We start from the raw sequence: 138,513 nt of genomic DNA, 5'->3' as shown, positions 1-138,513 counted from the left end.
GCATATTGTAACCATGGACACCCTTGTCACCAGCCTCCCTCCGGATGTTGGGGCCATCCTCATGCGAAACATCGCAGTCATCGAGATTGTGTCCATGTTTTCAATCGGCGCATACAATTCTCTCGAGACTGTGGTCCTCATCTTCGATGCGTTCAAGCACTACCGTGGACTATACTTTTGGAGCATGCAAGTTGCAGCATGGGGGATTCTTGTGCATGCTATCCCAGCAATGGCTCGCTTCATGTCCCAGTCTTCCAATCTGGCGGTCTCCATTCCGTTCATGATCGGATGGTACGCGATGGTCACTGGTCAAGCGATCATGCTCTATTCACGACTAAGAATTGTTGTCCGCGATGCTACCCTCTTGCGATGGGTTTTATGGATGATCATCATCACTGCCTGCGCCTTTCACATACCCATGACTGTGCTATTCTTTGGCGTGAACAGCGGCGACGCCCGCTTCGTACGACCGGCCATGATCTACGATCGTATCCAAGTGACGGGCTTTTGCATCCAGGACCTGATCATCTGCGGTTTGTATATGCGCGAAGCAATGCGGTCGCTGAAATTGATCACGCAGATGCGCGGTCCCGATGGACGCAAAGTCATGATTCACCTCATTTGGGTGAACGTACTCGTGGTCGTCATGAATATTTTGCTCCTCATCACAGAATACAAAATGCACTATATCCAAGTCAGTTTCAAGACAGTGGTGTACAGCATAAAGCTAAAGCTGGAGTTCTCTGTGCTCAATCGCCTTTGCACTCTCGTGCAATCATCACCGTGTATTTGTCAACAGAGTTATACCCAGCAAGGGCCACCAGACAATACGAACTCTCAGAACGCAAAGATTAAAAGCCCAGACGGTCGCTCAGACATGAAGGAGCGGTCTGAGCTAAACCAGGTCCGCTCGCCACAAGATTTGCCGCCTCCCCATGCCTCTGGGCTTGGATCGACACCACACAAGCACCCTGATAATCATATTCGTCTGCGCGAAGACTTTTCTTCGGCATCGACTTTCTTCGACAGTAACCTCCCGGGATCTGCCACGGGATCAGCAGAAAATTTATGCAGAGTCGAATCAGAAGCGTCCGATGGAAGGCCAAAGCTGGATGTCTGAGCGATACCCTCGATCTCTTCACTCGGGTTCTTTCAGCCTGTCACTAACGGAATGGGTGTTTCGGAGGCACGGTGCAGAATCCAGAATCAAGTCAAGACGTGCTCAATGACATGGACCGGAGGGCTTACTAGGCGCATCCTTTCGAGACGGGGGATTATCTATCATCGAGACCTATCATAGATTTTATGTGTATTTTCAATCGAAAAGCAAACCGCGGTTTCCACTCTTTGGGGGCGACCCATCTGAGCAACTCGATTTCGTGACCAGGGTAGTAAACTGGCTAGCTATAGTAGGCCTCGTTGAACCGGCTTTCATGCTAAGGCCCAAGATCAAACTGTCTTTCTCTCATTAGGATAGGAGCTGGCGGCAGTGGCGGGCTTTCACAGAGCCCCTGTGCTGATACACCGACAGCTCTGCCTAGATAGCTGCTCATGATGTGGGGATCAAAATAAATCCTTACTTCTGAGATGATTGGTACAATGTGTCACCACACAAGAAAAGGAGTGGAGTTCCCAGCATAAGAGTGTAATCTTCAGCTTTTGAAACACCATTTCTTCCATCGCCCAAACTAGTGCGGCCCTGAGACATAAATAGTGGGTCCATGACGGTCCGCGGAGGAATTGATTGGATGTCTTGGCGCCGACTCGTGTTCTGCTGGCCAAGGGCCTCCGTCACCAGTCGATACCCGACATTCTCTGACCGCTGAAGCCGCGTCGCATTTGACCTCTGTCCAAGCGTGCTGCTGACCAGGAAGATGAATACCCTTGATTGGTCAAACACACCGTCATGAAACGTGGAACGTCGCCCGATCTATGCGACTCGCAGAGTGATGGTGAGGAGCGGCCGTCCAAAGTTCCCCGGCGAGGTAGCTTGAGCACGAATCTAGAGCCTTTGCAGGGGAAGCACGACCGTAGGAAATCATCACAGCCGCTTTGTCCCTCCTCGCCAGAGCACCCTGGAAAAGTGAGTAGCGTGTCTGGGTTGACGACGTTCCAGTAGCTAACTGCATAGCAATCAAATCCCCCAGAACACCGAACTACGACACCAATCTCGCTCACGCATACGTCCACCCCGCTTGAAGACCAAATATACCAGTGGATACCAGCGCCGGAGTCTGCTGCCGTCGGAGAAATGAGTGAACCAGCATCCAAGCGATCCCGATCGCGCTCGATCTCTACCGACCGGGGGCGCGCTCGGTCTGTCTCCTCAGAAAATAGCGAAAGCAGCTCGGCTCGTGACACTCGATCATACGCCTACCGAGCTGTGAACTATGTGACCATACTGGAGACCAAGGGTTGCTTCATGCAGCCGTCCCCGGCTGGCCCGATGCCCGACGACATCGCGCTCTGTGAGCGTCTTCTCCGTCAGCCGATCGCCACTCCCCAGGGCACCCTGTTCGATGACGAGTATGTTGACAGATTCCATTACGCGCTGCGGAACCGGTCTGAAGCGCGTCTCCTGGTAGACCTGCATCCCCTGATCATGCCGTCCGCGGAAAATCAGTTCATCAGGGGCATGCAGGGCCTGAGAGACGTCATAGATGGATACAATGATCCATGGCTGAAGACTGAGCCAATCTATGGTCCAAAGCCGCAGCCTGACCATGCACGCGGATTAAAGTGGTCGGTCTTCACCGAGACCCAGAGGCGCAAACTCGGCATCAGACCCGACGAAAAATCGCCGTATACGGCACGCGAAGACATGTACTTCCCTTATTTGACCGCTGAAATCAAATGCGGGAACCAAGCGCTAGAGCTCGCGGACCGGCAAAACATGCACAGCATGTGCATCGCGCTACGAGCCGTGGTCTCGCTGTGCCAGGCGGCTGGTTGCACAGAAGAGGTGCACCGGCGGATTCTCGGATTTTCGATCTCTCATGAGCTTGACGGCTTTCGCATATACGGCTACTACCCTGAGTTTGAGGAAGACAAAGTCTCATTCTACCGGTGGTCCATTGCGCAACCGAACGTCTGGACCCCGGAGGATCGATGGACGTGCTATCGATTCGTAGAAAATGTGGACCGTGAATTTCTACCCATTCATACTAGTCGGGTGATTCGCATACTTGACAGAGTGCCTGATCCAGATGAGGGTGCTTCGGAGGTCGATGTTAGCGAAATGGAGCCACAGCTGTCCATCATTGGATCGCAGGAACGCCCAGGATATCGTAGAGCCGCATCCTCGCAGAGCCGTGGACTTCAACCTGAGCTGCGGAGGATGGTCCAAGCACTGCAGCAACAGCTGGCAGAACAGAAGGCTCGGGAAGCAGAGCAGAGGGCGCGGGAAGAGAAACTGCTTGCCCAATTGGAAGAGCAATTTGCTCGTGAGAAGCAACGAGAAGAAGATCAGAGGCAACGAGAGCAGAAACGCGACGCAGAACAGAAGGCGCGGGAAGCCGAACAGAAGGCGCGGGAGGCAGAGCAGAAGGCGCGCGAAGAGAAACTCCATGCTCAATTGGAAGAGCAATTTGCTCGTGAGGAGCAACGAGAAACAGATCAGAAGGAACGAGAAAAGAAACAGGAAGCAGAGCAGAAGGTGCGGGAAGAAAAACTTCTTGCTCAGCTGGAACTACAAGGGAGACTTCTCGCCCGCTTAGAGAAAGAGGACTTTAAATGAGCGTTCTGCTTTCGGTATACCTGAATCCTTTTGGAAACGCTTTAGCTTGTATCTACTCTGGTGGCTAGACAATCTCGGTCCTTGATATCAACACAGCTAGGGCATCATAAGCACTGTCCAACATGACGCTGCATATGTTGTGTAGCCTAAGTGCCCTCGCGTCTACAAGCCAATGAAGTTGAACTGTGAGAGGCCCGCGCAGATGTCCAGGTCACAGAGGACTGCACAATAAGTGTTGAGGGTGCGCTTAGGCTGGATGAAGAGGAACCGTGGGTTTGGGCAAGGATCCGCGCGGTTGTAGTAGTCGACGTCCCATTGCGGTCAGTGTGCCCAGCAGAACTGTCGCCATCCCAAAGAGCAGCAGATATTTGCCCAATGGCATCTGGAGCGCACAAACTGGGTCCATCGGTCCAACTCATAAGGCGATTGGCGACGTCAGAAACATAGCAGTGAGTGGCACCGCCCTGGCCCAGGTTGCCGCTAGAAGCCACCGCGCCGGAGTTGTAAGCACGCGCAGCCTTGTAATATGAAGTCACATCTGCTGTGCCGCCCTCTTGAGCTATCAGTGCCTTGAGGCCAGGCCCGGCTGGGGTGCCTTCAACGCCATCCTGGATCATTTGGATTATCTCGCTCCTAAGGCAAGGGTTCTGAATTACTCCATCTTTGTTGCAGGACCCCGGTCCATCGTGGCTTTGCATAAGTCCGGGATTAGCGACCCCATTCTTGGTGGTCTGAACGCGAACGCATCCTTTGCTCTCCTGCATGACGATTGCAAAGATAAAGCGCGCGTCGACGCCGCTCGATTTCTCTACTTGGTAGATGGCATCCTTGATGAACTGTGTTTCATCTTCCGAGCTATTGGGGAGGCCCCATTCGGCGCAGCTGACAGAAATGATCCCTTTATTGCTCTGGAACATGGTTTCAAGAGAGTCAACCCATTGGTCGATACGTGGCCAGCCGTCAGCGAGCTGGCCGTTACCACTTATTACTGCCGCATAAGCAATGTCGCGCTCATGGAGGGGGTCGTGGGGCTTCTTTGCGTGATGCTTCTCATGGTGAGAGGAATTAGCTGCTTCGGTAAGTATGCTGTGGACTGCTAAAAAGAGCAGCCAATAGATCATCTTTGGCCAAAATCGATTTTCAACACGAGAGGACTATGCGAGGCATAGAGGGGCTTATATGAGATCTGGTTGTAGGACTGACGATGTTGAAAGGCCATTTAGTATGTATAAGTTTCATTGGTAATAAACAAATCTGAGTGAGGATCACTCGTTCAGAAGCAAGAAGCAAGTGAACTTAACGGACATGTTCATAAGGCTCTTTCCTCATCTACTGAAACTTTGCCTCAGTCGCTGCATGGAATTACTGCCGCAGCACTAGGAGATAATTCTTGAGGTGTGATGGATATGTGATGGTTACTAGATGTTTCACTAAACAAAGCTGCTCTCAAGCCGTCTTGCGCCTCAGGAATGGGTTCCAAGTGAATGGGGTGCAAGAGTTGAGACCATCGACTTCTGGCATGGATGTTCGACAAAGAAATAATATCGCAGAGAATAAAGGTCGTGAAGAGGGATCAGCCGCCGAAACAACCGTGCCATTGCGGTTTCTGAGTCACTCATATGCCCGAACTGCGCACTTCCATCAGGCAATTTAAACAAGCCTGTCTCAGGAATATGATGACCTGCACTTGTAAAACTGATCAGTTCGACTTCAGCGCCCCATGAAATTCCGACTCAACCATACAAAAATGAGTGTTCAATGACAGCGCCCGCAGTTCGGAATTCGCATCCATGATCAAGTATGACAAACGCAGTGATACTGGCAAAGCAAAAATGCATATATAGTCCCTTCAAAGGTCTCAGCGCATCCATCCAGAGACGTTTCCTCATCGTCGTACCATCATGTCATCTAAAGGCATTTCCAAAAACGCCGACCCAAAGCAAAAAGTTCCTTCTTCCAATATTGGCAAGGTAGAGAAGATGGCGATGGAAGGGACTCTCCCACGAAACAAACTACAGAGTGGTCTGGAGCAAGCCTCGGTATCTCCAGCAAACTCGAATGAGAACCAACCATCCTATCGCGATGAGGATGGTCTGGGCCAGATGCAGCAAGATGGTCCTGTAGATGAGAACTCCCCGCATCGGCCTGATAAGGCTATCAGATCGATCGAGTCAAGTGATATCGAAATGAGAGATCTCGGTCCAAGCCATGCAGAGAACAATCCACCCGACGTACAAAGTGATCATCCCCCTCCAGAAGTGTCATCGCCCCAAAGCCAAGACACCGCTGGCCTTGTTGAAGGCTTTAAATGTCTGGCTATCATCGATACACGTGGGAAAAAGAAGGCAAACCGCCCCACGGAAAGCGAGCCTCTTGATCCCAATGCCACTGTCGATGGATGGGGCACGCTGAGAGGATCCACCTTCGTGATCGTGCAAGAAGGTCCACCTCACACGGCCAGATTCACATTCAGATACGAACCCAACTACACCAACGATCGCTTCGCCAGTACGACCGACGAAGACTTCCGAATCTCGGCGATTCGAGACCGCACTGCTAGTGGGAAGAAAGTATACCGGTATACGACTGCCAATGTCGCCGGCATTTATGGAGCCCTCTTTGAAAACACAGGCTCCAGAACCTCCACACGTAGTCCATGCTCGTGGGTGAAAATTTTGTGGAAGGACTTGAGAGATGATGACAAGAAAAGGTGCAAAGTTGCACTGGGATTTTCGTGGATTCCCAAGTGCGAGTTCGTTCGGTTTTGTCCTGGGCGCGAGGCAGCTGAGGAAACAATCAAACAAGTTTGGGACAATCAAGAGAATCAGTATGCAGCCTGGGCTGAGAATCAGCCCGGGTCCGGAAGACGCAGTCGTGGTACTACGCCATGTCCATTGAACGCCTCCTTGGACCGCCTTCGGCAACGGAGAGCCACTTCGCGCTTACGGACCCCAGGTGTTAGGGGTGCCTCTCTGACTTCCGATACCAACAGTACATCTCCACCTTCGCCACGGAACAACTGGGCAGGCACCAGATTCAACCCCGTCAGCCTTGACGAGGAACCGGACGATGTCGTTTCTCCTACTAGCTCAGAACCAAGACCTACGAATACTGCGTCGAGTGAATCTGACAACCGCAATATAGCGGAAACTCGAGGTCAGGCTCCCACTGTCAAGTTTAGTCAGGCGGATTACTGCGGAAACAAGGAATCAAAGAAGGCTGGGGGAACTTGAGTCCTTCAGACAAAGAGGCTCGAGAAGTTGTTGCCGAGGCTCTATACGAAATCTACAAAGCGACCATGCTACAGAACAACGGAGAAGAGGTCCAAGGACTGATTGCATCTGAGGGTGTGGAGGAGATTTGATTGCTGATTGATAAAGCAAGTCGTTTCTAGCATCGAGTCAATTGTCACTGGTATCAATTTTTGAGACATATGGAAAAGGAAAAAAAGAGAAAAGAACACCAGCAGAAAAGCTACAAAAAAGGTCTAGCTAGTCCGGTTAAGGATTAAGTATGTAGGAACGTAATGTCGGAAAGGAGAAGTCTTTTTTCTCTATAATATGATCTTCAATTTGTGCATTTTGCTTTACAGACCAGAATTGATTGTGTTTGTCTTCTTATATGGATTATTCAATATTTAATATTCGTTTGGATACTCGTTCAAAAGCATTTGTAGGTGAGTCTTCGACCAAATTTTCCTCGCAATTCCTCGCAATCCCGCCAAACAAGTCTTAAGTTCTGCACGGCCTTGAATGACGGATTCATCTCTCACGGTTAAATCCAGTCATTCGGCTTACACACTTTGATTGATTTCAAGTCCCTCTTTGACGATTTCCATCTCTCTTTTAAGGTCTTGAATATCACTGTTGAAATCTTCAATGCCCTTGGCAGTACATTTTCTGTCACTGCCATTCCTTTCTTGGTCGTCCCATTTGGCGTCTCTCCTGAGTAACCTGCATTTTAGAGATACAAATCAGTTCTCGGTCTTAGACATAAATACGAGGGGGCTCCGGGTTTCAAGTACAGACCCTCTGCGTCTGCCCAGTCTGCGTTGTAGACTAGCATGGCTGGGCTGTAAAGTCAGGGAGGATGAGGGCACGTATCGACTGGTACTAGATTTTGACTGTGCAGATCTGTTGGAATGTGCAACGCTTCTAGACTTGTCTTCCGAAACCAGGTCAAATCGCACTCGCTTTTGTATTCTGTCACTAAGTTCTCTTCGGTTCGAGTATTTGTGACTGGACTTGTTTGAGTCGCCTGTCTTTTGCGAGGATGCTGTCGGTACTGGTGAGGCAAATCTGTTGCCCAAAGCTTCAATTGTTCTCTCAAAATTCGCAATTCCCGTGTGAGCACGGTCGGCAGACGACGGATCCAACTGTGCCATTATGAGGTGGGAATTGTTGGCTTCAAGAGATGGGTACATGTGAGTTCTGTAAAGGTATTTTATAGAAGGAATCATGAAGGAGCAACTTGGATCTACGAGAATTCTTGGAGAGGACGTATACCTGGGGCGGCCCGTGGGACAATGGCGAGTGGACGCGCGAAGTGGGTCGAGGGCAGATCAGCCATTGTGAACCCAAATACTGCCTGCCGTTCACCGCTTCACCGCATGTTTGTAGCCCGACGAGTCAACGTCAGCACGTACCCGTCAACATTCACCCATCAAAGATCACTCCCATCAAGAATCGCATCAGCTCAAAGTCGCTCTCAGCACCATTTTCCACTTTTCAAGGCCGGACGATCTTTGACGGGTCAGGTCACCTTATTGGTCGCCGTCATGGAGTCCTGGCATTGGGTTCGCGAATGAGGGATCATTCAGACAAACTGCCTACTTTTAACATATGTCTCGTGCAGTTCGAGATGGCCGCTTTGAATTGGCTCATCAGTGGGCATGTCGAGGTACCTATTGCGTAAAGCGGTTTTACTAAATACGACTCTAGGTATGGCCTACGAGAGAGCTTTGAATCGACTGAACTGATAATGTGATGATTGCATTTCCCAGTGGGCTGCCATGGCTCATGATTTAGTCTATCTACTGTGCAAGTCTTGGCTTCTTCAGTCCCCATGGGAGTTGCAGTCCCCAGGTGAGATGAATACTGGTCCCTAGCACCACGCAGAGGTGCTTGCACATTGCCAGGGGGCCTTGATTTCGCAGCTGTCTCCTGCGGAGGCGCTTGGTTTCGCAGCTGTCTCCTGCGGATCCTCTTGGTAACGCATTTTTCCTTGCGGAGAACTTATTTGACGCAGCGGTCTCCTGCGGAGAACTTGGTAATGCAGCGGTCTCCTGCAGAGAACTTGTTGACGCAGCGGTCTCCTGCGGGTCTCAATTGTCATCACAGCGTCCCCCTGCGAAGTTCACTTGGTAACGCAGCGCCCCCCTGCGAAGCACTATTCTTATGTCACTGGGCTTGGATCAGCAACAGCCGTCGTCACGGAAGCCTCAGGCCCGAAGGTCAGAGGCGACACACCGCGGCCGCGATGTGTGAAAAAAGACAAATGGATCGGGGGAGGAGCCTGCTTTTATGGACTTCAGCTACGCTTTCTCGCAAATACTAGCAGTGCAGGTTTCTCACCGAGGACGGTTCTGGCGGTCGATGCAATGTCTTCACCGGTCCTGAACCATGAGCTGGACGATGCTGTTGAATGGATCGCCAATCATGTCGCGCCAGACAGCACCACGACCGTTCATTCCATCTGGGTGTGTAGTATTCCTGACTCAAAGAAAGTACTGGTCGAATCACAAAATTGGCGCAGTTGCAATCGGAGGGCAAAGAGCTGGCTTGCCCATGGTTCACAGTAGTGGTACGGTGACCTCAGAGAAGTGAGTCAGAATGAAGGTTCTCAGCATTATGCTGCGCGTGCGAAAGTGCCATGGTGGAGGAATGTGGTCAGGCCATTGGTTTACTTTGAAGAGGCCCGTCGAATTGCGTGCGGCTTCCATGTCACCTCCGCTTGACTATGCCCAAGTTCTGGCGGCTTATTGTGAAGTACTGAGGTACACGGCTTGACAGGTTTTGTCTTTGCTGCACATTGAGAGAAGTAACGCCTACATGATTGCTATCCAAGGTTATTCCTTCCATATATCCATGACTGGACTTGTGCAAAGTCCCACGTGTCCACATATTCTATTTAAGGGCTGATATTATGTGACCAAGATTGGCAGCGGAGAGGCTGCAGAGAGCTCTGACTTCTTGGTGATTGTCAATATACTCTGATTATGGCATTACTATCAAAAAGCCCATGGCATATCAACTTAGTGAGCAACTGTCTCCAATTCTCAACTTTTGGCGGGACGCACTTTTGTGTCTTTCGTAGAGTAGTGTATGCCCGGCACCCGCTACTTGAGGAGCGGTGCTTTTTGCTGGAACGGCCGAAATGTAATGGAAAGCGATTCCAAGGACGCCGTGGAGAGTTTTCGGAGGTCGCACAAAATTGAGCAATCTCTCATTCACCATCATTCTCTGAGTGCTTCTGGCTTTCCTCGCTGATCGTTCACTGTCGTTCACTCAACGTTGAGGCACCAGAGTGGATATGGTGGCCCCACCTCGACCCACGGGCCGCACCGGTGTGGATCCAAGGTACCCGGTGTTAGCTCAACTTGAACGACTGTGCATTGTTATGGTCTTGCCAATTTGGGCTGCCCACGGTTCACATTATGCTTGAGGAGGAACGGCAATTTTCACGTTCCCTCCAGGGCGTGTCTTGTGTGGTGTGCTCAAATTTCTCTATGCGCCCGTATGATTCATTGCCGTGCAAGCGATTATGCAGCTAGCAAAACTATTTCGCCTGATTACAGATTTCTCTCCGTCCACTAGTTAAGTGGGCTTGACAAGGGAAGAGAGAAACGGTAAGATATTCAGTAATAGAAACGAGGACTTCCTAGTGCTCGCCTCAACTTTTACTCTTCAACAAGTATCTGTCATTCCATATATTGTTGATAGAACTCCTGTTTGCTCATCCCCGTTTAGTCAACTGATTTCGCGAGTGAATAAAGTTTACGACCCCATTCGGCTATCCCTAATTCAAGTGACTGGGGCTCGAGCTCTACTTCAACGGTTCCTCGTAATAACTATTTGTCATTCCGCATATTCTTGGGACGCCTCATGTTTGCTCATCGCTGTTGATTCAACTGAATCCGCTAGTGAATAAACCCCGGTTTCTCAATTAGCCACTGCTCCACTTTCTTGGTGGCATTTCCTGGCCGCATCCTACCTGAATCTTGAATCGTTGCCAACTATTTGTCCTTCTATCTTTTATTGCTACTCATGTTTGCTTACCAGCGGTGAGCAAACGTGTTTCTCTAGGGGAGAGAACTGCTTGCTGGTATGCCATTTCCCCTCTTGAGCATAAAGAACCAGCAACCTCACAATATGCCATTCCTGAGCCCTGAGTGGTGCGTTGCAGAACTAAGCGAAAGACGAGGAACTCCGCCCTGGGAGGTATAAATATGCCCACATACGTCTTTCTTGACTTTCCTCTTGCATCTCTCCTCGCACATATCATTTGCGAAGATTGACTTGTGATCATCTCCTTTTGTCTATACTTGTAAGTATACCCAGCCATCAGCTCAAGACTACCTATCTCTCACTGATAACACTCTTCCTCAAGGCCCGATATACAAAGACTTCAATACGTGAGTACCACCCTCCCCTGAGCTGAAGCTTATACTAACCCCTTATATCACCAGGGTTCCGCTAGGCTTCCAATACATCCACCGTAGCACGAAAAGTTTCTACCAAGGTGAGGTGTTGATTCATCTGACCCATGAAAAATGCACTATGTCCTATCTAACAATCTCACAATAGAGCTTCTCGAACGGTCTGTGTACAGTCCAGATCTGAACACATTTGATGACAACCATGACAGGCTCTCTACCCCTGGTAGATTACGGTAGAGCCTTTTTATATGGTAGGCCCAATAACAACCCCATGAGGTCAATCGCTGATCAGACGAACTTCTATCACAGAACCTCTTATAGAAATTTGAACGGATTGATACATCATCAATACCGGCGAACGCTGAGTGTGATCCGTATCCTCTGACCGTTGATTGAGTCTGTGTACATAGAGCTGACTTCCTTCCTGTGGCAGACATCTTCACGGCCCCCTCCCCCAAGTCCCGGCGTGGGCTGTCCCAGATGCTGGATGGCTCATGGAGCTTCCTACCCTCTCGAGATTTGACTCGATAGCAATGGACCAGTCGTCCGATAGAGCACCATCATGTACCCAAGACCAAAGCCGATTTCACCTCGAATACAAGAGACGATCTCCAAATTGAAGCGTCTCTAGTATTGCGCTTTCGTCACCATGACAGATACCGTAAAGAAGCAGCAGCTCGTCAACTATATCAGCGATGAGGATGTGATGCCATCAGGTACGTATCGTATATTGCCGGTAACCCCCTACTCAGCCGCAGTATGCACTTGCTGTGGCTCTTCGGGCAAAGGGGGTTTACTTCAACCTTTTCGAACTTTCTTCTTGAATTTTCGACTATCTTGAAACTATTCTTTTGCAGTGGCGTTTCAGGAGTATTTGCACCCTAGTACATCTTATTACACCGCCTACTACTTCCTACTTCCTCCTACTACGCGTTCTTGCACAACTAGACACACCTAAATTAGGCTAGTTACAACACGCATTCTCTTACGTTGTCGACTAAAGAACATACACAATACCTAGAGATCGCCGAGGGTAGAGCTTGATTTCGAGACTCGTTCTCGCATATGTAAGCTCAAATGTACCTGCAAATGGGGTGCTAAAAAGATCCAAAAAGTACTCTATCCCTGATATACTACTCTCTACGACCAACTATAGTTAGGGACATTTATGCATTCAGGGGCCGACGATGGACAAATGCGGGCGGTCCACAAGCTTTCCGCGTGGCCCATGGACGGGCTCTGCCGAAGTCAGCTTTCAACAGTTCGCCAAGACTTTAGACCGTTGACCTTTAATACTGAGATAGGATTACATGTTTGCTGCAGACCTTCATTTTATGTGTTATCAGACAAATTGGTTCATCACCGCTCAGAAATAAGACAACCATTATTTGCGCGTTCCACGAATGGGATCTTCAGTATGCCCGGAACTCATGAGAATTGTTTTAATATAAGGCTGGCGCAGATCAGGAACTAGGCCGCATCATCGGAATTAATTCAAAAAACACCTATACGAAGCATCCAGTTGATTTTCAATCATTTCAATCAACTTGATCCTCTTGTATATATAGCCTCATGTATTCCTTCTGAGATAAGAACAATCAAGCCTCCCTTGAATTACAACAAGAATGTAAGGAGACGAGGCATGTTTACTGCTTACATATCTGCAGATCCTTGCAAATGCCGGACCCGAGGTGTGCCCACTCTTTCTTGGAGCTAGCGAAACGTGAAACTTTCACAATATTAGATCAAGATAGCGAACTACTTCCTGGTTGATCAACGAGATAGGTCAAAGCGGAAACGGTTAGAGATCAGCTGGGATGATTGATACGAGCGTACCAATCCAAAGCCCCACAGCTCGCGTAATAGGCTGCCGTAAACCTTAAGAGTTAAGTTAAGCTTCAGCTGCTTACGCCAACTCATTAGGATTAATTAGTTATGTGTAATATACTCCGTACCAGGCGTTCCTTTCAATATCGAGGTGAAAGAACCGGCAGATTGGTTCCTAATCAGATTCCGCCTCCGCCGATGTCATATTTCTTTGGCTCCTATACTTCGCGCAATCCTAATTACCGATGCTTCTTGCCAACTTCCCGCCCTTCATTTCTTCTGAAAACAACATTCTGGTAGCACATCACCCTCCACCCTCCATAAAGGAAAGGCCTTTGTTCATATCCATGCCTCCAGGTAAAGGAGGACAGTTCGAATGTTCGTGGGAGCATTGCGGCAAAGTATACTGTTTTCCTCGGCGTCTACGTTCGAGCAATTTTGATTTATTCTTGTCTAATACTGTTATTAGTCCTTCAGTCGGAAATCAGATCTTTCTCGACATTATCGAATACATACCAAAGAGCGACCCTACCATTGCACTGTCAGAGGCTGCAAAAGAACTTTCATTCAACGCAGTGCTTTGAAAGTTCATTCACGGATTCACACCGGCGAAAAGCCACACGTCTGTTATCAAGAGGGATGCCAGAAAGCATTTGCGGATGTGAGCCGTTTAGCTCAACCTGCAACTAGAAATTGTTCGCTGATCAGTATACAATAGTCTTCTAGTCTGTCTCGTCATCGGAAGACCCACGCTAGTAATAGGCTATATATATGTCAGCAGCAGAATTGCATGCGAAGGTAACTTATCTGGTTAATTATATGTAACATCACAGTCTAAGATCAAAGATGAGCTAGATTTCGTCGTAAAGACACGCTCAACAGACATTGGCTTCGTTTTCACAAATCTCTGCTTTCGGCGCAGCCATCTTTGTCAGACGAAGACTTGGGTTGGCCTAACCAGAACTAAATCCCTTTGACCATCATGAGCATGGATGCGTGCCAGAACATTCTACACCCGTGGCCATCCGATCTGCAGCCTTCAATGCCACACCGTCACAGATGTTATTCTCAGAAAGACACGGCGGTATTCTCGACGCCAGGTTATCAGTGTCAACCGCCAATTCAGATTCAAAATGTTCTACCAGCACTGCCAATGAATGTTGTATATGCACCCGATCAGTACGGACAACAGTATTTAGATCTCTGGCACATGGAACCGTACATGCACCCTCAACCTCTCATGGCGCCAAGTCTGTTTTACCTGCCAGTTTGGTGTAGCGCAGAGTCATCACTCGAGCACCCGGAACACAGTGGCTCCCTCGAATAGACATGATGACTATATTAGACCTGTTACGCTTAATTGAGGGATAGTTTTTGCAGCTTGGCTCGTTTGGTCTCGTTTGAAATATTTAGCTATTATTGTATTTCCGATATTTTTGTTTCTCAAGGGACTTTTTGAATCGCCTGCTATACCAAGCACCTTGGGATCTTTTTCAACACTCAGTACTATCTGGCCGCATTCCTCGCGAATTTTTACTTGGATATTAACAGCCATCTGGCCAATAAAATCCACAAGTCCATATGCCCGCCCGAGGAACATTCTCATGTCAATGTCTTTAAGGATTACCTCAGGCTAAGGGTTTGATTCGCTCATTCAAGCTATGGATTGCCTTGAAAAGCCTCATGATACAAAATCAAGGCTTCACAAGGCAATACTTCTCCCGCTCGCTGCTATATGGCATTAGACTGATCCCGCAGGTACTGCATATGACCATTATAGTTCATTGAAGCCATCAAAGACGAACGGGATTATTTATAAATTAGTTTCAAGCTGACAACAAATGCCGATCTAACTGTTTTCCTAATATGCAAGGCAAACAAGGCCTCGGTTGTCTTCCCAACCCGCCCAGAGTAAGCTGTGGGTGAGTCTCTTATCGGAACGAAGATCAAGCACAATCGGTCGTTACCTAAGGCCACTACGGAGAGAACAATTACAAGTCGAGCCCAAATATATTTGGTTTCAAACCAGGGTATCAACCCTCGGCAAATGCAATGTGTCGACATTGAGCAGGCTCATAGTGTCCATGCTAGCGAGGCTTTTAGAACCACCACAAAGCGGCAAGACATCGCTGCCATGGTCATTCGTACGAATGAATCCTCACACCCCTTCGTTTCGACTGTTAATAGCAGATTGCCATCGCTGACTGAAATCATATCCCAAAAACTGCGTTTTATGTCGACTGCAGGTGAATGGACTCCTCAAGGTAACTTTCCCCGAAGGTTACCTTTTGATTGTGGCGCTGCCTTGTTGGCCTGGCCACCTTTAATGCCTCCGGCGAGCAGATTGGAGCGGCAACCGTATCCTGTGAGTCAAAACCTTTCTCCAAGTAACTCGGGAATCGGAAATGGGCTAAACAACACAATATCCCCAGCTTTAAAGGGCCTCATACCCCTGTGATCCTCTCTGGTTGACGTGATGCTATCACTGTGTCAAATGAGGCTATGCGATCGAAGTACGCCGTGACTTTGGAGATTTTCCTTTTGCGGAAACAGACTTATGCAAGTCGGCTCCCCACGCTAGAATAGATGTACCATGTGCTTAACCCTCAGAAGAAGCCTCGGTCAGGATGCTGCCAATTCAGCCTTGAAGGTGATCTGGGTACGCCCCCCACTGCATATTCGGTTCTTAAAAAGAAGGGGCTAACACGGCGAGAGCAAGTCAGAGGAGGGAGTCAAAAACTAGTCCGGATGCAACATTCCATGATCAGCCCAATTTTTTCCGCTGAACCGAGTATGAGTGACAAGGCCTCTTCGTGACTTAACAGCCGTGCTGACAAGCAGCCGAGGTTGCGCGTGGACAACTTACCCCGACCAAAAACCCTCGATATCTGAAGTCGGCCTTCAGGAATGCGATATTTCGTCTAATCGTCGCAATGCACGGGCTTTTCATGTGCACAACCGCCAATGATTTGGTATCAAATCACTTTTCCAGAAACCGACCTCGCCCATATTTGATTCATTTTCCAAGCGCCCTCGAGCCGGGGAGGGGGTCCCCCAGAGAGCCCCATAGGCGACGGGCAAGACTCGCTCGTCAGTGTGGTCCTCTACCACTTCTTTATACCCTCACCTGCAAGGGCAATCGCCACCCAAGCAATACAATGGGTAAAATGCACCCGCATAGGTGGTTCAGTGTCAGATTTGAAGCCAAGTCGGAATCCTGCATTCGCGGATGTTTCATAGAGACAACTACCCTTTTCCCTGAGCCATACAGCTAAGCCCATCCAAAATTTCCGCATCGAGTCCCCAAGCTCTCAAAAAAGTAAAAGTCTGCTTTGGAGTCAGGAGTTGAATTTCCTCCCGCACCTGGTGGAAATTCTTGAGTATCAATGCTCATATCCCAGGCATTATACCGAGGTCATATGGCACCTGGAAGTCTATAATCATTGGTGGTTATGTCGGTTGATCGGGACATTTTCAGCCTGTGTTTGAGTATACGGAGATCGCCCTAATGACTGGCCGCCTAGTCTTCTCAAACTCAAACACCTGTGCATGATCCAGCTGTTCATACCACAGCAGTTCAAGCCCATACCCTCTCCAAGGTCTGTTTTTCCATGCTCGTGTTCCTTCCTCCTCGGCTGCCTTTTCGCCTGATGATGAACCCACCAAGTACTGTCCCACTGTTTCGGTGTCCACAATCAAATCTTTACCACTCAAAACCACAGTAACATTTCTACCCTCTTTCTGATTCTTTTCGCCCTTGATTCCGAGATCCTCCTTCCAAATGATGTTGTCAATCCAGAAAAACCTCCTCGCCAACGTATGAGCAACTCCCATGTCTTGACTTCCAAAATACCATAGCTGTTATTCATTAGCTCGTGCTGGCCGACGGGCTATGAAGTTGTATGTCACGTCAGGTAGGTGGAGGAGGAATGATACTGGATCAATGAAGACCGTAGGTCCGATGAGCGCAGCAAAGCATTCGGATTTGAGAAGGTGTGCAGCGATTATGGAACCATAAGAGTGAGACACAAGCATGAATCTGTTCCACCCATGATACCGCATGATCTCCATAATCTCACGTATCATATCATCCTTTTGCAGGGCCGGATGAGTTATGCGAGAGCTTACCGGCATGATCTCAAGTGCAATGATGCCAATCTTACTATCGTCAGTCGCTCCTATCTCTAGCTCCCTGTTAAGATCTCTGAGGAAGCCCGTGTAAGGGTACAGGCCAATTCCGATGCCGTGTATGAATAGTACTGGTAGCCGGTTTTTGGATGTATGCGGGCGATGCCAGTATGTGAGATGCCGTGCCGGCGATTGGTAGGCCGTGAATATCGTGAGAGGTCGACAAGGAAAGACGGTGAAGAATCGCAGGAGCATGTTGCGATGGAAGTGAAATCCATGGCACAACTTCTTGCAATACGTTATTGTATCAACCACAAAGACACACTAGGTGAACTTGAATGTTAGCCTGACATGGGTTCCATCACACAGAGCAGAGAGAGAAAGAGATAGAAGTGACTAACGGTGTACCACAGCAAACTACGGTGTGAACCGCCTGCTTCATTTAGAAGCTGCCCTAGGCCTTTCACACCCATCCTTCCTGGTGGCAGATTTCGTCCAATTCGCCTCTCAATTTCTGTTGTATAGATCTCAATTTCTTCCTCATGCTGCTGGAACTGCTCGCCCGTGCATATAGGCCCAAAGCATGACCATCTGATGAAGTCCTTTACATCATCGCGCTTGATGTATTGGCTTTCTGCGACCAGAAGCCACCGGCTGAGATATTTCTCTAGATTTGGCACATTCTCATTGCAACTCTTAAACAATTTCTCTCTACACTCTGCAGACAATGATGTGTGGCAAATAGTAGAATGGCTGAGAGCGTATTTGAGTGGTATGAAGATGGTGGTGAAAAATATTGCTTCTGCTGTCAGCCAGATCTGGATGGAGTAGGGTATGCGTTCAAGATAAGTAGGCAGATGAAAGAATTGAACGACGAGTAAATGAGTACAATATAAAGTGCTAATTGGTGCAATGTTGTGAAGAAATAGGATGCAAATTCGTATGAAGAAGTACTCAGCAGTAGATGTTCCAATCATCTCGATCTTGAGTATTGTGCCCTCCGTAGAAAGCCTATATAAAATGTGTATGATGAACAACTTGACAGTAGAGGAAATCCAATGGGTGTCGAGTAAGGTATATATATCATAAACACTGATAAGGTTGATTGCTGGTTCAGGTACATCCACCCTCAATAAAATATCTTTTGGGACTGATGAGCCTCTTCTGTTGAATTTAGCAAAGAGGACCGTGCGCAGACTAGCATGTGATTCCAAATGTATGATGTAATAGTTATACATAGTTAGTGAAGAGGGGAACGGTCGATGGCAATACGGTCATGCCGTACGGGTCGATCCAGCCAAAACACCACACCCAAAATGGGCTGTAGAGGACGCCTACAAGGGAGAAGGAAGCCTAGGATGGGCTATAAATTCAGTAATGAAGAGATGTGTGCCATTCATGAAGCTATCCAGTGCTGCCAGAACCACATAGGCATAGTAAGGCAGTATATTACGTACACAGATATCGGCAGAGCCTGCGTAGCCTTAGGCATGGGCACAGCTCCCACTACAATAGGCAACTATTCCGGTAATTCCGGACGATGTTCAGATTTAATGCGCTTAACAAAATTAACAGCTTCCCATGCGATGAATAACACCTTGAGTGTTAAGAATATGGGCACATTTTTTGTACTTCTCTTTAATTGTCTGTGGTTGAACTAAGAAGAAGTCATAAAGCTACTTTGTTGCCTCACTTGTCAACTCGTCACTGCTGTTATTCATATATGCCAAGGCCCGCCGCTTTCCTGGTAGACCATCAGAGAAGGAAACTTAATGCTGTTCTCGCCATTAAGGTACAAATGCAGTGAAAAGAAAAAAATTCGATCCTGCGGCTCTCCTCTCCGACTGCATTTACCTAAAATAACGCCATCACTTGACGTGAGATTCTCATATGTCGCCATCGAAGTAGTGGTTCCGTACGTTGTTCTCATGAGATTGTCCTGTCTCCATTGGCGAATCAGGAGCCACATTATCACTTTGCCCATATTTTTGGCTCTCATTATTACATTTCAGGGAGAAAGGGCATTCTTTGAGGTCTACCGTAATATTCAGTTTATGTTGTCGATTTAAAACGGCATCAATCGTGGTACTTTGCTGTTGACGTTCCCACTGCAGGTGGCATCTTAGCGACTCGTTGACCTCATCCACTACCTCATCCACTAGAATATCCTCCGGTGTAGGTTTGGGTGAAGTAGGTTTGGGTGAAGCGGCAACAGAACAGGAAGGCGTATGAGTGCCCAGCTTAGAATACGGAATATCGAGGCCGCTCCTTATCAATGTGTTTTGATAACCCCTGTCCTGTGAAGATGTCAAGGAAGGGCCATTTGGTGGAGCACACAACCGTTGAAGTGCAGGCGACAATCTTGATTGTCCTGTTCTGATTGCTTTAGCAGGGTGGACCGTCAACGGCGAGGCCTCATATATCATCGCTGAAAGCAGCGACGGCGGCGATACAATGCTTGGCCATAGGTCTGCCCATGGAAAGAGTTCCTTTTCGTCAACACTGGATACGCCACTTTTGGAGGCCATGTCTTCCCAGTCAGACGGGCAGTAATTATTATTCAATAAACTATCAGGGTCATCTTTGGATTCTGTAGCGCTATCGTCGTTACTGGTCCCTTCTTTACTCGGTTTGATTGTCATCAGTTCGACCGCAACATCGAGGGAGGCGGCTTTGCTTCGGGAGCATGATTGAGTCAGGCACTCGGATGAGTACCTGTGCAATCGAGCCTTCGTCACAGCATCCAAACTTCCACTAGGGGAGCTTTGATCGTCCCAGGATGAACCCTTCAAAGTAAATGGTTGACCTGTCTTTTCCGTTGTATCAGCTTCAGATGGAACTGTGTATCCAGCGATGGGACTGACATCCACAGCCGGCGCGTGTAACCGTTTGGAGGAAGAGACCTGGGACGCAGAGAACCCGCGGATGATTTTAGATGATCCCGTGAGACCGTCTCGAGAAGCACTGGTGTCTAGAATAGCAGGTGTGTAATCGCTACCATTGACGTCAGAGTCCAGCATATGGAAAAAGCGTGGAGAAATCCGGGTTCCACAGAAGACCTTCTGATTGTGCTTTTAGGGGTTCATGTGGCAGTTGTGAATTTAAGACCGAATATGGGAAGGAAGGATGTCTCAAAAAGACGATTGGATCAGCAGGATGAAATAAAAAGGGTGTTTGAATCTGGCGACGGCAAAGAGGTCTTGTCAGCGCTGATTAAACTCCGCATGAGCTCTAACTCATGAGTGACTTTGCCAAGTTTTCAGTAAAATGGAACCGGAATTCAGACTTATCAAGGCTATCAATTCTGAAAAAGCGTTGAGATATATTAGGTGGTGAAAAATAGGTCGAATAATATGATGGCCTCACATTAAAAGAGTATACAGCAATTCGAAAGGTATTAAGAACGGCGAAGTTAAAGTTAATCTGTTGAGACTTCGAATCCTCCAAAAATGGAGTGAACCGTGGTGAAAAGTTGCTTTTCAACGTTTGGAAGGGGGGGGGGGGGGGGGGGGTCCGCGATGATTGGCCAAACGATGACCATTCTGCCAGCAGGCTCTTAGTCAGAGTGGCAAGAAATTCACCCCAACCTCTAGTATTACATTAGTGCTGGTCACAGATATAGCAAGAAGGGTCATAAAGATCGCCTACACTCTACACAGGACAGTGCCCCGTTCGCAATTGTGTCAGCAAGTAGGCTCGGCTTTTAGGTAGGGACCAGTAAAGTTGCTTTGTGTATTTGACTGGTAGTGTGCTATCAACCCGCCGAAGGTGGCTACCTATTCTGGATTCGTTCCATTTCTTCCCCCATTCAGAATAGATCACTCGTCGTATGACGGCCTTCTCGTGAGATAGTAGAGGCGAATAGGTAGGTTTTCCTAGGCACTGTTACCTCTCAGGCTGATTTATCTGCTCTATCATTGCCGGGCACCTCGGAATGACCGGGTATCCATTGTAGGTGACTTGTGATTCCGTGAGACTTGGCATTTTTGGCCGCTTGCAGGATGGCATGGATGATCTGTTCATACTATGTCTATGCTTCTATCGTTGACCATATTCTTCCAAATCACTGACCTGCTCAGGGAACCATAACAAATTAATCTCTCGATTGACATTGTTAATGCCTTAAACCTTGTACAAATCACACCAGAAAATTCCGCAACGACATCTCTCAAATATCAAATACATGCACCAGGACAAAAATAAACCTCAAGTATGATCAATCAAACACCCCAAAAGCCCAACTATTCAGTCTTCACTCATTGCTTATTTCCGGATTCCTTGTAGGTCTCATGAGGTAAGTGTTTCGTCTTCTGCTGCATGGACTCGAAACTGGGATGTTCGCCATCAAATTCACCCCGATCCGCTCTCAACTAATTGAATAACATGTTAGCTCCAATAGATTTCACGAGGTTGGAAAGGGGAATTTTCACATTCTGCTCGCTTGTACTTGCCAACTCGGACTTCCACTTTCCCTTCCCATCCTTGTTATCCTTGAGGCCCTCCTGCTTGTGGGATTCGTAGTGGTTGGGGAGGTCTTCGCAGTCTGCGTAGGGTTAGTCGTGGCAATCGCAGATTGTTTTGGTTTGTATACTGACGTCTATCATTCTCATTCAAGCTTCGCGCTGATGAGGTGTGAAATGCAGAGGCAGAGAGGGCGAAGTTGGAACGAATGGCTTGGCGGGATGAGGCCCGGATAAAGGCGAGGAAAGACATGGTGGTAGAGGTAGAGAGGGAGAGGCAGACCTACTGGTTCGTTAAGTAGAAATTGAAGGGAGAAGAGATGTTGGTTTGGTGTTGAAACTTTGAATGGGAAATGGGGGAGTTTTGAAAATTAGACGTAAAAAGTTGACTGGAACTTCGGGAGACTCTCAAGGACGTCTCGTTTTTCTACGGGGTTCCTTGGTATGAACATGACATCTGGAGCTGCGTTAGTGGCCTAACCGTTTTCCGTGATGTTATATGACATCATGCTCGGGTGGAGATATTGAGATAACGCAAGGAGGCCGAAGAATGCCTCGTATGGCCTGGAATCAACACGGTTGGATCGCATTTGTGACGCGCCTGGTCGGAATGCACGTGCAGGCCATTTCTCCTACTGGGTGCGTGCGAAATCAGAGTGCTTTGCCGTACCGTCCAGGCGTAAACGGATGGGACAAGCAATAGTCTCGATTCTCGACTAAATCTTTGCTGATCACAATCCGTGCGACCGCAAATGTAGAGTTTCCTCACATATAACCAGCGCCTGTGCTTTTCAAGAAAGAAATATCTTTTCTGCTACGCTGAATAGTGATTAGTAATATCAAACGCCACGAAGTAAAATGCAATTTCATTGGGGCTGTCGCTATCTCTGAGGGCCGACAAACGCTCTGATACTCCAAAGACAACCCAATATCCGAAATTGAAGAAGAAGCTGGACAAAATAAGGATATGATGGTTAAAAGGTTAAAATTTGAAACTATTGTGCTAAGGCCGAGCTTCGAAGCAATAATATACTCTGATACTTTGCCGAAAAATTGAGACTGCACCAACACTGCAATTTAATGGTCAATACTTTCACTCGCGAAAGAAACAAGGGCGGAATTTTCCGCGAGTTTCCGAGCACATGCGTTTGAACAACGGTGATGTTAGGTTCTTTCTAGACGACCTTAGTCCGTTCAGCTTTCGACTCGATGTATGTAACTGAAAATAGCGGTGTTCATGATTGTTGCATCTTGAATGTTAAAAGGGATTATTCGCCAAATGTTAGATAAACTTGAAAGTGTCCGGCTTAAGGAGTCGCATATCCACTATTATTGAATTGTATGCTTGGTTATAATATTAAGTATCTCTGGTTTCATGCAGAATAAATTTAAATAATTCAGCAGTCACATGATTGTCGGAAATCGGTCTTCAATCTAGAAAGTAGGCCTCGCCAAAACCCGCCCACCGCCCAAACCCGCCCGGAAAAACCCAGCCCATGGGTAGGGTTGGGTCTTAGTCAGCAAGCCCATGGGCGGGTTGTCATCTGGGCAACCCAACCCAAGGCCCAAATGGGCACCCACGATAACCCAAAAAAGCAAAAAAAGTTGACTTGTCATTTGGCATTAAATTGTGCAGTAATTTTCGATTATATAATGGTATCACTTCTGTTCGAATGCCTGGGTCTACAGCTAGGGACCCTATGATCAATTTTTATCGACAAAAACATAATTATATTCGCTCATGACTACGACTAGTAGATCTCATAACCCTGCAGTCGAGTGGAGGGCATTGTAACTCTCCCAGAAGATCTCCGCTGATCTCTTCCACCAAGTTGCGTGATAGGAGGTGGAAGTGAATTTTCTTCGTCTTCGTCAACTTCTTCCTCCACGCTGTCCTCCTCATGTTCCATATTGTAAGTCTGGCTACATATTGGACTCCTGCCAGTCTCTGCTAGCGCGCAGTCTACCCGGTATGGCTCCTGAAGCTCTGAATTAAACTCTAAATCGTCCCCCTCGTCAACTTCCTCATCGTCGCTGATCGGCTCAGCATCCTCTTCGATTGCCTTCAGCGCTTCATCCTCTTCAAGTGCCTCTTGGCCTTCGCCCTCCATCGGCTTCTCGAGGCGGGTCAGTTGCTGCTCCTCCAGCGTGAGTTTTTCTGAGCACATGTACATCATCAAGTCTTGAATTGTCGTTTCATGCAGAGATCCCCGACGATAATGGCAAATGTCTCGTGCACTATTGAAAAGCCTTTCTACACCTGCGCCGGTGGCCGGAACCGAAAGCAAATCTCGTGCAAGCCGAGAGAGAATTGGGAACTCATGCTCGTGCTCCTTCCAATAAATCCGTGGCGGGAGGGGGACATTTGCTATCAGAAGTTAATCAGTCGCCCTGGTATACTGTGGCGGATGCCCTTACCTGCTCTGAGGTACTGGTCTACCTCGTCATAATCCGCCCGTTCGTGCAGCATGGATGCATCAAGTGGCTCAAGTAGTCGATCAAGCTCCGAACTATTGAGAGCGGAAGTCCGCCGCACTGTCCGGAATAATAGCTCGGGGTTTTGCTGTTGGTACTGTGTGAAACACGCTCTCAAGTATTCACAATACCTTTTTGACGTATTCTCATGGCAAGTCGAGTACTCTCTATCATCAAAGGCACTCAACTTATATTGAGGAGCAAGTGATGTTCCCGTGCCATAAAGGAAACCGTGGGCGCGGTAGGTCTTTTCATAATACTCTTTCAGTTTTTGCCTCGCAGCGAGCAACGCGCCATACATGTCCTTCTTCCAGGGGGTGGTTTTTCTCTTCAATTTGCGATTTGATCTTTCGATATGCTCCAAGAGTTTCCTGTACACGAGGAACACGCTGTGGATTGTGACGTCTTTGGTCTTCATCAACGCCATGGTGAACCGAAAAAATGGTTTTGTCAAGTGAACCAGGTAGTCGACTTGCCTCCACTCAACGTCTGTCTGAGCGGTATATTGTCCATAGAAAATGGTGTCATTAGCTGCAGACTTCTATGCTCAGGCTCTTTGACGCTTGAGATGACATGGCTTCCCGCTTGGTAAGGCTTTATGACACGCTGCGTTTCTCCAAGACACGATCGGACAATTGATAGAATAAGATCAGAACAGGAATTACGGCCACGCATTCATTGGCTATTACACCCCAGCGCTAAAAGGATCTTTATTATTGGCCATCCTTTGCTATCTGACCGGTGCATCGTCGAGCGGAACATCGTTTGTAATTAATATTGCAGGAAAATTAGCGAGCTCTGGGAATACGTTCACTGTCTGTGTACAAGTTGGCCAGGGTGTGCGGCTTTTCCATCCCGTGGCAACTGCCACTAACCATAACAAGTAGCTTATGTATGAATATTGGTATGAACCGTGTCAATAAAGGAATTCATTTCTTTGCAACAGATTTTATTCCATAAGCTATACTCACTCTTTCTCAGTAGCGTACCGGAAAGCTTTCCAGAAATTTTGAAGGGCAAACGGGGGTTCGGAGTATGATGGTGTGCTGAGCGTCTCATGTCATTTTAATAACAGCCGGTGATTGCCTGTATACTGCCTGCTTACATTTTATTCAGGCTAGAGATAACTTGTAATAAATCAAGAGGCCATTGTGATTTGACTTGTCTGGATCACTGTGTATTAATTATACTGACATCGTCTTCTCACTTCGAGAGCATTCCTGGAGCAAACACCACAGCGGCTTTCGAAGGTGAAAATTCCATGCCAAGCCCATTAGTAGGGAAGTATTGTAAGTAACTAGCTACCAGAGCTAATTACTGCTGCCTGGCTTGACGTATAATCTAGCCCTGTTGCGAAAATGTTCAGTATTCTATTCTTGATGTAAGATATACGACCATCCACGTACAATCTTCAACTTTCTGACGAATGATACCTCTAGCGGGCTTCCAAAACAAGTTGAGAGTTTTATTTGGCTAGGGTTTGATAAAATCAATTTCAATAATCCGAAGGTTTGCTTTACCGATGTCGCGTTTTATTGAGCTAGCTTACTAGAAACTGAGTGCCTCGTACATCGGTGCATCTGTTAACCAGCCTCCTCACAAAATTGATGTTCCCAGCTCATGCCAATTTTCCCCAGATGTGAAATTAATTGTGAATCTCAATGACTGTAATTTCCATCTTGGGTAATCATCTCTGCCATAAATAGGGCTCACTTGTCTCGAGAACCTGCTTGAGGTTATGGCAAGCCAAAATGCCAATGCTGAATTTTCTCTGCAAAAGTCATGACAGGTATTCAAGAACAGCCCACCCAGCTCCACAAAGAGCAATTACATGATTTAGTCGCAGAACCTGAGCATGATGTGAGTCCTATAAAGACATTCGAATCCACCACAAATTGCGTCAATGAAACGGTCTACGCAAACATGCTCAGGGATGAAGCCCAGATGGAAATGAGATACAACATCGCTGTTAGTGCAGCAAATTGGACTCTATTAGCAGGATATCTCGTCATACCAGGTACTTTTACTTCACTGCAAAATTCTAGTCAAGTCGAGGATGCTCTTAGCAGTAACAAGGCCGGCCAAGCAGTTTTAAGCACCATACAGAATCCTCCTCTGCTCGCCATCGCCTTTCTGTTCTTTGTGGGCGCAATTACTGGTATTCTACTGCTACTACGAGTTCGCAAACTACGAAGGACTTATACATGGCTTATCAATAAATTGTTCACGTAAGTGGTCCGGAAGTTTAACTTGATGAACGTCCCACGCTCACGAGAAGAAGGCCAGCGGTACTAAACGCGGCAGCGGGGCTGCTCACTACAATCATCAACATATACACGTCCCGTGGTGGTCAATGGTCTGTAATGTCAATTGTCACTACTGTTATCACTGGCTTGACATTTTGTATTTTCTTTGCGTTGCTAGTATTTTTCAAGCTCTTCAAATTAAGGAAGGTGATTCAGGATGATGAAAGACATTTGGCACAGGAAATTGCTACCTCGTAAAGAGAAGCAGAGTCTCCTAAACAGACAAGATCGATCAATTCATTCCCTTCTTTTTTTTTTAATTCGCCTGTCATACGCTAAACCAATAAGGGGCCTTAGATCAGTCGGTCTGTCATTCTAGTAATGTACCCCTGACTATTTTATATAGGGCGATTACCAATAAGAACTAGCCAAGAGTGCATACACGTACGTAATGACCGTAATTCTGCCTCATTCAGTCCGACACAATGACGTCTCGGAGTCTCCTGGAGTTCTACGCCTCCCACATTAATGACCTAATCCAAGTCGGGAGCTCAAAATTTTTTTTTCTGAGATCTTGTATATCACCTCGAGAAATGCAATATGAGCGCAAAAAGTTGAATCCTGAAGTGAGTTTCTCCACAACAAACCATGAAAAGAGATACTAACATTGTCTCAGGTACAGGAAATGGCCAAGTGGGGCAGTACAAGTGCAAAGACCCAAGTTACATGTACTCAAAGTTACTTGCTACATTTTCTACTCACTGACAGTATCAAGGAACGAAAATACTTTGATTTCCGGTGACTTCACCTTATCCGAGGGTCATCAAACCACCGACTATGGCGCTACCAAAACCAGCAAAGCTCATCCCAATCGCGGGTCTATTTCACACCCTTATTGCCCAGTTCCAGCTGCCAGTAATGTTGAGGAGAACGCAAACCGAGATATGTATAGGAAAAGCGCAAGCCCTGAGAGGAGCCCTCCCTTGCAACTTTCAAGCATTAGAGATAGAGACTTTATCGAAGAACACAGAGATGACCATATCGAACGCGATGGTTAATATGAGTCATTGGTCTCGGATTTAAAATAAGCATGTCGTTCAGCTAATTCAAGGGATTATCAGTACGAGCTCTAGTATCAGTTTGAGCTTTTCGAATGTGAAATAAAAGTTACCTGTTAACTTTCGAAATTATTTATCTCAAACAATGCTTGGTCAAAAAGCGCTAGTCTCAAATTTTCAATTACATGTATCCTTGAGTCTATGCAATGAAAGATTTCAGATTGGTGCTCTATTAAGGGCAATAAGGTCTAGCACTGTCTCGTGGACGACTCGAGAAAGAAAGCATGTGCCTAGGGGCGAATTTGCTTTCGACCCTCATTCTTTTGCTGCCTATGATTAATTTCAAGCAGAATGCTTGGAAGTGCATTCCTTAGATCCTGCCCTACTTTGTTCACTGGCAAGGGCAAGGGTATCGGTAGTCTGACGAGGTCAATAGCCCACCTTTCTCATTTTGTCTTCGGTCACTCACCTGTCCAAGCTTCAACCAAATTCATCACCTTAGCATATTCGCCGTAAACGGACATTTTCATTGGTTTAATATCCTCATAGCTCAGGTCTCTTTCCTTGATTTCCTGGCGGAAACATCTCACTCGGGACTTGGCCTGTAGATAATTTATTCTTCCATCTCGGAAGCTCTGCGGAGAAGAGAACCGGTGTGCTGACTTCAAAAAGGCTACATCGATACAAATAGACATTTTCCACCTTTGAATGGGCGATTTCGATTCTCTCGCTTCCCAGAATTCTTCAGCGTGTCTCCAATCTGTGGGGGTTTTAGGCGTGTGTATACTCTCTTAGGTGCCGGGCTGAACATACCATGTTTTGCATAGGCCGGAGGGTCTTCAGATAAGATGCTTGTTTTCTGAGTATGCTCCATTGTCAAAAGTAGAAATTGCCGTATATCAAGAGCTTCCGGACGTTTGCTCTCTTATGAAGACTCAACTCCTCATGCAAACAAGCAATTATCTGATCGATTCACAACTTCATAGGTATATATTATATTCATGGCTATGAGTCAGACGATATGAACGAGGAACGATTAAGACCTCAATAAACAGCGTGTAAATATATATGTATCTGGAACAGGTAGTTTTTTCAGTTGTACATGAACGTGCATATTTATAGATGGCAATTTGGCTTAATTCCCACACCTAAAATGTGACGGCCACGGCTCATAGGAAAATCTCAAATCTTAGGCTTGATGAATAGAGCATCGGCCTGAATGGCCTCGACTCACTCATCACTTTCACCAAGAACATGTACCGATCCCCTGACAAAGGTTTTCCGACCATCAAGTTTCTCAGGCCATGCACGGAGCATTATTGGTGTTGTAGGGGCAATCGGTCGTTTAAAAGATGTGTTGAGGTAAGCGGTGAATGCAGGTTCCTCAGTTGTGGGTTTACAGCTATCGACAAGAATCCGGTCCATCAGAAAAGTAGCATATCCGCCGAACAGTTTATCTTTGTAATAGCACATCTGCTGTGAGGTGCTGAGCAGAAATGTAGATTCGACTTCCCAGCCTAGTGCGTGGCGTTTATAGATGGGCCGGTAGCCGTCGAAAAGTAGATCCATGGTTTCACGAGGGGATTTAAGAGGCCTTCGGGACAAAATCTGCTTAAACTCAGCCTGATTCTGTCCTATTTTCCTTAATAAGGGACTTACGGTTTTGTTCGTTCGCTCTTCGTCTAGACTTTCGTAATTCAAGCGGTGGGAGCTAGCAGGGCAGTGATAGCCGCGAAAAAAATTGATGGACATAGAAGTCAGAAAACGACGCTCAATTCTTTGGGGCATATTCGCAATTTTTGGCGTAGACAAAACTTTGGAAGAAAGCACTCTATGAAGCTACATTTCTGAGGTTTTATATTGAAAATGAGGGTATGAGGGTCCGTTTAGACTCTGAATTATTGACAATAGCAAAGGCGTGCAAGGGGAGAAACGGTCTAACGGAAAGTTAAGCTATCGTTGGCTGAACGGCTATGCATCAAACACCTTGCTGCGATCAACATACCTTTTTGCCCCGAGCTGCTCAATATCCCTGTAAATTTATAAGTTTCTAATCCAGAATATTTTGTTTCATGGTTCACCATCAGAGAAAAAAAAATATTGATGCCTGATTTCGTTTAATAACCGTGTCTTGTGTGAGCTAAGCGGTGAAAGCGGCGACGCCATTCTTTTGTTTTTACCCTCTGCATGGTTGATCTTTAAAGAACCCAATCGTTTTCACAAGCTGGGCGTCGTACGGTTAACGACGCACCGTACTAATTTTGGTACCCACAAAATTCGAAGTTAAATCAGTCCGCGGTGAAAAGTAACCTGCACTATTTACACCCTGATTTGTTTATCTATGATGGGAGGATGTTATATTAGAGCAAACATTTGTGTAATACCGGGTTCTTCGGGGCTTCTTCCTGTTGTAGTTCAAAGGAAGATTGATTGATTGTTATTGTCATCCAGAGGGAAATATGAGACTATATATACAACGAGAAGAACAAGTTGATTGGAAATCAACTTGATTCTTTGTATAGATATTTCGGCATTAATTCCGATGGGACGGCTTGGTTCCTGATCTGCACCAGCCTTATATCACTACAATATCCTCTCCTTCGAAACGGCGATGTTCCTTTCGAAGGAGAGTTGGGCTCTCCTCGCAGCGGTTTCTTCCCGCCCGCCGCAGAACCCCTCATGTATGTACTACGTATGCTTCCGCATAGCTTTGCTTCCTCCTGAAATATACGGAGTGCTACTGGCCCGCCTGCAGCCCTCGCGGCGCTGTAGTCTTCTGTCAAGGAAACCTACATCACCATGTTCAGACTGCAGGTGCCCCGTACGGGCCAAAAATATCTCACGCGTTTCCATTGTAGCAATGGTTGGAATAGAAGTAGGTGAAGTACGGATCTGAAATACAGCTACTTTATCACGCAAGCAAGACTAGACACCAGAGAATTAGCAGTCGGGCTATGTGCAGGGTATCCTTCCATACAAAACATCGCTGCCTCACATTAATATATGGTTTATAAAAGTTACATAGAATTAAAGAATCGAAAGTCAAACTATCATCTGTCTATGTCTTCATGATATCAGCTATCAGGCTAGAGGTTGAACGATAGCCCAAGATTTCATGGTGTTAATCAGGCTGATTGGTCGGATGCACAATGACTCGTTTCATTTAACACCTGTTGAAGGGTCATCAACGTGGGTATAATTTTCGCAGTGCTGTTGGGAGAGGCTTGTTGAGGCAGACTATTGAGTAGATAGTTCCTCTCTATAACCGGTGCTGTTAATTTCAACTAAACGAGAGCAATGGCTTAAGTCACACGACCAAATAATAGAAAAACCATGATCACTCGCACTCGTAGTACCAGCACAGGGTGAATCATGTCGTGGCCATAAGATTTTTTTATCAAAGTCTGTTGTGACTATGTATGAAATTTTCTACGCCTCACAATTTGACTCAGTCAAAGCGAACATGGTGAAAAGAATGTATTATAATATTGAGTAACTTGTTGTCATGGCAACGTACCTGCGTCACATGTCCGACGTCGCATCACGCTTAATGGAGGAAAGGTGAAATGAACTAGCCGTGCCGTCGGCCACTAATTCGGCCACCCCGAATTAGTGTCCCCCACCGTAATGCAAAATATCACCGTAATGCAAAACACGCAACAAAACATCAATTTTTAAACTAAATACTAAATGAATCTTGATATGCAATTATATCACCATTATCTCCAAGAATCGGCGTAGAAGACACAATAGGTGATTTATCTGTTGAGGGTCGAGAAGGTTCAAATCCAAAGCGTTTTTTAAAATCTTTGGCCACCCGTCTATCCTCTTTTTCATCTTCCTTAGCACGTCGCTCAGCAATAGATCGATTTGCATCTTTAACACGTAAAATTCCATCATCTTTGAGGTTTAATAATCGCCGTTTGGTAGATTTTTTAGCCCGTGGGGCCTGGATTTGGGCTATTTTTGCGATCGTAGAAGATGCGTTTTGAATCGCCTGAACGTGGAAATCCATCTCTGTAAGTATTTGATCTAACGTCCGTTTTTGCCGAGGTGTAATACTATCTAATTCCATTAAGGGAGCTAGTTTTTTGCGGCGTTTCTGGACGTCTTCTGTAGTCTTTGAAGGTGTATTCTCTAGACTTGAAGATAGTATATTTTCCAGTGGTGGTGATGGTGTTTTTTGATCCCGAAGATCAATTGATATATCTGGGATAGGAGGAAGGGCATCTTCCAGTTTTTGACAGACAATTTTAGCATTGACTGGATAAATTCCTCGTTCTCGAAACGCATTTCGGCAAACTCTCTGTGTCAAAGCTTTATCTCTAAAGCCCATAAGGTCTTCGAGAAATGAGTTTTTGTTTGCTGTAAGACCCCCACCCCACTGTGAAATGAGGTTATTTTGTTGACGAAAATAAGCCTTATAAGCCAAAAATGGCTTACCATCCAAAGGTTGAATATAATTTGTCTTATTTGGTGGAAAACCAAAGATCTTGATACCAGCTTTTTCAGCAGAGTTTAAGAATTCAAATGTCAGATGTGAGCCACAGCCATCAACTAAAAGAATTCTTTGCTCGCCTTGCTTAACGCGATGCTGCGTTTGACGGTCAAATTCTTTGATCCAAAGCACAGCAAGTTCATCAACCATATAGCCTTTCTCAGTAGTTGCAGTCATCCACTCCTCAGGTAATTTGGTATCATACCAAGCCTCCATTTGATGGCGTCCTTTAAAGATAACGAGGGGTTCCATTCTCCAACCATCAGCCGCAATACATTCTGCGACAGTAACTCGCTCTCCATGTTCTTCACCGGCAAGACGTGGAATCTTTGTTTTATGACGTGTAAAGACTTTCTGAGTTTGTCCTTGGCCCAATTGGAAGCCAGTTTCATCAAAATTATAGACAAGCCTTTCTGGTACACCATCAAGAATTTTGTCTAATAAATCATACCAATGTTCTAGAATAGCAACATCTTCGTGGCTCATTCTTTTTGAATCTATAACCTTCTGTCGTCTCATCTCAAAATCAACATCCGGGAAACGTTGAATAAAGCGATAAACCCAGTTTTTTCCGACTGTTCGGTCTGATGTTCCCGATCGGGCAAGAGTCAGATTTGCCCACTGTTCTATAATATTTGGTGTCGGAGGGATAAAAGCTTCATCCAATGATCGAATCCAGAAGGATAAAGCTTTCTCTTGGACGTCATTTAAAGCCTTATTTTGTGGTTTTCGTTGAATTCTGGGCGTTGATTTTTGACGGACTCGGCGGTACAGAGTATAATACGAAATAGCATATTCCTCCGCGATCTGCGTCAAATTTGGCTTTTTGAGGGTAGAGGCATATCCAACAGCCTCTTCCATACGAAATACTTCATTTTCATAGAAATCGGCCATAGTTAAGGATGTATAATTGAGGGAAGAAGACGTGCGGGAAAGTGTTTTGCATTACGGTGATATTTTGCATTACGGTGGGGGACACTAATTCGGGGTGGCCGGATTAGTGTCCTCCGGCACGGCTACTCCTGTAAGACATTTAATATTTTCACACCAGTTACATCCACATCAGATACATCCACGCCAGATACAAAGGACACAGAAATTTGGGGAAAAAAACAAAGTTCAATTCACTCGATCGACGAATTTCAGCCTTGAGATATGGAATGGAAAACTTCGGATTCTCATCATCGCTCGTGTCGTTCATGGTTTCGTCGGCCGAATAACGTGGGTAGTGACACTCCTTGGCAGCATTGTTTATCTAATAAGATTTAGATCTTGACAGAGAAGTCCCTGATAACGGCACCTCTTCTTTGTCTACCTACAGAAGTCCTTCTGGAGGTATTCAAACGCTGCGATTACTTGGATAGAATGTGTTTCGCTATGGCGTGCAGACACCTGCTACAAATTTCTACGCTTGTACGAATTCGCGTACCATCAGTCACCAAGCACCAGTTTCTGCCGCCATCGACATGTTCGGATATATTCCTCCTTTTTAGGCGCATAGAGCCTCTGGATGAACAAGGTCGGCGCGATAAGACCCTGGGCCTTTGTTGTGACTGTCTGAGGAGGCGGGCAAGGAGAAAAGGCTTTTGGAAAAGATACGAAGATCGGTCTCCGGACAAACTTGGCGGTCTTTCAAATTATTGGCCAAGCGCGGTACGACGCTGGCAGGATGGTTATTCGTTTCAATGCCCGGAGTGCTGGTGGCGCGAAAAGCTATCAACGAGGTTCATCTTACCATAAATTCGGAGGAACTACTCTTTTTAATGACTATCCCAATTCTATCGCCAAATGCAATCCCTGTATGTAGCGACATTCTTAGGCAACCCGTTCTCAGTTTTACTTCGCTGACTGTTGGATGTGGCAATTGAGTGGCGATTGTCGCTCTGATTTGGGCTACTCGATCACCTACAGGGCTGGCCAAGATGTTTCCATCTTTGAGATATGTCAGTTGCGCTGCAGTGCTGAAGATAAGCGAAAGCTGATTCTGTATTTATTTATAGCTTAAGAATGGGAAGAACTTCTCAAATGAAAGGTTTTCTTTTGTCTAGTATCATTCTGAAACCGTGAAAAAGCACTTCGGCCCACCACCGCGAAGTAATCCATTTAGATTGATTGGGGCTGGAGAGCTGACGACGTATTTTCCCCAACCTTGCTGAGCGATGGTAATTGTTTGACGGATTTGAACTCCGACGCCTCATCACTGAACTAGCTCGTTGCTCAGTTGGGATTTGTATGTTGCTGGACGAGACGCATCCGCAGTCACATTGTTGGTACATGCTCCAATATTAGTTGGCACGCCTCCACATGGGCGAATAAAGGCTTCCAGAGCTCCCTCGTTGCGACTGTATCCTACTGTTAGTATATTCTCCACGAGTCTGTGGGTAGTTGCGCTCACCAAACACAACACGACGTGTTGAATCCCGTGTCTCTCTTGTCCAACCAATCTTCAGCACAAGAAAGATGTGACAAAGCTCGACACTCCCCACAGCGTAGTACTACGCTTTCATGCACACTTTCCTCATCTTCAGCCAGACAAAAGGTGCAATGCATGTCGTAAGCCTCATCACTGTGACCCAGACTGTGGAGTTCTATGTCTTACACACCGGCCCAAATATTGGTGACACATGATAAGAAAGCGGGCTGTTCTGGTGTGATATGCCATGGGACATTGTCTGCTCTTAGTGTCGCAGCGCTGACAAAGGGACCCGTACTTGGTAATACTTCTGTCACAGCAGGAAGGTAGGCAAATGAATTGAGACTCGCGTCATCCAGAAATGGCCGGTGGGTGTGATCTGGCTCGGACATCTGGGCATCTGAACTTCCAAGAAACATAGATGTACGCCCCACTGGTGGTTGGAGATGGTGAAAATTAAGCTCCGCTTGCGTCGTTTTCCGAACAGCTGCTTGGTACCACCGGTGAGCAATATCGTCCGCCTGCTGACTCCGATGCCACCGCCCGCAGAGAAAGTCTTTTACTATATCGCAAAGGGCGAACTCTAACGTTGTCAAGTCAAGCGGACGTCCGGCAAGGCTCATCAACTTCTGATGGCCCTTTTCGGTAACCCGCAGCTTGAGCCGGTTTTTGCAAGATGCACCCTTTACAGTGCGACCGCAGCAAGTCTTGTTCTCTCCCCGAGGCGCAAGACCCATGTCACAGACAGCCAAAGGGTTCCAGAGGCTAGCAGACGTTTCGATGGGAGCGGGTGAAAAATAATGGGAAACGAAGAAGGGGGGAAAAACTCGAGTAGATAGTTAAAGAGAATAAAGCGCTTTGTATTCGAGTATTGTACGCTCTCGAGGACGTACTTATAGTTGTTCAACCAGCATGGCGAATATTATTGTTACGAATATATCGTGTGGCATCTGAGATCCTGATATCGACAATGCGAGGGTCTTCTGGGCTTGGAATGAGGTGTGACGCAGGCAAATATGCCCCTCGACCGATTCCCCAACGAAGGCCTCAATAAAACTGTATATATTTGACATCAAAAGGATGTGGAGATTGTAGATTGTTGTTGCCAATGAGTCAGCAATGAGAGCAGGGATCTTGGCTTGGTAGTCCTAGCTGATGCGGTTGATGAAGCTAGGAGCAAGAGGACCACCCCTGGGGTCACAAAGGTTCCCATGGTCCATCCAAGCAGGTCCCAGGAGCAGGAACAACGTTCTCGGGGACCCAGCCATATACTCTGGTGCTGTCCTGTGGCTTCCTAGGTACCACCTCTGCGAGAATATCTCTTTTACTGCGGCTTGCTTCGTACAGAAATCTTAAACCCAGCTACATTGATCTTTTGAGTCTCTTTGGGACCCCTTCCAATGCTTCATATAGCTCTGGTATAAGACTGTTCAACATTCTGCCATGAAAACTTGCGAGATGTGGATGATCGCCCAGATCTATGTCTTATTTGCAGACTGTATAACAATGACGATCTTCGATATCCGTTGCTCAGTGACAGCACCGACCTCCATTGAAAGGACCATGCGAGCCTCGAGTTGGAACGTAGGGATAATAGAAAGTTGCTTTATGGACCCCGTCATAAAAATGTTTGCGGGCAGGATAGAGAGACTGTTCGTGACGAGATAAATAGATGCCGTCTCCGCTGGTTTCCTTTGATCTAAGGGTTCATTTTATTTCTACACCTAAAATTGCACCACTCAACCCCAGCACTTGATTTTACACAATCTTGCTGAAGTACTGCAACTTTCCAAGTTCGCCATTTCTTCCTTCCGACGACACGATGATCAGTCAAGATGAGAATCCCTCACAAGAGCATGCTCGGCATAATTGCTCCTTCTGTGCGTGCACCGCAGGGATCAATCATCTTTACGGTAGGCTTACGCCTTTGATGCATGCGGTCCAAAAAAACGACTTCGAGGCTGTGAGTTGGCTTCTACGACAAAATTGCCTTCAGGTTTCATTATGCAATTCTTACGGCCAGAGTGCTTTGTCGATCGCAATCACACGGGGCAGCGTGCCCATGATCAAGCAACTACTCAATCGAAAAGACATTGAGGTCTTCAGTCAAGACTCAAAGGCACAGCAGCCACTTTGAGTGGCATTGGAATACCGACAGCATGAAATTCTCCAGATACTCTTGCAAGACTCTCGCACCGATGCCAGTGTGACGAACAGCCTCGGTCAAACGCTCCTTCATTTGGCGGTTATATACGACGACCCAATTGCAGTTGAGATGCTCGTACGAAATGAGAATGTCAATATCAACGGTCTCACCTTTGGCGGAGATAGCGCGCTCCTTTTGGCCGCCAAAGTCCAAGGAAATGATCAACCAAACAATTTGCACATTCTCAATTCTCTACGTTCACGAGGCGATATCATCATCGATCAGCAGGATCTACAAGGTCGCTCTGCGCTCTGGCATGCTCTGAACACATCTAACGCATACTTGGGAAAGCGTCTTTTGGAATTCCCTATGATTTCTTGAAACTCCCGCCGACGATGGAATGAGTCCATTGGCACGAGTCATGATGAGGAGGCGATTCAACATAGTCAACTTACTTCAAGTGTCTTCACATGGCGTACCCCTGGCTTCTTTATTATTCATCAATTTTCTTCCAGGAATCATGCCGTCTATATCGTGAATCTCCGTTAGCTGGTAGTGGTTGCTGAGACTGGTGGTGTCACATCAGGAGACGCTTTGTACAATTACCTTGCTATGTTCGGCTATGTACCAGCGAAGAGTACAATAGTACCAGTTTTCATTTAGTGCTTCTACAAATATCATGTAGATTAAGCTTTGAAGATGGATGTGTTGTAGTTCAGAGGTATGAATTATTATTTTTACTCTCGGAGGAAGGATGAGGCTATATATACAACGTGTAGCCAAGTTGATTTCCAATCAACTTGGTCTTCTGTATAGACACCACGGAGTTAATTCCGATGGTTCGGCTTGATTCCTGATCTGCACCAGCCTCATATCACAACAGGATGGAATCTGGTGCCTAGTCACCAACAACACGATTGAAGGATATTTATGTGTACATATTGAATGAAATGACGAACTGAAGAAGTGGTAAAATACCACTAGGACACTTCAGGATCGACTTTTTCCGCGTTCACCTAACTTCGTTAAGAGTATGGCGTCATAACACGCCAAGGTTCAGTTATAGAGACCTTTGAGATCGCTCAACCGATCGAGATACCTATAATCAATCATCCAATGCTATTAGACATGCTCAGTCCTAGCCAGTACCCCATTTCTTCATACTGACATAAAGTCTAACGAAATGACCGACATTAGATGAGGACCAAAGTGGCGGCCCGAGTGTATTCCCCCGCCCCTGTCCAGTGATTCCTGATTGGGCATTACGTGCACGAGCCCCGCCAAGGATTTGGGTCGCGCTAACTCTGGTCCACGATCACCCGTCACCACTCGAATCTCAACTTCTTCCCGCAGGTGAAACGCGATGCAGCATCTTTGTGTTCCTCTCCATTTGTGAGGTCTGAAACCAAAATGAGGTTGGTCGATTAGCCACAAGGACAGTTATGAAACGCGAAGCGCCACCTAAACTACGTGGCTGTCACAGTGACAGTGAGGAGCGACTACCAAAACTCCGACGATGTGAAAGCTCGAGCACAAGCCCAGAATTCCCGAAGAGAGAGCACAACCACATCAATCCACAGCACCCGATCTCTCCATTTTCGCCTGAGCTTGATAGCACAGTAAGTACTCTTCGCATTTCGCGCGAGTCATCTACTGACTGTACAGAAACCGGATACTCTAGCACGTCCAGCAGCAATCCCAACGCCTCCGCATGCGACCACGGAGCTTACAGACGGAATATATCAGTGGATACCCGCGCCATCGGAGATCGATTCACCCGAAACAATGAGCCAACCGGTATCGAAAAGATCCCGATCGCGTTCGATTTCTACGGATCGGGGACGCGCTCGGTCGGTTTCGTCGGAGAACAGCGAGAGCAGCTCGGCTCGGGACACCAGGTCATATGCGTACAGAGCCGTGAACTACGTTACGATACTTGAAACAAAAGGCTGCTTCATGCGGCCGTCCTCCGCTGGCCCCATAGCCGACGACGTCGCGCTGTGTGAGCGTCTTCTCCGCCAGCTGATTGAACCCCCCAACGGTACCTTGTTTGACGACGAGCATATTACAGCCTTCCACAATGCACTGCAGAACCGGTCTGAAGCGCGTCTTCTGGTGGACTTACACCCCCTCATCATGCCGTGCGCGGAGAATCAATTTATACGAGGGAATCAAGCTTTGAGGGATGTGATTGATGGGTACGATGACCCGTGGCTCAAAACTGAGCCAATATATGGCCCAAAACCGCAGCCTGATCACGCACGCGGCTTGAAATGGTCAACCTTCTCAGAGAGCCAGCGACGTAAGCTCGGAATCAAGCCGGATGAGAAATCGCCGTATACGGCACGGGAAGACATGTACTTCCCTTATCTGACAGCAGAAATCAAATGTGGGAACCAGGCGCTTGAACTTGCTGACCGGCAGAATATGCACAGTATGTGTATTGCCCTGCGGGCTGTGGTCTCTCTGTGTCAAGCGGCGGGGCGCACGGAAGAGGTGCATCGACGAATTCTGGGATTCTCTATATCTCACGAGCTTGAAGGCTTTCGAATATACGGTCACTATCCTGAGGTCGATGATGGTAAAGTGTCATTTTACCGCTGGCCTGTGGCACAACCCAACGCTTGGACCAAAGAGGATCGGTGGGCGTGTTATCGTTTTGTGGAAAATGTTGACCGCGAGTTTCTGCCGCTGCATATCGGCCGCTTGATGCGGGTTCTTGAAGAAGTGCCGGACCCAGCCGAGGGTTCTTTAAGTGTCGATGTCGACGGACTTGACTTTGAAGTGTCTGTGGTCGGATCGCAGGAACGACCGGGGTATCGCAGAGCTACATCCTCGCAGAATCGTGGCTTACAGCCAGAGCTACGTATGGTGGTTCAAACATTGCAACAACAATTGGCAGAACAGAAGGCACGGGAGACGGACCACCAGGCACGAGAAGAGAAACTTCTTGCTCAACTAGAACAGCAAAAGCTACGGGAAGAGAAATTTCTCGCCCAGCTGGAACAGCAACGAAAGGAACAAACCGTACTACAAGAAAAACTTCTCGCAATTCTAGAACAGAAGACAAGTCGAAATGAGTGTTGAGACAGTCTCTTGGAGATGAATGCAAAACCATCTATCCGGGGATGCTGCAGCGGGTCTTTTTGTGCGCTTTAAGCCCGGCATGGTATTGAAGATATCTGAAAAAAACTGTTCGAATCCTGCGTCAAACGGCGTATCAAACACTTCGCTTCTGTGCATAAAAGATCGACTGGCTATTCCAAATGGCGGGTAGTATCAGTTTTGCAAAAACATCTGCATCTGGGATGTGTTTACAGTTCCGACGCCTTGGTAATTGTCTGTTACTTCCTGACTGAGTCAAATCGCGAAGCGCAGGAAATTTCATACGCACAGTTACAGCACACTTTGATATAAAACAATCTTATGGCCGAGGCATGACTCACTAATTGGCGTTGGTACTGCGAGTGCGAGTGATCATGGCGTTTCTATCATTTGACCGTGTGACTCAAGCCATTGCTCACTTTAAATTAAATTAACAGCATCGGCTATAGGAGAGGAAGCATCTACTCAACAGTCTGTCTCAACGGACCTCGCCCAATAGCACTGCGAAAAATCTACCCACATTCATGACCCTTCAACAGGTGTTAAATGAAATGAGCCTGGACGCCTTACACGAGGTTTCTTCATCGAACCTTTCACATTTTGCAGGAGCTACCTCGGTCAGTTTTAGGTGAGAGGATCTTAGGAAACCTACAGCCTGCGATACTGACTATAAATCAGTGGAAAAGAACTCTCTTTTCTCTTTTATTTTTGACTTTCACAAACCTTCGCCAGCTGGAGAAGCCCAACAACTCGTTGATTATTTACATTGGCAGAATGGCCACCCCACGAACACCTCACATGATCCGGATCCGTCTTGCTTGTGCTTCGCTTGCAGTGGTGGGTCTGGCTATTGCGGGCCTCAACTCAGGTATCGCTCATTTTGCGGTCGTCCTGCGCGATCGTGCAAAGTCTGATCTCGCGAATCCTGTCAACAGCATCGCCGACAACACGTTCAGTAATCTTATGAATAACGCGCTCGTAGTAGGCGTTCTCGGGGCCCTTGCATCTCTCTCGTTTGCAATATTGGGGCTAGTCTTGACCGTTTGTCCGAAGTGGTTATCGCGGCACGACGAGCATTATATCCCATATGGCGTAATTCAATTTATGTTTTGCGTCGGACTCATTGCTTTGGGCGGCTACCTGGCAGATGGTGTACATGGTTATCGATCTTCTTTTGCACATTTTGACCACGACGATGAAATTTCTTATTACGAAATCATGTACTATGGCGGGATTAGCCAAGCAGGCTACGGAGCTCTAGTGATTCTTGGAATAATCATATTGTTTTTGCTTGATTAAGCTGATGGGGAAGAGGCGGGTGAGGTTAGAGGACAATGCGGGTTTGAACGGACACTGGAAGGCAGAGGTAATTTCAGAGGGGATCCAACTTGGTCATGTATAGATTGTGGGTGTCCTTATCTTGTTTCTCTTCCTGATATATTTTGTGTAAGGCCGTTTAGCATATGAAAGGACCGGCGGTACAAAACTCATTTTATCATAGAAGTGGAGAATCAGCAAGTTCTGCCCGAGTCCCTACTTAAAATGCCACAATCGTCACGAAGCCTCTGGAGCTAGGTATCGCGCATCACTTGTTTTTTCTCCTGGGCTTCCTGTGGATGAACATGAGCGGAAGACACGCAACATCCGAGGTTTTCCGGGCTCGAGGTAGCGTGCTATATTATGTATACTTTGCTTACTTCCTCGCGCTACGTTTTGGTTCTCATCCACACAAGCAATCTTCAAACCTGGACGTCTTTGCGCTCTAATTTGAAAGCGTCTAACCCGCAAACAATGGGCAGACTTAAGCACTGAGTTTCAGCTGCGAATAATGTGTTAAATCAACGCTATCAAAAAGCTCTCGACATGAATTTCACAGATGTCAATCAAGGGGTAACTCCAACTTTATCCTGGGGGTCTTAAACAGCGTTGATTTAAACTGTTGATTCAACAGTGAAGATCACCTGCTAATCCCCCAAAGCCACAATATGTTGTTCCCTTCAAGCACAATAATAATGCGTAACTTTCCACCATAAAAATCCATCTATCAGGGTATCTTCAACGATCATTGTTCGGTTGATTCACCATCTCATAGGTGAAGACCACATTCTGACCTGGCATACACGGCCTCTGTGAGCATTCAAGGGTGTGTACCTATCCAAAAGATCTCAATATTCATCGGTTCTCAATAGTTACTTGCGCATGAAGTAGGATGGTCAGGTACACGGCTCACTTCGCCAGAAAGGTATAACTACCCTCTTAACCCACCTGAAACGCTTTTCTTCCCATGCCTTTTGAAAGACGTCTTCCTCCGGCAAAATATTATTGATTTCCTAACTACGGCCCCTCGCTTAGCATTACCGTTGGTAAGTCTACCGATTCAGTCGTTCCGCTTGGCTGATCCTCGCTATCTCTTTGCTACAGAAATTTGACTCTCTTCCCATGCCTAGCTTCTTTGAAACGAGAGGGCGAAGACCCCAAGTATGTATATTGTCCCTGTCGAAAATATGGTTTGCCTAACGCCTCATATATGTCAGTGCCAACCAGAATTCGTTGCCCATCGACCTTCTTCAAAGACGAATTTCCTGCAAGCCTAAAATGCGGACTCACAGGTCCAAGGCACGCTATATGGACCCCATCAACGCACAAAGGACCTTCAACAGCAAGATCGGATTTGAATAGCCTTGACTCGCTTTTGATCGTATCTCATATTTACAATAGATCGACAAAAAAAGTGAGCATGGAGATACGCATCAAGCTGGTAAGTCGTCATGAGATTCCTGCAGTGCAGAGTCCAGATACATGCGAACTGTTTACGAACTAAGTTTACACTTGGGCATAGGCTAGAGTCTCTATAAATATCTCCGCAATCCTCGGGCTCCCGTCCAACAATCGCCCTGCTAACCGTACTGTAATCCGGTCGGTCCTCCACATGACGCGTCGTGATAAGTCTTTTCTTCCAACTACCTGGTTCTTCCATTGTACTGACGCATATAACAAATATTAGGGCCACTCGAAGTAGAGCGTACGACACCCAATGCACTGAAAGGGGTTAATGCCCAATAACTGTCTTTTCAGGTAACTTCATCCTCCTTGTGCGAACGAGGATCCCTACCCACTCTATTTGGACCACGCTGGTCTTTAATGGTCTTTTTTAAAGGCCTTGATACAAAATGGAGGCTTCACAAGGTAAGACTCTCCCACTCGCTGCTATATGGCATTAGGTTGATAACGTGGGTCCCGGGGGGTTTTATATACAACATCCAGCCCCCAAACCATATTAGCAATCACTAGTTAATTCCGTGGAGGCTAGGAATTGATTCCGACGCAAGGTTTCGCATCACAACACTTTCAACAACGATCAATGCAACCGGACTAACGCAGGGGTTGAAGGAATGTCAGAATCCAGGCGCAAGAAATGGGGCAGGGCTAAGCCCAACAGTGATCCCGACCATTGCGGGTATCGTGTTGATCGCCGGGCAAAATTAAGGCGGTAAGTTACCGGCGCGACGCGTCGCGTCACAACGGGACACACATACGCTTGCTCCCTCCTTGCCCACTGCTACCACTAGTGACGTCGCCACCTCCGTTGACCCGACTTTTTCTACACTCCGCCTAACCTTTGAACCAGGATATCTATTTTCATGCCAAATTATCCATGAAGAATGTCTGCTCCTCGCTCCACACCCATTCGACCTCGTCCGTCATCTACCAAAGCTTGGGTCGTTGATGAATCAGAAGAAGGCGTATCAAAATACGTCTCAACACGAAGGGTCTCAACTGCCTGCAAAGAATGTCAGCGTCGGCGAACAAAGGCAAGGGAATCTTAAAAAATCGTATCACTTCGCCGCTTACTTTTGATCTCTCCAATAGTGCAGTTCCGGAAATCCGTGCTTGGAATGCACCAAACAAAACTCTGTTTGCATAGTGGACGAAGGCTCCGACAAACGACGCAAAAGCTACTTAAATAAGATGGAAGAAGAATTGGGTTACTATCAGAGATTTATGGATGACTTTCTCGAGGCTATACGAAGTTCCGATGATAATGAGGTCCATCACATCATCAATGCTGTGCGGATGGGATCATCGACCAGTGAAATACATTTCGAGGTGAATAGTGTCCTCGAGGGAAAACATCCCTCCTGGCTTTAGATTAAAAGAAGTGCTTTTAAAAACAGTCACATTTGAATCCAAGGTATGCATAGAGCTCCCGTAGTTATAGTAAAGGATATCGCAAATATGCGAGAATACGCGCACCTAGTAGGAAAGCCGATATTGAAGAGCTTGACCGGGGGGGTATCCTAATAATGAGCACATCATTAACAGAACCATTGAAAATACCCGAAACTTCATCAGCCTCTTTGGAGCCAGGAAAAAGAAGATGGTCAGGTGGACAAGGTCGAAAGCATGCGCCCCACTTCATCGGAGTAGAAGAGTGGCCAGACAACTTACCAGTGGTTGTTGGGAAAGGTGGGCCTGATAAGGGTCAAGATTATTTGGCTAAGAGGAAGAGGTGAGAAGGAAGCGGTGCCAGTTCAGAGAGCAAAAATTAATACCTACTCTGCGGGGAAATGTGCATCAATTCTGTCTTCAGTTGAAAGCAAATGTTGAGACACGGTCAGATGTGAAATCTGCTGACTCGCCTGTGAATATAGGGGTAAAATTAGAGAGATCGGCAACACAAAAATGAGTTGTCACGTCACAAAAAGAGGAGACCTGCGGGTGGCCATGATCGTTGCCAGTCGTTCTTCAAAGTGGGGCTCGATTAACATGAAGTGACTCCGCCATATTATTTTTGATCCAAGACCAACGCGGTGAGAGCGATTTGAGATCCATATTGGTCCCTTATCGGTCCACGAAGGCTAGCAGCAAACAGGCAAATGACCAGATATCGTTGATTCCTGTCAGTCTCATAATGCATGTGAGAACTCAATGTCAACGGTGATCTCTGACGTCGAAGGGCCAGGTAAGGCCCGATCGCAATACCTCAAAGAGTCATGACTTTTGAACACTGTTTGATAGATAAGGTGAAACAGACTCAAGCCGGGAAAGGGGTCCTCCAGAAACTCTGGGGATTGCTCCTATTGGTCAGATTCATTCATCACTAGATTCATGAACGTAGCTTGAGTCCCAATTCCAACCGCGCGGCAGAAATAGATGTGTTGGGTTCCAGAACAAATTCCCTGCAGCTTAGGAGGCCACATGTTCAGTCATAAATCTTTTTTAGCCCCGCCGGAACTGATCTTCACGCCGAACGTCAATCACCCTCCCGTACCCCAATATAGAAGAGCTTGATGACTCTTAGTTCACACCTCTTGCCATGACATGGCATTCTTGATATCATAAAGCGACGCTTGCGAACCCACTTCGCCCCAATTGGGTAATTGAACGCCAAGGCCTTTTCTCCCTGCTGGACCACTAATATCAGACTAGGGGTGACGTGAAGGCCGGAAGGTTTATTGCATTTACCAGCTCGGCTGGGTCTCTCTGCTTCGACCATAACAGACAAACAAAGAAGAGTGATTAATGGTTGATCACCGGTAACTTAATCCGAGCCATTTAAGTACAAATACTTGCAGGATGGGCTCGAAAATTGGACATCGTTATCAGATCGTTAAAGCGAAATGTTCAATTCATCCTGAGTTCGTCGGTAGAGCACGCCTATCAATGCAGGCTGATAATTCAGTTTCGAGGATTTTTGCGGATGAGAGCATGCGAGAAAGTCACAAGTCCACGATTGCGGGCGGATCTTGCCCGTCGCCTACGGGGAACACCTCCGGCAATTGGAAATTGCTTTGCCGACCCCCATAAAGGGGGTCTCCGGGTGACCCCGCTCCCCGGCTCGAGGGCGCTTGGGAAGTTAATCAAATGTGGCCGGGGGCGGGTCTGGAAAAGTGGTTTGATGCCAAATCATTGGCAGATGTGCACATGAACAGCCCTTAAATTGCAACGACGAGACAAAATGTTGCATTCCTAAAACTCGACTTCAGAGATCGACGCGTCAACAGCGGTGGTCAGTGGGGCGACACGTCAACGCGCCACACATATCTACCACGCGTAACCTCGGTGGCTTATTGGTAACACTGAAGACATGAAAAGGCTTTGTTACTCACAACCAATATTGCCAAAAATGGGATTGATGTCGCATCTGGAATGGTATTCGAGTTCGTTCCTATTTAACTTGCTCTTGCCGTGTTAGCCCCTTCCATGAAGAATGAATGTGCGGCGAAGACGTACCAGAAAAGTTCAAGCGTGGATTGACGGCGTGCTGACTGGACCCCCTTCTAAGGCCTCAGCTCAGAATGAACTCATTCCAGCGTCAGAAACCTTCCCGTATAATATATTTCCTCCAAGAAAGAAAATCTCGAAACTCGCGGAATCCTTCGATCACACAACTTCATTCGGGGTAGCGACAGTGCGAGAGTGAGACGTTGGATACGGAGGATACGAGGCCCTTGAAATCCGAGTCTAGTAGTGATATTGATCATCTTAACTTTTTCCATTGAAGAGTTCGTTGGGAAAAGAATTGACTCACATGGTAGGTATATCTTGCACGTGTGCCTTCTATACGACCCACTGCCGTTCTGGTCTGTCCGCCGCAACCATTCTCAGAGAACTGTCGTGGCAAACCGTACTGTAGACTATTTTGAATCCATAATCAAGAATGCTGATTACGAATAAGGCAACTTCCGTCTGCATACTAGATAGGCTCGGCATACACCAGTTCCAGCTGGTGGATCACCTTCAGAGCCGGCCAGCGTGGTTCCACATGGATTTTCGACGATCTGGCTGTGCCTATTAGAATCGGCATATGATGGTGGGCAAAAATCTCATATTCGCTGTCAACTTCGAAATATCAGCAGTAATGCGAATTACACTCAGAATTTTGTGCATCATAGTGCTAGGATGTTCGTTCATCATGTTCTACATCTGAGATATAACAAGTGCTCCCATAATACTTTGTATATTGACAGACGCTCACGTATGTTGCTGTGTTACCGCTATGAGTGAGTCATGCTGGTCTTGAATGAGACCCCAGCACGGATACGGTCGCAATCTTGTGCTCAAAAGAAGATCGGACGTATCCTTTTCTTATTCCCGCCCACTGAGAGTTGGGTCAAGATATATTGACACTATTTGCAGCGATGGTACTGTATATCCCCAAGATACCTAATAACACGAGAGGGAATACAACATCCCAGTCTCCAACTATACAATTCCAGATGGGTGATACGATACAGTACCTCGGCCTCATGCAATATCTTCTTCTAGGGCTGGTGATCAACAAGCAAATGTAAGAAGCATAGCCAATGTGGTATGTTAGAACAAAGAGATTGTCAAACGAAGCTGAAATTTACACGACTTTTTCGTATCTGACGTTGTCTCTCCCTTGACGAGTAGTCTCTGTGGCTCTTTTGCTTCATTGCCTCTTGGATGAGACGGCTCATATCACGATTTTTACGGGATTGAGCAACTTCGGCTGGCATTGCCAAAATACAAGGCAAGTTCGGGCCCTGGAGTAATCTGCTGACCATTGCGATATCTTCTCGTTTGACCGCTAACAACAGGGCCGTCTCACCCCAACCATTGATCGTATCAATATTGATTCGAGGATGCCCAAGCAAAATATCTAGGATATCAAGTCTTCCGTGACAAATGGCTACACAAAGTGCCGTCTCCTTATCAGGACTGTTCAACTGGTTGATCTGCAGCCGATCACCTTGCCGGACCAGCAATTCAACCATATCACGGTGGCCCTCCTGGGTTGCCAAAAGAAGCGGCGAATTATTGGGTGTTTCCACGGCGTTAATTTGTGTCTTTTTGTGAGTGAGGAGTAATCTCACCACTGCGGTATTCCCTTGTTGTATAGCCAGACAAAGAGGAGATTGAGAGCCCCCGCATAGATTTGGGTCAAGACTCGGCCGGCTTAAGAACCATCCAAGAACGGTTGTATCATTTCTTCTGGCTAGATGGTGGAGCGAGGTAGAAGGGCTATCATACTTCCCACATGTTCCAAGCGTACTGATCTCCACGTCCTTCTCTTCCAGAAGCCTCTGCGTGACACGATCATAGAATGAAAAGGTAGACCACCACAGCGCAGTCCTACCGTAACTGTCTTTACGGTTCAAGAGAGTATTTGCGTGGCGAAGTAGAAAATCCACTGCCAAAAGATGACCGCTCCTTGCCGCTGTGTGGAGAGGTGTCAGTCCCTGTTCATCAACTATATCGAATTCCTCTCCCCGGAGGCGCAGCATTCGTGATATGGAAGCACCTCCGCTACCAGCAACTGACGTAACCGTTTCCTCACTTCTAGTGAGCGGTGTATCCTGTGATATGACTCCAGGGGATGTCGCTTTCCAGTGATCAAGTAGGAGATCTTTGATATTGTTTCTGTTTCTGATGCATGCTTGGATTCATGGCGATATTCCAATCAGATCTTTTGTATCAGGGTTGGCACCTCTTATGAGTAGTTGGCACACATAGTCTCTGTTTCCTTGAAAGACAGCAAGCCAGAGCACCGTCTGCCCCTCAGAATTTGGGAGGTCGACTTTGAGCTGAGGGTGTTGAAGGAGCTGGGTGACGATGACGGATGATGTTGTCGCCACGCTGTGCCACAGAGCACTCTCTCCCTTGGTATTTCTCAAGTTCACGCGCAACCTTCTCTTCTGCAGTAATACTTTGATCACCAGCTCCGAGCCGTGATCTGCGGCTGTCATGAGAGGGGATGAATCGTCAACTAGTGCATTTACGTCGGCTCGGTAAGAGATTAACGCCTTTGCAAATGCACAATGATTGGTCTTAGCAGCCCAATGAAGCGCCGAGCTGTTTTGGTGCTTGATATTGTACTTTATTAGCGCCAGACGCAGCTTGGGATAGAGGTTTCGGTGGGTCTGAGCAAAAGCAGAAATCTGGCCGCCCGATAAGGTGCTGGCTATGATCCAAAGAATCTCCGTTGGAAAATCGATAATGGAAACCTGTAGAGTATATTCAGCATTCAATTCCATTTCAAAGCATCGATTGCTCATACCATTGCCTCAACCCTCAAGCTGTTGACTTTGTGAAAGTATATGCAAAGAGGTTATGGGGTGCTGTTTCTTTCCAAGGCGATGCGTGAAGTTTGATGCAAAGTAATGAAACTAATGCACCGTATTTTTGGGCGATTTAGCATTGCAAGGGCCAATCAATTTAGGAATTAGGGGATATGAAGAGCTTTAAGTATCACTAAAGCGAAAGAGTGGATGCTTGACGATGCAATCTTGCTGCTGTAAATTGCGCTTCAGTTCCCAGGCAGACTATAGAAACCTCCAGTATTCAGAACCGTGGCTCCGGGAGTAGTGACCGGGATCCCAGGGACAAGGCGGTTCCCAGGACCGGCATATACTTTCCCAAGACATTCAATAATGATCTCATTACCGATTCATTCTCAGGCTCTTGGTTATTTGGAACACATCATCCATATCTGGTCCACAGTAATGTCTACTTGAACAACTTGAGACCCTGAATGATCCACCTTTCTTCCCTCGACATATTTGAGTTTTTGTGCTAAATACGAAACATGCTGGACAGACTGCCAAATTAATTTTTACTTTGGATCTGCAGAAGCCTCGATGGGAAAGAAATCGTTCAATTGACCATTTGCTGCTGCTGGGCAACTGCGCAAACTTGCACCAAATATCTCCTTGATTGTCTGCCCCACGATGAGATGCCACCCCTTCATCGAGCCATACTCGCAAGACGACTAGACATTGCGGGCCTTGTTGGATCTTTATCAGGCAAATCCCAACTCCGAGTACCGTGGGACGAGCACGCTTCTTCTCGCCATTGAGATGAGCTATCCACAAGCAGTTAATCTCATGTTGGAACATCACCCACAGCTATCCTATATTTGCGACTTTCAAGGTCAAGGGCCATTGTCAAAGGCGGTCGAAAAGGGCAATTTTGCCATCGTTGAACGCCTGTTGCAGTACCCAGCGCTGGATGTCAATGACCGATGCACCGATGGCATGTCCGCTTTGATGTACGCAGTGGAAAACGCCGAGCACGCCATTCTAAACTATCTTCTGACCGATTCCCGCGTGGATGTCAGCATCGAAGATTGCTTTGGGCAGAATGCGCTACACCTCGCAGTCCGAAAGGAAGACCATATCTCAGTGCAGATCCTGGCCCGAGACCCTCGCTTGGATGTCAATTGGTGCGGCACCCACCGAAATACGGCACTACTTCTCGCGGTCAAAATCCTCAGGAGGAGGTCGGCGCGTGGGATAGTGGAGGCCCTACTGCTCAACCCAAAGCTTGACATCAATCACCAGGATTCTAGAGGGCGCACGGCGCTGTGGCACGCGGTGGACCTGCAGAATGAGGAGCTAGTGCAACTGCTCTTGGACCAGAATGACCTTCATTTGAATGACGCGGATGATGGAGGTCTTACCCCTCTTGCGCGAGCAGCGGAGCATCAAAGCCCTCGCTTGCTACAGATGCTTCTGAGGCAGCCGAAAATATGTATCAATGTCACGTCGAGCTTGGTTTCCCCGCTGTGGGCCGCGTGTCGGGCGGGTTCGCTCGGGGCAGTCCAGAACTTGTTGACCCAGAGGTCCATTCAGGTCAACGTAAAAGCCCCCTCTGGAACTTCGCCCCTTCACGTAGCTGTCATCAACCAACACTTAGATATTGTGTCTCTTCTTCTCTCGCAAGGTGAAATCGCATTGAATGAGGTTGGGCCCTGGGGCTTCACAGCCCTCATGTTTGCTGCTGCAAGGGGGTATATTGCATGTGTTGAACGGCTGTTGCGCCACCCACAGATTGATCTCCAAGTTCAAGATCCTTACGGATACTGCGCTTTCAGCTTGGCGATACTCAATAGACATGCTCGGGCAGTGGATCTTCTAAGCAGTGCATTTGTGCGGCAGAGAGCACAAAAATTAGGCTGCCCATCGGGCTAGCTTTCCCAAGACTGAGTGGAGGAGAAATAGAAAATTTGAGTAAAGTTACTTTGCCAGACTGCTATACTCCCCATCTTAGAGTCAGATGACTCGGTCATTGCTATGTAGCTCAGCTCAGCGAGCACAGACGTTAGCCAACAGTCCACTGGAAAGTGCGGTCCGCTCAATCACTGATTTTCCCGGTTCAAGTACACAGTACTTGAGTATAATACCGTAGCACTGGCTGTCCTAAAGCTCCATTTTTCTCTGCTATTTGAGCGATTTGAGCGTGACATGAGCGTGGTCGGCCGCGAAACAAGATCCCAAAGCGCCGGATAGAAGCCTCTGTTCTAGCTTCACTGATGGCCCGCCCTCCGTCTAATGCATCGAGTGTATACAGTCGCTCGCCAGATACACCAAGACCACACTCCTCGACGGCTTTGCCTGCCCCCCGGGATGATCTTCCCGAGATTACACCACTGGACCATCGGATCTTTGTGGCGGGGAGAACGACCATGGCATTAGAGACCACAAAGACACACCTCAGTACAGCAAAGAGCGTGGCACAATCCCCATTAGACCCAATCACTGAGAAGCGCGGCCAACGTGATCAGCAAGCTCACGAAAATGAGTTCTTCCGCACCTGCTGCACGAATTTCCGCCATCTAGCGACCGCCGTGGTTGACATCACACGAAAGCTTGTATTGGAAGATCATTTCCATTCCGACCAATTTATCCCAGTCAATGCACGCTTGTGCCGGGCTACATTGGCTCTTTGGGCAGCCTTGGACGCATCAAGGGTGGAGGAGGACAGGGCGGAACGTATTTGGATGCAGGAATTGGATATGCCGACAGCTTCGGAGCCATCTTCCGAGTGGATCTAGGGGAAATTTGGCATCGTATGCGATTGAAGGTCGAGCTCGTCGAGTCTTGGGTATTGGGATCTAAGAATATTCAGTGAGACGTGACAGGCGAGGTGACAGCCCTGGATGAGAGTGGCGAATGCGTACATTCGTTTCAGGTGACGATGTGAGGGCCAGTTGGACAGTCAGCTACCCTGGTCTGACGACCAGCCCTGACGGTGGCAGTTGGCGGGCCAGGCTTTGTTGATTGGCTTGCTTTAAGAAGGCGGTAGCAATCACTTCCGGATGGCGACTGACCAATCATGGTGGCTTTTTGGGGTTCAACTTGGCAACCTCAGTTGAACCCCCTCTCGGGTTCGCCCCCCCAACCCTGGACCTACGATTACACCGTTCTCCTTCTTGTATGTGGTCTGTTTATATCGAAATTCTAATTATAAAGTACGGATATTCATCCTCGTTCAACTCATTTGCCTAATAAATACAGTTCTGCCCTGTTTATTGGGTTGTAAAATTCCTCAACATTAAGCCATACGAAATATATATCTCTGACTTCAGGCAATCATAGTGGTATAACACATCACGATTTCTAGCAAATGACAAAACCCCGATCTCCGAATTTGATCGCGACTGCAGATCTTGCAGATCTTCCAGAGCCTCTGAGGCACCTGGGTATAGATATCCCGCTGTCACGTAGTCTGGTAATCCCAAGGTTGGTCAGGTTGGTGAAAGGCGGGCCACGTGGAGACTCCGTCACTCTGCGGTCGGCCCGCGCCCGGCATCTTCCCAATAATCTCAAACAGCCGAGGGAATTGGCCTTTCAATATAGCACCATGGCCTTCTAGTCTAGTCATATTCCAACTACTTCCGGCTCTGTGGGTGGACGTGGCTTGGTCACTTCATGCCGTCCCTCTGCAGCTCGGCTTTCGTGTTCTGACTTCAGGGGAAAGACCCAAGGCTTCCAGGGCCTTCAATCAAGACAGCTTCGCGCCAATTGCGCGATCAGCCTCTGGTTCGACGTGAAAGTTGCATACTGCAGGAGGGAGCGGCCTTTGGCGTCGCGCTGGCTCACCATCGATTGTGGATGAGAAACCAACAGCTCAAGGATCGCCTCGCGTCTGGGCTCAAAGCCACCGTACGTCTTGGCCGCGAGAAGCAATGCGCTGTCCCCTGCAAGGTCGGGGCGATTGACATCGACAGATCGGGAATTCAGTAAGATCTGGACTGCAAGATGATCGTCGTATATCACTGCTAGATGGAGCGCAGTGAGACCTTGGCCATCTGTGACGCGAACATCGAGTCGCGGGTCCCCGAGAAGGATCTCTAAGATCTCGTGCTGTTGATACTCTAGAGCCGTGAAGAGCGTGGGCTGGCCCTTCGGTCCGCTGCTGTTGACATCGATGCCCTGCTGAAGGAGTTGAATCACGGCTTGCACATCTCCCCGAGCAATTGCAAAGAACAGTGCATTCTGAATAAACTGACTGCAGCAATGAGCAGCGGGACGCTCTTCGTATGACGGCGAAGAACCTGCTAGAATGGGTAGTCAGCACCCGCACTGACACTGGAACAAGATGACCAACCGATGGTATGGAGGTGGTGCGACATCTCCGACATATAGTGAGAGGCTGTTTCGGATGAAATGATGGTGGCGCCGAATAGACTTGTGGATGGAGGAGCAATGCTCGACCTTGCAGGTCAGTATTTATAGAAGCCACTATGATAAGCATTTCATTCTTCTGGCTGATCCTCTACTTTACATTTGAGCTAGATGGAATTCGGCTGGTGTAGAACCGCAGAAAATGAGGCCCGTGGAACAGACAGGCTGTTCCCAGGAACTCTTGTGCTCCCAGGAATCTCCATGATCTTCCTGGAGCCCTGCGTTTGCGCGGAACGCCATGGATTCCTCGCATTTTCAACAAAGGCTTCTCACAGCGGGCCAATCTCTTTGCGTCTAATGTGTAGGCTAGTTGGTGCAATCCGCTGCCTCGATGGACTGGAATGCCTGCAGGTAGTCTATTAGAGCAAGTTGGACCATGCAAAAGGCCCAGCTCCTGACTTACCCTCTAGCGTACATTCCACACTAGGCAGGAGCAGGTGGAATTATAAAAAGCTAGAAGGCACTTGGAGACCCCTGTGATAAATTCTGTGCCTACTATTTGTCTCATCTTTGATTGTCGATCTACATTACATTTAGTCTTTTCGCCATGTCTACCTTTTGGAACCCAGTCAGCATTTGTGAGATTGGTGAGGATCTGGCCCATCAGGCTACCTGCTGCGGCATCACAGAGCGAGGTGCTCGCTGTAAGAATAGGATCTCTGCGAAGGTGCTCAAGCAGGGAAAGGAGAAGCTGAGAAGCCTTGCTCGAGCACCTTTTCATGCGCAGACCCTGCAGCCGATTTTGCACAACATTGCAACTCATTTCCTGTGCTCCAGGTGGCATCGAGATCGGCAAGCTGACCAGGTTAGTCGACGCTGGTATGATGCCGCTGTTCACAATCAGCCCGGCAGCAACGTTGTGCTGGAACACGCGGCCACGCTAAGCCATGAGGAAAGTGACCTGGGCCAACCTGCAACCAATCAGTTGGACCATGGTGTCTCATATGATACCAGTGAGACTGAGCGCGAGCTCCCGCAAGCAATCCAGCCTTGTGTATCCCCCGCGATGCTGCGTGCAAACAATGTGCCGTGGGCTGTCTCGCCGGCACAACCCGCTATTGCGTCCGTCGCGAATATTTTGGCAGGAACTCAAGACCTGGAGTTACACTGTCTCGCTGTGAGCCATGATGTGAACGACATTCATTGTACCTTTTGCCTGGCGGAAGATGGAGACACGACCGATGAAAATGTGATTCTCCGATGTCAACAATGCCACGCGCTATCGCACCTGTCCTGCATGGAACTCTGGCTGGAACAGCGCGACACAAGCTTTAACACCTCTTGTTGTGTTTGGTAAGTTCACTCGCTTCAATGTCATAGAGGGAGAATTCTGACAATCAGCAGCCGCAGTAATGGTGCTCTAGATGCCCTCATCCGTCCCATTAGGCGTCGGACTGAGTCCGCTAGCGCGTTAATGGTAGGCCGGGACATAGGTACGGGGCATAATTCGCAGCTAGAAGACACCTTGTCCACCGAGGGTAGTACGACTTCCCAGGGCCGCATTGCTCGGTCACCCCGCGCACCAGCACGGGGCGAACCATCTCGTCGGTCGGCACGGCTGACACGGAATGTCAGTAGCACTGCTTCGCTTCGACGATCGACAAGATTGGAGAATAGCCGACCGTGAGGCCGTGAGTGATAGCTTGACTTGTCGAGATGGTATTGATGGAGATCAGATCTGTGTGATCGAAGTATTAGTAATGTTAGCCTACAATTGAATTGATGATTTTCGAGACCGATGCTCAGTTTTCATTAGCCTTACAGCTGGCCGCATGCACATTAGATCGATTACTTACTTGGAGACATTTGGGCGTTTGGAGCCAGAGTGATTACATTTTGCCTTGTCTGGCCTTAGCTAGAATACAAGAGGGCTCCCGGGTAGTCTTCCAACGCAATATCCAAGACTTGAAGGATTTTGTTCTAACAGTCGCTCGGCAGTTGGAATTCAACAATCTGACGCAATCATAAAGATACAGCGCAGAAATGTTGATCGCCATCCTCTTGAGAATGGCCTCGCAATTTATCTTCAAAATATCCGGTGGAGTACCACTACAAAAGGCAGTGACCTCAAATCTCAGTAACCAAAATCATCCACACAGAAGCAAACCACGCAAACCAGAACCGGAGCCGCAACTATCTGGAGAGCAGCTTTCCCTCCCTCATAAGCCACATTTCCAACCAAGATAACAGGAACTGCAGCAGCCATCACAGTGGCACCAACTGCAAGCTTAAGCCCATTTGCGACCCTTTTTCTCAGTCTTCCGCTCCGACGAGCACGGTGTGGTGTTTCAGGATAGGATGAGGTTGTTGGTGGAGGCACTTGGAAAAAGCTTTCTCCGGAGTCTGGCATCGACGGATGGGAAGAAATGTCCAGGGAGGAATCCCTGATGCACTTTGCATAGTCTGGAGGGGCTTCGTTCGGTACACACGCCATGTCGTTCTCGTATGCCTGATGATCAAAGGGCAGACGTGAAACCAGAACTGAGGGGTGTCAAATTTTAAACAGGTCAAACTCTGGAAAGAGGCTAAAAGTCTAGCTTGGATAGTCGTGGTGAAAAGAGTAGCTAATGAAGACCTCCCCGGTGTATTTAATACTGACTCGGGTGGCGAAACACAGGCCTAACCAGGCAGACCACAGGGGAACCGAATATACCTTCCATTGGGTCTGTAGCTTGTGAGGGAGAGTAGCGTAGGGGCTGCTACCTATCAGCCGGAGAATGGTCTCAGAACCAAGACTTAGAATACTAGGTGCTCCAATCCCGCTCCTGGGATCCAGATGATAAATTCTGGGAGCTTGTCCGATCCTGGGATTATTCCCGCCGTTCCCACGCGCAGCCGTGAAATAAGCCAGCAGCATCCAGCATCTTTTACGTGGCAGTTCCTTGCACAAAAACACTCATTTACCGCTCTCGTAGCCAATCGGTCCGACTAAAATGAAGGCTCTATACCGATTGATCAGGCCTGTATACCAGGCGTAGTTGTATGGATAGAATGTAGATCTCAGGAACTATCTGATACACATGCTATAAAGGATATCAACTTGGAACCCAGGTGACTATAAATATCCGACTCAAACCTGGTATCTTGAAAGACATCTGCCTCTTTTCTCGTTTTCCTATCCCCATCCACCCGCAGCCACACCATGTCTAACATTCAATGGGATCCTCTGACTACTTGCGAGATGAACATTGCCTCTCAAGAGAGCAGGACTTGCTGCGGTCGCACTATCAAGGGTGCTTCTTGCAAGAGCCGTATTACATTATCGGTGGTTCAAAAGGGCCACCAAAAGTTGATGAGCCTAGCCAGACGCCCACTGGACTTGGCGACCTTGGAGCTCTGTCTTCGTGATATTGCAAAGTGCTTCTTGTGCACGAGTTGGCACCAGAGCCGGCAAACCGAGGATGTTGCTCAAAGATGGTATCAAGCCGCTGTTCGAAACTCGACGCCATTCAGTGGTACCGGCCGCTCCCCTTCACCGCCGATAGCGCATCGTCTTCGAGAACCTCAGTCGCTCAGATATCAGAGCTCGATCACACCGTCCAGTCAGGTACGCCCAATACACCACCCCATACACCTGCTACAAGCGTGCCACCCCCGAGCATGGGGTCGTTTGTCACAGCCGCAACACTCAGATCAAACAATGTCCCGTGAAATATCTCGCCTGACCATCCCGCTTTCCTAAGTCACCAATATTCGGGCTGGCGTGCGAGGCGTAGAGCTTCATAGTCTAGGCCACAGCGATGATTTCACCGATATACACGGCGTCTTTTGTCTGACCGAGGATGATGGAGACGCAAAGGAGACAGTGGTCCTACGCTGCATACAGTGCGGTGCTTTGTCACATCTGGGGTGCATGGAATGGTGGATGAAGAATAGGGACAGAGGTTTCAAAAAGCCCTGTTTTGCTTGGTGAGATGAACTCTGTACGCTTATTTGACTATTACTGATTCAGAATATAGTTGCAATGAGGGTGCCCTCAAGGCTTTCTGTTGTAGTTCAAAGGAAGATTGATTGTTATTCTTTTAGAGGGAATACATGAAGCTATATATACAACAAGAAGAACCAGTTGATTTCCAATCAACTTGATTATTCGTGTAGATACATCGGGATTAATTCCGATGGTGCGGCTCTGTTCCTGACCTGCACCAACCTGGAATCACAACAATCGCAACAGATCCTCTCCAGTAAAGGAATCTAGAATTCGGTTGACAATTCGTCAGCCTCACTAATGTTGCTCTCTGAGCGATCATACCCTGATGGTCGTTACAACAGATGAGATACCTACGTCCCAAATTCCTTCGAATGGCCTACCTCTGAACCAACTTCTTTTGGCGCATTCAAGGGGCTTCGGCAAACCCGCAATTATAGTAGTGCTTCTGGATTTGGGTGCAAATTTCAATCCTCTCCGCCTACCTAGTAGGGTACTACTACTAGCAATAAATTACTCGGCAGTGAAGTGACAGTCGGCGAAGTCCCCCACCCCTCCTCCCCTTTTGGTTTAGCGATCAACCCCAGCTGAGTCGGCTCAACCATTCTTCAGTATCCGCCTCCGTGAAGCTCAAAGCGGGCCTTCAAATACACACCGGTCAATTATGGCGCCCAAGGGCACTCGCCGAACCCACACAGGCTGTGTAACATGCAAGTCAGTTCAACGTCCTACCCCTTGGCTCGACAATACTAAGCGATGCCTCCCACTAGAGCTCGGAAAATCAAATGCGACGAAGCTCATCCGTATTGCTTGAGATGTGTATCTACAGGGCGCAAATGCGATGGTTATACCCCATGGATCTCTCGTGCAGAACGTGTGCGGTCTTCCGTACAACTTATTAAACCTTCCGCGATACCAGGTGCTACAAGCCTAGACTTGCGAAGCTTGGAGTTTTTTTATCGGATCATCGCACCACGTAAGCCGGCACTCCACTCATTTTGGTCTTATATTCTCCCTCAATCGGCACATCAAGAGGCTGCCATCAGATATGCAGTTATTGCAATGAGCTCGCTGCACGAGCAGGTTGTCAGAAGTCCTCCGTTCGAGAACAGTAATCGCATATTCTCGATAACGAATTACAATGCTGCCCTCAAACAAATTGCCACCCCGTCACAAGCCAATAAAATTGATACTGTGTTAATTGCTTGTATCTTGTTCATCAATATTGAATTCATCAGAGGGAATGTACAGAACTCACTACTCCACTGCCAATATGGTAGAATGATTTTGAACTCATATAAGACACCACCGTATTTTTTACGCGTCTTTCGCTGGTGTGAATTGTTTGCAATCTTCTTTTGCGAATTTGATAAAACAGATTTCTCAGAAGTAAAGAAATGTTCCACATGGGAGCCTTTTCAAACAATTCTGGATGCTCAAAAGGCACTGGACTGGCTGATTTATCGTTCAGTAAAAGTGCCATATGAAATCGATTTCTTGACAGCAACCACGACAATTGACACCGTTTCTCAAACTGAGTCAATAAAAAAATCGCTTGATAACGATTTGCATGCGTGGTCACGTAAGTATTCTGGTCCATGGTCACTAGAATCCGCTCCTGATCAAAGCAAATTTTATGAATTACTCAGGCTAGAAGTGAAATGGCTCGCTTGCAGTATTTGGATCAACTTAGGTATACCAGGGCTGGCAATCTATGCTCAAGAGACAAGCGCTAGACGAATGCTTGATATTGTCAGGCGCATTTATGATATAAACTCCCCGAGCTCTATGGATATCGCGAGTCATATGGTACTACCGCAGATTTTGCATTGCATTTTGATAGAATGTGGAACTCTGGACCTTCAGCTTACCGCTTTGGATGTCTTTCAAGAAATATGTTGCTGCGGTGGAGCTCCAGATTGTGTTGAGCTATATAAGGCGGCGAAACAAAAAGTTGAGAAGAACCATGGTATTGTGTTGGGACCGGAATGGACAGTTCCGGATGGGCTTCAAAAATTGTCGAATGTACAGTGTCTCCAAAGTCCCTACGCCAGTAGAGCCCAGCTCCTGACTCCTTGGGTACTTGTGGTGGTGGCTACCCGAGAACGAGTAAAAGAAATGTCAGGGATATACATGAAGCATACACGCTAAGCGGAGGACACGGAGTCACATAGCTTATCTGGGTTCCCCTGAACGCGAGGAAGCTATCTTTCTTTTGCTTCCTCGCGCTACGTCTGGTATCTAGAGTCGACTCTAGCTTTCTTAATATTGATTATTCATTCGGAAGACACACTCATCCAACGATACGTGAGATCCTCACAAGTACCAACAAAGGTCCTAGGGGCGGGAACACTATCCCTGGATGCACTCCCGTCGATCCTGGAGATGACTCACGAGGCCCTGGGTCTAACAAAGGACTGCTACCGAACTGCCTTCCTGGTTGAGACGTAACTTAAGAGACCACACGAGTTGGTCATGTAAGTTCCAGGTCTGTAAAAACCAAAACGTGAAGCACGCATGCATAGAACCGCGAACGGTGTCATTGTTCTAGCCTCGTCCGAACGTAGGAAATCAAAGGCTGTCTGGTAGAGGTCGAGCATATAGTAGCTTGGGTGTTTGGTCGACCAAACATTGTACCTTTATGGCCTGTTAACCTAGTGGGAGAATCGAGAGGATGCCAGAATGGGACTCCAAAGTGCAGCAAACAGTAACAGTAAATAGGCCAATCAAGTCTTGCGTCGGCGGCTAGATGTACATGCTTGCCCAATGGATGGTCGTCTAATTTGCTATATGGTTTCCCTTTACCGTAGGAATGGGTTCATAAACAATGTTGTGATGAATTTTGGGGTTTTGTCTTATCTTACTATAATCATACAACGATATCTGAAGTAGTTGAGAATGGAGCCACAATGAAGACAAGCTAAGTTCTATATGAGCCAAGTGGATCCCTGGTGAGCCCGGACTCGGAATGGGCCGGAGGTGGTCATGACAAGCAGATTGAAATAATTTCGAGTCAAAGACCTGTGGGGTCCGGAGGTATTAGGAAATGCACGGGCCCGCTCGCTTGGTGGAGAAGGGCTTGTTTAATAGCCAATCAATTTCAATTAGACTGAGTCCATTCAATTGCACAGTCTCCCGTTGATCATCCATCAAAAAAAGTCCAGAGCGTTCAGCTATGCATAAACACAACTGTTGATCGATCGAGCAAGCCAGAAGTGTCGACAATCGACCGTTTAAATCAATCCAATTCTGCTTTACGGTCAAAAACATACCTCCTGATACAAAAACACAAACCATGTAGATCCTGAGGCATGTGCTAATTGGGGAGTTACGTGCGCTTTGAAGGGACTATATACGTTGTTGATTCAACACTGCTGGTGAGTGATCGTTCTTCGTTCTTGTGCGGTGAAGTCCCGTTGTTGAGCAACCGCAAGGCGAGTGGGACCGTAGTGGACTGGCCCGTGATTCGAGCCGCAGGGGGAAGCAATGACGGTGGAAGTTGTCTGAGAGAATGCACTGCCTCTCCCATCAAAGCGCGAGGGTGACTACACTAATCTATTGCTTCAACTGCCCCTCTTGTTCATTAGAATAGAGGCCACCTCATTGAATCCCTCCTCTTTGTGAGTACCAAAAAATCGCACTCCCGCTGTTTTTATTTGTTAGGCCCTCATTTGACGTATTTCGGTCATGAATACCATTGATCATGACTCAACGATAGTGTTCCTCTTATTCTTTATTCTTTTTATTCTCAATTTGCGACGCATTTGACTGGCCGGGTGCATCGTTGGCAATCGTGTGGCTATGCTCGTACTTTGGGCCAATCAAAATCAAATACTACTTTCACGACATTTTTTTCGGCCGCAGAGAATATTAGGCCTCCTGGGGTCTGGTTAGGGTGACTGAGTAGGGTCTGCTGATATCCCAACCTCGAAATGTGATCATTTTTTCCATATAAATCACAAAGTGAAAACCTGAACTGCTCTGAACTTGTCGGATAAATTGCATTTTTGGAATGCATTAGAAGAAACTGTGTTTCAAGATGCATCGCATCATGGTGGCAGCACAGTCAACAGCTCATTACCATCACCAGGCTCATAGTCGTGTGTCCTTTTCGATACTTGGGTTCCCCAATCGGTGACGGAGTTTTCTTGCCTTCTATCCTTCCATCTTTCCCTGCCGCCTCCAACGTTTTTAACACCGAAGCTTGAGCGCCCAGGGTGTCGATAGATCCATTCAAGGTCACATTTGAACGCCACTTACGCACGTGACTAGGCACTTGAAACACGTTTGGCCAATAGGGGATGGACTTATGGTTTTCAGGGGACCGTGAGCTCGGAAAGAGACAGCAAAGAACGCCGTGGTCTGATAGGTACTTGGTTTGAGTTGGGTAAATCTGGGACAAAGAACTGCGGGGATGTGGATCAACCTTCGATTCCTTATGTGGGGAGCGTTTTTTTATCGCGTGAAATTCCATGATTTGGATTGGCCGTTCTAGCCAGGTTTCATTCAGAATGAGACGAAACTGAGGATCCCGCACCGATTTGGATTACGTTGGATCGGCCCCAACAGCGAAAAAAAAGAAAAAGGAAAAAAAGAAAAAAAAAGAAACCAAAAAGGTCTTGCGGTCTCGTAGAGGTACAGTGCATGTGGAGACTTGTATAATAAAACCGCGACTCGCCCCCGAAAATTAATCTGTTAGACGTCTGTTCCCCCAGATTTTTCATCATGGTGCTCATTGGAAATATCTATGTGATTGCTTCCGTTGCCGTCGTCGGCGGTGGTTTGTTCGGCTTCGATATTGCGTCGATGTCGGCGCAGCTTACGGAGAACTCCTACCTTTGCTATTTCAACGAGGGTCCTAATGGCCCGCCCTTCGACGACAATCCCGACTGTAGCGGTCTTCCTTCTCTGAAACAGGGTGGTGTAACAGCCTCCATGGCTGCTGGCTCCTGGCTGGGCGCCCTGATCTCTGGTTTTATCTCAGATCGTCTCGGTCGAAAGTACTCCATCATGCTGGGCTGCGTTATCTGGTAAGCGGATTTCTATACAGAAGAAGCGAGGATATTAGCTGATTTCATACAGGATGGTGGGTTCCATCTTGATTTGCGCCGCTCAGAATATCGCTATGCTCATCGTTGGTCGTATCATCAATGGTATAGCGGTTGGTATCGAATCCGCTCAGGTCCCGGTTTATATCTCAGAACTCTCGCCGCCGTCCAAACGTGGTCGGTTTGTGGGTTTACAGCAGTGGGCCATTACTTGGGGTATCCTTATTATGTACTAGTATGTTATTTTGGCGCTTGTCGAGATTCATTCGGCCGCCAGAGAATGCATTAGCTAATCATCGTGTGCAGTATCTCGTACGGATGCTCTTTCATCGGAGGCCAGAAGTCCTACAATTGGAAAGCTGCGGCCTGGCGAGTACCCTGGGGACTGCAGATGATTCCTGCCATACTCCTGTTCTTTGCCATGATGTTCCTGCCCGAATCTCCTCGTTGGCTGGCTCGAATGGATCGTTGGGAGGAGGCCCATGATGTGTTGGCCCTGGTGCATGCTAAGGGCGATCGCAACCACCCCTTCGTGGCCATCGAATTGCAGGATATTCGAGAAATGTGTGAGCTGGAACGCTCGTTTATTAGCGTTACCTATATGGACCTATTCAAGCCAAGGATGCTTAACCGTACTCTCATCGGATTGTTCACCCAGATCTGGTCTCAGCTGACCGGTATGAACGTTATGAGTAAGACCTTCATGATTAAGTCCCCATAAAAGCAAAGGGCACTGACCTCGTTCCCTCTAAGTGTACTACATTGGCTACGTATTTGCGATGGCCGGTTACTCCGGTAACTCGAACCTGCTCGCCTCGTCGATCCAATACATCATCAACGTAGTGCTGACCGTTCCAGCTCTGGTTTGGATGGATCGCTGGGGGCGCCGACCTACGATGCTGGTGGGCGCATTTTTGATGTGCGTCTTCATGTTCGCCAATGCCGGCATTCTCGGAGCTCACGCTGAAATCATTCCTGAAGGCAAGCGTAAGACTGCCGAGGAGTCAATGAAAGTGACCGGTTCGGCGGCCAAGGGTCTGATCGCATGCACTTATCTATTCGTCGCCTCATACGCACCCACATGGGGTCCTGTATCGTGGACTTACCCACCCGAGCTCTTCCCCTTGCGTCTACGTAGTAAGGGTGTGTCTGTAGCCACCTCGGGCAACTGGGCGTTCAACATGGCGCTAGGACTTTTCACCCCACCAGCATTCACCAGTATCACCTGGAAGACCTACATTCTGTTCGGTGTTTTTAATGCGTCCATGTTCATCCACGCCTTCTTCATGTTTCCGGAAACCGCCGGAAAGACCCTGGAAGAGACTGAGGCCATGTTCGAAGACCCCAACGGTCTCAAATTCTTTGGCACTCCGGCCTGGGAGACTCGCGTACAGACTATGCACACCGCTGCTCTGGAGCATGGCGACCTAGAGAGTACCAAGCCACAGGCGGAGACTGCAGAAGCTCCCGACACCCTGCAGATGGCTGTGACTCACTGGTAAAGTGGCAGCAAGAAGGGGTAAGCAAGGTCTTTTCATTGTCAATTCATGACTTCTCGTGCTTGACTAATCTGTCGGATTTAGGGATCTGTGTATGAGCTAGTATCGAGGATGTCCGATTAGAGAGGATGGTTCATTGATGTCTGGTTGAAGAACTATCTGAGCTTTTCAGGGGAAATACATAGAAAATGCGGGCGGGCGCTGTATACACTAGTCCTAGAGAGGAATAGTGGTAAACCCACTCCTCTCTAGCTTGACATAATCTTCTACACCCGAATAGCTTTTGTGAGTGCTCTGTAAACGAGGTATTGATGGAGCGGCGTATTGGCGAGGGCATAACTCGCTGTTACCGTAATCTATGCCATATTTTTAGCCTACGGGCAACGATAGTTCGTTTGTTTGTCTGTCAAGCTTTTTCATTTAGCCTTTCCTTTGGTCATGTACGTTTTGCGTATTATACCAAAAAAGCCTGGTAACAGTCATTGAGCGTGGCATTAGTATTCCGTGCTGCCCATTCCCTGGCAATCAAATGAGGTACATTGTACTTCCTGGAATTCAAATCATATTTCCAGTATGTTATAATGAAGTTTACTTCAGCTGTCTCCTATTCAGTACAGAGTATCCTTTGTTTCATTTAGATCAACAGTCTCAACCGACCTTGTCTGCAGGCTTAACAAAGAATCCATTACTATGGCTTTCGCGGGACGAAATCTGCGCGATCGAATTTTGCTCGGTACTGCAAGGTCTTTGTAGCCACCATAGTCTTGCCATGATCCTTTAGAAGTGTGCAAGCACCTCTTTGTGGTGCTAGAGACCAGTCTTCGGCTGCTGAACTAAGTAGTCGAAGAAGCCAAAACTTACACAACTTTTTCGTATGAACATAGAGTTGAGTGGTTTTAGATATGTCAAAGGGATATCAATGCGAATGCTATCAATTTTCTTTTTCTCTTTTACTTTGTGCATGAAATTGACATACACTGTAGAAGGAATCTCTATATTCAATACTGCACAGCAACCTCCCCTGGTTATCGTAGCGATTGTGTAGAAGATTCCACGATGAGCTCTCATGATGAGATTAACTCCCAGAGAAAGAGTTCAGACTTGCTGTGCTAATGTGCGGAGGTAGATGTTGATGAGTGTTGATGAGTGTTGATGAGTGTTGATGAGTGTTGATGAGTGTTGATGAGTGTTGATGAGTGTTGGACTGGTGACGGCTTGTTGTGGGGGTGAATGACCAGGGGAAAAAACTAAACATTCTCCACATCCCTCGGGATTTGTTCTTGCCTCGTATCTTGTCATGTCCTCCGCCTTGCCTTCTCATATTCCAACAACCATGACGAGTTCAATTTGAGAGAATAATGATAATACCACAGACACGGTCAATAAACCAGTCAAAATTAATGTCAGTTCAAACACAAATCATTTCTAAATTTGATGTACACACTGTGTCTTTACATATACAGGTAATTAGCTTCCTGGCAATGAATGCTATTCAGACCGAGTGGCCTCTAAATATCAAGTGAATCCCCGCAGATGAAATACGCTATGAAGACCCAGCCAGATAGTTTTTTACAGCGTCAAATTATAATTCCGCAAGCTAGTGCTCCGAAAGGAAATTGATACAGGGACGAATCCCATCAGTGGCTCGCTCCGTGATTCCAATCTCATGATATAGTGATAAGAAACAAATCCGCGGCATTTCACAACACACGTTGACATCGCACCCATTGCACACGCTCTCAATAACCTCCGCTAGCTCTCACATCTACTTCTAGGGCTTACGAGGAGTCATAAGCATTCTACAAACAATTCATAATGCGGGCTACAAGACTGCGGGACCTGTAGAGGTCAGCTGGCTGGGGAGGACCGTACAACGCGTGGATAACGTTGTATCCCGCCCATACAGCTCAACCCGCACGACAGATCGCGGTTTACACCGTTCATCTCTGATCGACCTACCGTTTTTACTTAATTAGTTCTCGTGTCACTAACTCAAGAGGAGCGGACATGGCTTCCGCGGGTGGCCCAAAAGAAAGGATTACACAAGATACAGTAGTACACATTTGCGTAAGGCAATCCCGCTCTAAGCTAACCCTGCAGGTTTTCCGAGCTTTGACACACATGATTCCACGTAGAGCGAGTAGTGGCCTCCTTCAATACGCGGGATAATGCGAAAGATTGCACACGAGCCACATGTTGTAGAAAATATGATCGTCAATCTCGATTCTTAGTGAGTCATTCAAATAGAGATCAAGGTCACACCCGTTTCAATGCGACTAAGTTGGGGCACAGTTAAAGCGGACATTGAAAGCCAGAGAGAAAGGAGAATCGGGGGTTCGACTGTCCAGGTGTGCCATATCGAATACCGTGTTTGGAGCCTGTTGACTCTCGAAGATGTAATTGTGAACTCGGAAGTCTCAATAGACCGGGCGCAAGGGTACTGTAAATAAAGCAGGCAGGCCGAAACGCATCTCACATTGACCGGTGTCCGACAAGGCTAGTGTTGTCAGCAAATAGCAGCGGTAGCGGGTGACATGGTGGGGTAACATGAAGGGTAGCAAGTTGCCGACGTGACGCGTAACAGACATACGACGCGACGTTTCTGCTGCTCGTCAGCACGCGTTCGCAAGCAACGGGTCTTAGACAGTCAACAATTTATTCTGTACGCTATCGGGCTTACCACCTGACATGCCCCCGATATATCATATCAGAACTATTCCTTGAATTTGTCTCCTTTCATATGCTCCACGGTATTTGCCCGTTCTGTCTAGGTTTTCAATCAATTGAACGCTGGCGGCACGGGGGAACTTACCAGAACCCCCTTTCGAACTTAGTTGACAACAGACTGACGCCTGTTTCGGTAAAAAGATGTACTTAGACGCGGGATATAGGTAGCTTCTTTGCATATTCATCGTTGGCAATGGCAGCCTAGCTTTCGATATCGCGACACTGCTGTATGACGCTTGGACAGCTTGCACTCGGCCAATTGAATCAAAGTATGGGGTATCGTCATGATTTGAGGCTAGGAATTATATTCGCTCGGTTTTTGGGTCAGCCTCAATGCAACTTCTCTTCTTGCTGGAAATGTGCCACACAGCTACGACTGACAGAAGTCTCACCTCATCAAACCCCGCCCAAGTCAGTGTCTTAATAAAGTTTCTGGAAATAGTTTTCAAGGTCAGCAAGGTCGATAACATGGCGGTGAAGGGATTTTTTTTCCATCATGGACAGTGGAGCTACCTGTAAGAGCTGCTGTGGTGGGAATTTCCCCCTCGATGACAACGGCTTTCATCCGATAAGCTTTTCTCGGGATCAAATGATCCTAGTGTCTGTTATCTCGAGATGAGGCTTTCAGGGTTGATTTTATTCACATCCTCTTGCCAGTCATTCTGCTCTGCTCGTGGCACGCAGGATTTCCAAAAGAATGAGTGATGATTGATGGGTTTCTTGGGCCGGCTTTCACGCTCAACCCCTGCCTAGGGCCGGAGAGGGCCGACACCCGCAGGGTGGCCCCGTATACCGAAGGCCCGCCCGAACCAAACGCCACACCCCCCGGAGGGAAGGTCTAGAATAATTCCCTCGGGCACATTGGGAGCGACCGAAGGGAGCAGACAACAATGGACATGGTTTGATTGCACCCGCTTTGACCTTCTCCGTGGTGATCGCGGAACGAGCCTTCTTCCAGCACCAGCCTCTATTCCGCCATCTATTAGTTGCCCGTATACTGTACGATGTCGATTCAGGCGTTGAATCCACAGACGTCACAACAAACTGGGGTCAGCTCCAAGCGGGCTTTCAGACTCCCAATCCCCGCTAACCTCAACGCGGGCAGTTTCATTGCAATAACCCGCAAGTTTCGGACTGGAATGTCGGTCATCGCCATAAACCTTCTAAGCGGTAATGACTTGAGCTGTGTATGGAAATATATATCTCAGTCACTCTTTTTGCAGGCATGTTGTAGTGGTCTCTTTATACATGGTAAAAGTTGAATTATCAATGAGTTGTAATTATACAATACGTATGTACCAATTGGAACCAAGATAGTTTCCTCTCCCAAGGGAATCATCGCCGGAGGCGAGAAAAAATTTGCTCTGATGGTGAAAGGAAAGAACTCGTCAGCACCCCATTCCCTTGCCTCAAATGTGGCTCTTTTGGCATCGACAAGCACGATAGAAACCTATATCGCGTATTGTAAGTTTATCCTCGACGCGCAAATTACTGCTCTTGACCATCAAGATTGTGAGGTCATACAATTCTCGACACGGGAATGTCATATTAACGACCGATGAAGTTCACCACGTTCCAAGTTGATTAAATGAGTCAGTACAGTGCTCAAATATAGACCAGTGGGCGTTCCTATATATCCCAAAGACCTTCTGCCGAATTCGTATGTGATTAAAAAGGTTTATTATCTTTCTTCGTGTCAAAATATCATGCCATGATGCTCAAGAAGAGCATCCTTGAAGAGATCTAGAAATTGAATTTTAAGCCTGAAGGCTACATAACAACTATATCTTTCTAGCCAAGTGACGATCCTTCGGGCTCTCCAACATCTAAACTATTCACGCCCGTACTGAAGGCCCTTGAAGGACTTGGAGGTGAGGGTCCAAAGCTGACCCTTCAGCTTGCTCGCTTAAAAACCATCAAAAGTGATATGTATGTGAATTAATTTGACAACACATGTGCTAAAAAGGTCTCGCTCATATTCTGAGCAATGGCCAAGAGACCCGAGGAGCCTTCGCCGATGCCCCATTCTAGCTATTTGCTTAGGATACCTGGATTCAATCAAGTATGCGGATGGCATGATATGATGCCATTTATCGTGGCTAATGAAGCAATTCTGATACCTGTTCAGTAGACCCAGCCCACATCGACTATTGCATCCCTTGCATCCCCTTCACACCTGCTTAATCTATGTACTTTCAACCAAAACATTTATTTTGGTCTTGTTGTGATATGAGGCTGGTGCAGATCAGGAATTGAGCCGCACCATCGGAATTAATTCCCGAGATATCTAAATGTAGCATCAAGTTGATTTGCAATCAACTTGTTTTTCTCGTTGTATATATGGCTTCATGTGTTTCGTCTGAAATAATAACAATCAATCTTCCTTTGCAATACAACACTCTTAAAATGCTTGATGCCATTGAGTCAGGTGCATACGTCAAGCCAGGATTCGTGCATGCGTATTGCAGATCCCTGGCAACTTGTGCATCCTGGAAAAAGAAAATGCAAATTATCCGGCTCGTTTTTTTTTAGCAAGACAACATACAACCGACTGCATCATTCGTCTCGGATATGATCGCAGTATGATGGGACTATGAAGTCAGCTAACCTAATGAGTGGGGGATGATATCATAGAAGAGCAAATAATCGGCAATTCGAGACTCAAAGATTATTTTCATAGGTTATTTAATTCCCGGTTCCTTCCTGTAAGTGCAAGGCGTCGCTTCCAATGATACATTGTTGTTCTCTCGTGCCGAAATCCTCAAGAATTAGATACCTCAATAAACAAGTCGAAAATTTACTTCAAAATGCACAACGATTACCGGAAGGACCTCCGCTCTTCGGATTACTACAAATTGCCACCGGGAGAGTTGATTCCCCATTCTCACTCTCACCATCATAGCGGACATAGCCATCACCACGGAGATCATAAACATGCACACCACCGGGATAAGAGCGATCACAGAAGCAAGCACGATCCTCACCATGGCCTCCATCTTGCAGAGGGAGCAGTAGCCGCTGTCGGTATTGCAGAAACAGTGCATCGACATCGTGAGAAGGAGGGAGAGGACGTCAGTCATGGTTTTGGGCATATCGTTCGTACAGTGGGTGCAGGTGCACTTGGAGCAGTGGCTGCCAATGAGGTTGAACGACTTCATGATTCACATGAAAGTAAGAAGCATAATCGTCCATCGAATGATCACCATCACCACCGCAGCCATCAGCATGGCCATGGACGTGGGCATCGCTAATGGTGATGGATTCATCAATTCCTTCTTTGATGTCAATGATTAATGCCTGATGATCTATTGAAATGTGCTCCTGAGAGATGTAATGTAACAATTGATTATATGTTTGCAACCCGTTGACTAGTCCTGCCAGTAATAGGCTGGCACACATGATTCACAAAATTCTACCTACATATCTCAACATATTTCCATGCCTTTGAATATCACCACCGAAACCGTAGAAGCGACCCAAGCCCATCCCCAGATAGTACCTCAGAAAAGTCCATCCTGGATAGCAATAGCGACATCGTTACACCATGAAAATCACGATCTTTTCCCGAGTATTGTTCCAGCCCATGAAACAGGAAAAGAAACATGCGCAATTCATTCCACTAGGTCCGCGCTTTCAGCATAGGCAACAAGAACTCCCGCAACCTGCGAGATATAAATGTCTGATCGGAAGCCCGTTGCACGAGCATTAATGACTACCTCTGGATGTAGGCAAATGTTTGAGAACCAGCTTCGAGACTGTTCGTGAAGATCGTGTCGGAGAAGCTCAGGAACAGCGCTCCGGCAAACATATGACTGAACAAGGCGAAGGGCATTGCGATGGGATCTATGCCGGGAGAAGAGTCTCTTGAACAGCAATTACAGGCCATAGAGGAGGCAAGGACGGAACTGTAACACGAGTGGGGTTAAAGTGCTTACAACTGGCATTTCCGAGCCACGCCTGCTCCAAGAATTATATGATACCCAATCTATGGTGACCAATCGTTATGTCTTAACGCGTCTTGAATTGCATTGACGGATTTATTACCGTGGGTAGTCCTGAAGCTCAAGAACAATTAAAATAGAAATTGGACGGTGATCAAAACTTGGATGACGTAAAACAAGCCAAAACGATATTTTACCCAACAAGGCATTCAAGTCGGAGCTCCAAAATAACTTCTCAGGATTGGTCGGCCGACTTTGCCGGGATACCAGCGTTTTCCGCCTATGGAGTCCTCATTTAAAGTTCACAAATTCGCGATGCGGGGAAAATAAAAGATTACGGCTCCTGGGACCTTCTCCGCAGCCCGCAATTCTCTGAAGTTCCTTGCAAAGGTAGATAGTACACTGAGTACCTAAGGTTTGGTATCGTGAGGTTGTTCCAAGTTATTCTCCCCTCCTGCATAGAAGGAAGCCGGCCTCGTTGGCTCCAAAAAGGTACTTATGTGTGGGGACGGATTTCAGTGGCAAAATGTGACAACAAATATCTTAAGATCTAATCTTGTTCAAAGTCCATTCAAGTACCGTTATTACGTAGGTCTCTAATGATCTGGAATTTTGTGGGCGCCGACGGCGCAGGTCGGCTACGGCGACTCTTTACTCTATGGTGGGATTGGTTCAAGATGCAGGTATAACGTACACGATCCGGGATAATCTTGATCGGAGTGCCTTGACACGACCTCTGTCAAAATATCACACAACATACCGTATTGAGTCAATCCGCTAGACTGCGACCCTGCACATCATCACCCTCGGTATTCGTTTGATGTAATCACACTTCTACCATATGTGTAAACTTGAAAATAAACCACCCAAGTTGTTCCAAGAACCGTGAAATGATATATAGCTGTGAAGTATTTGAGATCTATTTCATTTGGAATAAATGGAAATATTTTTTTATTTCTGTTTTTCATTTCCTTTCGCTTTGAGCCATTTTCATCAGGAGAGCGATATTTTTCTTTGCATCATCACTACAATCAACCCATCGTCCTTGGGACACAATAGCTCGCCATTTTCAGCCAATCCTTTGTGGAAGATACAAGGCCTGGAATCTTCTAATACATTACGTCCACCATATTATCTACCTCCCACAAGGTCCTGTCGCCACACTAGAGCCGAGATCAGACGTGAGGATATCTCCCCCGAGAGAGCGAAACACCTCGAGCGAAACCGCATCGCAGCCAACAAATGTCGAGAAAAAAAAGAAACAAGAGCGCAAGCACTTACAAGTAACCTTTGAGTCTGCGTCCGCCAAACACAAGGCCCTAGTGAGAGAAGCCAAAGCTTTACAGGAAGAAACTTGGTATCTCAAAAACCAGTTATTTGTGCATGCACAATGCGAGGACAACATATCAGCACCCAGCTGAGTGGAATGGCCAATCAATTTAAGGAGACCACCAGTGATCCATTCAGGTATTTCTCACCTCCACCATCAGCCAATACATGCTCGGAACCATCTATAGTGGATCCTGGCGTGACCTCGGGGATCGATGACGAGGTGAAACGGGAAATGCATGGAGACAGATTGTTTACCTTTTTGGATATACCGAGTGGAATACAATATACCATTTATCCCGTTGCCAAGTAATCATCGAAAATCTTTTTTCAAAAAGCAATGAGCGAGGTGACCCATTAAACTCAATCTGTGGACCTACATCAACCGTGGCTTTTATCCTCTGGGTGTCTAAAATGCACTACGTACTGTTTGCTGCGTCATGCTTGACTCTGCAAAAGTTTTGCTTGGAAGAAAAGACCCAGAAAAAAAAGAAGGCAAGGCCCATCGACGTACAAACAGCTAGATAACGAATGCCGCCTCCCACTACCGATAGCTATCGTGGACCTCAAGACACATTCTCTAGTCCTTTCACCCTTTAGTTTGTCCATTCGGGGGATGATACAGCGGTGGCATTAGCTGCGGTCTCTCTTCAGTCCGGCTAGGGATCTGAACGTTGCTTCATTCACAACGAGCAACTGGGTGGCTATCATGCCAATGCCCGACCAATGACGAGCGCAACCGGGCCCTCTTTCAATAATAAGTGATTCAATGATGCAGGCTTTGACGCACCTTTCTTCTTCTGGTTGGATCATTTGGAAGATATTTTTCTGGTGCTCAGAACAGTTGAAATCCGTAGCAAATTTTGCAGAGTTGGCGACGTTATGGGTCTCTCTACATTAACTCAAGGGTTTTCACGGGAATTCTGTATATTTTTGGACTTAATCGAGGGATAAAAGTATCTATGCATTCGACTTAGTTCACAAGGAAGCCTGGCTAATCTCCAGGTTTGGAATCTGAATGTCACTTCAGATAGTGAATTGGCTTAAGGAGGCAACAAATTTCCATTCCGACGAGTGTCTTTCTCCCGGAGAAAGGGGTCGAGCACCCAAAAAAGCAGAAGTCAAAGATGATGTATATAACATGTCAAGTCCTATCGAATAATCTAACTCGACGAGCAAATAAGTAGACTGGCCCTTCGCTTACGGCTCACGTTAGATTCAGAGATGACATCATCGACTTACTTTCAATGTACGGGCTTCTTAGTCCTTAGACCATTCCGAGTTTAATTATTGGATGGTTGTTGCATCCGGAGAGACCCGCGGTGGCTCTGGTCATATCCACATATCCCATCACTTGATTTAGTAACTCTTCCAAGGCCTACGGTGATTGGTTGACCTGGTGGATTTCTGGCCGCCCCACTTCCCGTCTCACATATAGTGGTAGTAACTAAGTGTTATTGAGTTTACTGAGTAATCTCCCACATAAAGAGTGTATTTTGCTGTATATAGAATTTCAGACGGTTACGCGTTTCCACAGTAAAATTCTACTTTGGTCGCCGTAGCTACTGATGCTCAGAGTCAGATACGAAAGATTTTTCACGTTGAAATCTGCTCACTTTGGGGTGGAAGCGGGCGACGTTTGATCATCAATTGGCTCAATGACTTCATGATAGTTGTCCCTTCCCCGCAGACTTACATCAACTCGACACCTGCAAGCACTTTTGAGTCTTTCACTTCGTTTTCGCTGCTTGGTAGTGCTCGCTTAACGCGAATTGAGAAAAGTTTGGAATGATATCCGTGCTCATATTCCATTGGCCGACATCCTCTCCAGCTGCCACCTTTACCCATCTCTGGGACTTTGTCGATCGGAATGGAGCCGTTGAAAACAATGGTTGTTAGTCATATTATAAGTGATGACGAGGAGCTCAAAAAGCAATTTGGAAAATTGGTGTGTGACACCTTTAGCTTACAATTTGAACTTTCGCTGAATTACTAGACCTCTGATGAGAATTGCGAAATTCAAGGCTGGATTACGAGCAAACCTGTGGAGATACTAGGAAAGCTACACCACGCCCCCCGAGTCATCGGACCTAGTGACCATTTGAGCGCAGTTATCGTCGATCCCAACTGGGGGACGGGTCTTGCGAAGATCATTTTTAAGGGGCAGGAACGCGAGACTCTCCACACCCGCAGCCATGGCGGGGATGAAGCAGTTATGATCTTTTTACAGCCTGGGTTCCATTGTGTTATCACAGGTAATACTCAGGTAAAGTATATAGAAGGAGGAAAGATTCAATCGCAAAATTTGAATATTTGAGCTACCACTATAGGCCGTGGTCTTCTTGGTATGTCTCTTATAAAACATCGGTAGCTTGAACACATATAATTATTCCGCATACAGTTTCCTTGAAACCTCCGATGTTCTAGTAGTGGCATATATTCAAGTGGGTTTCTTGATTAGAGCTAGTGGCTACTTGGCTTTCAATTTTTGACCAAAAGCGTTTCGGTACGTTCGACCCTGTGCCGGACCCGCCAGATATACCTCAAGCAGAAAGGGGTGGTTGAATTGATTAGGTTTATCGCGGTCTTATTGGGGCGTTGACAAAGACTTTGGGGGAATAAGAATGTGGAAGCGGAGCTAGTGCGGATCGAGTCGCCGGGTCTGACAGCGGCTGTCATTCGGCTTTTCGAACGACTGGTTTGTATAACATCAGTTTACGTACAAGGAGGGGATACCTCCGCATTGAACGATGCTTACAATCACCTGAGAAATGCTATCAAAAAGGTACGGCGAAATACAGGGACAGTGGTGGAGATCATGATTGCGGGAGATTTTAATCGCCATGATCAACTTTGGGGTGGGGGGGGGGGGGGGCGATGATGCGTCTGTGAGTAGGCGAGGCGAAGCGGATCCGATCATTGACCTCATGAATGAATCTGCACTCAGCAGCCTACTCAAACGAGGCACCTAAGACTTGGCACGGCGGAGGACAGAGTGGGACTGTGAGTCTACCATCGATCTTGTTCTGGCCTCGCAAAACTTGACGGACTCGATGGCTAAGTGCGCAATTCTGGAGACTGACCACGGCTCGGACCATGGCGCCATTGAGACTGTGTTTGATGCCCCGTGGCCGAGCCCAAAGTATCAGGAACGGCTTCTACTTAAGAACGCGCCATGGAAAGAGATTGATGCTAGAATCGCGAGCACCCTCGCTGCCACTCCACCGGAAGGCATAGTGTAGCAGAAAGCCGATCGACTCATGTCGGTGGTCTCGGACGCGGTGCACAATTTAACTCCAAGAGCGAAATCGTCACCCCACGCAAAGCGGTGGTGGACGACTGACCCGACATAACTCCGTCATAGATACACATACTGGCGAAACCATGCCCGATCGGAGCGACGGGGAGGGTAAGGAGTACCTCGGCTCGAAAAGATGGCCCAGGGTGCGGCGAATCAATACCATGATGCCATCCGGAAACAGAAGAAAAAGCATTGGAATGAATTCCCTGCAGACAACGACAACATATGTAAAGCAGCGAAGTACCTGAAATCCGGGGATGATTCGGCATTTGGGAGACTACCGCAGCTTGTGAAAGCAGATGGGATCACCACCACTGACCATAGGGAGCAAGCAGGGGAGATGCCGGCCACCACCCTGGAGGAAGTAGAACGACAGCTCTTTGCAGCGAAATCGTGGAAGGCGCCGGGAGAGGACGGTCTACCGGCGATAGTTTGGAAGATGATATGGCTCACGGTCAAGTACAGGGTACTTGAACTATTCCATGCGTCGCTGGCAGAGGGCACGTTGCCAAGGCAGTGGCGACATGCGAAGATCATACCGCTCAAGAAATCGAATAAACAAGACTACACCATTGCAAAGGCGTGGAGGCCAATTTCACTCCTAGCGACACTGTGAAAGGTACTCGCTAGTGGTTGCAGAAAGGATCTCACACGCGGTGGAGACGCACGGTGTGCTCCCGACCAGCCACTTTGGGGCCCGAAAGCAGCGGTCCGCGGAGCAAGCGCTCGTGCTTCTGCAGGAGCAAATCTACTCGGCATGACGTGGCCGACGAGTCTTGAGCTTGATCAGCTTTGATGTCAAAGGGGCCTACAATGGTGTGTGTAAAGAATGACTGCTCCAAAGGATAAAAGCGCGAGGCATACCAGATGACTTGATCCGGTGGGTCGAAGCATTCTGCTCAGAACGAACGGCCACCATCCAAATCAACGGGCAACTTTCTGAGATCCGAAGATTGCCACAGGCTGGCCTACCCCAGGGCTCACCCCTGTCTCCGATCCTACTCCTTTTCTTCAACGCAGACCTCGTGCAAACCGGGCCAACCGCGCAGAGTAACCGGGAAGAAATTGAAGCAATTGTCAATGAAGCTTTCGACTGTGAAAGGAGAATTGGTGCGACCTTTGAAGCGGAAACGACAGCCATCATATATTTTGCGCCCAAGACACGTAAATCGGATCATAAGCCGTCTACCATCAAGGGGCAGACGGCTGTACCCAAAGACCACGTCAAGATCCTGGGTTTGTTGATGGACACCGGACTGAAATACAAGGAACATATTGCGAGGGCCGCGTCCAAGGGGCCTGGAGGCAGCGATGGAGCTTCGGCGACTCCGTGGTCTATCCCCAGCAACAGCGCGGCAGCTATTTACATCAACGGTGGCGCCGGTTGTGGATTACGCCTCCAATGTCTGGATGCACGCGTGTAAGAACAAGGCCATGGGGCCGATCAATCGAGTCCAAAGAGTTGGAGCACAAGCCATTGTGAGGACATTCCTCACGGTCGCGACCAGTGTAGCTGAGGCGGAAGCTCACATTGCCACCGCACGGCACCGATTCTGGAGACGGGCTGTGCAGATGTGGACGGACATGCATACCCTGCCTGAAACCAACCCGCTCCGCAGGGGTACAGACCGGATCAGAAAGTTCAGACGATATCATCGCTCGCCGCTGTACCATGTAGCGGACGCGCTTAAGCACGTCGACCTGGAGACACTGGAAACAATCAGCGCGTTCACGTTGGCCCCATGGGGTGCACGCGTGCAGGCCAATATTGAAGGACGATATGAGCCCCAGACTGAAGCGGGCGGATTGATGCAGATCGCGGTCAGCAGCTCGGCACGGAACGAGCTGGTGGGATTTGGAGTCGCAATAGAGAAACAGCCTCCTCGAAATCGAAAATTGAAGCTCAAAACCTTCTCTATCACATTGGGCGCGAGAGCAGAGCAAAACCCGTTCTCTGCGGAGCTGACAGCCATGGCACATGTGTCGAAAATGGTAGTGGGAATCAAGGACTACAGTATCACGTTGCTCACAAGCAACAAGGCGGCGGCGCTCACGCTCAGCAACCCACGAAGACAGTCTGGCCAGGAGATTTGTTTGCCAGATGTATAAGTTGATGAGAAGGTTGCGGACGAATGGAAACCGCATCAAATTCCACTGGATCCCTACTACCGAAGACAGCAAGCTGTTAGGTCTGGCTAAAGAACAGGCCAGAGCTGCGACACAAGAAGATGCTCTTCCACAAGAACGCGTCCCGAGGATGAAGTCGACAACATTGAATATCGCACGGTCCCAGGCAGTCCCCAGCAGTGAGCTACCAGAGAACATAGGAAGACACGCAAAACGAGTAGATGCCGCACTGCCAGGCAAGCACACCCGGCAGTTGTATGATCGCCTGACGTGGAAAGAAGCGAGCGTACTGGCCCAACTCCGAACCGGCATGGCTAGACTCAATGGGTATCTCAATCAAATTAATGTAGCAGAGACGGATCAATGCGATTGCGGATAAGCAAGAGAGACCGCGGAGCACTTCCTCTTCCGATGTCGGAAGTGGACGGCGCACCGGACGGAAATGCTACAATGCACGCAGACTAACCGAGGAAACATATCCTTCTTCCTGGGCGGAAAACAGGCTTCTGATGATCAGAAGTGGACGCCAAACCTAGAGGCAGTACGGGCCTCCATACGTTTCGCCATTGCGACGGGCCGACTCGAGGCCACTTGAACATACCGACCAACATAGCCCCCACCCCCTTCTTCCGACCCTACTCACCCACCACCTCGTGCTACAGATAGTAGACGCGCTTCAACTGCCGAAGATAGGATGTTGAACACTTGGAGAATCGCCTTCAAGCCAGCCTACTAACCCACTTACCAACCCACGAGAAACTCGCTGCGACACTGCTTTCTGGAAATGTTATATGTTATAAGGTTTTATGTATGGGCTTTCAGGAGACACAGCATACACAGATGGGTACAGTAGATCAGTGATAGTTGCCCTTTCGGTTCAGCCGCCGGGCGTTTATGAATTGTTTGGTTGTTTGTTTGTTACCCCATTTACCTCAATTTCCCTGGGCTGACTTTGCGCGCCGTCTATTGTGAAGGATGTCCCAGACACCCTGCCCTTTTATCTAGGTTCCCAGTGGATGCACATACAATGAATACACATGAAATGGCGAACGCAGTGTGGGCAATGGTTGAGCCAGAGATTACTCGAGTCACAAATGCCGAGGCAGAGATTTTAGAACATAGTGAATTTTGAGGCGGAATAAGACAAATTAATCGAAAGTGAAATTGGAACATTGGAACTCTACATCAAAATACGTCGAAATTTGCTGAGTCATGGGAAAGCCTTCATCGCTCTGACCCAATCACTAGGGGGCCTGTACATGTAGTTTAGACCCATGTAGCCTAGACGCATGTTTCTTATGCCGGCGATGGTGGCATCGGGCATGGGATATCATCGAGAATCCTCAGAGAAGCGAGATATTTCGACCATTGGCCCAGAAAGTGTATTTTGGCGGTCGCTCATCTGTGCGTTTAGCCTGTCAGACTTTTCTGACCTTTTGTTTCGAATGCTGGGGTAACACAGGCGGTGCATGATCACGATGCAGACGGCAATGATCCCTGCTCCGGATACAGTTCCAAGTACTGCGCCTAGGCTTTGCTTTGAGATGCTTCGCGATAGTCCGCTGCCGTCTAGCGCAGTGTAATCGTTGGAGCCCCATAAAGAAGACGTTGTGGGAAAAGAAGGTGGATTCGGGCCATTGGTTGTAGTGGAAGGTAGTAATTCATGGGTCTCACTCGCTGTCGCCATATGTTGACCACTTGAGCCGATTGTTATTGTCAGAGATGAACGTTCGGTCTCAATCGTGATTATCGTGACTATCTGAGACGTCGGGTGAAGTGAGAATTGAGAGCCAGTAATGGTCCGTGACACGCCATTAGCTCCGCCATTGTCTCCGTGGGTTGGCCCATACGTCTCTTTCCAAGTTACTGGGCTATCCTGCTCCTGCGTCTCAAGAGATATTTGTAGCGCGACAATATGATTAGTCAGTGTAACCGTCGGATCCAAGGTTCCTCGGTCGTTGGAGATGATAGAATAGTCACTTTCCATAGCATGGCCATGTGTGGTTGATTCAGCATCGTGGCCGTGGCAAGAGTACTGAAATCCGTGTGAGGGACTAAGGGAGAGTGGTCTGACGATTCAAGTTTGTCCTGTGGCTCGGTTGATGTTAAACGTTCTTTAGAGCCATTGCAGAATGCTGTACCCGCATTCGTTACCGAAACATCAGCCAACGCATTGGAGGGCAAAATATCTTCACTTTTGTGTGCGTTTTCGAATGTACCAAGTCGGGATAGTCTTTGGGTGGATGGCTCATCACATTCTGTACCTCTGAATCCAGCTGAAGCCGATCGATGATCAGATACAAGACTGGATACTGGATGGCTCTGACTGATTGGCGATTTTACGGCGCTTCTCTGCAAGGACTTTGACTTTTGAGTGGGACGATGAGATGCCGAGGTTGGTGAGACTTTCAATGATACCCTTTGCCACGGGGAAGCTGGCGATGAAGCCATAGTCTAGATTCTCTCTTCTGCAAACCGTTCGATACTAGGAAAGGACATTCTGTTGCAGAGTTTTATCAGGACCAAGATATATACCTGCACATTTGATGATATTGTTGTAGTTCAAAGGAAGATTGATTGTTACTATCATTCAAAGGGGAATATGAAGCTATATATACAACGAGACGAACAAGTTTATTGGAAATCAACTTGATTCTTCGTATAGATACTTCGGCATTAATTCCGATGGGACGGCTTGGTTCCTGATCTGCACCAGACGTATATCACAACACACAGCCTTGCTAGGTCCTATACGAAGATATAATGTCGGGGCTTGACCAATTTTGATCGGATGATAAAGGATTGCCAATGGCTATTTGGATATTTAACGAGAGTGTATAGTATGTATGTGATAGCTTAGAGCTCCCTCTTCCTAGCATGGCTGGCGAGGTGACGATCCCGATTGTCCTTCCTGGAGAACTCTCGGTCAAGCTCAAAGCCATATTTGCAACCTTCAACGTGACAGAAGTATATTGTACACTCTTCAGCCATGTTGGGGCGCTTCGTTCTGTAATGCTGAGGCACAGCCATTGACTTTGCACTTGAAGCGTTTGTCGTGGCGTGTCTTGTGACGGCTTGAAAGAGGTTAGCCCTAGAGTGAGAGTATTTGGACAGGGTTAAGCTGGAAAGACAACTTACTTGAGTTCATATCGTTTCCGGAAAGTAAGGTTACAGATACCACACTTGAAAGGATAGGAAGTTGGGATGTGCTCAGGACGGGATGGCTGTTGGTTTGTTGGAGCTGATGATAAGGGGTCATCGTGTTCTACAAAGTTGGCGCGTGAGGTAAAATTTGTTGGGAATGAGAGTGGTGGTGGGGAATGACTCGCAAGAACATCAAGAAGTGAAGGAGTCTGGAGGGATTGAGAAGATGAAAGCCCAAGGTCAGGGCCAGGATGCCCGATATCTAACTACGCAGGGTCCACGCAGTCAAAATGCTGATAGTGAAGATGTTCGTTTAGACGAGCGTTAACAGAGCTATGGTTCGAACTGGTTATCCTGAAAGCAAAGGGAGATAGGAGGGCTACTGAGGCCCGGGTTTCTCAACCGGATGGGCCGGCCTTGGGCCTGGAGGAAAGAAGAATACTTCCAGTCGAGGAAACCTCTTCTTTGTATACTCGACGGAAATAAAGCCCGAGGCATAAGGCTATGTCTTGGCAAAATGGTAGGCCTCAAATTTTCCTGGTTGGCTCGTTGTTCGCTTAGCTGCATCATGCATATGCAGATTGAGATGCATATTGAGATGCCGATGCTATTGGCTCGCTGACATGCCACCAGAGTGGTAGGCCTCAAAAATGGATCTTGACGGAATATATCCTTGGACTACTGAAAGAACGAGCATATTACCCATCGTAACTTGGGTCTCCATGCACATGGTAGGCCTCAATACTTGCCGATCACACTACTCCCGGTGCTCTATGAGTAAGGTGATACAGATCAACTGTAAGAATTCAGAGGGCCTCATACTTGTTGCACAGTACCTGCTACGCTTGAAAGTACTGTACTTTAGTCTGTACTTCGCATGCTCTGCATCGGCATGAAGTGGGCATCTGATCTATAAGTACAGCTCAGTGTTCAGCTCAGCCTTCTCAAGTTTTGAAAATCCCCCCAGAGATAAAGCCTGCTTCAACATAACCTTGCCTTTTGCCCTATAAATTCACCCTGAGCTCAATATGATCGACCTATCCCCCAGGATCATCGACACAACAGCCGCCATCGGCGAACTGGTTGAGCTGCTCATAGACGTTCCCAACAATCCTCCATCCATCTACGTCGACCTAGAAGGCATCAATCTCTCTCGCCACGGCTCAATCTCAATCATGCAAATCTACTTGTTCCCCAGGAATGAAGTGTACCTCATTTATGTCCATACTCTAGGGCAGGACGCCTTCTCACACCCCTCTACAAGCGGTGCGACGCTCAAAGGAATACTAGAAGACGAAAGCATTCAGAAGGCCCTTGTTGATGCTCGCAACGATTCCGACGCATTATATGCCCACTTTCGCGTTCACCTCGCAGGCATCCAGGATATCCAGCTCCTTGAGCTCGCAACTCGGAGTGGGTCAAGAAGATTCATAAACGGCCTTGCCCGGTGTATTGAACGTGATGCAAGCTTGACGCGGTCTGAAGCTAGCGCGTGGAAAATTATCAAGGATAATGGACGACGGTTGTTTGCGCCCGAACGCGGGGGATCTTATGAGGTTTTCAATTCCCGGCCCTTGTCAGAGACTATTATCAAGTACTGTGCTCAGGATGTTCGGATCCTCCCCAAGTTGTGGGCGTTCTACAATGGTAAGTTGGGTGGGAGGCTTAGAGGAAAGCTCGAGGTCGCAACAAGCGATAGGATCAATGTTTGCTTCCAGGCTGAGTATACGGGTGTTGGGAGGCATATGGCTGAGTCTCCTTCGGGCTTGGTGTGACTTTGTCAAGCAAACTTGAGTCCTATATACAATTTCGACGTTCGATTAGTTAGGACTGGAATGCCAAAACTTTGCCTATTAACGATTTTCAGAAGCGGGTTCGGGGGCATTGCAAGGAGTAAATTTTGATCTCTTTCAGAAAGGAAAGAAAGTGGCCAGACACGAAGAAGTAATCTTAGGACTGGCGTGAACGTCCGATTGTTTTCAATACTGTATGTGAAACCTATGTAACTTACTGCTTCGAACTGCAGTCAGCTGGCTAACGTAGCGTTATTTTCTTTTGCTTGCATCAGAGCTTGCATCAGATCCGACCGTCATTTCATAGCGACCTTGCTGGTCCTGCTCCTTTTTCGAACAGTAGACTCCGTGGTATTGAAGGCCATATTTCCATTCTGCTTGCAATAGCAACCTAATATTTTTTGCTTTTATTTGCGCTCATGCTCTTATTTTGTTAGTCTCCTTCAGATAGCATATGTAAAGACTACTCTAACGTGGAGACAAGAGAGAAGAAATGGGCTGGAATAGCATTGCCGGCAAAGATTGCAACCCGGATGCAGCCTTTTCATTTTCTTTTTGTAGCATTTGATCTCAGAGGTGCTTTCAACGGAGTTAACCAGCGAAGCCTTGATATCCGCCCTCGTATGAAGCGGATTCCCGCAGTGGCTAGAAAATGGATCACAAGCTTCATGAGCAATCGCTTTGCCAATATTGGAGTTGACGACTTCCAAACGGAGGTTGTGCCGTTAGAAAACGCTGGCTTGGCGCAGGGATCCCCTCTGTCGCCCATCCTGTTTACATTCTTCATTTGTTAATTTAGAAGCCCCTCGAAGTACTACATAACCTCTCAATGAAATTATGAAGATTCAATGTTCGAATTTTTGAGTTAACAAAGCTCATCTCGTACTCTTCTTTAGCGACAGTAATAGTGAAAGCCATGGTGACAGTGATCTTTTGGTCTCTTTGTTTCTTTGAACTTCAACTGGTATGGGTACAAATGGCTACGTTTTGAGACATGTTATGCAGCCGCGGGTATATGAGCGCGCGCTGGGGGGTCGGGGTGGCGGAATGTCTCCGAGGACCCACTAGAGAGCTAATGAAGATTGAGGAGCGGAGTGAAGAGGAGAGGGGGCCTGGATGCTAACAAATAATTGAGAAATGGTGATCTCCATCTATGGCGATATGGGCAATGGAGCGGAATCGCCCACACAAACTGGGTGGTAAGCTCATAACTAACAGCACCAATAAATATCACATTTAGATATGATATGGACCGAGGTGGATTTAGAGATCGACTGACCATGATAACGGTTCTCGAGCTCGTTCGAGCTCGTTTCGTCGTGATTCGCAGAGTCCTAATTTCCATATGTTCTGGAAAGGCAACTATACATTGCCACACATTTCAGGGCAGATAAAAGAAGAAGAGAAAGAGGTACACTGAAGAGCTGACTATCAAACTACGTGGGGTGGAGCGAAATTATTAAAAAGCCATGGTCTCCACATCATCATAAACATCGTTTAGCAAAAATAGCTCGTTTTTATTCAGGGAAAAATTCAAGTGCAAGAATCGCGGCCTTTTTGGACAGTTGTCATTCGCCATTTATGAGATTCGGTAACAATAAACCTAGAGTTATGAAGCCACGGGCTTGGCATAGCCACTAAACTCGCCGGTTTCTTTGACGATTGCTGGGATCTCATCTTCAGCTAGAGAAGCAAACGTGTTCTTCTCAGATGGCTTCCATCCAAGCTTCCGGAGTCGACTTGCACGGTTCCGAGAGTTTGACCCAGCAACAGTCTCCGTGTAGTCCGCAAAAATGTCGCCATAGTTTTCGGGAGGAATCGTCTTGGGTTCCGCATTATCGAGGCGGCCGATCTCCTTGAGAATGCGGCCAATCTCATGAGAGCATTCACCCCAAGAGAGCTCTTCGCCATTTTCACAAAAGAAGTAGGGATTTGGAACAACTTCACTCGTGGAAGTAGTTTCGAGCCAATGGAGAAGTGTCATATATCCGCGTGCCAGATCCTTGACATGGACCTGATTCCAGATTGCAAGTCCCTTTCCGATCTGACCAGCGTACCCGTGCTTTAGAGAGTAACGGGCAATTGTGGGTAGTTGGATTGATGTACGCTTTTCGCGACTGCTGATACCATAGATTACGGGTGGAATCATGATAGCCATCTTGGAGTTCGCCAATTCTTTTCTGGCGCGAACAATGGCTAGATCGATCAAGCGGTGGGGCGCAGAGTCCGGAAGTGCATCAATTTGGGCAGGGTTCTCATCATCAAAGATGACATTGCTCTTGTAGTTACCAGCCGCTGTGTCAGCCAGTAGGCTGGCACCACTGGTGTGAATGTATATCGTTTCTAGGCCTTTGGAATCCCGCTCTCTGATTCCTTCAAGCACGGCTTGAACTGAGGGCAGGTGGTCTGCAGTCGCCGTATGGAAAACAATGTCACTAACAACGACTTGCTTCCTGATGGTGTCATCATCGAGACTGCCAATAACGGTTTCGACACCCAGCTTGGCGTAATCCGCAACAGCTGATTGTCGGCGTATCAGCGTGGTGACCTTGTAATTCTCCTGCAGAAGGTAGTCTAAGACTTCTCCTCCAATGAATCCAGGACCAATGAGAAAGACAGATCGTGTCATATTGCAATGCGGCACTTGAAAGGAAGCGACTTGGTGCGAAAGGCGTGGGTTCCCATGGGGACTACAAGTAATATTTAGCCAGGTCGTGACGGCATATTTCGGCTATATGCGCATGCCGCGGATTTGTAATCATGATGGTGACCTCATTGCCCCATTCAACTGTTTACAGTGGCGTTGCAAAAGTTTGTGACCACCCCATTTTACCGCTCCATTTACCGCCTTCTTTATATAGTATAGCTAACCTCGCGTCGCGTAACCCTCCGTAATAAAATCGTGTGGTTTATGAATTTTAACCTCAATTTTGATCACCATGCCTCGAACTAGAGCTCTTCTAAGGCATTCAGTGCCTCGAGGGCCTTTGCCTACTACTCTTCCACCTCCTACAGTACAAGTCGAGATTTATGTCCGGCAGTATTTCTGGCAGAAATAGGCGGTCAATAAGGGGTGGTCGCAAACTTTTGCAACGCCACTGTACATGGGATAGTTTGCATGTTTAATGATGTTTGCATTGGGCCCCAGCACCCCCCGCAACGGGCAAAGCCAGCCAGTAACAATAGTCCTCCTAAGCCGTGTCAATCCATTCCCTTTCAGTTCCAACCAATGAAGTTCCGAATGTTAGGGGAAAGAGGTCGATAACGTGCTTGGTGCAAACAGTCGTATGAGTGAGACCCCGTCATCGCCGGTATAAATATCACGATCTCCGAAACGCACTTGAACTATTGATGGTAATCCGCCCAAATAAATTCATCAAAGGATGACCTTGAATCGCATTGCAGTCTACGGGCACCGGGGATGGGCTAGTTCGGAAATAGTCAAAGCACTTGCTAGCTCAGGTGCCCCCCTTCGGGTTCTCCATCGTCCTGGCTCCGACATCTTGTCTTTACCCGTCAATGTCGAGGTCGTCGAAGTCGATTTGAATAATCAGGCATCATTGATCGAGAAACTCAAAGACATCGATATCGTCATGTGAGTTAGTTAATGGAGAGTTATAATGAAGATATGCGCTGTAAATCAGACTTGCTCATTTATACCTTTCTCCAGTTGCCTTGTTGGACATGGCGGCGTGCCCCTTCAGCACCACTTTGTCAAGGCAATTCCAAAAACACAAGTCAAGCTATTCGTTCCCTCAGACCTAGCAGCAAGATACGATAAACAAGGCAACAGCATCCCTGTGAATCATCAAAAGTCCGAAGTTGAGAAGGCAGCTCGTCTTGCTGGTATTCCTACCGCAGTTGTTCTTCCCGGGAACTTCGCGGAGTTTGTGCTATCAACACCGTATGTAATCTTCTTGGTTAACGGAATGTGGATTTATTGACTGTGAGCATGTAACTTTTAGCGCGCTGGGCATTGACTACCGAGACAACCGGATTCAATTCATCGGTGATTCTGCATCGGAACCCTTGAACCTTTGGTACGTCTGTTTAAAGAAAATCGTAATTTCAATTTTCTTACAATTGTTTGATAGTACCCGCCCTTATGTGGCAGCGGCTTACGCCAGTATCTTTGCTTCAACACCCATCAGTCAGCTTGCAGGACGAGACTTAGCATTGTCTGAACTGAGAGTTACTGGTAACCAAATCGCCGAAGCCTTTGCGCGCAAATTTCATGCGGCTCCTATCACAAGGAGAGAAAGCAAAGAGCACATCGTTCAAGCATTGGGTGAAGCAATCGAAACAGGGAATCCAATGTCGCTGGCACTCTATTGTCGAAAGATATGGGCAACTGGAGAGCAGGCAAGAATGATTGGTAAGGATATCTGGGACGTTGAGGATTATCCCAAAGCGACTCTTCCTAGTTTGATTGTTGAAGGCGCCCTTGAACCCTACCGGTCGCTGCCTGAGGAGGTTAGGAATTACTTCACAAATCTGTTCGATCAATGTGAATGAAGAGTGGCCGGTCAGTCTCACCAGGTGCTACTCGTGTGTTCGTTCGTTCTCATCCAACCACCGGCTCTGAATGGCAAAATCCGTGAGCCGGATCTGAGGCCTTTGGGTTGGCACTGTCACGACAACTCGTCGAAGAATACAAGAGGTACAAGACTAGCCCGCCCTTCAAGAACATTACCCTGGACCATAGCGTTAGAGCCTGAGCGGCAGTTACTTTTACCCAGCCATGAGACCCTGAGCCCTGATATTGTTCACTACCTAATCCTGTAATCTACACTACGCGATCCGCAGAATGATACTAGATGCAGCAACAAAAAAGTTCAATGGCGCAAGCCACCAAAGCACCAACGGAGAATGCCACCCCCAGCCACGCTGCCGTGAAGGTATGTGCGCCGAAGCTCGCGAGGATTCCAAAGTCTTTGAGCACCGCCTTGACCGTACTCGTCATAAGGCCGTATATGATTGTGGAGCCGATAGCCACGCCAGCAACGAAAATGCTTGCCGCCAGGTGAGAGAGTACGAGGCACGTCTTGCCCCATGAGATTGTCAGGGTTGTCACCCCGAAAACGATTGCGGCGAACGTAAATATGAGCCCGAGGATATCGGCGGAAATGGACCACTGGGAGACGGAGCGGTATCCACTCAACGCCTTGTTCTCGATGCCCGGGATCAACTCCGACACTTCTGAGGCCGCTTCGCCGAACAACTTGGTGATGTCAAAAGAGAACGACGTACTGGGCTTTGAGCAATACGTGGCTTTCTCGCCCGGTCCCTGGCAGTATCCAAAGAGCCCGACGGAATAGAATCCCGGTAGGTGGGATTTCAGCTCGTCGGATATGTGCTGTATGGAATTGCTGGCCTCGCTGGCTGCCTCTTGGGCGGCCGAAGAGGCCTGCGACGCGTGGGTCTCCGCCGCGCCGGCCACTCCGCTCCCCACACTTGTGATATCCGATGTCACTGCGGTAGAGTCCAGGCTACCGACCGACAATCCGTGGCGGAGATGGGGAACGTCCGTTGTCGAGAATGCGGTTAGGTTCACCCGCATATGTTCAGCTTTGCATCCAGACACGAAACGCTTGCGGGGGCACTTAACTTCATAAAGTACAGGTCCCTAGGAGACGACGTGGACGTGCATCCTGAGAACACAATCGCAAGGCAGATCAGGGTGCCGACGAAGAGGCCCAAACGGAGGCATTTCAGAGCACGTGCTAGCATTTTCAAATCTGGATCCCGGAGGCCCGTAGCTTAGTATAGTGATTCAATTCAAAGAGACTGAGACCAGCACGGCACGAGTCGAGAAGATAGATAGATTCAGTATAAAGGTACAGGAGACATCATTTTGCATAAACAAATAATCCCCCCAAAAGTCGTCTCAAACTACAACAGGTTCGACTGAATCCTTGGTCGCAAGGTTTTTGTATCACAGTTTCCAGTCCCTTGCAATACCAGTGGTGTCCAGTATGTTCATCCGATTCATCCTGGTATAAGTCCAACGTAGCCCAAAAGCAACAACTGCAGTAACAAAACTGCAAGCTGCACACACACTGTTCCCTGTAGGGTACCCTGTCGATTTTTCACTATCTTTCCAGATCCATAGAGCAATGATTGAGCCTATTCCAACCATAGCGTTATTGAGAGCTGCTGCAAGCCCCACAACACGGGGACTTGGCATGTTACAAATGACCCAGCTCGTCAATGGTGCGATGTTTGAAAAAACCCCACAGCAGGATATAATCAAGCAGGCATATTTTTTTCGATATGCAGTCACGGGAAGGAGCGTAGTAGCCAGAAATGCCGCACCAGAACCAATTGATGCGACAGTCACTATTAAGCTTCTTTGATTAAAATGATCGGCTGTCCATGCAAGGCACAGGCATAGAATGTACCCAAGTGCCCAAGGGGGTACGGTCATCAACTGGGCCTCGATGGAAGTGTAGCCCAGTCCAGCCACAATAGTCGGGCAAAAATAAACCAGGGAATTGATTACGATAGCGTTGGAAAGCTAAATTTCAAATAATTAATTTCTCATAATATCTCAGGCAAGGACTTCATACTGACATAGGCGCAATAGTGTCCAAGCATGCGAGGTCCAACACAGGTTTCGATTATTTCTCGTCGACTAGCTGGCTCACTAGTAAAGCTGACGCTTTGCTCTCCAAGACGACGCTGGGCAAAATCCTTTTCTTCTTCACTCAGCCACTTCGCTGTATCGGGGAAGTTTGGCATGAAGGCAACGATGAGACTAGTGCAAAGGATGGTGATGGCACCTTCAACAATGAAAAGCCATTGATACCCGGCCAAGTTTCCTTTGCGGTTTAAAAATGCCATGCCATATGCGATGCAGCCGCCAAAGCAACCGGCAAGTGTAGCCGACGATGACACGATACAGATACGGAACGCGCGCTCCTCTGATCGATACCAAGCAGCTATGACATAGACAATACCTGCCCAGAACAAACAAAGTCAACAACTTAAACACACAAAAAGTCTAGGGGGGAACTGTACCTGGGAAGAATCCAGCTTCAAATACACCAATGAAAAATCTGATGGCTATTACAACAGACACGTTATCTGCCCATGCGAATCCCAATGTCAAAGCCCCCCAACCAAGGGCAAGAAAAGCGAGCCATAAAGAAGGTCGACAGTATCTCTTGAGGACCCAATTTGAGGGCACATCGAAAATACTGTAAGCGATAGAAAAAACCGTAATAGTAAGGGAATAGTCTATCGCCCTCATTCCAGTCTTTTGGAGAAGCGAATCGCCAGTCTCCTGGTTCAAGATTTTGGCATTCCCAATATTCGAGCGATCAAGATAGTTCATAAGATAAAGCCAGGCACAGAGAGGTAATAATCGACGATCGATTCTGCGCCGCAACCTTGCATGTGCCTTCGTGTCGCACTCATCAATCTGCTTATTGGTGATGTTTTCTAAGTGAACTGTTTCCATTTTGATATCTGATGCATCGTTACTCATTTTGTGTTGTTCAATGTGTTTAAGTCAGGGAAGGATATTTTCATGAATTTAATGTGTGGATGAGAACAAATGGGAGAGGGATGACAACGGGAATTACTTCAGTATATTATATATATTCTTGCAAGGTACACTGTACACTTTAATACAACCGCAGGATTGTCTTGGGAATGCGGGCACCAATTAGAGAAGGGGACAATAAGCCTGCATGGTCTATTGATGTTTGAAAGACCGATATATAAACCCACGGGTATAATGAGATTGCCACTGCCTCGGCAAGGCTTCAAGATCACTGCATTCTCGCCGAGATACTCTGCACCTGGGCACACAATTCACGAAAATGACGTGCCAACCTTTGCTTCTCACTTCAAAATTCGATTTTATCCAAGTAAAATCTACCCAGCAGCGTAAATTTGATTCAACGAGGTGATAGAGTCAAGAGATGATTGGATAAGTTGAAGTAACCAAAAAGGGACACTGACAAGCAGCAGTGAGACCATTCCATACCCAAGAAACGCTCTCCATACGACTGGGAGCTTTCTGTCGATTATAATTTCAGCTTCCAATCAGCGAATGAGTTCCACGATCAAGTGATACATTCAACTGAGTGACGAGCCTCAACCTAATAAAATGAGATTCGACTAACCGAAAAGCTTGTCTATCCGAACACACATAGTTACCAAAAGCTCTGGGTTTAACTACTTGAAGTTTCGGCTGACATAATTTATATTTCAATAAAAAGTGAAGTGGGAGCGCAAAACGGAGGTCTTGTAGAGAGATCAAGTCGAAGAGGCGAATGAAACGAGGCTGTGATCTGGACCGAAAGCTTATGTCAATTCCGAGGAAAGCAATACGCACTAGTACGGAGATGGACCAATGAATTCCTTGAACCGTACTTGAGATGTATTCTTCTAAATACATGATGATGGGCAAAATAAAGAGTTGAGTGTGCTGATTCAGCAGTTGATGCCTAAGGAATATAGGATGATGTGGTGTTGAATAAAACGCAAGGACGCTAGTAAAATAGACCTCCACTTTTCCGACAGCCTAGCACATCGGCGGACGTTAGGACAACTAGGAATGATCAATTAAGCACTGCCTTATAAGATAAAGGGGGAGGGGGCATTCTTAATATCTAGTCAGTAATCTAGATGAAATTAAAATTACTTGCGCTTGGGACTGAAGTGCCGGTACAGACTCCGACAGAATTGGTGAGGGTGTCAATAAGCGCGGATCTCCCACGTAGACCAGAAAAACAGCGACGGAACCAACCATTGAAGAGCCTACCTGATACAACCAAATGCGTCTACCAACCTACAAGAAGAATCCTCAGCTATACTTGCTATACTTGTTACTCTATCACACAGAGCTAGAGCGAATAAGAAATCTTGCTTGTATGCCTACCGATCGGACACAGCAACAGGTATTACAACTCAAGCTCCTGGAGATATTTGCTTGGTAAAGGCGGTACTGATTGAGAGCGCTGACGAGGTCAGGTTTTTATGGATCTCCCCTGCATCGTTAGGTTTGGATTCGTCAAATAAGTAAAGCTGAACAGTAGTCGTATCGGTTGGTCCTGGGGCTCTTATCACAATCCTCAGGAGCGGGTCCGTAACATCCAGGCAGAAATCTTCATCAAGAGCTTCTGACCCGAGTTTAAAAAGGCAATAGATTCACCGAGAGAATGGTAGACAACTTTATCATGAGTGATGTAGTCACAGATGGAGGACATGGCATGCCCCCTAATTAATAAAACTTGATATTCGCATATATGCCGCACTTGGACATTGAAAGGGGATCTGGCTATATGGGTCTAGGCTGGATTAATAACGTCTGCCTTGTGGTTGCCTTTTCAGTGACGTGCGTCGCTTGCTCGTGAAATACGTTGGGCTTTATGTGTGGTCTGGCTGGCACTTGTTTACTGCTTTGTGAAAAGGAAAATAGATATAGACCTTTCTTGACAATTTGGCGAAGCTTGAAATGCTTGTTCGCGTATCATTTGGAGTAAAGTTACGATGCCCATAATGGCGTGATCCGTCTCGCCGTATCGGGAAGTGCGGGAAGTAGCGAAATAACCGGTGCTACGTAAATAGCCGAGACAAATTCGGATGGATAAGATAGCCGAACTCAACCAGTGGAGAGATCTATTGATATATCGTGCCTTTGCCCCTACCTTCAAATTGCACCGATACATCTGTGCACACCTCATGGCTCCTACCAGCAAATCCGAGCTTGGTTTTCTATTGCCATGTGGAACTCGCGTAATCCATGGTACGGGTTCACTTGTCAAGCAGGCATTCCCTCCAGAGTCGAAATTACCCGGAACAATGGAGCTCTTTAGCGTAGGAAATGGCAATGATCCTTGCTGTCCTGTCTATCGTGGACCAGCTGGCTGCCTTCATTTCAATACGACTTGTCGAATGCCTCGGCATGTTCATATGGCAGTTGTTCCGGGAACTACAGAGAAACAAACGGGCGACGAAGGCCCCGAAATGCAATTTGTGGTCGAAAAGATTTTCGTTGCAAGCGGGATTGCAGTGGCCGAGCTCGCAGGACAGTACTACGTCTTTCCACCCAAAACGATGGTCATTATTGCCCCTGGTGTGCCCCACGCCTGGGTAGCTGCCCCGAAAGGTTTAGATTTGGAGGCCCTTGGCGTTGCTCCGCCTAAACCTACCGTTGTGGAAGAGGATCCGCTTGTTTCCACTGAAGAGCCTTCACGAGTGTCCGATGGAAAATTTGTTGCACTTTATGAATACGAACTACCTACTGGATTCTATCCCACGGCTCAAAAAGACCGATTGAGTTCAGCCAGAGAATTTATCTCCTGCGATTCCTTGCATGGTATCCGTATCCCGGAATTCAACATCGACCAGCTGAGGAAGCAGGCAAGCTTTATCTGGGGTACGAATTGTACGCGACAATAAATTGGGTATTACTCGCGATCTGAGAATTGAGCATGCATTGATAGCTTTTTGCTTACGTAGAGCAACCTCATAAGATTGGAGATTTTTAGTCAATCTAGAAGATCACTGTCAGAATTCATTGTGATGAATTGAAGTATGTATTCCTTCGGAACCTAAATTCTTCTGTCAAAATCAAAACGTTCATATTTGGCATTTTTTTTTATCCCTGAATCGGATTTCCGAGGTTAAGTTTGCTTTGCTTTTGCCATCGACGTATTTCCATGGCGTGAGACCTCCCCGTCAGGGCTGTTGATCAGCTACCGACAGAAAAATACCTCGAGAAGGACGGCACAACAGGATCGTGGATGACCTCGGGTAATGTAATGTATCAAAAATCCAACGAAATTGGAAAGTTATATGACGGCGCTTGAGGTATGACAAGTCAAAATAGAAAAATAAAGTGTCAAGTATATAACCGCGGTCAGAGCATATTGCCAGTTCAAAGCAAGGCTGATGACGGACGCCATGGGATTGATTGTTTCACATGAAAAATCGTGGTCAATGAAGTCAATTGTCTTCCCATTTAGATCTTAGTGGAAATGGGCACGCTTTTTGAGCCGCTACCTCTTGCATGGCACGGTAATTGGCTTCCTAGATTTTGTATTTACAATTCCTCGGCCCCTGTTTGGACGAAACGCCGACACGTTGGTCTTCAGTCACCAAGATGGCGGTCAACCAGTCTCCCATTGAATATCTCGTAAAACCAAGGCAGGAATAATATAAAACATGTGTATTGTAAAACTAACTTGGTGGTCAAAATACGTCTATTCCATCCAAGTCACAGACTTGGTCCATAAGAACTCATCCAGCATGTTGGTCCCAAAGCGTCCGAATCCACTGCATTTTACCCCTCCATGAGGAAGAGCCGCCTCGTCGTGAACAGACATAGAGTTGATGTGTACCGCCCTGCGACCTTGATTAGTATCAATTGAAAATTCGCAGAAAGAGTACATACCCAGATTCGATCTGTTTCGCAACCTTCAATCCTCTGACCAAGCTCTCAGTGAATACTGAAGCACTCAAACCATACTCTGTATCATTAGCAAGTTTGATTGCTTCTTCATCGCTGTCGACAACGAAAAGCAACACAGTCGGGCCGAATGATTCAGTCTTGTAAATTTCCATTTCGGCAGTAACATCCTCAACAACAACCACCCCCATCGAGGTATCAAGGGTTGCTTGGGTGTCCAGATCTCCAATAAAGACTTTACCGCCCTTAGAAATTGCATCTTGAACCAGTTCTTTGTTTTTGGCAATCGCAGCTGGGTTTATAGTTACAAGAGGAGTGCCTGGGCCACCGAACACACTATCCACTGAAGCTTTCAAGGCTTTCCGGAACCTATCGGCAATAGACCTGTGAACAATTATTCGCTCTGTACACATGCAGACTTAGCCGGCCTTGTGAATATTAGTCAGAAGTCATTTGTTGAATGGGAGTTGCGCTTACGTGTATGAATGAGCCGAGAGTAGCACCTAGAGCGGCCTTGTCTACATCAGCATCTTCGAGAACAACTGTAGGAGCCTTTCCGCCTAGCTTCAGGATAACTGGCTTGATATATTCTGCTGCAAGATGGGCAACCTTGCGCCCTGTGACTGTGCTTCCAGTAAAACTCAACTTTTTGACTGCCGGATGAGCAATCAGGGCTGTGGTCACTTCCCAGGCATCTGAGGGTCGAGAATAGATAACATTAAGACAGCCATCTGGCAATCCGGCTTGTCTAAATGCGTCCCCAATGGCCCAGAAGCATTTTGGGGAGAGAGTTCGGAGCCCTTCAGAATTGTGGTATTTCCAGCTGCAAGTGGAAGTGCCACAGCTCGAGTACCCAAGATATAGGGTGCATTCCTATCAATTATTAGTCAAACGAATTTACCCAGAGTGGTCCACATACCAGGGTGCAATTCCCAATACAACTCCATAAGGCTGTTTATAGACCAGTGCACCTGTGCCCTCTTGGGCCAAGGCAGGAGAAGTGGCTTCAATACCCGATACCTTACCTGCAACATCTTTTAAAAGGTTCACACCCAGCATTAGAATAAACTCTGCAAACTCTTGCTGAGACCCAGTCTCAATCATGTAGCCAATGAATTCATCTTTTCGAGCAAGAAAAATATCAGCTGCTTTTGACAGGATATCTCTTCGAACTGCAGGCTTCGTGATAGACCATACTGAGAAGGCATTTTCAGCCGATTCTATGGCAAGGCGGGCATGTTCAACAAGTGCAGTACTAGATTTGTGTTCAACGTAGCCCTTTCCAGGGTTATTCACATCAAACGTATCCGGGGTTGTGATGTCTTTATTTCCAATGAGAAGAGGGACCATTGCGCCAGGCATTCTCTCGCGAGTGGTCGAACTAACCGTTGTCGAAGCGGACATGGTTCAAAGATAACACAGTGGTAAGGAAACAAGACGGGGTATAGACTGATAAATAAAATCCGAGCTCTAGCCTGGATTCGTGGGTCAATTTAAATGTCGGTTTAAAAACGCAATGATTTAGTTAGATTTATGGTAGTCTTGTGAACGTGCTAGCCGGATGGTCATTGGTCCCCGGGTGCTCTGACAAAGGCGGGGGCGGGGGCGGGGGGAATGGTAATCGGAAGATCAACCGATGATTTCGGATAAAGAATCAGTCCGGATGTGATTTCGGAAGCCGCTAGCGGTGCTGCCAAGATTTGGACACGAACGCTTAGGTATTCTTCGGAAACCGATGAAACTATTATGTCATATGTGCCAAAAAGAAAGAAGGAAGGAAAAGGGGAAGCGTTACTGGGGGCTGAGTCTGCCGCACATGCCAAGAGTGGGCTCAGTGCAACTTAGGAAAGAAGTGAATGGACATGAGTCTGCCATTGTCAATACCTCATGGCGCTGATATTGACGGGAAACGCTGTCATAATATGTGCTATTCCTGTTGGCAATTCAGTTAGAAAGACCGATTCCATATACGAGCGACATAAGATGGGACCCCTTTAGCCCCTATTTGGACCCCCTCTTAACTGTCTTCAGTCTAGAAGTTAATTGTCTATGCAATCAGCTATGCCATAGTAACTGCAATATCTTGTACAGCCTAATCTCTGTGAAAATTTCAATAATTAAGCCCACCAATTTGAATTTCCAGGACGAATTATGCTTTTTGCAGTATGCGAGCATCGGAATGACTTAATATACGCGACGTACGAGGGGTTCCCTCGTGATGCTCGCTTAGCCCCTGAATAATATTATTCACAGATCGCGGAGGAGACTCGAAGCGCCTCAGCGATTTGTGATGGAGATCTCCATATTGGAGCTCTCCGCCTTCCTGCCTATATCTAGCACTCCAGCGCTCTGCGTCTCCTTCATTCCTTCATCCATTCATTCATTCCTTCATCCATTCATTCATTCCTTCATCCATTCATTCATTCCTTCATCCATTCATTCATTCCTTCATCCATTCATTCATTCATTCATTCATATCCATCCATCTTGCTCATCTCCACGTTTCCCTAGATCCCGACGCCCGTAGGCGTCATGAATTAGTTTGTTCGCAAAAGCGTACTTATTATCCTTGTATTTTAGTCACTTAGGCCTCCTTCAGTCGTATCCACTCATATATAAGAGCCCATATTAAATACGGGCTTCACATTAACTCATGCGCTGCAGTCGAACTAGCGGATTCTATACTATGCATATGCTTGCGGGGATCTGTTTGAAAATTTCAAGCTTTTATATTCCATTTGTCTACCGTGAGATGCGACTGGAGCATACAAGATTCATCTGAAGTGCCCAGTCATCGGTCCCTGGTACGTACGCCGTTGGCAGTCCTGTATGGTAGTGAGGCGGTGTTACGCCTACTTCTTCACACTGCTCTTATTAGACCACCTCGAGCTTTGTACCCTTCACTATCTGTATTGAAGAGTACTACTGCATAATCGGAGAAATGAAATTTGCCTAATCATATGTGCTAGCTCGCTATGGGAACTAGATAAGGAAAACTGACAAAGTAACATCCAGATGGCCATTCGATCTATGGTAGTAACTTGGTAAAACAAAAAGACAGCCTCAGATAGTTGGCTGGATAAGGATTTTGACATGTTGCGTTTTGTTGTCAATCAGTTCGAGGAAGCCCCCTTTGACGACATCCGTCAAAGGCACGACTGAGGTAATCATATGCTCCGCAGCGATACGTTTGTTAGACAATAGCGTCATAACTAATTCAAAATCCTCTTTGGTGTAGCAAATTCCACCTGTCAAGTTCTTTTCCGTAACACTGATGTCGTTCAAGTTCAGCAGTAGTGGTTTCTCATGAATTGCAACATTGAAGATTGCCCCGCCGGGCCTGACAGCAGCAATAGCGGTCTCAAGTGTAGATTGTAGCCCGGATGCGTCAAAAGAGATATCGACGCCTTCTTCAAGCACTTCATGAATGGCGTTTAGCACCAAATTTGATGGATTGGCACTCGACACTTTTGTTGGATCGATAACAGCATCAGCTCCAAGCTGCCGCGCTTGCTGGATCCTCAGATCAGAGACCTCACTTACGAAGATCTTACCTACCTCCATAGAGCGCAATAACATAAGTAACGCCAGCCCAATTGGACCTGCCCCAAGAATAAGTACACTTTGGCCTGCAGTAAATCCTGACTTCCTTATCATATGTGTTGCCACGGCAAGCGGCTCAGCCAACGCTGCAATCTTCAATGAAACGTTTTCTGGCACCAGGATAAGGTTCGATGGATTCACAGTGATTTGGCTTGAGAATCCACCCCCTGGGGTGTTAATTCCGTAGAATGTGGCTCGTTTACAGGTGTTGATACGCCCAGCAAGACAAGATAAACAAGGAGGTGTCCCATGCTCGAAATCCGATACTAACGGATTGACAACAACCTTCTGCCCGATAGTAAAGCCTTTCACTTGCTCTCCAAGCTCGGTAATTGTACCAGACATCTCGTGGCCCATTATTACTGGCAAAGTGGCTCCGGTGTGTTCATTTGGATTCCCTCCAGCCGGGGCAAGAATTGGACCAGCGAGATATTCATGTATGTCGGAGCCGCATATGCCACAAAATTCCACTTCGACACGTACTTGGGTTGGCGCACATTGGCTCCAGAGGGTTAGCCACGACTTTGAGGTAATTAAACATGTAAGAACTCACGGAATAGGCACTGTGTCCAGTCTAACGTCGCGTTTGCCATGCAATCTTAGCGCTTGCATGTTTATAAAAAGGAGCAGAGTACAAAAGAATTGAGAATGTTGAGGTGCATGAAAGGGTAAGGGTTTGGTATAAATGTTTTTCTTTCTCAGGACGTGCGTGACGTCGGGGAGATCCTGTAAACCTGGATGCCATAAAGCCGTGGAATTTGGAAACTGAAACATAAAACCTTCTAGTTACAATCTATTTCGAAATGAATGCGGGGAATTTCCGATATCTCCGAGCCAACCGTACTACCTCGGAACCGCTAGGAATATTTTAACAGCCATGGTTCGAGCGTCGTTGATTAACAAATATTCAAAAAGCCAAGATTCATACAAAGGCCATGTAGCAATTCCAGGAATACAGATGAATTATCAATTGCACCACCCCATCCAAATTCCCCTTTCCCTCAAAAGATCCCTTCTCTCGATGGGACATGTCTATATATCATTTTAATTCTCAAGCTTCTCCACATGCTCGATATCCGCAACACCCAATGTCATCTTCGCATTCTCTGTAGCCTCTTGGTATGACATTGACTTTCCACCATAATACTTGATTTCAAACAACTTGTCAATTTCCTCCAAAGAGAGACTAGCAGTCTCCACATAGAGGTACCAGCAGATGGGAATGAAGACGAAGTTTGTCACGGCAAAAACGAGGTAGAACTTCCACCCTATGCTTTCAATTCCTGCACATAGTATTAGAAGAAGAGAATGGAAAAAGAAAAAAAAAACGAAAGAAGAGACTGAGCGATACTGACCAACTGGGGTGACCGAAACAATGACAAACTCCAAGCCAGTTCGTGACCATTGCAATGGAACTTCCAAGGTTTCGCGTGTGGTGCGAATTGATTTCAGATGGATACATAAATGAGATCACTAGGAAAGAAAGGCCCTAGGGTTGTCAATAATAATAGGGCGAAATCACCTCTGATGACGACTCACGAAGAAAAAATAGTAGAGAAAGATGAATGCCACAGCAACACCATTCATGGCCTTTGTGCCAATACCAAGGCCGAGGGCTGCCATGGTAAAACACAGACACTGGCCCGCAGAGCCGTAAATCATCAGTCGGTGACGACCAATGCGGTCAATCACGTAGGTAGCCATCGCGCTCCAGAACATCCATTGCATAGAATCAACGGCGGAAAGAATGAGTGCCAGTCGGTCGCTGAAACCAAACGATCGCTTGAGAACGACTGGTAAATAATATGCAACAACATTAACACCCCCAAATTGTTGCATGAAGTTAGCTCCAGCCCCTAGAGCGATCCGACGGAAGGTCTGTTGGGGCCCGCCCTCGAAGACTGTCCTCCAGCTAGATTGCTCAGACTCCACTTCATGAGCAACAGTCTGTTCAATGGATTCTAAAGCCACAAGAACCTCATTGTCCGTGTCAGGCTTAGCTAATAGCAATGCAATTGCTTCTTTTGCTTTGATCGAATCCCCTTGTAGACAAAGCCAGCGAGGAGACTCAACAATCCAAGGCACGATTGCCATTGTCACGAGGGCAAGGAAAGACTGAAACCCTAGCGGGAAACGCCAGCTGACTGGATCATTCGGAATGTAAGTAAATCCAAAATTGATCCAGTTGGCAAGCACGAAGCCAAAAACAAGACAGGCCACTTGGATAGACATCAGCTTTCCTCGATCCTTTGGCTTGCAAGTCTCACTTTGCCACATTGGCACAGTTGTGGTATTCATGCCAACTCCAAACCCAGCGACAATACGGCCCACAATTAGATGAGGCAGAGTGAATGCTGTAGATTGAAGAATGCCGCCGATTACGAGGAAGGTGCACGCCAGCATGATTGATCTTTTTCGTCCAAGGCGATCCCCTCCGAACATAGCCATGAACGCGCCGATCACGCATCCAAGGACATATGAGGAAGTAATTTGGCCTTGGATTGTCGTGCTTGGATGATCAAACTGTTCTTCGAATGCTGGGCATGAGAGGATACCACCGAAAACACCTTCATCGTAACCGAACAATGCGAAGGCAACTCCACAGCTTAAAGTGATGCCGAAGGTCAGTTGACGACCTTTGGGTCGAAAAGATAGACCCATTGTGCTTGAATAGTACAGATAGGAGAGGGATTGGAAGGAAGAAAGGTTTATCGTATGTCTGTTAACTGGCTGAAGGGCAAGCGTTCTTATTCATGGCCACAATTGACGAGAAAGAGGGTCATGAGGGCAGGTCAGGTTAGGAAACCAGCGCAAAACCATAATTACATCAAACATTAAACTCAATCCAGAGTAGCATATAGCCTCCTATTCCTTTCCTTCCCATGTGTGAGGGGATTTGTGGCCTGCAATTGGTAGATGACAGGCCTCAATTTTTTGAACTTGGCTGCTGCAATCCCCAGGAGGGATGGGAATCGCGGAGAATGTGGAGGCGACGCGAAAAACCCCAGGATACCTCTTGGAATTAACTTTCAAGTTGTCCCAGAGGTCAATAGATCCCGTCGATCTCTACGCAGATCCCGCGGTTGTATGCTCAGCTGACCATTGTCATCAAGACATCGGTTGTATTGGCTCCATCGAGTGGCAACTAGGTTTTAATGATTGATGTATATGATCTTTAGACGGGAGCATCGACTGTAGTTAGTCCGCATTTTCTTGGTCAGGTCTACAGACTGCAAACCAAATGGCTCTCAACGCAATTGTCAGTGGCGCTTCGCGTGGAATGTACTTACATCAGTCTCCCCGCCCCTATTTTCTTGATAATCATCGATCTAACCAGAAACAGCGGGCGATCAATTGCCCACCGTCTTGCTCGCGAGGGCTATTCGGTCGGTATCAACGATATCCCTGAAGCCTCGGCAGATATAGATAACGTCATTTCGGAGATCAACAGTATACTGTCGTTCCAACATTCGAAGCCCCGGCCTGGTGCAGTAGCGCTGCCCGGCGATGTTTCTTCGTCTTCCGATGTTGCATCTATGGTATCTAAAGCAGTTACCAAGCTAGGGCCATTGACCCTCATGGTAGCGAATGCAGGAATCGCTCCTGTGACTCCACTCCTTCTCTCATCTACCGAGGAGGTGGATAGGATTTTGGGGATAAATGTTCGTGGGGTATTTAATTGCTACACTGAAGCCGCAAAACAAATGATCTCCCAAGGTGACATCGCTCTTGGTGCGGGGATTACGCGTTATAAGCTTGTTGGGGCAGCTTCCATAGCGGCATTCAGAGCTTTCCCCGGCTGTGGGATCTATTCTGCGAGCAAATTTGCCGTGCGGGGCTTGACCCAAGCCACAGCTGCCGAGATGGCCCGACATAATATCACAGTCAATGCCTATGCTCCGGGTATTGTGGGAACGCCAATGTGGGACGAAGTTGATGAAGGTATTGGTGAGATTGAGGGACGCCCTAAGGGAAAGACCCTCGAGGCATATAGCAAAGGTATTCCTCTTGGACGAGCAGGCGTTCCAGAGGATGTTGCTGGGCTCGTGGGTGGGTTCTTAGCGAGCAAGGATTCGGATTATGTTACCGGTCAAACGATGCTTGTTGATGGAGGCATTGTCTTCAATTGACATGATGGCCTTAGTTGACTGTATATACCATAGAGTGAGATCTTATGGAGATCTTCTTCTGAATATCTATATCTTCTGGCTACGTCTAGCACTTCATGCCCAGCATATGTTTCTCTGCTTCGTCATATATCCTCTTTCTTCGGTCGATTGATCCATGTTCCAGATGTCACGGAGACCCTTAATTCATTGATCGGAGGGAGAAATATTCTTTTAGATCCTTTGGCGAGCCCAATATTAGAAACTCTTATGATGCACATAAAATGTATATTACATCTAGAAGTAGCAAAGCGAACATGTAGAGAAAAGAAGCGGAAAAGATACGGCGTGCTAGCACATGGAGAGCGACGGCAAATTTGAGCAAACGAAGCCTGAGAGCGCAAGAAAGAGCAGACAGAAAGGTTGAACATATGGATAGTGTGGCTAGCATATTATATTGTAGATTTTGTAGCTTTGCCAGTATGGTTCCTATTGGATGAGATTATCCGTGTGAACTTTTACCTGAAAGTTTGATCAATATCATTTTTGTTTATCTACCAGGTACGAAAATAATCTTTTGAGATCTCATGTGGTCGAAATCGTCAAAGCTGAAAAAGACCGTAAGTGTAAAGCCTTGAAATGTGGTTTGGTTACATTACCTCTTAGGTGCCTCTGAGAGTGGGCGAATGTCTGCCGCCATGAAGCTGCGATCACATTAGCACTTTCTTCCACTCATGAGTTAATTCAAACTTACTCAAATCGATCTTGGTACTCGCGAAAGGATTTGAGGGCATTTGGGAAAATACCTGCAGTTATAAGCGTCAGTATCGGGTCAACTTTTGGTCAATGTTCAAGAGGAACCAACTCCGAGCAGGACATCTCCCTGTCTCCATGGTCAAGTTCTTCGAATAGGCCTCGAACCCAGACCATGGAACCGCCTCATTGTGTACACCAACGCTCGAAAGCCGACCAAATGGTCTAAGAATATCAAATCCTGCTCTGAGCGCATCGGCGTGTCCGACTACCTCGATGACAATATCAGCTCCTCTGGAATCAGTGAGCTTCTTTACTCTCTCCCTGAGAGCCTCCTCGTCTTTTATATTCCATGCTTCCGCTCCGAAATCTTTTGCTTTCTCCAGGCGAGAATCAACTTTGTCAACAGCTATTAAATTTTTAGGCTTATAGGACTGCGCATTTGCCAATGCAAACAGACCAACTGGGCCACATCCAAGGAGGACTACAGTGCTTGATTCAATTTCTTCTTGTGGTATTCCCTTGAATGCATTGTAGGCGGCAAAGTACCCCGTAGGAAAGATATCAGCCATAAAGACTAGCTTAGCCTTGTCGATACCATCTGGAACGGGAGCCAGCGTCGCGTCTGCATTTGGTACACGGACAAATTCAGCATGTCCGCCGTCAAGTACAGGCGATCCAAAGAGTTTTGACTCGATACAGCGCGAACTCATAGAGCGATTGCAGTAGAAGCAATTCCCGCAACTGGTGGTAAACGCAGCAATTGCATGATCCCCTTTTTTGAAGTTCCTCATGGCTGATCCTGTCTCATAGATCTCACCCATGAACTCGTGGCCCATGATGAAGCCTGGGCCCGATGGTTGGTGGCCGCGATAAACATGGAGCTCACTCAACTCGGTATTAGTTCAAATGTTACATGAAGTCTTCTGGAAATGAAACTCACCTGCCACATAATGCGGTATAGTGAACTTTGACTATTGCATCGCTTGGACTTTCGATTTTGGGGACTGGCCGCTCCTCAATCGCCACTTGAAAGGGACCTTTGAAGACAACAGATTGCATTTTCTTTGGTGAAGTAGAGCCAGATTGGTGTTCTCCATACTCATAATTTAAGTATTAAATGGCATTTTATACATGAGCTTTCCAAAACGCTGATATAACCTACTGCAAATTGCCGTGGGCCTGTCTGCCGTTTTCCATGCAGCCACGGTTGAAGGTAGGGTGGGGCCTAGCTCGGCAAAAAGACCGTATAATGTACCCAGGCACCTTTATCGTATTGTATGACGAAAGGTGTTGGATAATGATATCATCCTTCCTCCATGGGGGATTAGGGCATCTAGTAGGAAAAGGATGCTGCCAGGGGGGAGGAAGAAGGCGGAGCAACTCGAGTCGTGTCAAGTCTGGTCTATGCCAGCAAGGCTAGTTGAATTCGGATTTTTTCGTACCCTTCTAAACCATGGGGAGCAATAGGCATGTAGATTGAAATCTCGCTGAGTTGAAAATGCGAAGCCCGCGACCAATGTGACCCTCAAGTTTTGCATTTGGCTGGCATTCATATCTATCCACAGTACCCTAAATCAAATTTATTGGACGATATGAAGCTTCTTGTGTGTGATAAAGATTGATTTAGAATCCACAGACAGAGCGATATTGTGAAACTGTGCTTGAATGAACGTCTTGCATTGAGAGAAAATAACTGTCTTCTAGTACAGCAAGGAGACTGCTATTCCTGGAGATTGCCAATAGTGACGCATTTGATGTTTTGATACTCCTGCAGCCCATATTTCCTCCCTTCACGGCCCATTCCACTTTCCTTAACACCACCGAATGGTGATTCGGCAGCGCTGATAAGGCCGGTGTTCACACCGACCATTCCGCAATGAAGCTTACGAGCAACTCTCATTACACGTCCAATGTTCTCGCTGAAGAAATATCCAGCGAGACCATAGTTGGTGGCATTGGCCAGCTCCAACGCTTCTGTCTCGCTGTTGAAACTGAAGATCGCTGCGAGTGGCCCAAATGTTTCATCGTGGGCAACTTCCATTTTAGTCGTGGCTTCACTTATGACAGTTGGCTCGTAAAAAAAGCCATTCAGATGGGCCTGTTCTTTTCCACCAGCATGCAGAACTCCTCCTTTAGACAAAGCATCTTGGACATGCTCTGATACCTTCTTGACTGCAGCAGCATTTACCAATGGTCCTTGGGTTGTGCCTCCTTCTATCCCTCTGCCGAGTTTGAGAGCATTTACCCTGTCAACTAAGGCTTCAATAAAACGATCCTTGATATCGAGGTGTACAAGGATACGGTTGGCACACTTGAAACTGGTCAGTGGGCGTTCAAGCAGAAGTACTCATGGTACTTACAACACAGGTTTGACCCGAAGATCTAAATTTGCAAACCATTACACCAGCGACAGCTTTGCTGATATCGGCGTCCTCCAAGATAATTAGTGGAGCATTCCCTCCAAGTTCCATGCTCACACGCTTCATGGTACCAGCAGCCAATCGTGTCAACATCTTTCCAACGCCCGTAGAGCCTGTGAAACTCAGCTTGTTTACCTTCTCGTTGATAGCCAATTCAGAGGCAGCCTCTCGGTCCGTAGTTGGTACAACATGGAAGCAATCCGGGGGAATACCAGCCTTAATAGCCAGCTTACACAAGGCAAGAGCTGAAAATGGTGTCTCCCGAGGGGGTTTTATGACAACGGAGCATCCTGCTGCCAAAGCCGGCGCGATTTTACGGGTAATCATTGCAGCTGGGAAGTTCCATGGCGTAATAATACCACACACGCCCACGGGTTCCTTGAAAGTAAAGACTTCTGTATTAGCGTACGAAGATGGGATTGCGTCTCCATAGGATCGAGGCGCCTCTTCAGCAAACCAAGACACAAACGAGGCAGCGTAATTAACCTCCCCTGAAGCTTCCGCAAGCGTTTTACCATTCTCAAGTGACAAAATCATTGCAACTTTACAACTGTTAACAGAGAGCTCCAGGCTGCGTTCAGGGCGGTCAAAAGGGGACTAGGCTCTTACGGTCGTCCGAATTGGCGATGATCAAACGAAAGAACTCTTTCAAAATGAGACCCCGCTGTTTCGCTGAAGTGTTGCTCGAGAAATTGGCGAACCCCGTTACGGCAAGGTTAATTGCCTCGATGATATCGTTCTTCGATAAATCTGCGCAGTTTGCTAGAACCTCTTTGCTCGATGGCTCACTAATTGCGAAAGTTTTCCCATCGGTGCCCTTTCTCTCTTCGCCATTGATAATTCCATAGTTGACAAAGATACTTGGGTCCTTGAGGCTCTTGGTAAGGAAAGAACTTAGATCTTCCGTCTTTGTCGGCATATTTGTTAAGGGATGTTGTCACCGGATATTGAGTTAATGGCGGGCTTTGTAAGCTCTCTTCTGCAAAATATGTATATCCCTGAGAGAACTTTCTCTTGCCATTTAATTAAACCATCTTGTCTATCCGAAGCTTAGATGAGTGACAAGAAGACAATGCGGCTAGATGATATGACGATTGCGACGAAAGCCGTTCGGGTAAGATTGAGCCGCGGTTATATATTTCTCCTAGCCCCGCATGTACATTTTCTGGACAGGCAATGCGCCCGACCCTAAATTGGGAAAATATTAAGCCAAAGAAAATTTTCGAACTCCCATCCCAGTACAACTTGTTCGTTCAACCATGTCGGTCCTACATATCGTCCAATTTCAATTCAAGTCCTCAGTGAGCGAGGCTACGATTCAAGATGTACGGAACGTCTTCTCAGAGACTAGTTAAATTCTAATGGACTATAGACCTGCAATCGTATGCTATCCCTGAAAGACAGTTGTATCCATCCTGACACAAAAGCGCCATACATTGTGTCGTCGAAAGGTGGTCGAGAATGCTCGATAGAGGGCATGCAGGTGCGAGTTAATCTTCTTTCCGTTGTCAAATATTCTCTTAGCTGATCACAATTCAGGATGGCATCACTCATGTTTTCGTCGTTGAGTTCGAGTCAACCGCCCACCGGGACTACTATGCTAAGGAAGATGCTGGCCATCTCGCGTTCGGGGCATCACTTGGACCCCTTCTGGACAAAGCGCAGGTTGTCGACTTTGAACCAGGTAAATTTACCAAGCAGTAGACTGGATATTTTACTATACTTTTAAAGTTCTGGCATCATATATTCCGGGAACAAATGTTATTCACTGTTGCATTGCCATGAAATGATCGTGCTCTTAAAGGCAGAGAACACTTGGTAGAAAGAAGCTTTCATACAACTTTCAATGAACAGTTCAAGAAAGATGAACTGGATAGAAACCATCCGATCGTGAGAAATTTATTTATGAATTGTCAGAACGTAATACTGTTTATTGTGAAAGCTACTGGTGAAACCTCTAGTGCGTTCAACATCAAGGCTGAATTTCCGAATAAGTCAGATCAAGCATTGTTGTAGTATTCTTCCGTAAAAGTCACGCTCCGTCAAAAAGCACGCGACACTGCCCATGGGTATGACGGCTATATGATATTGAAGTCTTTCACAGTCTTTTACCGAGTCACATTCATAGAACCATATGGATATCAAATACTCAGTCTATTTGATGTCGCCTTCTGCTACTTCTGTTCGAACAACTACAGATCTTCACGCTTCTAAATAGCAAAAATGAGCAACATCGACTTGAATTTGTCTCACCTCGATGAGCTCAACAGAACAACAGCAATCGTCACTGGCGCAGCCGGTGGTATAGGTGGCGAGATAGTGCGACTTTTGGTTGCTAATGGCTCCAATGTCGTGATGGCAGACTTGGCTCATTGCGAAAATGACGCTAATTCCCTCATCGCCTCACTTCCACATCCGACTCGGGCACATTTCGTGCCGACCAATATCACGAAATGGGATCAGATCACCACCCTCTTTCGAACAGCGAAAGATAAATTTGGCAGCGTTGAGGTTGTAATCGCCAACGCAGGCGTCATGGAGAAAAGCCCTATACTTGATGTAGAGAAGGTTGACCAGCACGGCAACTTGGCAGAGGACAATGAATTCTCCAAGGTCATCGATATAAATATCAAGGGAACAATGAATAGTAGGTAGTCGCGTGAGGAGATATAGCACCGATGCAGTGAATGCTTACTCACTCGGGCACCAGCACTCCGGCAAGCGATATTCCATATGAAGGATAACAAGCCCACTTTCTCTGACGGCTCTCGGGGATCGATACTTCTTGTTTCCTCGACATCAGGATACTTTGGGGGTACTGGTGTCACTGGTTACATTACTTCGAAACATGGCGTAACTGGTATGTTACGCGGCTCGCAGCTGGCAGCAAGCAAGCACCTCCTTCGAATCAATGCCGTAGCCCCATTTGTCACACCAACGGCCATGTCTTCTGGGTTTGCCACAGCTTGGAAAAAAAGTGGCCTGCCCATGAACACGATGGAGGCTGTTGCTCGGGTCATTGCTGTATTAGCCGCGGATCCCTTGCGCCGCGGCTCTTGCTATTTGGTATGCATCGCCTGATTAACTGAGACCATTTGCCACCTTCGTTCGAACTGATATTCTTTAGACTTGTGGACCGATTATACGAGAAGTGGAGACTAGCCAGAAAAGCCTAATGGGGGAATGGCTCGGTAATGACTTCGTGGAATTGATGGCGTCGGCCAGCCGCTTTTTTGCAGACCAAGGCGGCTATACTTTGCCTAAGCTAATCGCCTTGGATAGTTCAGACACCACTGGAGACCGAGCTAAATGATGTTTCCAAGTGACTGAAGCGATGAAAGTTGTGTATTCAGGGACATTTTGACCCGCATAAAGCCACGGCTATGGCAACATGTAACTACGGGGTGCCAAGAAATAAGATACACTCAAACATGGCAACACTAAACGTATTCAGTCGACAATAAATCTATCTCTACCTAATTTCGTCTTCCGTACAGCCCTGAAGGGAATTTTTACTGCCATTCACATACATAGCAACTCTCAAATCACTGTTTCTTGCACACATCGGTGTTAACGTCTACGAAATGCCCAAGGCAAAATTCTATGCAAGATGTCATATATGTGAAGAGGAAGGATCGTGGTGTGATCTTCCGCTGGTTGGGTTCCCTTGCACTGCCTGCCGATTCTCCAAAACAAAATGCTCTGCGCGTGGCAAGAAGCCATTGGTGTGCGTAAGTGTACATCCATTACATGACGACCTGTGCTAAGTCTTTTTCTCTAACGTTTTTCCGAAGAGTGAAAAAGCTCCGAAGAACCGGTTGAGTCGATCTATATCAGCTTCTAGTAAGTGGATTGAAAGCAATGAGTTGTTATCCATATATGAATGACTTACAATTCCACTAGGCGAAGTCCAAACGCCCTCTATAGTCTATCCGCTTTCGAATCCTAATGTGAAAAACTTTGGGGGAATGGCCCATAATCCTAGCGTGGATTTGACCGGTCCACTAGATAACCTCGTAACTGAGCTCAATGATTTATTTGGACCAGGACCACGCTTTGCCTCGAGCCCTCGATATCTACCATTTATTCAAGAGTTACCTGCCCACATCCCGACCGAGAAGATTCAATTTCTGCAAGCAAAAGGGGCCTTCGAGGTTCCAGATCAAGCATTTGCTACAGAGCTTATTCGGTCTTTTATCGACAACGTCTATCCATTTCTTCCTGTCATTGATCTAGAGGCCTTTTTGACAGCCTTTTGTTATAACGGCACCTTCGGGAAAACAAGCTTGCTCTTATTTCACGCGGTTATGTTTTCTTCTGCGGCGTTTGTGGATTATGAGCACCTCCGCAGAGCGGGTTATCGGTCGCGCAAAGAAATACGAGAGGATTTATTCCTCAAGACAAGAGTACGTGCTTCCTCGGTTTTAATATCCATTTTCTTCCTTCTTACTATCAAAAATAGGCCCTATATGACTTTGACTATGAGAATGATCGCTTTGTTCTTATCCAGGCTTTGCTTTTGATGAGCTACTGGCATGAAACCCCAGATAGCCCAAAAAACTGCCAGTATTGGCTCCACATATGCTGTTCTTTCTCGAGCTCAATCGGTCTCCAAGATCCAATAAAACAGGAAATGGATTTCGATCATGGCAAGATCAGAAACGCGTCTGGTGGTGCTTATACACGCGCATCCATTTGATCGCCCTCAATCTTCGAAGGCCAATAGGCTTTCAAGAGAACAACTTTGAACTTCTTCCATTAGTTGACTTTGAAGATTTTGAGATTCGCGAGTATCCGGACAAAGTCAGAAACACATTCAAGGGATGTGAATTTCTCTGGAATGTGAGCTTCCAGGAATATTTGGCTTCGACATTTATCGAGAAAGCAAAACTTTCACTTCTCATCTCAGATGTCACAGCATTACGCGACTTCCATAATCGAGGATCTCTTTTCTTTGAAAACTTTCAGGGGGATGAACCAACTTATGAATGGAAGGAAAAGTTCAAGAAGACACTTGAAAAACTTCACGAATGGCGCGCGAGCACACCAAGCGACTTTGAGCCTCCAATTCTGTCGAACGACTCTCATATGCAAAGCAACATGCCTCATGTACACGTACTATGGGTGCGGATAGTCTTTCTTGCTACGCTGGCCACACTTCATCGACAAGATGAAGATATCAGCCCTCCAGTCGAAAAAGGGCCAGAGCGACGCTCACGACAGATTCTGAGCGAGATGTCAACCACTATGCAAGATCTTCATCGCTGTGGTCTTATCAAACTCCTTCCAACCACGATAGTGGCTTTGATGGTCCCGGTTTTGGCAATGCACTACGAAGACATACGGTCGGGGTATTGCAGTGTGCAAATTATCGGCTTCCAAAATTTTTACAGGTGCTTGACCATGCTGGGGTCTCTTGGAGACACGTATTCGTCTGCGAATGCGGCCCTTTACTTCTTTGAAAACGCACTGGACCATACGTGGAGTTGCCACAGCCCTGAGAAAATTCCAACATTTATTCAAGATCTACTTACGCAAAGAGAGCTGGAGTATCTTGCTCGAGTCTCGGATCATCAAGAATGGGCATTGGCAGCTAATGCATCACCGTGTTCATCGAGTTCACCTCAAGAGCCTTTATTTGGCGTTACTGTTGACAAGTCAGATAATCTTTGGTGACTCTTTGCATAGATTTGTTTTGAAACCGTAGGATTCGTCATTAACCTCAAATCGGCGTTCCTGGGGATAAATGTATTATTACTCGCATCATAATGGAGAATCCCACGTTAAACGCGACATCTAAATCTGAAATTCTGGCCACTCGTCTGTTGCGGGAGGCAGGAAGTTAGGCATCAGCAGGTAATCCTCCAGCCTTTCTGACAAGTGGGAATGAAGGACATCATAATTTAGACCTAGGGATTTTTCGGGATGAGGATCGTCAATTCCAGAATGCCTGCCCGCCATTGCATGTGTATTGAGATTGTCGATATTGCTAGACGATGTCACGTCGGGGTTACTCTGGTGATTTTCTTCCATACGTGGCGCGGCATTCTTTCGGTATGCACATAGAAAATCGAATATCTGCATTGCCCAGCTTCCTGGATCCCATAGCTCCTTCGCCTCGTTTAGAATAATTCGGCAATTATCCAGATTCGCGCGCGCCATTTCAGCGACGATGTCCTCTGATTGCCGCATCTGTCGATAAAGTACGATTCCAGAGACAAAAAATGCCGGGAAGAGCTCGTGTGGGAGCTCACAAACCTTGGTTTTGGTGACGAGGGTAATCGCGTGGGAGGCGATTGCCCGGGCGCGTGATTGGACAAAGCCATCTGATGTCTGACTTGATCCATATCGGTCGGAAGTCTCAGTGATTGGCTTTTTGATGTATAATAGAAGCAGGTAGTAGTTGTAAAGAATATCCAAAGCAGTCGAGCATATAAAGGGAGGGCCTCGATAAGGCCAGTTCTGTAGAGAGTGTTGTAGCTCACAATGCCACGCTTCAATTTCCGAATGCACTGTTTGCGGCGTGATTGAGCCATTCTCTAGTCCGACGCGAGAGTGAAGTATTCGACGTAAGATGAGGGATAACCTAGCAATTTGTATTTGATAGAAACCTTCTTCCATGGATTCATTGACAAAATCATCCATCGTCAACATATCAGTATCGCAGTGGGTCAGATTGATGCGAAATGGCCTTCCTAGTAGTACAGAACAATATGTATCTCGCACTACTAGCGACCACCAAAGCTTTTTTAACAAGCCCCTGTTATTTCGCTGGGCATCAGCGCAGACAGAGGCGCGGTGTGTTCCCAGTGAGACAGCAAAGGTAACACTGAAACCGATCCAGGAACAAGGATTCCAGTAACTGTGTGTTTGTGGGCCCCAGAAGCTCAACATTATAGCACACTGGGCGATTATGATTTTACTTGTCTCATACCCGAAGTCAAAAATCAGTTTTGCCCTGTCGTAAAACTTGCGTCGAGCTTCGAGTCGTGATTTGAATTCAGAGAGATGAATAACGGATGCATCACAGAATGTCGCTCCTATGAAACAGACTGTATGGAGCATCAGCCAGGGTAGCTTTTTCTCCTTGTGTACTTTCTCCAGCTCAATTCTATCAACGATTGAGTACAATGCGTGGAACTTCTTCAAGTACACGTCGACCAAATCGTGCATCAGGCGCTCGGAGGGCAGAGCGAATGCGCCTTTGGCTTTAAGATAGGTGATGTCCACGGCATCGAGATGTGAAGGGTGACAGTCGTCGCGAACGACCGCCAGGTTCGAGCTGTTTCGGATTTGGTCACTGGCGTCGTGTAAAGGTGGAGTTACCCCATTGGGATACTCCTCGAGAGCAAAAGTCAGGGGCGATGGCTCGGCTAACATGATGAGCCCACACTGGGAAATTTGCCTCTCTGTTCGCCAATTGAGGAAGTCTTCAAACATTCCGGAGACGGACTGTCTGGCGGAGGCAGATGGACGGATACTCTCAGGCCCCAGAGGAGGGAGAGATTCCGTCGGATTGCTATGGATGGACTGAAGTTCAGAAGGAGTGGTTTCTGAAATCAGATCTTGATCGCCATCTTGAGAGCTGGTCGTAGTGATTGATTCGGCGTTCTGGCTGTGCCTATTGTCTGCCGCTGCCGGTGGCTGTGGCGCGCCCAAGGCCAGACCAGCACTATGCTGATGGCGTAACTGCCGGGCAGTTCTCCGATCGTAGGTTCCACGGCGTGATACGATGAGTTCACACTCTTCGACGCTGTCCATGCGACAGCGGCTGCATGGGGTTCCATTCTGTACGACGTCGCATTTGATTTTTCGCTGCCTGCATCGCTTGCAGGCCTTAGCCGCGCGGATCCGAGGCTTTCCAGGATTCATGGCGCAACACAAAGCCCCTAAAGGGCGTGAAACTCGACAAGGCCACAAGAGGTATACAAGATAATAAGAGGCGATAGAAGCCCTCGAGATCCAGGCATCTGAGATGATGTCGCGGGGGCGTCGAAGAATCCGGGGAAGCAGGAGTTCAACCCCACTCGGTTGTCCAGTACGTAAGCAGCCATTCCCCAACCCCGGATTGTTGGCAGGGCTGATTGTTGATTGTGAGCCAGTGAGACTCGATATGACATACATTTGCTTGATGCGGGGGGCGGGGGGCAGGTCATATAGACGCGGTTATTTGTGTCGAGCTCCTACATGGTCGATCTCTACGTGGTCGATCTCTACGTGGTCATTCGGAGATTTCTAGCAGCACTGCTCCTTGGCTGTTTTGGCAATTACACGAGCATACGACATAGAGATTGCAAATAATTTGTCTATCAGAAAGGTTTGAACCCCCTGTTGCCATTCTCCACCAGCTCCTGCAACGCCTTGCGATAGTTTGCCAAGCCGCCAAAGTAGAACAGCACCGATGTCTTCTTTCCAGCCACATTTGCCCCAAAAATCCATGAATCGGTTTTGCGGAACAAACTCTCTGCACTTAAGTCGTCACACTGCTTGCACCAGTCTTTGGTTGCTGTGGGCTCGGCTTCCACGATCGCTTGGTTCTTCTTTATAGTGCCACTTTGGTTTGCCTTTTCGATCATGTCGCTGATGAACTCAACTTGGGTCTCGATTGTGGGGGGTATATTCGTGAATGGACTATTCGGACCCAGCACCATGAAGAAATTGGGAAACTCTGGGACGGATATGCCCAAATAGGACTCTGGTGCCTCCTTCCAGGCGTCTCCTAGGGTCTTCTGGTTTGCGCCGACAATGCTCAGCTTCTTGTAACTCCCATCCACAGCGTCAAATCCCGTGGCAAAGATTAATGCATCCAACTCGAATTCAGTGCCGTCTTGAGTGCGAATTCCCGTAGGCGTGATTTCACTAATGGGATTCGATTTGATGTCGACCACGTCGACGTTTGGCTTGTTAAACTTCTCGTAGTAGCCTGTGTCACACAGAGGCCGACGTGCAAACCAATCCCGTGGCATGAGCTTATTTGCCTTCACGGGGTCCTTTACTTTCTGGGCAATCTTCCCCCTAATAAAGTCTTGAGCTGCCCGGTTGGCATCCTCGTTATACGAAATATCGCAAAATGTGCCGAACATGAAGTAGAAGCCACTGCCGTACTGCCATGCCTTTTCGAATATCTGTTCGCGCTCCTCATCGCTGACACTGAATGTTGGAACAGTGCTCTCTTTGAATCCGAACGCAAATGTGCTATTCTTTGCTTTACTCCAAATGGAGTCCCAATTGTCATCAATCTCGCGGCGAGTCTCTGGTGAGATCTCTTTGTCGCCTGCGGGTACGACATACTGTGGGTGCCTTTGGAAAGAAGTCAGGTGTTTGACATGGTCTGCCAGAGCCGTGATGACTTGGACCCCCGTCGATCCATTTCCAATCACTCCCACTCTCTTGTTCTGGAAGTCATAAGTGGCAGGCCATCTCGATGTGTGGTACGTCTCGCCCTTGAAGGAGTTCAAGCCGGCAATGTCTGGGTAGTTCTGTTTTGACAGAATACCAACGGCACTGACGACATAGCGAGCCTTGAGTTTCTCGCCTGTAGAAAGTGAAACCGTCCATGTAGATTGGTCGCCATTCCATGTCGTCGCTTCCATTGCTGTGTTGAAGACCATATATTGACGTAGATTGTGTCGCTTAACCACGTGCTGCAGGTAGGTCAAGACTTCTGGCCCCTTCAGATATTCGCGGCCCCAAGGGTATTCGCGAAGGTCCTCGAGATCCCACGAGTATCGGTAAAGGATAGATCGCGTGCTATGAAAGTGAGCTGATACTCTTCAAAGGGACTTTTTGGGCTCTCATACTCTGACATTGCGCCTGGGTATCGATTCCAATACCAGGTACCACCGACATCAGGGGCTGCTTCGATCACCTTTACTGTCAGGCCCTGGTCTATGAGCTTCTTGCACATATAGATGCCCGCAAAGCCAGCCCCCACCACAATAGCGTCATAGTCAAAAGAAGTCATTGTAGTTGGAAGTTTGTTTACTAGGATTCGGAGAGCGAAATTGGCTTTCCATTTAACCAAAGAGTCGCTGCGTTTTGTGTATGTGTCGAGGGCGGGCACCCATTACGATAACGACTGGTTTTGCTATAAACTTTTCACTAATGTGGATCCCGAAGATGACTTCTCCCCCATATTCCAGGCCACTATAGCCATGGCTATTTGGCGTTTTGAATCTGGAGTTGCGGGGTTTGTGGGGTTGTTCAACCCTGGAAGAGAACATGTAGCCGCGGTATGCCAAAGATCGTCAGCCCGTCATCTCTTATACCCGAGAGCCTTGGCAACACGAACCACGATCCAGTAACAGGCCTAGGTGAGGTTAGAGGTTGCAGCAGGACATGGCTCCCGTGGCTCTATGTTACAAGAATAATTCAAATATCAAAGCTAGCCTCGGCAGGAAGAGACATGATCCAATGTATCTATTGTTTAGTCATCGTATCGATTAAGACATTGTACTCAGTGTTTGAACGTAGATTTCTTCTGGAATCGGCCATATCATCAATAATTCCCCATTTAGTCATCGAAAGAACGCTTCAAGGTGACTGTCTGTTGGAAGGAAAAGAAGGGTACAATCAAACCATGTCCCTGTTATAGAAAGCAGATCCACCGACACGTCCATTCAAGCTTCCCCTATGGCTATCTATTATCGGTTTGAGCCATCCTCACATTGAAATAGAATCCAAATAAATCAGTTACTATTACGTCAAAGCCTTTGATCACAGTAGCAGTTATATTCGTTGTTCCCAATTCAGTAAACGCTTCCTAACTGAGATACACCTACTAGCCCGGTGGCAGTGATGTGCTATGGGTAGACTGCGGCACAATCCATGGATATTGTGGAGATCCATATCCATATCCGCAAATTTGTGGATATGGATATATTTTGATGTCCAAGATCCACAAGCTGTTGGATATGTGTATAACTTAGATATCCATGGATATTTTGTGGATATCCATTGGATATAAAACAATACAAATATGCCAAGCCTTGTGACCTTCCTCAGTATGCATTATTTTTATGCTTCTCTCAGTATTTTTGCTGTACTAGCTATGTAATTCTTTATTCACATCTGTATAGTATAATTCTTTGATAATAATTCTTCTTTGTTCTTTGCTCGGCAGGAATAGTTTCTTTCTTATTATTACTTCTCAATTCTTAGACTAAATCACAGTACTAAAGAAGCTCAAACCCGTCTGGCAGTCTTGGCTGCTTCCGAGCTCGCCCCGGTCGCATCTGGGAGGATTCTATTGATACATCTGGGGCGCCATCGTCTTCTTGCTCACCAAGATCATCAGATGACCGCTTTCTTGATTGTCTTCCCTTTCCCCGCCTATGTTGCTCAGTATTATCCAAATCATCTTCCCCAGCACCCTGTATACACTGCTGTATATCCTCTACCCCAGGATCTTCATCCTCCTTATTGTCACTAATTGGTTCCAATATTTCAAGCGGAGGCGATGGTTTACGGGCTTGATCCATCAGTGCAGCCTCACTGTCGGAGAGATATTCTTTGATAGCATCCAGCTCCTCCTGCTTAAGATCGAAATTGGTAGCAAACTGATGAAGCATAAGCGCTCGGACTGTACTTGGTTTCAGCTGACCACGGCGATAATGGCAGATATCGCGGGCACAATTAAACAATCGCTCAACACCAGCACCGCTAGCAGGAATCGACAGGATATCGCGTGCCATATTTGCCAGGATAGGAAAATCACTCTCATGCTCTTTCCAATATACTCGAGGTTTTTGCCTCTCGATACCGCGGGCAAGATATCTGGCAATCTCATCATCCTGGGGCAGTATTGTTTCTTCAGGTATTTGATTCTGAGAGGCACAGATAGCATCCAAATCGTAGTCACTATCATCAGCAGACTCTCCGGATGGATCCTCCAAAGCAGTACTCTCAAGACCCTCATAGAGTCTAGCCTTATACCGGTCGAACTCGTGTTTTAAAACTTCATGGTAGTGTTTAACATAGTCAATATCCCCTTGCCAATCAGAGGAAGAGAAGTACCGGAGTTTTTTGGATGGGCAAAGAATTGTAGCAAATGCGTAGATATCCCCGTATGGCTCGTAATCGGTAGCAGTGTAGTACTTTGACAGTTTGGTTTTGGCGGTCGGTAGAGCCTGGAGCATATGCCTTTTCCAGATAACACCTTTATTTTTCAGCTTTGACTCTGCTGTATCGAGATGGGAGAAGAGTTTGTTGTAAATACTAAAGATATTGTGTACAGTGATATCTTTAGTCTGTGACAGTACAGTTGTAAAGTCGAAAAAGGGTTTTGTGAGGAGAAGAAGATAGTCCACCTGTCGCCATTCTTCCTGATCAAGCTTGAAATGAAGATACTGATGGTCTATACAGTACTGATCGTAGAATCGTTGTAGTCGCTTAGCACGGTTAAGCATCAGGAAGGTTGAATTCCACCGGGTTTGAACATCTTGGATAGGAATCAAAGGAGTGTCTGTAGTCTGTAAGGCCATAAATGCCTCCCGACGCCGAGGACTTGCATTAATAAAAACCGCAAGACCTCGAATCTTTCACAGGTTAGAAAACGATCTGGTAGATAAAGATTCGGCCGAAAAACAAGCATAGCTAATCTTTCCGCTGAAAAGACGTACCTTTCTTAGAGTCTCGGTGATCTGAACATGATTGCTGGATCGTTTGCTCTGAAAGGATTGTGTTCTTTCATCCGACCACTCCAAATCAATCTGTTTATTGGACGGGGCTGCCTTAAGCTTTCCAAGAAGCTCTGTTAAGCTAAGCTGGATCACATGTACAGTACATGGGACCCGGAAGATTAAAGGATCAGACCGTCGGCTGCACTGTGCTTGGAGAGTATCTTGGACACCAGTCATCAATGTATTGTTATTTGTTGCATTGTCAGTTGTGACTGACAGTACCCGGTCGGAGATCCCATGATCGGCAAGTAGCTGAGTGACAGTTTTACTGAGATTCTCTCCGGTGTGGGATCCATGAAGATGCTCGAATCCAAGCAGAACCTCACAGTAGTTCCATTTTTGATCAAGAAAATATCCGGTAACAGCCATAAATGCCTGCTGGAATGGTGATGTCCAGCAATCGAGTGCAATTGACAAACGGCTTCCATTAGGTAGCTTTGCAAGGGTCTGTTTCTGATTCTCGGAGACAACCAAGTCTAGGCAACGTCGAATTGTCCGTGCAGATGGAACAGTAATCTTGGTTGAAGCTTGTTGAATAATGTCGAACAAATTGCGGAACTGGGGATGTTCAATTAAACGAAAGGGTAGATGGGCAGTAGTGATAAAGCTAAGTATAGCCTTCGAGAGTTGATCTTGGGAAAAGGATTGTTTTGCTGGGCCACTAGGCTATACAATAGTAGTGTTAGTATTAATATAGATACAAAATAGGAGTAACATACCATTTCCTTTACAAGTTGATCAATACCTTTCTTTGGGGTCGGTTTTCGGGGACAAGTACTTGTCTTTAGATGCGCATTCATAGGTGATGACCCTGCTCGACGGAAGCGTGGATGACCGATGGTACAGAGACATGATTTACACATTACCCTAGGCTTCCCACTTTTCTCGTGTGCAACTTGTTGGAAGCTATCCCAGACATCGGAAGTTGCTTTTCCTTCCCAGTGAATTTCTTTTCTTGTCTGAGGTTGCGATCCGAACTCAGTAGTAAGCCACCAGTCTACAAACTTCTTTCGAGTTTCTTCCATATTGCCGTAGCTAGAGTCAGAAGGATATGGGATCCAGTGCTTTTGTAGATAAGGACCAAGACGGATAAGAGATGTTGGTGCAACTGGAGTTTGGGTTTGCGAAAAAGATGTCAATGGGGTTTGGCTGCCGATAAAGTCGGAAATATTATCTGGATAGGAAGGGTCGGAGGTGAAATTCAGACCTATATCTGAATCAATACAGGAGTCCTGGGATTGAGATATCTGTGAGTAAGCCATATTTCAATTGATTGTGAATTACCTTGCAGTAGATCATAGCATAGAAGTAAAAGAGAAGACTACTTACAGAATAGAACAGAACAGATTTTCAGGGGTCTGGCAAACAGAACACGACATCGCAATGCCCTGAAACGAAGGAACGTAGTGAAAGGGTATACTACCCTGCGCGACCTGCCCGTGAAACTTTGCTGTGCTCCCACTATCAAACTTGTTGCAGATCTCGACGCTGGTTCGTCCGCTTCCCTGCCAAGAATCGCTCTCATTGGTCTCCCATCTGCCTTCTTTGGCTTCGCGCTTCTCTTTTGTAACTTTGTCACTCCTCTTTGTCAGGGGATCCTGGTCTCTGACCGTTTTGCATAGCCTTCGACGTCCCTCTTCTGATATGGTTCCATACTTCTGTTGCTTGATTTATGTCCGTTACGTATCCCGCCGCTACGTGGGTGCGCCCACATCAATAGTTTCATATCTATGCTTTCTTTTCTGTGCTTGATCGTGCTCGATCTTTCTTGTCGCTCGATGCTCCTCCGCGTTTCGTTTCTACACCCTTCGGCCTTTCATTTATTCTGGGAGCCTAGGAAACGGTGCCCTGTGCTCTTTCACCGTTGTCTCCCCTACTAAGGTGTTCTCACCGTGCCTTAACTGCTTTCTATTCACCTTGCACCAGACCATGTAATTTGTGTGGTGTCCTCATCCTCATTCAAGGCTTCGTGCGTTTTCTCCCGTATCTTGATACGTCCTTCTTGTCAGGGGGACCCTGGTCCTCTTGACTTTATATAGCTTTTTTGACGTCTCCATCTTCTGTTATGATGCCTTGCTTCTTGTTGCTTTATCCTTGTCCGCTACCTATCCCGTGCCTACACTGATACTTTTATATCTGCGCTTTCGCTTCTGTGCGTTAGTATCCCCGATGCCTTGAAATCTTTCTCGCTGCTCGATACTCCTCCGCGTTTTGCCTCTATACCCGTCGGCCTTTCAATCATTTTGCTAGCCTAAGAAACGATGCCATATGCTCTTTAACATTATCTCACCTAAATGTCTTCTCACCTTAGGCCAACTACTTTCTGTTCACGTTGCGCCAGACCGTGGTACTCCGCCCAGTTTAAAACCTGCGTGGACTGCCGGCGGGGAGCATCTCTACGCGGGTTTAGGGCGAGACAGCTCGCTGCTACTGTCGGGAACCATACCGTTTCTACCGAACAGCCTCCGTCTCCGAAACCCCTCGCCCTACCAGCCTTTTCCACTTTATTTTTTGCTTGCTCGAGGTGTGGGGGGCCCTGCCATTCATCCTATGATACGACGACCTGTTATCGCTGCCGTCACGCTGCTTTTTCCACAGGGCCGGGAACGGTAAGAGCTTTGCTACCTGCAAATCCTCTCTTGGAGCCGCGCGTCCAGCCGCCACGGATCTCACGACTATCGCCGACCGGCGCCCAAGGAACGTCCAATCCGCCGCCTTTGCGCCCTACGTTTAAAAGGAAAAGAACCCTATCCCACGGTACATTCCAGCGGAATTTAGACAGAGCACTTTCTTTCCTACGTGATGAGCTAGAGGCTCGGGCTGTCGCCTCTGATGCATTTCCGCCGGAGATTTCCTCCTCACACATACGAGCATCCGAGTGCCGACTACTGGGCTATTGTGAACCCAACCAGTACAAGCTCTTTGAAATACATTCCGGAAAGACAGTCTTCTCCCGCGATGTCGAGTTCGATGAGCGGACCCCTGTGGCGCCACTCATCGAGGGGGAAACAGGCAACGACCTCCCGGACAACGCTCCTCCATCGCCTGTCTTTTCATCAGTGCCAAGTTCAGCCAGCGGGCTGCCCACACCTCCTGTATCGCCATTCCCTCCGTCGAATGAGCGAGAGAAAGCGCTTGAGGAGACACCACCAGCAATCAATCCAAGTAACAAAGAAACCGACTTGTCGCCGAATCTTGGGTATTCAGTTTATGGCCGCAGACGAAGACCATCACGGCGTCTCCTGGAATCGCTGGGGAAGGTGTACTCGGCAGGCGCATTGAATACTGCACCGGCCAGACAAGCCGACCCGGCAACCTTCCGCGAAGCTGTGTCAGGCCCAGACCAGCTAATCTGGTGGGCCGCCATCCAGAAAGAATATGCGTCGCTTCTCGAACACGGAACATGGGAAAAGGTTCGGCGGGAGGACATCCCCGCTGGGGATCATGTGATTGGGTGCAAATGGGTCTTCAAGACCAAAACCAACGGAACGCGCAAAGCGCGACTGGTCATCAAAGGCTACCGGCAGAAACATGGCATCGATTATCACGAAACGTTTGCGGCTGTGTCGCGCATGGACTCGGTCCGCTGCATCGTCGCCAGCGCCGTGTTGCGCGGATGGAAACTCCACCAATTCGATGCGGTTACCGCATTTCTCCATGGAGACGTCGATTCGTCTATCTATATGGAGTTGCCCGAAGGCTTTGAAGAACCAGGGTACGTGTGTCGGCTGCGCCGTTCACTGTATGGGCTGAAGCAGGCCCCGCGGATTTGGTACCAATGCGTCCACCGCGTCCTGGCTTCTCAGGGCTTCACTATGGCCCAATCGGACAACTGTGTTTTCTGGAAAGCGGACTGCGTCGTTTGCGTTTATGTCGATGACTTTCTAGTTGCTGCGGCAAATACGCACGAAATTGAACAAGTACAACGAGCCTTACAAACCGAGTTCCGATTGAACGATCTGGGCATCCCTCGTTCGTTCCTCGGGATCGAGTTTGACTATCACGTTGATGGGTCCGTGTCTATTCACCAACATCAGTACATCCAGAAGGTGCTCTCCGACTTTGGCATGGAGAGTTGTCAGCCGAAGTCTACGCCGATGAATCCTAAGCAAAGCCTGAATACTCGCCCAGAGGAGGAACCTCCGGATGAAGAAGCAAAAGCTCGCTATGCAACTGCTATCGGCTCGCTCATGTATTTGATGGTTGGCACGCGACCGGATATTGCGTTTGCGCTCGGAATGTTGAGTCGCTTCACATCCCGGCCGCAATCGCATCACCAGGCCGCACTTCAGCGACTGCTTCGCTACATCAAAGCCACGCAATCTCACCGTATCACCTACCGAAATGGTCAATTGATCGGATACACTGACGCCGACTTCGGTGGCTCCGTCGTCACGGATGGAGCATACTCCACGTCTGGCTACGTGTTCCAACTGGCGGGAGCGCCGGTTTCCTGGTCGTCCAAACGTCAGGGGGAAGTGGCCACGTCCACGACTCATGCCGAATACATTGGCCAATACAATGCCATTTTACATCTACAGTGGCTCCGCACCTTTCTAGGAGAAACAAATCTGTATCGGTCTCCGGTCACTAATATCATGGCTGACAATCAATCCGCTATTGCGCTCTCCCGCAATCCCGAATTTCACAAACGGACCAAACACTTCAATGTCAAGTTCCATTATCAGCGGTCGGTGCTGAATGCAGGAGAAATTGACCTGCAGTATGTTCCCACTGAGGAGCAGGCCGCGGATGGTCTCACCAAGCCATTAGGGCCAACGTCCTTTGCCAAGTTCTGTAGTCTTTTGGAAATCGACGTATCCAAAACCTAAGGCAACAAGCATGACAGCGCAGGTGCTCTTTCCACTTTCTTTTCCCACGAAGGTTTTTTGAGTGGTTTTACCGAGGCCTGACTGCTCTGCTCAATTCCAGTATCGCCCTGCCAGCAGGACGATTCTGAGGGGGAATGTTGTGATATAAGGCTGGTGCAGATCAGGAACCAAGCCGTCCCATCGGAATTAATGCCGAAATATCTATATACAGAATCAAGTTGATTTCCAATCAACTTGTTCTTCTCGTTGTATATATAGCCTCATATTTCCCTCTAGATGACAATAACAATCAATCTTCCTTTGATTAACAACAGAAGTGTCTGAATTAACTTGACTGCATGGCTGAGGCCAAAGGCTACTGTTGTCTATTGACCAGCCACCAGTACGGGAAGGCGACTGGTCGACAAATCTGAAGCTGAAGGGCGTATGCTCTTGAATTCTATGCGCTGCGCAAATTGATGATCGCTGGATACTAGATGTAATGGTATGCAGTGGTAGTACGGGACCGCAGTAATGTGGGCGTCTTGCCCGTCGCCTATGGGGGGCACCCCCGGCAATTGGAAATTGCCTCGTCGACCCCCATAAAGGGGGTCTCTGGGGGACCCCACCCCCCGGCTCGAGGGCGCTTGGAAAATGAATCAAATATGGGCATGGGCGATGGATCTCCTCCTAATGGGCGAGGTCGATTTTTCTGGAGAAGTGATGTAATACCAACTCATCAGCAGTTGTGCACACGTGGCGCAGGCATCCCCGGCCCGTCGTGAAAAGAGCGTGTATTGCGACAGTTAGACGAAATATCGCATTCCAGAAGGCCGACTTCAGATATCCAGGCGTCAAAAGCGGTGGTCGGTAGGAGAAGAATTGCGGGGCAACGCGTCAACGCGTGATGCATATTTACCACCCGCAACCTCGGCTAGTTGTTAGCACCACCGTAAAGCCACGAAGAGGCCTTAGCAGTCCTACGAAGTCCAGCGAACATTTGGGCTGATCAAGATATTCCGCATCTGGACTAGTGTTTGACATCCTCTGCCTTTCACTTGCCCTCGCCGTGTTAGCGCCTTCTATGAAGAATTGAATGTGCGGCGGGGACATACCACGAGCACTTTTCAACTGAATTGACAGCTTACTGAATTGATTCTTCTCCAAGGAGTAAGCACACGGTGAGTTGATTCCAGCTCGGAAAGTCGACTTGCATAAGCCGATTTTCGCCAAAGGACAATCTCCAAAGTCACGGCATACTCCGGTCGCACAGCCTCATTTGACGGATTGGTAGCATCACGCCATACAGAGTGGATCACAGGGGTATGAGACCCATGGAGTCCGTTCCTAGTAGGTTTATTGTGTTGCTCAACCTTTTTCGAATGGCTGAGTCGCTTGGAGAAAGGATTGGGCCGATAGGATAGGGCTGCTGGCCTGACTTGCTCGCCAGAGCGAGTGCATGTAACCAGACTGAGATGGCTGAGACGACAGCACCACATTTGACACGTCTCTTTCGGTGGCAACGGCTTCGAGGATTCCATGCACCTCCTCTCGACATACAAGGCGGTGTTTCGGATCCGGGCTCAGTCAGCATTGATTATTTGGTATCCACAGTCAAGACGAAGGGGAAAAATGAGAACTTTTCAATACTAATGACCATCGCAGCGATGTCTTGCCGCTCTGTAGTGGTTCTACATGCTTCACCAGGTGGCAACTGTGAGACAGCATCATGTCTGCCCATTGCATTTGCCCAATAGATGATATTCTCATTCGAAGTCATATATGCCTATATGCCCTTGGTCCCTGATCGTGGGCTGGTATTTGCGTCTTGGTCGCTGGCAATCACTGCTCGTGTTTCGATATTTGATCCTCTGAGACACTCACTGGCAGCTTACCATGGGTGAGTTGAAAAAACAACTTAGGCTTTCCTGGCTGTCTAGAGTAGTGAGGCTATTAGCTCGGCATTTGATGTCAGTCCGAATACAATTCCCACGTCCACCACTCCGTCGATCACCGAGATTTCGAAGGAATCAAACGGGTGGTTTTAAGAGGGAGAATTGATCTTGGATAAAAGAAAGGACCAGAAATCGACCAGGAGCTTCGAGTTGAAGCGGAGGGCACAAGGTGAAACTTTTTCGATCATTGTTGAGGGCCTCGATGTTTGTGGTGCTTCGGTCAGTCTCGCACATCTGCTTTCGTCCTCTTTTTGGATTAGGAAACTCTTGAGTCGTATCGTTGAGGCGAGTGAGTCAGCCGTTCTTGCGCTAGCGAAATACCCGTGGTGAGCCTGCGCCGTGCTTTAGGTGTACCGATGAATAGAGCAATACATGCCGACTTTCGATGGCACTTCCACCATCGAGTTGTATCCCGCCACGACAAATAGGCTGCCTTCCGTCAAAGCAAACCTTGTTCCCAGCACTTGAGGCTGGTCCTCTCGGCTTGAATGATCTTGATCAGAAACCAGACGGCGAAAGGTGGCGTCGTACGGAAGATCTCGTGTGCGATGATGGCAAATAGGCCGATAGATGTTCCATTTTACCTCGGAAAAGGGCAGGCGATTTCCCCAATAATCTATTGTTGTGACATAACATGCACTGAGAGCCATCTGGACACGAGGACATCTTGCAAACACGCCAGAATGAGACTGAATATCTGGCAATAGGTCCCTCTGTAGACCCGCCTGGGAAAATCATGCATCCCTCGTAGCAGAATCACCCGCTATGAGTAGAAAAGTGAGTTTCTTGCCTGGCCTCTCCTCCGACCGATATTTGCCGCAGTGAAACCACCACCGAGGTCATTTTGGAGCATAGTAAACAAGTAATATCTGACTGATACAGGCACCCATGGCCAGACAGCATCTGTTAGATAATTATCTAGTGTCAAACCCATAACTTCAAGCTTTGAGGTCGCGGCCAATACCGTTCATGGAAGCAACCTCAGAATATCCCCCGAGAGCCCACCCGGCAGTGTTCGTGCCAAAGATTATGATTCGCGATAGTGGATGTGTAGCTGGTAGAGTCCGACCTTTTCGTTCTAAACGAAAAAGCTAAGCGAGTAGTTTCATTCAAATACCACAACACTAAAGCCCATCAGGGCGAATCTGTGATTGGGAGCTACTCCGATTCAAGTCGGACTAGCTGGCCTTTAGCCTCGGGGACGCGGTGAGCGCCCACAAGGCGATGCTGCCCCCGTCATGTATGAAAACCTCTCATGAAGTCAAATTTTTGGTTGACCCTGCTGCTGATCCCACTGTTGAACGTCGCATCCATGTCAACGCAGCGCTCACAAGACTGGTTGCAAGTCTGATTGCATAATTAGCTTGGGTGTGTAAGGCCCAATTTGCCATCCCTAGAGCACTGCTCGGACCATTGGAGCTCCCTGCTGGCCTCCTTTCTATTTCTCTGACACGGTTTTGCGCTCACGAACATTGAGATTGTCAAGAGCGTGAGCTGGTGTAGCCCCAGCAAGAAGAGAATATAAAGAAGAATCATGCGTTGGAAAAGCGCAGATGAGAACGATCCAATCGTCGTGGAAATTCAACGCTCGTGCATCGATGCTCACTTGTCAGATGAACTCATCCCAGGGAGACGCGTTTGGGAAATGACGTCACGCGAAGTTAGCTGTGACAAGTAGTCAGCGGCGCGTCGGACCATCCAAGAACAGGGACCCAAGTCTGATTCCGTCAACGTAGGCCGTCTTGAAGATTCACAAGGCACTGGACAGGTTGGCACTGTCTTTATGTTCGAAGTTGCTTCATAATTCGGCCCATTAGAAAGCCCACGCAGCCACATGGACACGATATGGTGATTTGATGCTGGTGCTGGAACGGAGCTGCATCATTGGAATTGGCTCCTCAGATCTCCATATTGAGAGTCGAGTTTCAACCAGCTTATCCTCTCGCAGTATGTGTTATCGGGTATCACCCCTTCAAACCGACGACCAATTATACCGCAGACGCATCATAAGTGGTCATGGCGACAGCGAGATGGCCACCACAGGCCTAAAAGTAGTACTCTTGACTAGCTCTGCCGCTAGATAAATGTGAAGCCCACATTGAACAGGCTTAGCTCACAGCGTGCTGAGAACATGTCTCTTCAGCACCATCACAGATGACCGAGGCGGAAGACGCTGATGCAAAGTGGCCTTGTCTAATGACAATGGAGATCAGCCATCGGAATGCATAATGCGGATCAAACAGCAGGTCTTGTCATAAACTGTTCATTTCGTGTAGGTGTTGACTTGGGTGAGGTGAGACAGGGAGCCACGCTAGCCGTCCACTGTTAACCTCCAGAGCCTGACTGCAGCAGGCCTCGCGTCTAATGCCGCTTAAAACCAAGCTCTTGACAAGAGACGACGGCATTGCCAATGGAATGAGCAGGGACCAGGTAAAAAATCTTTCGATCGACGTGAGAGGTCTACTAGAACGATAGTCAGCTATACGAATGTAAATTCAGGGAGGGGGAGGACGCTATACAAAGCCACGTTGGATAATGTGGGTAATGCGCTTCTTGTAGTAGATTCGTAGTGCGATTGGGACTAGGTATCCAGAGCAGGCGCCGAAGGGTATGTTAAGCTGATACACGCATGGAGTGGGTGTTTGGGAAGCGTGTCGGTAACCAGTCGCTCTATAGGCAATATTAGCACCCAGAGAGGAGGAATAAGGATAGGTCAGCATGGGTGGGGATACTCTTGTCAATGCCGAAAGTAGCTGATATATATTAAAACAGGCGGCAGTGCAACCCTTGCCAGCCAAGAAGTCGTTTAACATGGCTGCATAACTAGACGCAGTCCTCGGAGCTCTGAAATGACCGATAATCCGTAGCTTGAGATATGAAGGTTAGTTTTCGTGGCTGTGGGGTGTATGCCCATTGAATGTACGGAGCTCGATTGTGTCAGCTGAAAGCTTTCCCAATATACATAAAAAATGATGGGTTAGAGCTCACACTGAGTTTGCTTGGCGAAACGGGCCAACCCATTCCGTGCTGAAGCTAACAAGGTTGACGAGGGGCTAGTTCCATCATTCAATAACATGGAGCACGATTAGATCAGCAAGGGCTGATTGCAGACAGATGAATGGTTATTCGTCTTGGGAAAGCTGGATCAGATGGAGTGTGGGCGGACGACGTTGAAACCATCGATATAGCCTTGCAGTGGCCCTGGATTTGCGTTTCATTTTAGTGGCACGCGCCATGTATTGCGTACACACCGGCTTACTGCCGGTGTATCGATAGGTTCTGTGAAGGGTCAATGATCTGTTATTAGCGAATTGTTTAAGAAGTGCCATCACTCACCCACGTTCTATACCGTGAAGGTTTGAACCATCTAGGCGCGGATTAATTTGGAAAATGTAGCGCAAAAAGCCGGATGGGAAAGAGCGAGATCAGCCGATATGAATTACGTACCTGATGGCATCACATTCTCATCGCTGATGTGGTTGACGAACTGTTTCTTCTTTATAGCGTCTTTTGGTCTTGCAAGCGAAGTCGCAAGGCTAGAGACGCTTCAATATAGAGTGCGTCTCTTGTATTCGAGGTGAAATCGGCCTTGGTCTTCGTTGCATGATGGGTGCTCTGTCCGAAAACTGGGCCTTTGCTACCGAGTCAAAGATCGAGAGGGTAGAAAGCTTCATGAGCCATCCATCATCCGGGATAGCCCACGCCAGGACTTGGGGAGGGGGGCGTGAAGATGTCTGCCACAGAAGATAAGCCAGCTCTATGTACATAGACTCAAACAAGGATCGAGGGATACGGATCACGCTCAGCGTTCGCCGGTATTCGTGATGTATCAACCCATACACATTTCTGTAGGAGGTCCCTATGATAGAAGTTCTTTTGATCAGCGACTGACCTCATGGAGTTGTTATTGGGCCTACCGTATAAAAAGGCTTTACCGTAATGTATCAGGTGTAGAGAGTCATGGTTGTCATCGAATGTGTTCAGATCTGACTGTACACAGACCGTTCGAGAAGCTCTACTATGAGATCGTTAGATAGGACATAGTACAGCTTCCATGGATCAAGCCAATTTGACACCTCACCTTGGTAGAGGGTTTGCGTGCCACGGTGGATCTATTGGAAGCCTAGCCGAAACCGAGTGATATACGTTGTCAGTGTAAGCTTTAACTAAGGAAGGGTGGTACTCACGTATTGAAGTCCTCGTATATCAGTCCTAGAGAAAGAGTGTTATCAGTGAGAGAAAGATAGTCTTGAGCTGATGGCTGGGCACACTTACAAGTATAGACAAAAGAAGAGATCAAAGTCAATCTTCGCAAATGACATGTGCGAGGAGAGATGCAAGAGGAAAGTCAAGCAAGACGGGTGGGAGCATATTTATACCCTCCAGGGCGGAGTGCCTTGTCTTTCGCTTGGATCAAGAGTGGCAAATTGTCAGACTTTTTGATTATTTCTAGGCAAGAGGAAAAACGGCATACCAGCAAGCGGTTTTCTGCGCTCAAGCAACATGGCTACTCACCAGTGGTGAGCAAACAGGAGCAGCAAAGACCAAATGACAAAAAATTGACAAGGATTAAGATTCAGGTAGACTGCGGCCAGAAAATGCCACCAACAAAGTAGAGCAGTGGCTAATTGAGAGACCAGAGTTCATTCACCAGCGGATTCAGTTGAATCAACAGCGATGGGCAAATATGAGGCGTCCCAAGAATGTGCGGAATGAAAAATTGGTAGTTATCCTTGAAATAAAGTACGAGTCCCGGTCACTCAAATTAGGGATGACCGAATGAGGTCGTAAACTTTATTCACTCGCGAATCAGTTGACTCAACGGGGATGAGCAAACAGGAGCTTCATCAACAATATTTGGAATGACAGATACTTGTTGAAAAGTGAAAGTTGAGGCGAGCACCATGAGGTCCTCGTTTTAATTCCTGACTTGACTACTTTCCTGACTTTTCTCTCACCCATTAAGTAGCGGAAAAATAAATACCTACAAACAACAAAAATGGATTTGCTCGCTCCGCTTCTACAACCTTTGTATGGACGGACAACGAGAAGTGAACACAGCACATAATACACGCCCTGGAGGAAACGTGAAAGTTGCCGTTGCTCTTCAAACAGAATGCGAACCTTGGGCAGCCCAAAGTGGCAAGACCACAACAATGCAAGCTGTTCAAGTTGAGCCAACACCGGGTACCTTGGATCTACACCGGCGCGGCCCGTGGGTCGAGGTGGGACCATCATATCCACTCTGATGCCTCAACGTTGAGTGAACGACAGTGAATGATCAGCGAGGAAAGCCAGAAGCCCTCAGAGAATGATGGTGAATGAGAGATTGCTCAGTTTTGTGCGACATCCGAAAACTCTCCACAGCGTCCTTGGAATCGCTTTCCATTACATTTCGGCCGTTCCAGCAAAAAGCACCGCTCCTCAAGTAGCGGGTGCTGGGCATACACTACTCTACGAAAGACACAAAAGTGCGTCCCGCCAAAAGTTGAGAATTGGAGACAGTTATTCACTAAATTAATATGCCATGGGCTTTTTGATAGTAATGCCATAATCAGAGTATATTGACAATCACCAACTGAACTCAGAGCTCTCTGCAGCCTCTCCGCTGCCAATCTTGGTAAAATAATATCAGCCCTTAAGTAGAATATGTGGACAAGTGGGACTCTGCACAAGTCCAGTCATGGATCTATGGAAGGAATACCCTTGTATAGCAATCATGTAGGCGTTCCTTCTCGGAATGTGCAGCAAATACAAAACCTGTCAAGCAGTGTGCCTCTTGAACTTCACAATAAGCCGCCAGAACTTGGGCATAGTCAATCGGAGGTGACATGGAAGCCGCACGCAATTTCGATGGGCCTCTTCAAAGTAGACCAATGGCCTAACCACAGTCCTCCACAATACAGTAGCACTTTCGCACGCGCATAATCATTCTGAGGACCTTCATTCTGACTCACTTCCCTGAGGTCACCGTACGACTACTGTGAACCATGGGCGAGCCAGCTCTTTGCCCTCCGATTGCAACTGCTCCAATTTTGTGATTCGACCAGCACTTTCTGTGAGTCAGGAATACTACACACCCAAATGGAATGAACGGTCGTGGTGCTGTCTGCCGCGACATGATTGGCGATCCATTCGCCAGCATCGTCCAGCTCATGGTTCAAGACCGGTGAAGACATTGCATCGACCGCCAGAACCGTCCCCGGTGAGAAACCTGCACTGCTGGTATTTGCGAGAAAGCGTAGCTGAAGTCTATAAAAGCAGGCTCCTCCCCCGATCCATTTCTCTTTCTGCACACATCGCGGCCGCGGTGTGTCGCCTCTGACCTTCGGGCCTGAGGTTTCCGTGACGACGGCTGTTGCTGATCCAAGCCCAGTGACATAAGAACAGTGCTTCGCAGGGGGGCGCTGCGTTACCAAGTGAACTCCGCAGGGGGACGCTGTGATGACAATTGAGACCCGCAGGAGACCGCTGCGTCAATAAGTTCTCCGCAAGGAAAAATGCGTCACCAAGAGGATCTGCAGGGACATCTGCGAAACCAAGAGTCTCCGCAGGGACATCTGCGATAACAAGAGTCTCCGCAGGGACATCTGCGAAACCAAGAGTCTCCGCAGGGACATCTGCGACACCAAGAGTCTCCGCAGGGACATCTGCGATAACAAGAGTCTCCGCAGGGACATCTGCGAAACCAAGAGTCTCCGCAGGGACATCTGCGACACCAAGAGTCTCCGCAGGGACATCTGCGAAACCAAGAGTCTCCGCAGGGACATCTGCGACACCAAGAGTCTCCGCAGGGACATCTGCGAAACCAAGAGTCTCCGCAGGGACATCTGCGACACCAAGAGTCTCCGCAGGGACATCTGCGAAACCAAGAGTCTCCGCAGGGACATCTGCGATAACAAGAGTCTCTAGCCTCTGCAGGCACCTCTTCGTGGTGCTAGTGATCAGTACTCGTCATCGATGACGGGGAAGCCAAGGCCTGCACATATCCTCTAGAAACAGTGAATAGTTTTAGTTTTACCGTATGCAGCTCCATTACAAATCAGCTGTTGTTTACTAGAATCAGTAAGAGGCATAGTAGCTAGTACGGTGTTTCCTTGCGCCAATGGTGTTGAATAGAGTGGCATAACGTAGCACCCAAAGATATGGCATTGTTGCATGGGTGGTGAATAACGGGCCAAGGTTTATAGTGATTACTGGCGAAATTTTCAAGGTTCCCAAGGGGTTAACGGTGATTCAACGTCGTTGGGCTGGACGGATGTTTTAATGCGGACGAGTGAAATCTTTGATCTGGTGTTGAATGATAGTGTTATAGATGATTCAATGTGGTCGGGTTTAAGTGAGGAAGTTGATGCAAATAGGGGCTGGCTGCGAGTGCTTGATGAGATCCATTTCCTGTGGGTTGATACTGTATTCGCATTGACGGTCATGAAACGCGGTGGGTGCGAGGGTTTTGTTGAAATCTCTCGGGGAGTGTCCGCGATGGCTGATAATGTTGGCTCATATTGATGACCGGCCGTAGCGAACACTCATGGTCAATCAAAACGGCGATCATATCTTATCGGTGGCTGAGCGCGGCGGAAGCGAAGATTCATGGTGAATGACGAGGGAGTGTTGACGACCACCGGTGACGGTGACTCTCAAGGGACCAGTTTTGTTGACTGACCGAGCTTAGTTTCCAAGGCGGTGAGGGGCAATGATGCGCATTGGCCAATCACAGTAACCTTCCCGGGTTTAACTCAAGCGAAACCCTCATTTTTTGAAGTTATTAAAACTGCTAGGGTGCTTTCTGCCTTAAGATTATTTAATCTAGTTTGGACATATTCACTAGATCCCCTCAATTTTCCGTGTTGCTTTCACGTGAGCCCTCTACCCACGCCTTCAGTCATATTCCCCTTTTAGGAGTTTCGAACGCAAACCTGCACCTGTGATTATGACCTGATGACTCTATATTGTTGTCTGCCGAAGAGATTGAGTGGTATCTTAGCGCTAGCTCTGACATCATCATCACACCTAAGGCTCATGCATGGAGCCAAATGATGAGACACATCTTCCAAAAAGCGGCAATATTTTCCACACCGGAGCAAGAATAAAGATAGACAAAAAGTCAATTCGCTGAACCCGCGATGCCTTGGTCAAACCACCCGAGCGCATAATGACGACACCTCGATTCCTCAGAATATCATGCAAAAACAAGGGAAAGACTACGCATATGGGGCAAAGCTCCGAAGGAGCCTTTGCACCCTCATTATCACATCCAAGTATCCGTCGGTCCAATCTTGAGGATTGATGCTGGATACGGTGAGTATGAGCCCAAAAACCCATGCAAAGCGAGATGCCTCTCAGCAAGTGAGCGGGCAGTGGCTTTCTCCTTTTCATTCCATATTCCTGCGGAGGCAAAAAGGAAGGGGTTGGGTTGCTCCAAGCTCAGATTTAGCTGCAAGAGACTACATCCTAATGCCTAAGCTGATTTATGGCCAATTCTTTGTCCCCTTGTAGGACACCTACTTATCGATCCCGTATTATGCTACTTCATACTTGATTCGGCACGAGAGCCATATATTGTGAGGCGTTCCATGGGCCGTACTAGAGGCTGGATCATAGGAAATTATAGCATTGATTGATGGTAAGTAGACACATGTATCCATGTCGAGTACATGTAGGCTCTTACAAACATATTTGTGACCGTGATCGACTTATCTACCTTCCTTGTTGCCAGCATTCACTCTGCAAGATCGCATCAACTCTAATTCTCCTTTGAGGCTCTTGACTTCTATCGCGAGGGCCTCAAAATGATCCTTAGTCTGCACAATCTGAGAGGAATACCCTCCGCTGCGACGAATTTGTCGTTCGTCTGGCTTGACTTTTCCACGAAGTGACCTATTGTTCGTGCATTAGTCCTGCTGCTGACAGGCCGGTGTGTATGAGACGAGCCTTCATGATTGTACTGGTACATACCTCTTTCGCCTGCTCGGCCTGTGTCATAAATTAGCAAGAGGCCTGGGGTTTGGGGCGGCAGCGATAATGGAAACTGACCAGCTGGCTGTTTTCTTTTCCGGCCCGCACCCAGATTCCTTCAACGAGTCTTGTGAAGCTGGCTCAAAACGCACTCTTCCGAGAGGTCTATCCTCCGATTTATCTCGGTGTGATGAGGCACGCTCACGGTTCTTGAGTATCGAGCCGTGTATCTTCTGAGGCGACACTGCGCGTCGCATAGAGATCCTGTCTCGTTCGGGGGCCTGAATCAAATCCTTAAATTCCGCAAGCAGGGCTTGCTTGCGGCTCTCAGTAGGCGGCCTGTCCGGTGGAGTCATCGCGAAGAGGCTGTTGGGTTCAAAAAGCGAAAGAAACAAGAGTGATTACTGTACATTGAAAAATTTTGCAAGAAGGAGAGAATTGAAGACGAGCGGTCCAAATTTGCTGGTGGAATTTAGGCGAGATGCACAGAAGGGGACTAAAATTAGATCTCACTAGCCTTTCCATGGAAAGACAGACTGGTGGAGGCTGGCTTTGACGGTGATTCAACGCGTTGAGAACTAAGCTTCCGTTGATACCACTCGGTGAGTGACTGATCCTGGTGACCGACCATAGTAAATGCTGATTTTCGACAAAACATGGGCTATCTAATTGCCTCAAGTAATTGGCCCTCGTCAGGACTATGGCGATACACAACTGCCCTTGTACAACATTCTGCTTCATGAAGGCTTGAATGCCGTCGGCGTTGATACACGATTTTTGCTCATAAACGACTATGTTCATACACGCCACTTGTCACACACGACTTCACCCAAAAAATATTTTGTTCATAAACGGTTCTGCTCTTACGGCTTTGTCATTGAGACTGCTGAATTTGTTCCCTTAATTCCAGATGGCAAAAATTGATCTTCCTCCATTAGATCATTTTTCACATACCAGCTCTTTCTCCGGTGAGCTTGGACTGCGACGTTCCCAATCTACCCATTTCTCGTCTTTCCCCGTACGGACTTGTTTTCTGTCCAAGACGCTATTCCTTACAAAACAAACAAAACAATTCATTAACGCCCGGCGGCTGAGCCGAAAGGGCAACTATCACTGATCTACTGTACATGTCCATCTGTGTGTGCTGGGTCTCTTGCAAGCCCATACATGAAACTTTATAAAATATGACATTTCCAGAAAGCAGTGTCGCAGTGAGTTTCTCGTGGGTTAGTAAGTGGGTTAGTAGGCTGGCTTGAAGGCGCTTCTCCAAGTGTTCAACATCCTTTCTTCGGCAGTTGAAGCGCGTCTACCGTTTGTAGCACGAGGTGGTGGGTGAGTAGGGTCGGAAGAAGGGGGTGGGAGTTTTGTTGGTCGATATTTTCAAGTGGCCTCAAGTCGGCCCGTCGCTATGGCGAAACGTATGGAGGCCCGTACTGCCTCTAGGTTGGTGTCCACTTCTGATCATCAGAAGTCTGTTTTCCGCCCAGGAAGAAGGATATATTTCCTCGGTGAGTCTGCGTGCATTGTAACATTTCCGTCCGGTGCGCCGTCCACTTCCGACATCGGAAGAGGAAGTGCTCCACGGTCTCTCTTGCTTGTCCGCAATCGCATTGATCCGTCTCTACAACATTAATTTGATTGAGATATCCATTGAGTCTAGCCATACCGGTTCGGAGCTGGGCCAGTACGGTCGCTTCTTTCCACGTTAGGCGATCATACAACTGCCGGGTGTGTTTGCCTGGCAGTGCAGCATCCACTCGTTTTGCGTGTCTTCCTACGTTCTGTGGTAGTTCATTGGTGGGGACTGCTTGGGATCGCGCAATATTCAATGTGGTCGACTTCATCCTCGGGACGCGTTCTTGTGGGAGAGAATCTTCTTGTGTCGCAGCTCTGGCCTGTTCTTTAGCCCGACCTAACAGTTTGTTGTCTTCGCTAGTAGGGATCCAGTGGGAACTGATCCGATTTCCATTTCTCCGCAACCTTCTCATCAACTTGTACATCTGACAGACAAACTCCTGGCCAGACTGTCGTCGGGGGTGCATTAGCGTGAGGGCCGCCGCTTTGTTGCTTGTGAGCAACGTAATCCTGTAGTCTTTCATTCCCACTACCATCTTCAACACATGTGCCATAGCTGCCAGCTCCGCAGAGAACGGGTTTTGCTCTGCTCTCACGCCCAACGTGATGGAAAACGTTTTGAGCTTCACTTTTCGATTTCGAGGTGGCTGTTTCTCGATTGCGACTCCAAATCCCACCAGCTCGTTCCGTGCCGAGCTGCTGACCGCGATCTGCATCGATCCGCCCGCTTCCGTCTGAGGCTCATGTTGTCCGTCAATATTGGCCTGTACGCGTTCGTCCCATGGGGCCAACGTGAATGGGTTAATTGTTTCCAGGGTCTCCATGTCGATGTGCCTAAGTGCATCTGCCACGTGGTACAGCGGCGAGCGATGATATCGTCTGAACTTTCTGATCCGGCCTGTACCTCTGCGGAGTGGGTTTGTTTCAGGAAGGGTATGCATGTCCGTCCACATCTTCACGGCCCGTCTCCAGAATCGGTTCCGCGCGGTGGCAATATGGGCCTCCGCCTCCGCTACGCTGGTCGCGACCGTGAGGAATGTCCCCACAATGGCTTGTGCTCCAACTCTTTGGACTCGATTGATCGGCCCCATGGCCTTGTCCTTACACGCGTGCATCCAGACATTGGAGGCGTAGTCCACAACTGGCGCCACCGTTGATGTGAATAACTGCCGCGCCGTTGCTGGGGACAGGCCGCGAAGTCGCCGAAGCTCCATCGCTGCCTCCAGGCCCTTGGACGCGGCCCTCGCCATATGTTCCTTGTATTTCAGTCTCGTGTCCATCAACAAACCCAGGATCTTGACGTGGTCTTTGGGTACAACCAGCTGTCCCTTGATGGTAAACGGCTCATGGTCCGATTTACGCGTCTTGGGAGCAAAGTGTATAATAGCTGTCTTCTCGGCTTCAAAGGTCGCACCGCTTCTCCTTTCCCAGTCGAGTGCTTCATTGATAATTGCTTCAATTCCTTCCCGGTTACTCTGCGCGGTTGGTCCGGTCACCCATGCGGTAAAATCATCCACAAAAGCGACTGCTCCCCCCTGGCTGTCGATCTGTCTTTGTACAAGATCTGCGTTGAAAAAGAGGAACAGGATCGGAGATAGGGGCGAGCCCTGGGGGAGACCAGCTTGTGGCAATCTTCGAGCCTCAGAATGTTGCCCGTTGATTTGGATGGTAGCCGTTCGTTCCGAGCAGAACGCTTGGACCCACCGGAGCAAGTCCTCTGGTATGCCTCGTGCTTTCATCCTCTGGAGAAGTCGTTCTTTGCGCACTCCGTTGTAGGCACCTTTCACATCGAAGCTGATTAAGCTCAACACTCGTCGGCCACGCCATGCTGCGTAGATCTGCTCTTGAAGAAGCACGAGCGCTTGCTCCGCGGATCGCTGCTTTCGGGCGCCGAAGTGGCTGGTCGGGAGCAATCCGTGCGTTTCCACCGCGTGTGAGATCCTTTCAGCAACCACTGATTCGAGTATCTTTCCTAGTGTCGCTAGGAGTGAGATCGGCCTCCACGCCTTTGCAATGGTGTAATTTTCTTTATTCGGCTTCTTGAGCGGTATGATCTTCGCGTGTCTCCATTGTGTCGCTAACGCGCCTTCTCTCAGTGACACCTGGAATAAATCGAGAACCCTGTGCTTGACAGTTGGCCACGTCATCTTCCAGACTATCGCCGGTAGACCGTCTTCGCCCGGTGCCTTCCATGACTTAGCAGCAAAAAGCTGTCTTTCAATCTCTTCCATGCCGACAGTGAGCATACTCACTGGTCCTCTCTGCGGTCTCGTCCCTTCGTCTTCAATCACGTCCGGTAGAGGGGGAAAGAATTTGGACAACAGCTCCTCTGCTTGCTCCTTATGGTCAGCGGTGGTAGTCCCATCTGCTCTGACGAGCTGCGGTAATTTCCCAAACGCCGCATCCTCCCCGGACTGCAGGTACTTCGCGGCCTTCCATATGTTGTCGTTGTCTGCAAGAAACTCGCTCCAGTGCTTCTTCTTTTGTTTACGGATGGCATCGTGGTATTGTTTTGCCGCATCCTGGGCCATCTTTTCGAGCTGAGGTACTTTTCGCCCCGCCCGCCGTTCCGAGCGAGCGCGATTGCGCCAGTACGTGTATATATAACGGAGTTGTGTCAGGTCGGTTGTCCACCACCGCTTCGCGTGTGGCGATGGTTTCGCTCTTGGAGTTAACGTAAGCACTGCGTCTGAGACTGCGGACATCAGTCGGTCGGTTTTCTGCTGCACTGTCCCTTCCGACGGAGTGGTGGCCAGGGTGCTCGCGATTCTAGCATTAATCTCTTTCCATGGCGCGTTCTTCAGAAGAAGTCGTCCCTGATGCTTCGGGGCTGACCACGGTGCATCGAACACCGTCTCAATCGTCCGGTGATCCGAGCCGTGCTCAGTCCCGTGTATTACACATTTGGCCACCAGGTCTGCCAAATTGTCGGACGCCAGGACGAGGTCAATTGTGGACTCGCATTCCCCATACTGTCCTTCGCCATGCCATGTTTTCGTGCCTCGTTTGAGCAAGCTACTAAGAGCGAATTCACTCATGAGGTCAATGATTGGATCCGCTTCGCCTTGTCTTCCCAAGGACACCTCGTCTCCGCCCCAGAGTTGATCATGGCGGTTGAAATCTCCCATAATCATGATGTTCACCACCGCGCCCGTGTCTCGCCGCACCATCGCAATTGCCTTTCTCAGGTGACCACACGCGTCATCCAGGGCCAAGGAATCTCCCCCTTCGACGTAGACCGATGCTATAAAGATCAGCCGTTCGGGTAGTCGGATGACCGCCGCCGTCAGATCCGGGGACTCAATGGCCACTTGCTCCGCTTCTACATCTTTGTTGACCCAAAGCATGCTCCGGATCGCCCATCTGCCTTCCCTCCAGGTGGAGGGTACCATCTTCGTCCATTTGTGATGTCCCATCGGGGTGGTCAAGAGTCGTCCCTGAATCCTCCTCGCCTGGGGTTCCTGAATCGCTAACGCCACTGCGTCTTTAGTTTGTTCGTCGTTCATTAAGCTTTCATGCACGGCACCCTGCTTCCTCACATTCAATTGGATTATTCGAATTGTCTTATTCATGACGTGGTGGGTAGAGCTTCCGGCAATTCTTGCTAAACGATTCATGTGGCCCACCGCATGGATGGGGTCGTAGGTCTGATGCTGACGATAGCAGAAGCAAAAAATCGGGGTTGATGACAGGAAGCAGCGGGGTACGATTACTGACTGTACTGTTGCGAAGGTTTAGAGAGTGAGTAGGCTTTTCTGGGGGCTATCATTTTTGTGTATCCCCTCCATTTCAAACTATGCGCTCTTGATGCATTGCTACCTAACTCCGCTCGCTTCGTTCAGCTTACTATAACTATGTCGGTTATATAGCGCGAATCACTCGTAAACCACCCATCATACTCTAGATTAGACCTTGAAAAGTCCCGCAGCACTAAGTGCTTCGTCTGTGCTGCAGTGCTGCGGCGGGAGAGATTTGAGACACTTTCGTCGAATCTACACTACACTCCCTGCCATTTATTAATTGCCAGGTTACTGTTAACTAATTTCTGTCATCCGATAAACTTAAAAGTTCAAATTTTCATCAAACATCGCTTTTACCTAAGTCAGGGCTTGAATTGTCCACGGTATTAAGAGCGGCGTGAAAGGCGTGAAAATGTGTCTGTGCTACTCGTATAGCAAACGCACGGTAGAAAAAGCGGTAGAATCAAA

At 47.6% G+C, this 138,513-nt stretch overlaps 37 protein-coding genes across 37 annotated transcripts; 13 read left to right on the top strand and 24 right to left on the bottom strand.

Moving 5' to 3' along the window:
• Positions 1-13,577: 13,577 nt before the first annotated feature.
• On the top strand, positions 13,578-13,938 carry N7478_001378 (uncharacterized protein; the record flags this gene model as incomplete). The annotated part of the gene is made up of 2 exons (XM_056917593.1): positions 13,578-13,646; positions 13,690-13,938. Coding segments are annotated over 2 exons (318 nt in total), but the record flags the coding sequence as incomplete, so codon positions are not given.
• A 2,756-nt stretch (positions 13,939-16,694) lies between these two features.
• N7478_001377 (alpha/beta fold hydrolase) lies at positions 16,695-18,325 on the bottom strand (the record flags this gene model as incomplete). Its single annotated transcript, XM_056917592.1, has 3 exons — positions 16,695-17,078; positions 17,130-17,672; positions 17,750-18,325. The coding sequence occupies 3 exons, from the start codon at positions 18,323-18,325 to the stop codon at positions 16,695-16,697; spliced, it is 1,503 nt and encodes a 500-aa protein (XP_056785472.1).
• A 909-nt stretch (positions 18,326-19,234) lies between these two features.
• Positions 19,235-20,368, bottom strand: N7478_001376 (uncharacterized protein; the record flags this gene model as incomplete). Its single annotated transcript, XM_056917591.1, has 1 exon — positions 19,235-20,368. The coding sequence occupies one exon, from the start codon at positions 20,366-20,368 to the stop codon at positions 19,235-19,237; it is 1,134 nt and encodes a 377-aa protein (XP_056785471.1).
• A 1,236-nt stretch (positions 20,369-21,604) lies between these two features.
• On the bottom strand, positions 21,605-22,061 carry N7478_001375 (uncharacterized protein; the record flags this gene model as incomplete). Its single annotated transcript, XM_056917590.1, has 3 exons — positions 21,605-21,718; positions 21,779-21,891; positions 21,944-22,061. The coding sequence occupies 3 exons, from the start codon at positions 22,059-22,061 to the stop codon at positions 21,605-21,607; spliced, it is 345 nt and encodes a 114-aa protein (XP_056785470.1).
• A 1,498-nt stretch (positions 22,062-23,559) lies between these two features.
• N7478_001374 (hAT family dimerization domain-containing protein) lies at positions 23,560-24,710 on the bottom strand (the record flags this gene model as incomplete). Its single annotated transcript, XM_056917589.1, has 2 exons — positions 23,560-24,176; positions 24,227-24,710. The coding sequence occupies 2 exons, from the start codon at positions 24,708-24,710 to the stop codon at positions 23,560-23,562; spliced, it is 1,101 nt and encodes a 366-aa protein (XP_056785469.1).
• Positions 24,711-28,048: 3,338 nt separating this feature from the next.
• N7478_001373 (uncharacterized protein) lies at positions 28,049-28,461 on the bottom strand (the record flags this gene model as incomplete). The annotated part of the gene is made up of 2 exons (XM_056917588.1): positions 28,049-28,347; positions 28,401-28,461. The coding sequence occupies 2 exons, from the start codon at positions 28,459-28,461 to the stop codon at positions 28,049-28,051; spliced, it is 360 nt and encodes a 119-aa protein (XP_056785468.1).
• A 356-nt stretch (positions 28,462-28,817) lies between these two features.
• Positions 28,818-29,156, bottom strand: N7478_001372 (uncharacterized protein; the record flags this gene model as incomplete). The annotated part of the gene is made up of 1 exon (XM_056917587.1): positions 28,818-29,156. One exon carries the CDS (start codon positions 29,154-29,156, stop codon positions 28,818-28,820), a length of 339 nt encoding a protein of 112 aa, XP_056785467.1.
• A 5,126-nt stretch (positions 29,157-34,282) lies between these two features.
• Positions 34,283-35,235, bottom strand: N7478_001371 (uncharacterized protein; the record flags this gene model as incomplete). The annotated part of the gene is made up of 2 exons (XM_056917586.1): positions 34,283-34,427; positions 34,685-35,235. The coding sequence occupies 2 exons, from the start codon at positions 35,233-35,235 to the stop codon at positions 34,283-34,285; spliced, it is 696 nt and encodes a 231-aa protein (XP_056785466.1).
• An 11,848-nt stretch (positions 35,236-47,083) lies between these two features.
• Positions 47,084-48,777, bottom strand: N7478_001370 (ankyrin repeat domain-containing protein; the record flags this gene model as incomplete). The annotated part of the gene is made up of 3 exons (XM_056917585.1): positions 47,084-48,123; positions 48,205-48,721; positions 48,775-48,777. 3 exons carry the CDS (start codon positions 48,775-48,777, stop codon positions 47,084-47,086), a joined length of 1,560 nt encoding a protein of 519 aa, XP_056785465.1.
• Positions 48,778-55,256: 6,479 nt separating this feature from the next.
• On the bottom strand, positions 55,257-55,616 carry N7478_001369 (uncharacterized protein; the record flags this gene model as incomplete). The annotated part of the gene is made up of 1 exon (XM_056917584.1): positions 55,257-55,616. One exon carries the CDS (start codon positions 55,614-55,616, stop codon positions 55,257-55,259), a length of 360 nt encoding a protein of 119 aa, XP_056785464.1.
• A 6,219-nt stretch (positions 55,617-61,835) lies between these two features.
• On the top strand, positions 61,836-63,660 carry N7478_001368 (sugar porter family MFS transporter; the record flags this gene model as incomplete). The annotated part of the gene is made up of 4 exons (XM_056917583.1): positions 61,836-62,140; positions 62,193-62,393; positions 62,465-62,850; positions 62,912-63,660. 4 exons carry the CDS (start codon positions 61,836-61,838, stop codon positions 63,658-63,660), a joined length of 1,641 nt encoding a protein of 546 aa, XP_056785463.1.
• Positions 63,661-69,191: 5,531 nt separating this feature from the next.
• N7478_001367 (uncharacterized protein) lies at positions 69,192-69,635 on the top strand (the record flags this gene model as incomplete). The annotated part of the gene is made up of 1 exon (XM_056917582.1): positions 69,192-69,635. One exon carries the CDS (start codon positions 69,192-69,194, stop codon positions 69,633-69,635), a length of 444 nt encoding a protein of 147 aa, XP_056785462.1.
• A 3,889-nt stretch (positions 69,636-73,524) lies between these two features.
• On the top strand, positions 73,525-74,081 carry N7478_001366 (uncharacterized protein; the record flags this gene model as incomplete). The annotated part of the gene is made up of 4 exons (XM_056917581.1): positions 73,525-73,602; positions 73,651-73,909; positions 73,985-73,999; positions 74,056-74,081. 4 exons carry the CDS (start codon positions 73,525-73,527, stop codon positions 74,079-74,081), a joined length of 378 nt encoding a protein of 125 aa, XP_056785461.1.
• A 626-nt stretch (positions 74,082-74,707) lies between these two features.
• Positions 74,708-74,896, top strand: N7478_001365 (uncharacterized protein; the record flags this gene model as incomplete). The annotated part of the gene is made up of 1 exon (XM_056917580.1): positions 74,708-74,896. One exon carries the CDS (start codon positions 74,708-74,710, stop codon positions 74,894-74,896), a length of 189 nt encoding a protein of 62 aa, XP_056785460.1.
• Positions 74,897-75,088: 192 nt separating this feature from the next.
• N7478_001364 (uncharacterized protein) lies at positions 75,089-75,571 on the top strand (the record flags this gene model as incomplete). Its single annotated transcript, XM_056917579.1, has 1 exon — positions 75,089-75,571. The coding sequence occupies one exon, from the start codon at positions 75,089-75,091 to the stop codon at positions 75,569-75,571; it is 483 nt and encodes a 160-aa protein (XP_056785459.1).
• A 2,841-nt stretch (positions 75,572-78,412) lies between these two features.
• N7478_001363 (uncharacterized protein) lies at positions 78,413-79,069 on the bottom strand (the record flags this gene model as incomplete). Its single annotated transcript, XM_056917578.1, has 1 exon — positions 78,413-79,069. One exon carries the CDS (start codon positions 79,067-79,069, stop codon positions 78,413-78,415), a length of 657 nt encoding a protein of 218 aa, XP_056785458.1.
• An 869-nt stretch (positions 79,070-79,938) lies between these two features.
• Positions 79,939-80,341, bottom strand: N7478_001362 (uncharacterized protein; the record flags this gene model as incomplete). The annotated part of the gene is made up of 2 exons (XM_056917577.1): positions 79,939-80,156; positions 80,221-80,341. The coding sequence occupies 2 exons, from the start codon at positions 80,339-80,341 to the stop codon at positions 79,939-79,941; spliced, it is 339 nt and encodes a 112-aa protein (XP_056785457.1).
• A 913-nt stretch (positions 80,342-81,254) lies between these two features.
• Positions 81,255-82,001, top strand: N7478_001361 (uncharacterized protein; the record flags this gene model as incomplete). Its single annotated transcript, XM_056917576.1, has 1 exon — positions 81,255-82,001. The coding sequence occupies one exon, from the start codon at positions 81,255-81,257 to the stop codon at positions 81,999-82,001; it is 747 nt and encodes a 248-aa protein (XP_056785456.1).
• Positions 82,002-83,628: 1,627 nt separating this feature from the next.
• N7478_001360 (uncharacterized protein) lies at positions 83,629-84,648 on the bottom strand (the record flags this gene model as incomplete). Its single annotated transcript, XM_056917575.1, has 1 exon — positions 83,629-84,648. The coding sequence occupies one exon, from the start codon at positions 84,646-84,648 to the stop codon at positions 83,629-83,631; it is 1,020 nt and encodes a 339-aa protein (XP_056785455.1).
• A 754-nt stretch (positions 84,649-85,402) lies between these two features.
• N7478_001359 (uncharacterized protein) lies at positions 85,403-86,534 on the top strand (the record flags this gene model as incomplete). Its single annotated transcript, XM_056917574.1, has 4 exons — positions 85,403-85,614; positions 85,690-85,923; positions 85,985-86,059; positions 86,114-86,534. 4 exons carry the CDS (start codon positions 85,403-85,405, stop codon positions 86,532-86,534), a joined length of 942 nt encoding a protein of 313 aa, XP_056785454.1.
• A 298-nt stretch (positions 86,535-86,832) lies between these two features.
• On the bottom strand, positions 86,833-87,579 carry N7478_001358 (SUR7/PalI family protein; the record flags this gene model as incomplete). The annotated part of the gene is made up of 1 exon (XM_056917573.1): positions 86,833-87,579. The coding sequence occupies one exon, from the start codon at positions 87,577-87,579 to the stop codon at positions 86,833-86,835; it is 747 nt and encodes a 248-aa protein (XP_056785453.1).
• A 375-nt stretch (positions 87,580-87,954) lies between these two features.
• On the bottom strand, positions 87,955-89,508 carry N7478_001357 (uncharacterized protein; the record flags this gene model as incomplete). Its single annotated transcript, XM_056917572.1, has 3 exons — positions 87,955-88,536; positions 88,593-88,978; positions 89,040-89,508. 3 exons carry the CDS (start codon positions 89,506-89,508, stop codon positions 87,955-87,957), a joined length of 1,437 nt encoding a protein of 478 aa, XP_056785452.1.
• Positions 89,509-91,925: 2,417 nt separating this feature from the next.
• Positions 91,926-92,432, top strand: N7478_001356 (uncharacterized protein; the record flags this gene model as incomplete). The annotated part of the gene is made up of 1 exon (XM_056917571.1): positions 91,926-92,432. The coding sequence occupies one exon, from the start codon at positions 91,926-91,928 to the stop codon at positions 92,430-92,432; it is 507 nt and encodes a 168-aa protein (XP_056785451.1).
• Positions 92,433-93,235: 803 nt separating this feature from the next.
• Positions 93,236-94,845, bottom strand: N7478_001355 (uncharacterized protein; the record flags this gene model as incomplete). The annotated part of the gene is made up of 4 exons (XM_056917570.1): positions 93,236-93,377; positions 93,427-93,842; positions 93,919-94,314; positions 94,357-94,845. The coding sequence occupies 4 exons, from the start codon at positions 94,843-94,845 to the stop codon at positions 93,236-93,238; spliced, it is 1,443 nt and encodes a 480-aa protein (XP_056785450.1).
• A 1,659-nt stretch (positions 94,846-96,504) lies between these two features.
• N7478_001354 (2,3-butanediol dehydrogenase) lies at positions 96,505-97,656 on the bottom strand (the record flags this gene model as incomplete). Its single annotated transcript, XM_056917569.1, has 2 exons — positions 96,505-97,566; positions 97,624-97,656. The coding sequence occupies 2 exons, from the start codon at positions 97,654-97,656 to the stop codon at positions 96,505-96,507; spliced, it is 1,095 nt and encodes a 364-aa protein (XP_056785449.1).
• A 432-nt stretch (positions 97,657-98,088) lies between these two features.
• N7478_001353 (uncharacterized protein) lies at positions 98,089-99,705 on the bottom strand (the record flags this gene model as incomplete). Its single annotated transcript, XM_056917568.1, has 3 exons — positions 98,089-98,327; positions 98,413-98,533; positions 98,584-99,705. 3 exons carry the CDS (start codon positions 99,703-99,705, stop codon positions 98,089-98,091), a joined length of 1,482 nt encoding a protein of 493 aa, XP_056785448.1.
• Positions 99,706-100,285: 580 nt separating this feature from the next.
• On the top strand, positions 100,286-101,174 carry N7478_001352 (uncharacterized protein; the record flags this gene model as incomplete). The annotated part of the gene is made up of 2 exons (XM_056917567.1): positions 100,286-100,326; positions 100,388-101,174. The coding sequence occupies 2 exons, from the start codon at positions 100,286-100,288 to the stop codon at positions 101,172-101,174; spliced, it is 828 nt and encodes a 275-aa protein (XP_056785447.1).
• Positions 101,175-101,805: 631 nt separating this feature from the next.
• N7478_001351 (alcohol dehydrogenase family protein) lies at positions 101,806-102,965 on the bottom strand (the record flags this gene model as incomplete). The annotated part of the gene is made up of 4 exons (XM_056917566.1): positions 101,806-101,854; positions 101,905-101,956; positions 102,016-102,791; positions 102,847-102,965. The coding sequence occupies 4 exons, from the start codon at positions 102,963-102,965 to the stop codon at positions 101,806-101,808; spliced, it is 996 nt and encodes a 331-aa protein (XP_056785446.1).
• Positions 102,966-103,626: 661 nt separating this feature from the next.
• On the bottom strand, positions 103,627-105,245 carry N7478_001350 (NAD-dependent succinate-semialdehyde dehydrogenase; the record flags this gene model as incomplete). The annotated part of the gene is made up of 3 exons (XM_056917565.1): positions 103,627-104,217; positions 104,267-104,868; positions 104,936-105,245. The coding sequence occupies 3 exons, from the start codon at positions 105,243-105,245 to the stop codon at positions 103,627-103,629; spliced, it is 1,503 nt and encodes a 500-aa protein (XP_056785445.1).
• A 340-nt stretch (positions 105,246-105,585) lies between these two features.
• N7478_001349 (Dabb family protein) lies at positions 105,586-106,030 on the top strand (the record flags this gene model as incomplete). The annotated part of the gene is made up of 3 exons (XM_056917564.1): positions 105,586-105,651; positions 105,699-105,809; positions 105,866-106,030. 3 exons carry the CDS (start codon positions 105,586-105,588, stop codon positions 106,028-106,030), a joined length of 342 nt encoding a protein of 113 aa, XP_056785444.1.
• Positions 106,031-106,549: 519 nt separating this feature from the next.
• N7478_001348 (uncharacterized protein) lies at positions 106,550-107,639 on the top strand (the record flags this gene model as incomplete). Its single annotated transcript, XM_056917563.1, has 3 exons — positions 106,550-106,973; positions 107,037-107,392; positions 107,454-107,639. The coding sequence occupies 3 exons, from the start codon at positions 106,550-106,552 to the stop codon at positions 107,637-107,639; spliced, it is 966 nt and encodes a 321-aa protein (XP_056785443.1).
• Positions 107,640-108,023: 384 nt separating this feature from the next.
• On the top strand, positions 108,024-110,002 carry N7478_001347 (fungal specific transcription factor domain-containing protein; the record flags this gene model as incomplete). Its single annotated transcript, XM_056917562.1, has 4 exons — positions 108,024-108,057; positions 108,230-108,732; positions 108,789-108,999; positions 109,053-110,002. The coding sequence occupies 4 exons, from the start codon at positions 108,024-108,026 to the stop codon at positions 110,000-110,002; spliced, it is 1,698 nt and encodes a 565-aa protein (XP_056785442.1).
• Positions 110,003-110,122: 120 nt separating this feature from the next.
• N7478_001346 (Zn(II)2Cys6 transcription factor) lies at positions 110,123-112,198 on the bottom strand (the record flags this gene model as incomplete). The annotated part of the gene is made up of 1 exon (XM_056917561.1): positions 110,123-112,198. One exon carries the CDS (start codon positions 112,196-112,198, stop codon positions 110,123-110,125), a length of 2,076 nt encoding a protein of 691 aa, XP_056785441.1.
• Positions 112,199-112,635: 437 nt separating this feature from the next.
• On the bottom strand, positions 112,636-114,290 carry N7478_001345 (flavin-containing monooxygenase; the record flags this gene model as incomplete). The annotated part of the gene is made up of 2 exons (XM_056917560.1): positions 112,636-114,076; positions 114,127-114,290. 2 exons carry the CDS (start codon positions 114,288-114,290, stop codon positions 112,636-112,638), a joined length of 1,605 nt encoding a protein of 534 aa, XP_056785440.1.
• Positions 114,291-115,500: 1,210 nt separating this feature from the next.
• On the bottom strand, positions 115,501-118,268 carry N7478_001344 (uncharacterized protein; the record flags this gene model as incomplete). The annotated part of the gene is made up of 3 exons (XM_056917559.1): positions 115,501-116,862; positions 116,947-117,672; positions 117,726-118,268. 3 exons carry the CDS (start codon positions 118,266-118,268, stop codon positions 115,501-115,503), a joined length of 2,631 nt encoding a protein of 876 aa, XP_056785439.1.
• A 14,200-nt stretch (positions 118,269-132,468) lies between these two features.
• N7478_001343 (uncharacterized protein) lies at positions 132,469-133,086 on the bottom strand (the record flags this gene model as incomplete). Its single annotated transcript, XM_056917558.1, has 2 exons — positions 132,469-132,652; positions 132,809-133,086. The coding sequence occupies 2 exons, from the start codon at positions 133,084-133,086 to the stop codon at positions 132,469-132,471; spliced, it is 462 nt and encodes a 153-aa protein (XP_056785438.1).
• Positions 133,087-134,169: 1,083 nt separating this feature from the next.
• Positions 134,170-137,877, bottom strand: N7478_001342 (uncharacterized protein; the record flags this gene model as incomplete). Its single annotated transcript, XM_056917557.1, has 1 exon — positions 134,170-137,877. One exon carries the CDS (start codon positions 137,875-137,877, stop codon positions 134,170-134,172), a length of 3,708 nt encoding a protein of 1,235 aa, XP_056785437.1.
• Between the last annotated feature and the right edge of the window lie 636 nt (positions 137,878-138,513).

The sequence above is a fragment of the Penicillium angulare genome, assembly GCF_028827245.1.
Source record: "Penicillium angulare strain IBT 27051 chromosome Unknown utg000001l_segment0_segment0, whole genome shotgun sequence".
Taxonomy (NCBI): Eukaryota; Fungi; Ascomycota; class Eurotiomycetes; order Eurotiales; family Aspergillaceae; genus Penicillium; species Penicillium angulare.
Note: the sequence above shows the minus strand (reverse complement) of the source record. Positions and strands in the feature narration are given on the sequence as shown.